Raw genomic sequence first — 139,947 nt, forward strand, 5'->3', positions numbered from 1 at the left:
GGGCCCGCTGCCCCCTCGCTCCTTGCCCACTCGCGGGGTGCCAGCAGCCCCACGGGAGATTGCGGGGGGGGGGCGGCGGAGGCCTCTCATCCCCTCACGGAGCCGGCGGCCCCCAACGGCCATCAACCGCCGCCGCGCGTGGCCCCGGCACGGCGTGCGCACGCCCGCGCGCCCCGCTACCGTGACTGGGCCGGGGGGGGGGGGGGGGGGGGGGGGGGGGGGGGGGGGGGGGCGCGGCGCGCCGGCGCGGTGAGTCTGCGCGGTGAGTGGGCGTGGCGCGGCGCGCGCCTTTGTTTGGGGCGGCGGTTTCCCAGGCTGCCCGGCGCGCCCCGCGGAGTGGGCGGGGCCGGGCGGGGCGAGGCGGGGCGTGGCGTGGCGCGGCGCGCGGGGTGGGCGGGGCGGGCGCGGGCCCGCGGGGTCAGTCGGAGCGCGGCGGCGAACGAGGGTGGCGGTGCCGAGCGGAGCGGAGCGGGCGGACCCAGCCGAGCCGGAGTCGTGAGCCGGACCGAGCCGAGGATGATAAATACCCAGGACAGGTGCGGGGAGGGTGGGAACCGCGCTGCCCCGCACCCACGGGTACCCCCCCGGGTTTCCCCCCCTCCCCGCCGCGGCCTTCCTCGCCCCTCAGAGCGGCGGCGGCCGGGCCTGAGGTGCGGGGGCGGAGGTGGTGGTGGTGCTCTCCGCCTCTCCTGAGGTAAATTCTCTCCTCGGGGCCTCTCTTCTCCGTGGGGGCAGGCCCCCGGTGGGTGTCCGGGCGCACCGGGGCTGGCTCCCGGGGTTTCGGGGGGGGTGGGGGGGCGGCACCTCGGCAGCGAGTGTCTGAGCACCCTTTTGCTAATGAATCTTTAAGGCCGAGGAGGGTTTGTGCCCTCCCTTCCTGCGGTCCCCACGCATCTCTAAGGAAAGGTGGCTTTGTGGTTTTGTTTTCAGTGTTTGGTTTGTTTGGGTTTTTTGGGGTGTTTTTTTTTTTTTTTTTTTTCCTGGCAGGTCTGTTATCAGCAGCCATGAACTTACACGATTTGTAGGTATTTTTCTCAGCTGACCAGATTATCTTGTGTGTCTATTCCTTGTTGAGAGTCCCCAAAGTGTCATTTCCTGAGTGTCTATCGTACCATGTAAATAGGCACCTGGAGGATGTGCATAAACCAGCCTCGTTTCTTGGCCGCTTATGCTGTGTTCCTCGGATGGTTATTTACAAGTTTTTCCTTAAATCATGTTCTTTAATATATGACTTGCAATGGCTGGCAGCATAATATCTTCTTATTATGGGCTGAGTGCAGCTGCATCTTCAGAGCCTGTTTTGAAAAGGGCCAAAAAAAAGAAAACAAAACAGAAAAAAACTTCATTTCTGTAACATCAAGGGAGTTGTGTAGATCCTTCCACCTGGCCCAAGTGTTCAAGGCAAATAAAACCACTGAAAAAAAACAAGAAAATGTGCAGCTCTCTAGGCCCCAAGGTGCTGGCCGCTGTCGTGGACTGGAAGCGGCACTGGCCTGGGGTTTCGGGTGCAAGGGTTGTTGAAGAGCAGCCGTGATGGGGTTCAAAAGTTGAGGAGTCGTCCTTTGCGCTTCCCAGGGACGGGGCACGGGGTTGAGATGGTTGGAAGCTTAGTGAGTTAAAATTATACCTGCTGGCTGAAAACGTATGCTCGCTTCCAGCTCCCGTTTCAGGCAGGACTCACTCGAGAAGCTTTCGCTTGGGAGTTTCTTCAGGGAAAGGCCCTTGGTGATCTAAATGCATCTTACTCTACGCCAAGCTGCTGAAAGGCAGCCTCTTAAAAGAGAAGAGAGACTAGAAGGGAGCACAATCCCAATTTTTAGGCTGTAAGCAGGCCTCGGGGAGTAGAGTTGCAGCAGACCGCTCGTGCGTGAATGCATGAAGGGCTGAGACTTTGTCGGGTGCTTGCACGAACTTCTTCCCAGGGTGCTAACGCACATCTGGAGGAAGCAAAACCTCTTTTAATCTGTCCCCCACACGCTCGCTCCCCAGCGTTGCTGGATGGTGCTGCTCTTGGGACCCTAGCTGGCTGCTGCCGCGAAGTTTTGGGGGAGGATAGTGGTGGTGTGTGGGTCCGGTGAAGCCCTAGTGCCGCAGGCAAGGCTCAGCTGCTGAAGGGGGCTTGTGTTTTGACTTCTGCATGTGCCAGAGGAAGCAAAACTGGGAAGTGTCTTGAACTGCTTTGCATGAAAACTACTGCCTCTCTCTTTTTTTCTTTTTTTTTTCTTTTTTTTTCCCCCACAACTACACTTCATTATCCAGCTTCTTGATGCCTTGGCCGCAAGTTGGAGAGAGCTATCAATAGTACATTGTTGACTGGAGGGTGAGGGAGGAGGGAAGGGAATAACAAAGCTGCCAACAGCTTTCTGGGGGTGGGGAACTGCACAGCAAAGTGCTTTGTCATGCCTCTTGACATCCACTACTACTGAATACACAGTGGTCCATTGATAGCCCCAGTCATGCTGTGAGGAGGGACCGTACGAATGCAAAACACCACTGAGCATGTGTGCGAAGGGGTTTGCCCTGAGACGTCTTCAGTGCAACTGCTTAATATCTTTTCCTGGTGTATTTAAACAGCCTTTTCTCCGAGCAGTGTCTGCTGTAGGCCATGGCGCATGGGAACGCTGATGAAGAGCGCTGTCTCGCAAACCAGGAGGAGGAAATATGTGGAGGAAGAATATTTGTTTTTCCGGTAGAAAGATTATTTTGGTATGAGATGGCAAGCCAAGATCTTAGCAAATTCTGCCTGTGTCCTAACTGCGTTTTGCGAGGTTTTTTTTTGGCATTCAGAAAAGCTGGATTTCAGCAGTTTGTTTGCAGTCTGGTATGTGTTCTAGCGCACTGTATAGGTGGTTCAGGTGATTCTGATAGCTCAACTCAGTGCTTGGTCTTTGGATGCTTAACTCTCTCCCACATGGAGAGGGATTAGAGTGGAAAAACACGGTCTTGGGACCAGCTCAAGTGAGAAGTTTTAGGGCAGACAGTAAGTTGTCAATACATCTTAGAGTCTGTCCCTTACAGCCTTGTTCCTCGCTCCGCATGCTTACTGAAAACCCTCATGCTCCCCTTTATTTTGGTGGTGTTTACATAGCTTTGCGCTGGCCTGTTTCATAATGGGAACGCTGGGGAGCAACTGGTTTCTCTGCGTTGCTTTTGCAGGCTTTGTTAGAGGAATAACGCTGCTGTGCCGTGCCTCAGCAAAGAGCTTTTGTGGTACTGATAAAGGAAGCAATGCCCCAGAAGTAAAATAATTTGCTTTCGTGAACTTCCTAAAAGCTAGAGCAGATATTAAAGCCTGCATTCAAAGTGATCTCAAAGGATCTATGCTTAGGATGTCCAAACAAACTTTTTGAAACTGCAAGGGGAACTTATTTTCTTGCTCTTAAAAGTAGATCTCTGGGGTGAACTTGTAATTTTTAGGGTTGGGGCGAAGGATGCTTGTGTGATGTCTCATTTGCATGTGAAAATGTCAACTCGGATGTTGTAGAGCATGTTGAAAATATTTGAAGAACCAGCCCTTTCACTCCTCCTCGTTTTGAAAATGTGAAACTTAAACCTCTTCCTTCTGGGTCCTGTTGATCTATTTGTAGATATTTGTCTATAGAAAATGTGTGCTCATCTGGTCATGCGTTTCCAGCCATCTGCTATTGGCAGCCTTCCAGGCGTCCCTTATTAGCATGAGGTTGCTCAGCACTCTCTCCGGGTTCTTGGCTGCAAAGCCCCTCCTCCATTCCTAACAAAACACCGCCGGTTTCTGACACGACTTGGGCAGCGAGTGCGTTTTAATGTCGATGTCCGGGCGCTAAAGCCCTGATAGCTGCCTCTGACGTGCTGTGGAGGAGCAGGGATACGAGTGGTTTGGGGTTGTGAGGAACTGTAGCATCTGAAATGGGATCCCTGCTAATGTAACCTGGTGTTCTCTCTCTCTCTTTTTTTTTTTTTTTTTTTACCTTGCAGTAGTATTTTACCTTTGAGTAACTGTCCCCAGCTGCAGTGCTGCAGGCACATTGTTCCAGGGCCTCTGTGGTGCTCCTGATGCCCCTCACCCACTGTCGAAGATCCCCGGTGGGCGAGGGGGTAGCAGGGATCCTTCTCTTTCAGCTCTGATATATAAGGTGAGAAAGATCTGACATCTAAATAATGACCTGTACCCGCATTGCAACTGCGTTCGGTTCCTTTCACAGTCCGATGGGAATAAATGCAAGTAACTCCAGGGTAATAAGCGGGAGAACAGTTAATTTTTCAGTGACCCTGTTGGCAGATCGCTGAGCTGCATGCAGCTCTCTCCTGCTTAAATATCACCTGTTCACTAAGAAATGAGAGACCTTTTCTCAAAGGTGTGCAGCAAATAATTCACTAGCCCTGTTCCCAGAGGCCCCTTTCGGCCATTGTGTGCGGAGCCAGCGTTATCAAAACATGAAATGGCTTCTTAAATGTCTCGCAAAAAGAGGAAGCGGGAAGCAGAGAGGTGAAATGCAGAGAGAGAATGATTGATAAGCTCCTTCCTGAGCCCTTGTCCGGAAGGTAAAGCTGTCGGAGCCTGGGAGCTGCCTGAACCGATGTACAGAGTAACTCCTGACTTCACAAAAGGGTGAGGTGGCCGTCCACCTTACAGACGGAAACGTTTCTAGAACACGTGCAATAGGATGAGGCAAGCGCAGGAAGGCTTTGTGTCTGCAGGCTTGTTTAGGAGCGCACGGATCTGTGTAGCCCTCGCTTTTTGGCTCTCTTCATTCTACGGGACCTTTCCTTTCAAATGAGGAGACCTGGTTGTTCCTTGCTGTAGAATAATCGGCGCTTGTGCGATTTTGTGTTGTGTTTTGGTGGCACACATCTGTCTCCCCTCTGGGACAGGGGCAGGCAGTAAAGTGCTATCAGATGAGGTAGCCTAAATTTTATGCGAAGCTTGCAAATTTTGGCTGTTCAGACAGGAGTGCTGTCATAGGTGTTAGACTTGATTTTTAATTACCCTGTGGGAGGCACACAGACTTTTACACGATGAAAAGATACAGGCCCTTTTCCATCACAGCCACTGGAGTCTCATCTTGAAATTTGTGAGAGAATCACAGACCTCATGGCTGCTTTCGGAGGAGTTTTCTTTAACGCAGCCTCAGTGAATTTTTAGTGTGTGCCTCACCCTCTTACCTTGTGAATAAATGTCAACCTCTGTAGGCTCTTAATAATGTAACATCAGCTTAACTCTATTGAGTTGAATTGTCACAGCTGTTAGAGGGATGAGAAACAGGGGACCCTGCAACTTAAACTCCTGCGGGCCAGCTTTGCCGAGTCTTGCGTACACACCAGCAGAGTCCAAAGGCAGAAAACGGGCTCGAGGTGGAAGAGATGCTGGTGGAAAGAATCACAGTTTGGAGACTTGGAAGCGTTTGATTTCAGTATGGCCTCGAATTCGCACAGAAGCTTTTGGCAGTGGTGTGTAGGCAGGGGTTGCTGCCTGTGGGGATGTCATCTGGATAGCTGCATCCCAGAAATATGGGTATCATTCTTTCTGGATTTATTGCTGACAAAACCTAGCAGAATCTGTCAGAAAAACAGCCCCTTCTGTCACATAGCTCATCCCAGAGCAGAGTGGGCTGTGTTGCCAGTGGATTAAAGCCCAACCGCCGATGGGGGTTACCGGGACTCTGTCTGCCCCTCTCGGTCACACGTTCAGGTTCGTGGTCCTGTAGTTACAGCAGGCTGAGCTTTTCAGCCAGCAAGCTTCAGCGTGACCTGGGAAGGCATCTGGCCCCAAAAGCTTAAGTACTTTTTCCAGCTGTATCAGCTGTTCTCGTTCAAGGGATGACCTTTCTGAACCAGCCTGCCTCCTTCGGTGTACGCAGCGCAGTGCTCGTATACAACCGCGCTGTAAATTAAGCAGCTGGGGCTCCCTGTAGTTGTTGGGATTTTTGTGTTAAGAGACTTAATACTCGGCCCTTCATCAGGGGAGCTTTACTTGAGCTGGGAATGCAATAGTGATCGGCGTGGGTGCTGTGCAGCCAGGATGGGCTTTGTGCAAAGGGACGTGCTCTGGCTAGCAAACTTGGCAGGAGGCTGCAGGTGTAGCACATGCCAACAGTAGGCTGCTTACACGGGTTTCTCCGGTCGCTTGGCTATGGTAGATCATAACATCCTTTCTTCTTACGCTGCCAACATGTAGGGGCCTTCCCTCACCGCCCCCCACCCTCCCCCTCGTCCTTCTCAGGACATCTGAGGAGCGTAGCTGGATTGGAAAATCTTGTGCTCAATGAATTATAACCAAGTGGAAGCTGGTTCTTGTGGCTTTACTTCACTGAAATGGAGCCCAGGGCTGGAGAGCTGGTGGTTTAGGCAGCTGTGTATAAAAGGTAGCCCGGTGGGTTGGGGTTTTTTTTCCTCCTTGCAATAGCATAGTGGGGGGATTTTGCAGGGGTGAACTAAAACCGAACATTTGTTGCGTAAACAGGATTTTGCTTTGAGCAGCTTCCAAAGAATTCTGGGCTGCTGCTTCACAGGAACAGCTTCTCTCCCCGGCATCTCGCTGTCTCTATTTTGATGCCTAGAAATAAAATATCAGCTGCCCAAGACAGGCTGTGTAAACGTAATTCCCACTGAACCGGGGGAACCGGTTCTACTAATTCCTGCGGTTGTGCTGCCTTTGGTTCATGGGCTGTCGTATTAGGGGGCTTTTAAGTGGAAAAACCGTGCTAGGTTTGGAGTGCAGGGCATGACTTCTGGTGACAGAAGGGCTCAGAAAGCTTTTCCCCTCCTATTGCAGGCTCCTGCCAGTCTTTCTGCACAAATGCACGCATGTGCCTCCCCCTCCAATGTGTCAATCCTGGCCTGCTTTTCTCAACTTCCTCACCCTGTTTTTGTTTTCGGGGAGTGTAAGAAAAGAAGCATCTGTGAGCTTTTCTTGAGAGAAGGATCTCTTCCGAAACAGAGATGCTTTCTGCACAGTAACAACAACTGTGAAAGGCTCCTGTAAAGTTGCTGGTGAAGGATGTGCACGTAATCCCCTTGGTTTTGGGTTTTTTATAATCCACCTCCGTAGTGCGGAGCGCTCTCTGGGCTCAGATCTGACTCTTGCCGCTGGCTCTGCGGTGGCTTTTTCGGCAGCAGTCTGATTTAACTTGAGCAGCTGTCGTTATGTTTCTTGGTGCACTTGGCTTAAAACTAGTAAAACCCAACAGCAGGCACAGCCGTGAAAACTTCTTTCGAACTCAATGAATAAACTTATTTCCTACAGGATATTTATTCTGATGAAGTGTAAACTTGTTTTTCAGCTAAGCTTTGTGGGCTTTAAACAAACAGCAGCTTCCTCTGCTCTGGTTAACGAAGCCAGGCAGTTCCTAATTTGCATGTGGCGTTACTTTGTCGCCAGCATTAACATACTGGATGGCTTCTTTATAGTCAAACGAAGTGGGATCTATTTTAATACATGTAATAGGAGTTAAAGCACTGGGACGCTGGCTTGAGGAGCCCGGAAAGGTTCTCGGAGATGTATTTGCTGAACTACTCACTGGTCTTCCAACAATGCTGATACCTTCATAGCTTAAAACCACCTACAAGAAAACGTCTGCTTGAAAAGCAGCGATACCAAGCAGTTTTCCACCCTCTTACTGGATCTTGCTGATTATCAGCAGATCAGAGCTTGTAACGAGCTGCTGAATTAATCACCCTGTTAAAATAAAATGCCTGGAGATAGGACAGTCACTCACCTAATGACCTGATGGAATAAACCACCTCCTGCTCCACCTGTTGATGCTGTTGAGAAGAGAGGGACACCTGGCTTTCCCAGGCCAGGTGACTCGGGAACGGAGCAGATGTGACTTGTATTGTCCGTTTTACTTCTGTCCTTCAAAGCTGTGCAGGTGACTCTGTAAATGCAAGGGAATCGGAGCGCATGAGCCTGTAACCAAGCAGATGGGAACAGTTTAGCTTCTGATGCGGTTGACAACGTTAACTTGGGAACCTAATGAATTTCTTCATCAATTCACTGGGGCTCTTCGCAGTGAAATGTGGAAATCATTACTGGGCAAACCAACTGCCAGCAAAAATTGTCAGGAGAAGGGATGGAGTTTAAACCACAGAATTGTTTTCTAGGAACTGCTGAGCTGAATCTGAGGCGGTCTGCATGCTTGGCGTTCTAGTTAGAGCAGCATGGGAGAGGGACGTGTACGTTTGTGGTCTCTGGAAAAGACCTCCTCGCAATCTTCAGATCTGCATAGCTTCTGTCTGTTTTGGGATTCTCTCTGCTCCCTTGTATCAGGAGGCAAAGCATTTGCTGTAACAGTTGGTTGTAAAATCCGGGGAAGTGATTTGTGGTCATCCCTTGACAAGATGACTCTGTTGGGGAGGATTGGGGAGACAACGAAATCGGTCAGACTGTGGCGGCAGATGCTCTTCCAGCTTGTTGGTTCCAGTTGTGATCTTTGAAGGGTAGTTTATGAACCATCCTTCAAAGATGTGGCCAGGACCTGCGGTGAATGAATTGACTCTTCACTACTCAGAAACTTAATATAATGTAAATATGCAAAACTGCGTTTCCTTGAACAGGAAAACATTACTAGAAAATCACTATGAGGTCTGAGTACTCATTGTGGTGTGTCCCTGAGCCAGTGAAAGGGGAAGGGAAAAGTATAATGTTCGTCTTAGTAAAACTATGGTACCATTTATTTTGCATTTGCTCTCTCTGGTTTTACTCCCCTGGCTGTTTAGTATGTAGGACTTTTTTTGGTTCTTTCTTTTTGTGGTTTTTTGTTCTTTCTTTTTGTGTTAGGTTAGAATAAAAGCAAGGTGTTACAGGTAGTCTAGAACAATAGCTCCTAACCACTTACACGCTTGTTTAGAGCACTGAGGCTCAGACGTGAGCTCGCAGCCAGCTGTGCGTACCTTCACGAGCTATGGTGAGTCTCACGGTGGTGAATTTTAGTGAAACTCTGGAGGCACACCCGTCTGTAAGGGCTGGTTTTTCGGGAGGGTGCTCTCACTGCAAACGCAGTCCCTCTGCATGCTCCTTGAAGCATGATCTCTTACATTTTTGGTCTACAATCTCATGGATAGTTTTCTTTAACCCTAAAGGCTATTTCATGAGCTCTCCTCCCTCCCCTGCGCAGGACGAGAAGATCACTGTTAACCAAGATGTCCCAGTGCACGAAGGGAAGCCTCATATTGTCCACTTCCAGTACAAGGTCACAGAGGTGAAGACCTCCTCCTGGGATGCAGTGCTCTCTAATCAGAGCCTCTTTGTGGAAATCCCTGACGGATTATTAGCTGATGGAAGCAAAGAAGGGTAAGTTTAGGATCCCAGAGCTGCCTCCGTGGCTCCCCGGGGAGCAGGACTTTGCTTACGTGGGTGATGCTGTGTGTGTGGGGAGAATGTGCTGGATGTGCGGCAGCTCTGTTCTGGTTTGTGTATCTGAAGTATGTCCCTACTTCCTTCAGAGAACTGTCTTCCTGTTAGTCCTCCATGTATATATATTCCCCCCCCCCCCTTAGTGATCACTTCAGATGGGTTTTTTGAGTCCCTGTGCTAATGAAAAATAAGCAATAAATGAGCGGAGAGTGATTCTTTGCATACTTTCGTATGGAAAATCTACACGCCTTTCTCTGATTTTTTGTTCTGCTGGCCACTTGGCCAGCTTATTTTGGCAGGCGTTTTCCTCTCTTTTGCGGGAGGGGGGGAACCCCTTCATTATATTGATGCTCCTTCTCATCAGTAGGTGGATCTGTGCTTGGAGCATGGCCACGCAGGCGCTGGGCTCTGCCAGAGCCTCTGATTTTTTTTCTCTGTTGGCAGAATACGGTAGTGTTTTGTCCAGACAGCTCTGCTCTAGGAAGTTTGTGTAAACGCAGCTTCCAGAGCAGCTACTTCCTGCCAAGTGCTGTGCCAGAGATCTCCGCTGGCGGGGAGCGCTGTAGCGTCCATGTGGCTTTACTGGATTCCTCTGCAGAGCTCTCTGAAGTCCTAAATCTCCAAGTAGGCTTCATCTGTAAATAACACAAGCTAATTAAGAGAAAAAAAAAACCAACCAAAAAACTAACCGTCATTGGGCACCTTCAGTAAGTGCCAGTATTCTTGCTGTCTCACGCTTGTCTCATTTGACTCCGAAATCCAGATAAAGGTTTGTGTAATTCCTTCAGTCAGCTCATAAATCCATTGGCTGCCCAAGTGCCCGCTCTCTTGGGAGCGGGTTCTTCTGGGAGGGTATTTACCCGCCTGTGTCATCGTGACTTAAAGTGCAATTTTGTCAGGTTATTTTTAGCTAGGTAAAACAGCCTAGTAGAGGCTATAATTAAAATAGTTCATTACCATATTAACAAAACCCTTGCAAATGTAATCTCCCTCGCTGCGCTCCAGTCTCGCCGACTGCTGTTTAATTAGATGTCGATTGAAGCCCTGTTTGTCGCCGCTCTAGCAGCCCGCATTGTAAATGGTTACAAGGCCAGTGGTGACGGTGATGATCCCCAGGGCTCAGAGAGGGGTTAATGCAGCGCCGCTTCCATCAAGAGGCAGCAGAAATAATTTAGCTGGAAAGGTGGGAAGCGTGGATTCCGGGTGCATCAGCTCTGCCATCCAGCTGATGTGTTCAGGAAACAGCTTTGCCTGTGCATGTGCTCCTTCAGTGATGGTTTTCTCTTCTCTTCTACCTGGCATGAGCTCTTTTCCCTGTTTTTAGGGGTTTTTTTTCCTTCCCCAAAAGCACAAAACGTGCAGATCCCCTTGTGTATGTTGCCAGCCTGGCTCAGGATTAGCTGCAATATTCAAAATCGCTGGTGGGGATGGGTGCTCCTGCGTGCTGGCGCACAGATGCCAAGGACAGGGACTTGGGTGACTTGGTGTGACGATAGCTCTTGGTTCTGCAGGGCTGGATAACTAAGCAGGAAGCCCATTGTTTCAGCACCCATTGTTCGCTGGAAGGGGTCTGTAAACAATTTTTCTGCCTGAAAACATCCAAACAGTTGATAATGCTCAGAGGCTTCCTCAGGACAGAACTTCCTATAGCTGATGTTCTTTTGTCTTCCTCCTCCTTGGCAGGTTATCAGCACTGTTGGAATTTGCTGAAGAAAAAATGAAAGTAAACTATGTCTTTATTTGCTTCAGAAAAAGCAGAGAAGACAGAGGTGAGAACTCACCCCCGCTGTCAGATTTGCTCCCTAGATCTAAAACGGTGCAGCTGAAGCTGTACAAAAATCTGGTAATCCCAAGGCAAGGCTCCACGGGATGCTTCCCGTTGCAGTAAATGTTACGTGCATAATTTTCATGTTGTTCTGAAAAAGTAGAAATAGCTTCTCGTGCAGAAAACAAGCCCTTTCTTGAGACTAAGGGAGAAGGGGGTATTTTGGTTTCTCCAGCAGGTATGTTTTACTGTCCTGCACTTAAATTATTACTACTACTACTCTCATGTGGAAAGCTGCTCCTGAGCAACTTGGGGGCTTTTTTTGTCCAGGAATTGGTCCATACTTCTTCTTTGGTAAGGAGTGACGGTCTCCATTTGGCACCAGGCTCCTGTGATTTGGAAGGAGAAACCGGGGAGAGGTTATTATGTGGGAAATGAACTCTTATAGCTTGTTGCCCTGACGTTCATCTGCTTTTTAAAGATCTGCTGGCACTTTTGCCCTTCCTAGACCTACAGGTAATCCTCACCCTGGCTATAGATGCTTATGGCTTAAGGGGGCAGCATTAGGATCTAAAGATAGACGTGTTGGATGAGTGATTACAGCACGGAAGTTTGAGGAGATTTGCGCTGAGGTACCAAGCTATGGATGTGTCACTTTAAATCTTACAAGACACAGGTTAGTAACCAAGCAATTGCTGTGGCAGGAGTAATTCAAACCTTAATTCTAATTTTACTCTGCCACTTCACAAGCCGCGCTGGCTTCTCTGAAACGAAGTGCGTTGTTAGAGCTAAGCTGCGCTGAGCCCAGGAAGATGTCATTCTGTGTTATGACGCCAAGAATAATTTTCAGATTAAGTTCTTGCTGTAATGCCACCACACCGCGGGCTGCGTAGGTGACCTCTGCAGTGGCTGGTTACAGGAGACATCTGATGCTGCGTTTTGTTTTTAAAACCAGGCTGTGTGATGCTCTTGGACCTGGCTTATTTGTATGAGTTCTGGAGCGCTCCAGATCCTGGGTCCTTGTCTATGCAGTTGAAATTCAGTGTTGTCTTGAAAATACACAGGACTCCTCCGCATGAGCCTTCAGCGCTTGAAGTTGATCATTGGAGGATGCTGTAGAGATGAGATGCTGCACCAGGGTAACTCTGGGGTCACAGAGAAGTGACATAAACACGGACAAACCTGCTCTGCCGCACAACTAAAATCCCCTTCACACTTAGGAGCAGCTTTGACGAATGCAGGGAGAGACAAAATCTCCTCGAGAGGGCTGTGATGTTAAAATCTTGGTGTTTTCTGTGCAGGAAGCTCTGGATGCGCTCGCAGAGGGTGTTCCATGCACTTTGATATTTGTGGCTTCTCATGTGAGGCAGGTAATGAGGATTATTTCTGGTGGTAACATGTTTCCTTTTCTTTGGTAGCTCCACTCCTGAAGACGTTCAGCTTCTTGGGTTTTGAAATCGTGAGGCCTGGCCACCCCTCTGTCCCGTCACGGCCAGACGTGATGTTCATGGTGTACCCCCTGGATCAGAACTCTTCCTCTGATGAAGAATAGCTGCGGCAGGGGACTCCGGTGTGACCTGAAAATGCTATCGAGGGGAGAGAGGGTTACATCTCCTTTCTTGAGGAAAGGGAAAACAAGCTTCTGTTGGACTGAAACTGCATTTCTCATTGTTAGATTGGCCTGTGTATCCTCAGAGTTGACTATCTCATTGAAATGTGTTGCCTAGAGAACTATATATACACACATGTAATCACCAAATAGTAAATGGAAGATGTTTATGAACTGGCATAGGAGCTCTTTACGTGCAGCTGTGTGGTGTGTTAGCCTAGGGGCGCGGGGGGCCCAGGCCCGGCGTGGGGAGCACAGCGGTAGATGCAGTATCAACTCCTTGGCTTCTCTAAACCCGTGTTGGTCCTTCCCCCGTCACCCGATGTGCGCTCATCTGACAGACGACCTTTTTATTTTTCACTCAGACTCTTAAGTAGAAGGCATGTTTTTGGGTGGTAGGCGCGTGGAGGAGAGATGCTCGAGTTAACCTTTAACACTACGTTAAAACCCCCGCGCATCTGTGCTTTGGGGCGACCGAGGCTGTTTTAACTGGTCTAACCTTTTTTTTTTTTTTTTCAAAATTCTTGCTCTTCCAGCTTTTGTTTTAAGCAGTCTTAACTCTGTTCAATGTTACCACTGCACTATCACAGCGTTCAATAAAAGGGGCATTCAGATGAACTTCACACAGCTGGGGCTGCTTATTTGAAAGGAACAGAGCCTCAGGTGGGCTTCCTGCGATGCTTTCGGAGGGTCAAATGAGTGTTCGGAGCAGTACCCCCGCTCTGGGGGAACGTTTCCTTACCTGCCTGCGGTGTGATGGTTGTGATGCTCCAAAGCGCCAAAAAAAAAAAAAAAAAAATGCTCTACAGCTTTTTCCTCCACCTGAGGATGGGTAAGGAGCAGGCCCGGGGCTGTCACCTCTGTTCTTCCTCCTCACCTTTCCAAAGAGATGATCTCAAGACTTGAGAGGCCGAGCTAAAGGCCGTATCCAAACCAAAGGGGGTTGCGTGTGGGGTAGGCGTGGACGCTGCGGTGGGATGCTCTCCCCATCCAGGATGGGGCTGTGTTGCCAGCAGTAGCTTGTGTTTCAACCCTGCCCCTTCTAACACTGGAGGATGAGGTTGTGCTCTTGTCTCGGTGTGGTGCGGATGTAACCTGGCTGGCTTTGAAAGGCCGCAGGAGGAGGGTGTGTTCATGGGCATGCTCCCAGCTCTTCCCGGCCTGCCTGCTCGTGGGTGGAATTGTCCTTGTGTGCTTTGCTGTGCTCTCGCCCTGCCGTGGAGGGTTTTGTTAAAAGCTGAAGCCGAGCCATTCCATAAACGTCATGGTCAGTGTTTTCTGTTTTGGGGGAGAGAAGTGGGGCTGGGATATGAGTTTGTGTGAATAAATCATCTTAAAATTTGTGTCTCTTTTTCCCTCCTTCCCCTCCAATGAAATGAAAGGGCTGATGGCTCTACTCCCTCTCAGCGGGGCATTAAATCCCAAGTCTGGTGTCTGATCAGAGGTTGTGCTGAGGGGAACATCTCTGCCCCAGCTTTTCCTGTGGGACCATCGGCCCCTCTCATGCTGGTAGCAGCTCTGCAACAGGCATTGCCCCTCCTGTGCAGAGACAGAGGAGACCTTGTGCTGAAACAATGCTGATTTCTAGTTCTGGCTCTTGAACTGCCACGTTTTATCCCTTCTCATAGCTGGAGCTGCCCCCACTCCTTCCTTGGGCTGGCAGGTGCCTCCCGGGGTGTTTCTGCCACCCCAGGGTGCTCCTCTGCTGGCCCCTCCCTGATGTGATGGGGTGGGAACCACTCTGCTCCTTCCTCACTGGTAAAGTGCAACGTTCTCATCATGGGAGCTTGGTACCAATCTGCAGTTATGAGGCTGTGCCAGTGCACGTGCTTCTCTGAGGGGTACCAAATGCTCTCATGCCCTGTGGCTCAAGCAAGTGTGGTCAAATATAGAGGTCTCACATCACTCAGTGTCTTCAGAAATACTTTTTTTTTTTAAAGTGAAAAATCTAAGGTGCTTCTGCTTTCTCTGGGTGCTGCCTCCATTGCAAAGCTGGAGGAGCCAAGCTCTGCCCTGTGCCGTGCCAGTTCCTCCGGCTGCCTCCTGCAACGGAGGCTCCCTGGCCTGATGGAGATGGGCTTGCCTGGTGCAGGGCAGGACCCTGTGGCGGTACCCAGGGGTTCAGGATGTTCTGACCCAAATTGTCACAGCTGACATCCCTTGGTGGCCATGGGCCGATGAGCTTGGCATCAGGAGCAGCGTGCCTGCTCCAGCCCTCCGAGATGCCCCAAGGATGGAGATTCCACCCACCCCACTTCCCCCTGAAAAAAAATCGCTGGCCACAGCTTTTGGGGACAAAGAACCTGAATTTGGGGGAGCAGGAAGAAAAAGCCACCCTCACATGTTTGTGATTGTCTCTTAAAAAGATTTATTCTCTCTCCTTGCCCAAATGTACAAAGGCAAGAAGAGTACAGTTTGTATATATATATATTTATATATATATATATAAAAAAACAAGGAACTTGGTAATAATGTACACTTTACAGAAGGGCAGAATTAGGAAGACTGAAATGAAACCCAACACAGCAACGCCAATGGAAACAAGAGCTATAAACACCAACAGTTTGATGCCCTGGCCGGCTGCCCGCGGGGCCCGGTGGGCAAGGGACGGGGCTGGGGAGGGGGGGACCCCGCGGGCAGGGGAGCGGCACCGCCGCGGAGGGCTGGGGTGCCAGCCCCGCGGGTAAGAACTGACTGGGAAAAAAAAAACAACCAACCCCGAAAAACGTCAAACCTCAAACCTATTCTGCTTAAACCGTTGTTTCTTTTAACACCTAAAGGGAGACTCAACTGGGACCCAACTGGGGAGATGAGGAGCAGCCCCCCCACACCCCACCAAAAACCCCTTCGACTGCTGGTAAAGCCTGCGGCACACACCCCCCCATCACCCCCTGCCCAGAGACCCTCCTCCGTGCCCCCGGAGCGGCCCCAGCTGTGCTGGGACCCAGGCTCTGCCAAACTGGCTGAGGACGCAGGTAGGCGCAGCCGATGGGATGCTCCTCCACAGGTGGGCTGCGGGGCTCCCTCCCCACACGCCGACCCCTCTGGACCCCGGCCTGGCAGCTGTGTGTGACTCCATAAGGGGCACGGGGGGGGGCGGGGGGTGTCAAGCTGCTGCTCGGCATCGCCTACCCTGTTCCTGTGCCGGACCACGTGGCCCCTGTCTCCTTGCAAAGACAACAAAGAGTGGAAGAAAAATGAGTCGAATGATGAGAGCAGGCTGGGGCCACTGCTGCCAGCGCCTGAAGCAGGACCGAAACCAGCAAGCGCCTTCTTTCCAACTGGGTAAAGTGGGATGGGGGCAGGGGGAACCGGGGAAAGAAAACAAAACCCAAAACAACAGCTTTCAAACAATTGCTTTTTACAGTATGTACAGAGCCCGGCAGGCAGAGCATCCCGGTACAGTGGCCCCTCGGGGCCTGGTGCGACACGGACACAGACACACAACCGAGACCGATGGCCCCCCCCATGCTCCCCCGGCCGGGCAGCGGGGAGCGGCAGGGAGAGAGCCGGGGCGGCCCGGCTGCTGCAGGGCCGAGGTAGAGCATCGGCCTGGGGAGAGCTGCTCCGGGGCTGGGGGAGCAGAGGACCAGAAAGCCCCTGTCCTCGGGCACTGGGGAGCAGCCGGGAGTGGGGACCGGCTTCCTCCAGGGCCTGGTGGCCCCAGCCCCGGCACGAGGCTGGAGGGGGGGAAATGACACACGCCGGTACGGCCCCAAGTGCCTCTGGCAGAGCCTAAGTGTGCTTGTTCCTCGCTGGGCTCTGCCCATGGCTTGGGGAAGCCGCCTTGAAAGCAGAAGGTGGATGTGAAGGGGAGCCGCAGCCCTTGCCCCCCCCCCCAACCCGGCCCGGCCCGAGTGGGATGCGCTGCCCTGGGGTTTAGGGAGCACTGGCTGGGGGCGGGGCGGGGGGGGGTTGTGTGTGAGCAAACGCCGGGGGTGGGGGGTTGATTTGCAGAGTCACAGCTCAGAAACCAACTCAAAAGCCACAGGCAGGAGCTTCAGGCAGGTCTGGACCGTGCAAGGCACTGGGGAGGACTCCTGGCAGCTGGCTGGGCGATGGGCGCAGCCCCCCCCCAGTTCTGCACCCGGCTGCCCCCAGCCCCGCCGAGCCCCAGCCACCTGAAGTGGGGGGTTGGGGGGGAGGGGTGTGGGGGTGTGGTGTGGTGGGGGCAGGGGCTGCTTCACTGGGGCCAAGAGCAGCCCCCGGCTCCCCCAAGCCACCGCTCCGGCCATCGCCCACGCAGGCACAGAGTAGTGGGTGCCACGGGTTGCTGGAGTAGCCATGGGGCTGGGGGAGGGTGCACCCCACATGCAGCATGTCCCCAAGCCCCACGGCCGCCTCCAGCCAGGCTGTCACCTGCCCCCCCCACCCGGGGGGTTTGCACCAGCCTCCCCCTGACCTGCGTGAGCCAGCCCTTCCTTTCCTGAGACTGTGACTCCACGGTGGGTTCGGCCCCCGCTCCTCGAGCCCCGGCAAGGAGCAGGCAGGAGGCAGCGTCCCTGCCTGCCCCCAGTCCTGTGGTGCTCAGCCCCATCGTGAAGCAGCAGCTCGCAGAGACACGGCGGGGTCCCAAATCCATCGAGAAACCTCAGTGCTTCCGTTTCCTCTTCATATGCACCAGGCAGGCGAGTCACCTCCATCCTGAGCGCCGGTGCCCAGTAGAATAAATATTTCTGCAGGTACCAGCTCGCCCACTCACCAAAGGGGAGGGTGTGGAGGGGGGGAGTCAGTGTGTGTCCGATGGTGGGGGAGAAGACAGAGTCTGCCTCGGATCACAGCAGGAACGTCAAGCAGAACAATTAACACCATTCAACTGATGTCTAAAGGAGTCTCCAGCGCTTCCCCATGTGAGCCAGTCACATGTCTCGTACAGCCCAGGCGTCCCGACGTGTCACGTCCTGCCATGACCCAAGGTCCAAGTCAGCTCCCGCGGCCGGCGGCCCTGCGAGCCCCGGGCAAACGCCAGACCCTCTGCCCTGCGGGGCACCCACCCTGCGTGCCCATCCCGGCCACCTCCACCCCAGTCCGGCTGCCCGCGGACTAAGCAGCGTGGCCGTGCCGGTGCCGCGGGAGGAGAGCCTTACCGTTCTCACCTCCGGGGAGGTGGGTATAGGGAGGGAGCGGAGCCTTGCTGGCTGGCGACGATGGCTGTGGAGGAGAGACCTGCGGAGGAGAAGCGGCGTCAGGAGCTGGCCGCCCGGGAGGGGCATGCAGCTATGCCGGGGGAGCTGGAAAGCGCCGGGCACGGCTCTCACCTGTTGCATAGGGCAGGTTGTACTGCGCTGGCAGCAGCGAGTACCCGAGGTGGTGGTGGTGGTGATGCGTTGAGAGCAGGCGCTGAGACGGCGAGGTACGGGGCCGGTCGGTGCTCCTCTCTGCCCCGCCGGCTCCCCCGACGCTGCTACAGCTCCCACTGCCTCCCACCACCCCACAGCCGCTGCGGTCCCGCTCCTGAGACGTCTTCTCACTTATCTGGAGAGGAGAAAGCAGATGCACACTGAGGGACGCTACCCACTACCCCAGGACGCAAGGCAGCATCAGACCCATGCTGGGCACTCAAGGCTGCCCTGTTGGGACGACATTCTCCCTGCCTTCGCCCAAAGGCCCCCCAGGACACTGCTGGGAGATGATGGGACAGCCGGTGACCAGCCCAAAAGTGGCAGGGTAGAGACAGGTCCCCTTTCAGACAGCTCCTTCCCACCCAAAACCAGGGTTTGCTGCCACTGTGTCATCCCAGCTCAGCCCAGGAGGAGCTCGTGACCCTACACTGCCGTGGGATGGAGACAGCTCCTGCATCCCACCCGCCAGCTCCAGGGCTGACGACAAGCATCACCCGATTGCTGCAGGGCCCGGAGGAGCTCCGGCGCTTCTCTGGGCCAGCCCTGCCCATAGGTTTGGCTCATCCATCTCAGAGGGGTTGTGTTGTGGGATGACTCCTCGGCCCCAGGTCTCCTGCAGCAGCAGGAACGGCGAAAACCCACGGCAGGCAGAGTTGCGCCGGGCTGGCGATGGGATCCAGGGACCATCCTGAAGCCCATGCATGGAGCTGGACAAAGCCAGCGCCTTCCCGACCCTCACCGTGGGCGACTTGCTCTTGTAGTGGCTGGCGTGCTGCTGCAGGATGTCCAGGGCCTTGGACTCCGAGCTGGATTTACAACTCACGCTGGGGCTGGCTCGGGACTTGTCGCTGTCGTCGCTGCCAGACGCCTTGCTCCCGTATGGGGAGAAGGAGTAGCTGGAGGGAAGGTATGATCCTGGGGGGGGTGAGAAAAAGCAGTCAGGAGTCTTCGGGCAGCACAGGAGGAGCACGCGGCTCTGCGCATGTGCCTCCAGGAGCGAGAGGATGTCCCCCAGCCATCCACTGCGCCGGGAGCAGGGACGGACTGGGAAGGGACATCCCCGAGAAGACCCTGGCTCCCTACCTGGGTAATTCTGCATCATGACGGTGGGCATGGCCCGGTAGCTGGGGTGGTTGGGGTCGTACGACTGGCTGTAGGAGTAGCCGTGCATGTAGGGGATGTAGGACTGATGCTGCGTGAGGGGTGAAGACACAGGGACGTGGACGCTGGGTCTGGGGTCCTTCCCCACCATGCGAGCCTCCTCGGTGGGGGTCAGTTTGCACTCGGAGCTGGTGCTCTCCTTCCCGTCCTCCTTGGATGTGGCTTCTTTGCTTCGATTCCTTTCTTCCTTCAACTTTCGGTCCCTCTCCTCTTTCCACCGCTCGTCCTCTGTCTTGATGTCCGAGTACTTCGCCGGGTACACGTAGGTCCACATCCGGGGCTCAGCTTCCTGCAAGAACCAGCCAACCATCAGACCAGCTGCCTCCCCCCAGCCCTGCCTGTCCCAAAACCAGGATGGATTTGGAGGAGACCAGCGACCCCCCACTCCACTTCCTCCTGGCCCGCCTGTGACCTCCCAGCCCCAAGGGAACAGCGAAGCCGTGGCGAGGGGCTTCCTCCAGGAGAAAGCCCACCGCCGGGCCAGCAGGCAGGACCGAGCGAGCAGCGGGCAGGCATTACCTGTCTGTACCAGAGCACGGGGTCCACCTCCGCTTGCCGGCCACATTCAGAGCCAGCCTTCGTCTCGGTGGTCTCCTTCCCAAGGTGGCTGGCCTCGCTCATTTTCACCTTGAGCCCCTCGGGGACCTGGCTGCCGGACAGCTTGGACGAGTCCTCCAGCTTGGGGATGATGACAGATTTGGCCATGTCGGGACCTCCCTGCTCCTTGGCCTTGCTCAGCCCCGACTTGACGAGGTCCGTGAGGCTCGGAGCCTTGGTGAGTGTTGGGGGCATGGGCGGCTTTTGCTTCCACTCCTCTTTGAGCGCTGCCTCCCTCTCCTTCAAGCCCAGCTCCGCTTTCTTCTCCAGCCCTCGCTGCTGCTGCTGCTCCAGGCTCTGCCGCTGCTTCTGCTGCTCCTCGTACTGCTGGCGGTAGGCAGGATTGGTGCTCAGCAGGTGAGCGTGGTAGCCCTGCTCGTTGTAGCCGTAGGGGGGCACGTAGGCGTACTGGTTGTAGTAGAGGGACTGCATGTACATGTTGGGACGCTGCTGGATGACCGAGGGCTGCTGGCTGGAGCCGCCAAGCTCTGTCTTCTTCTCTTCGCAGCTTTCGCTCTTCACCTTCACCTCTGGGTTCTCCTGCTCCTCGTCCTTCTTCAGCTTCAAGGCCTGTGTCTCGGCTGCGGCCTGGCTGCCAGGGTTCAAGGACCCCGGGCTTGCCTGGGGGTAGCCAGGGGAATAGTAGGTTTCAAAGCCTTGGTAGTAAGGAGACTCTTTGCTCTGGGGTTGCGGGGGGAAAAGAGCTTTTTTGGCGCCTTCCTTGACCAGCTGCTCCGGATCCTTCGCCTTCACGCTCTCCAGTTTGCCCTCCCCATCCTCCCCGGCGTCGGAGATGTCCGAGTAGGCCGGGCTGTTGGTCTTCACTGAGCTCGCCTCTGCCCCGTTCTGGGTGACGACGTGCAGCGGGGTCATGGGTTGGGCTGGGTTGGCGTTCTCCAGCCTGCTGGCACCACCGATGGAGGGGCTTGGGGCGTTGTCGGTGAAGCTGTAGATTTTATCCGCCTCGGCCTTGATGCTGGCGAGCCGGCTCTGGTGGGGGTCGGATGAGCCATTCAGCAGCCCCTCGCCTTTCGTCCCCAGGTCGCCGGATTCTCCCCGGAAAGGGCTCTTGCCTTCCTCCGCTCTGCAGGCTTTGCCGGGAGTCAGAGGGTTCTCCACCTCCTTGGGCTCCTTCTTCTTCTTATCCTTCTTCTTCTTCTCCTTGGAAGGGGTGAGGGCAGGGTTGACTGTGAAGGGCTCTCCCATCACCGTAGGCTTGGGCTGGATGGGTTTGAGCTGCGGGCTGTTGGGCATGGTCTGGACCACGGTGGTGGCGAGGCCTGTGGAGGAACCGGGGGTGGCTGTGGTGAGGGTGGCTGTCTGGAAGGTGTAAATCGGCTGCGGGGGGATGGCTGGCGCAATGGGTCTGGCAGACTTCAAGCTTTTGGAAGGGATCTTCTCTGGCTTAGCACCAGATGCCTTCTTTGACTTGTCCTTATCAACACACCGTTTCTCCAGCGAGTCAAAGCCGTCATTACTTGTCTCATCGGCCACGGAGGGACCATCCTCAGAGCCATCGTTGGACAGGGCACCCGGGTCGGTGTCTCCTTCCCCACCCAGCTTCTTCTTGCAGGGGACCTTGGCGCTGAACTTGCTGGACGGGGAGGGACTGTGGGGCTCCATCAAGCGCACCTTGGGGGTGGCCGAGCGAGCCGGCGAGAGCGAGCCCTTCTGAGAGACGGCGGCGCCGTTGCAGCTCGCAATGTCCGCGTGCAGGGAGGGCTCCTCGCCGTACTCGCTGTCCACGTCTGCCTCCAGCTTGCTGTCGTCATCCGTGTGCGCGTGGGCCTGGTGGTACTTCAGCCCATTGATGTGCTTGTACTTCTTGTTACAGTTCGGGTGGGGACAGTCGATGAGGATGGGAGAAGGGCAGTTGCGGTCGAGGACAGCCGGTTCCACCTTGACCGCGGCGGGTGGCACAGCTGCCGAGCCCATCGAGTTCGTGCGGATGCGTTTGCTGCCCTTGGAGTCCTCCGAGCTGGAGTTCAGTTCCATGTCAGAGAGGGGTTTGCTCTTCCGCTTGGTGACGGAGGAGGGACTGGCCTTCACGTCCTCCGCCGTGCCGCCGGGCGGCGTGCGGTGGTCCGAGGAGTTCTGGCTTCCCCGCCGCCCTTTGCTGTTGGCTCCCGCCCGGGTCTTGCTGCTGTTGCTGGTCCCTTTGCCGTCCGAGGCGGCGGCGGTCTCGTTGACCGGCGTGTTGCTGTTGGGGCGCATGCGTTTGCCCCTGCCCCGGCCGTTGCGCATCTCCAGGTCGCTGGTGGGAGAGTCGCAGAACCTGCCGGGAGGAGGACAAGGAGGTTTTAATGGAGAGATGGCCGTGCCCCGCTGCACGGTGGGGATCCCCTTCCTCCCCTCGCCATCGGTCCTGCAGGCTGGTCTCCCCGCACTGCTCCAGCGCAGAGCAGCCGGAGAGGTCCACTGGCAAATCCTCAACCATCTCCAGTCTCAGGGAGAAAAGAGCCTGCGACCGCAAAGAGCCACCTCAGTTGGGCAAGGAGGAGATGCCAAGCCCCAGGGGCAGCCCCACGGGCACAGGGCAGAGCGTACCGGGGGCTACGGGGGCCGTACGTGGCCGCGTTTGCCCTCCGCGCCTGGGCGAAAGGGGCTGCCGGACCCCACCAGCTGCTTACCGGGGAGGCGCCCAGTCGTGCTGCGTGCAGTCGAGCAGCGTCCCCACGTACGTCTTGTTCCTCCACGTGACGTTGACCACCAGCATACCTGTAAGGCGAGGGGAGAGGGTCAGACGGGGCCAGGCGTGACCCCACGGTGTCTCGCCCCTCTCTGGGCATCGCGGCAAAGGGGGATCTACCCCTCGAGATAGGCAGGGGGAAGAGCTCAGCTTTAGGGCCGGAGAGAGGCAGACAAGGGGTCTTGAGCTCTCGGGAGAGGTGAGACCCCAGGCTCTGGGCTGGAGGGGTACCAAGATGGGAGCCGGAGACCCCCCGGCTCATCCCCTCTCTTGACGTGGCTTTGGCCAGCGTCCACTCAACCTCTCCTCCTTGAGCCGCTCAGCGCTCTTCCCTGTTTTCATGGGGATGCTAAAACCAGCGACCCCAAAGGGCTGCAGATTTGGGAGGGGGGCTGGGGGGGGCGAGGGCTCACGCAGACAGGGGAGGTGCAGACAGCCCCCAGTAAGGCTGTAGACCCCAGCGCGGAGCTGTGGACACCCCCCGGCAGGGCTATGACCCGCCATGTGCTGCCGTGAACCCCGCGGCTCTCCGGAAGAGGCTGTTATTGCCACTAGATGGCAAGCTGAGCCCAGCATCCTGCACAGGCGACCACCCCGCCAGGAAAACCCAACCTTGGCGGGGGGAACAACCCTTGTGCCCCCTCTTCCCTTTGCTCCTGCACCCCCAGGACACCCATCAGCCCCGTATCTCTGCCTGGGGAACCATCCACGGGGCCGCATCTCCTCCCATCACGGAGCAAAAGCATCGGACATTCGGAAAACCCGGTGGTTTCAGCTTTTTCACGCCAATTCGAGAAGAGAAGCAGCCTGGCTCACACCCACGCCAAGGACACGGACCCTCAGCATCTCTTCTTGGGGTGGGGGGTGTCTTTCACAGCATCACTCAGCTTTGTGGCTATTTCCTCCCCGTCACAGACCGCTCTGATTACCGCAGAACTAATCTGACCGGGAGCGGAGTCCGTTGCGCCGAGCGCATTTATCTGAGCAAGGTAAAACTCGGGAGATAGGAAACTCGTTTGCAAGGGTTGATGAACGCGGCGAGATATACGGCCGCGTGGCCCCGGGAGACGGATGGAGCCGAGGGAGCCCAGAGCAGCTGTGCCTGAAGCACGTTTATAAATCTCAGCCCGTATCCCCCGTTGTGCCGTGCCAGCAGCCAGCTGCAGGCTTCGGTGGGGATAATATACGGAGCTGAGGTCTGACATGTGGGTCTCCTTCGGAAAGAGAAATGAAATGCAGGTCTTCTCCTCCTGGAAAACGCTGGGTGCTCCGGTGGGAGCAGGTTGTGGGAAGACACGGTGCCAACACGCACGCAAGACCCACAGCCGGCTCCTCCCGGTGGGCAGGAGAGGCCGGGTCCTGCCTTCGGAGGAAGGTGCCGGGGACCTGCCTTAACACGGATGCGGCCGGGACATGACGCCGGAGACAACGTGGGGTAGAAACGAGCGGTAAAACCAACTGCTGGGAGCCTGCAGCCCCACGCAGGGAGAAAGGGGGATGCTGATCCCAGGTCTTCACCCCGCGTGTCTCCTAAAACGTGGCTCTTTTTGGCAGGCAGGAGCTCATCCCCCCCTTTCCTTAAAATCCAGGGAAGCTGCCAGCTGCATCCCACGCCTCAGCCCAAACCCGCCATCCCCAGGGCACCTCTAGAGCCGTTGCGGGATGCCCCAGGAGCCGCGGGAGGTCCAAGCGACCACCGAGGGACTGGCAGCCCCATCCCAGGGACCAGCTCATCCCTCCCTCCCCGCCGCGCAGCCAGTGCCTGTTCAATCCCTCTTTGAAGCCAGCGAAGACCACGCGCCGCTGGAAGTTAATTGCACGACAAGCCACTGGAGGCTCTTGCGCATCCCGGGGCCGGCGTGCGGTATTAGAAAGGACGTGCCGGCATTTTTTTTTTCCCCCGCTGCAGCGATCACAGGAAAGAGATGAAAGACGAAGGGACGAAACGAGCCAGCACGCAGCCGTCCCTCCCTCCCTTCCCCGTTGGAGCGTCAACCCTCCAACACACACCAGCCTATATTTAACCCGCTGCAACCAATCATACCAAATCCCCTCCTAATCCTCCAACAATAACCCAGGACAATTTAAAACCCGGGGATAGATCCTAAGCAGCTTTTTTCACCCGTCGTGTCCCACTCCCGCGGCAGGATGACGAGCAGGGCAAGGGCGGGCAGCGAGCAGGCAATGCCCTCGCGTCCCTTCGCCTGGAGATGCTCGTGCACGGAGAGGCGGCAGCGATGCTCTTGCAGAGGAGGAATCCTACTCGGATAACTCCATTCCCACCTGGTTTCATGGGAAAGTGACACCTTTGAGGCTCTTAAGCAATCGACAGCACCCAAATCTGGGTGAAAACTGCTCAGCATCCCGGCCTGATGGATGTCCCGGCTCCGGCAGGAAAAATTAATGGTGGGTTGATGGTGCCAGGTTGCTGTCTGGGAAGGCAACGTACGAGATGATTATCCGTTTTTACAGGATTAAGAGATGAAGGGAGCAGGAGGATGCAAAAAAGCATTGTCTGGTCCTCGCACGGTCCCCGCCTGGGTGCTCTGAAGCAGCGGAGCTGGGGCTCAGTAGATGCACCCAGCTGGTGAGGACGTGGGATGAAGTCCTCTGTCCCAATGAAGACCTAAATTAGACCAGACTAAGCCTTTCTGATGGATCGTCCTTCCTGGAGTGCAGCTCTTCCATGTTACTATGTAGGTGGTGGTGTCTGCTCGTGGACCGGGGCTGTGGGCACCAGGAGCCATCACACTTTTGCAAAGATGAAACCCCCAAGCCCAACCAAGAACATCTCGAAAGCCTGCTGAGCAGCACCCGTGGCCAGCAGGGATGCTCTGAGCCCATCGTGTGCCTCAACACCACCCAGCCATGATGCTACTGAGCTGTCTCCAGCAAGGCCAGGTCCTCAAGCATTTTGAGGACTGCTAGGGTGGCTGGAGGAACATCCCCAGCTTTGTGGGGAGCAAGGAGATGTTGCCTCTCCAGCTGGAGAGGACAACCACTGAGAGCTATGCTAGCTTTCCCCTAATTTTGGGGTGCAGGAGACCTTTGCAAGGCAAAGGGATGACAGCCAGTGGTTATCTCCCACCCCAAGGAGAAGCAGTTTGCCTGCAGGTCTGTGAACCAGCTCAGACCCAGGGTTGGTGTAGCCTCACAACATCCCATCTGCATCGGTGAGCAGGAGCAGGGATCCATCCTGCACTGATTCTGCTCCAGGACACCACCAAGCCTCCAGCACCTGCAGGGGTTCAAGGTCCTTCTTCCATGAATTCCTCCTCCAGCTGCGTCACCTTTGAGATGCCCCCAGCTTTGGGATGACCCTTCTCCCATTAATTTCTCTTCCAGCCACATCATCTTCAGGACATCCCCAGCTTTGGGATGCCCCTTCTTCCATGATTTCTCCTCCAGCTGAATCATCTTTGGGATGTCCTGGCTTTAGGATAGCCCTTCAACTCATTCCCCCTCCAGCCACATCACTTTTGGGATGCTCCAGCTTTGCCGTAAGCCCTGCTTGGGTGCAGGGAGCCTGGCCTGGCCTGTAGCTCCCAGGCTTTGGGACACAACACCCAAAGGTGCTGCACGGCCGTCATGTCACGCAACAGTTCTGCTGCTGCTGCCAGAGGACACCACAGTCAGAGGATGGCCAGCACAAGGGCCACCTCGCCCAGTGAGGAGAGAGATCGCTCAGTAATTATGGTCACAGGCAAAACAGACTCGACTTGGGGAAATTAATTTCATTTATTGCCAATCAATTCAGAGCAGGATAATGAGAAATAAAACCAAATCTTGAAACACCTTCCCCCACCCCTCCCTTCCTCCTGGGCTCAGCTTCTCTCCTGGCTTCTCTCCCTCCTCCCCCTGGGGCAGCGCAGGGGAACAGGGAATGGAGGTTGTGGTCAGTTCATCACACGTTGTCTCTGACGCTCCTTCCTTCTCACACTCCACCCCTGCTCCAGCGTGGGGTCCCTCCCAGGGGAGACAGTCCTCCACCAACTTCTCCAGCGTGAGTCCTTCCCACAGGCTGCAGTTCTTCACCAACTGCTCCAGCATGGGTCTCTTCCACAGGGTGCAGACCTTCAGGAGCAAACTGCTCCAGTGTGGGTCCCCCACGGGGTCACAAGTCCTGCCAGCAAACCTGCTCTGGCGTGGGCTCCTCTCTCCACGGATCCACAGGTCCTGCCAGGAGCTTGCTCCAGCGCGGGCTTCCCACGGGGTCACAGCCTCCTTCAGGTGCCTCCACCTGCTCCGGCGTGGGGTCCTCCACGGGCTGCAGGTGGAATCTCTACACCCCCTCATCCTCCCTCCATGGGCTGCAGGGGGAATCTCTGCTCCAGCGCCTGGAGCATCTCCTCCTCCTCCTCCACCGACCTGGGTGTCTGCAGAGTTGTTCCTCTCACATCTTCTCACTCCCCTCTCTGGCTGCAATTGCTCCTGGTGGTTTTTTTCCCCTTCTGAACTCTGTTATCCCAGAGGCGCTACCAAAGTCACTGATGGGCTCAGCTTTGGCCAGTGACAGGTCCATCTTGGAGCCGGCTGGAGCTGTTCTGTCCAACATGGGGGCAGCTTCTGGTGTCTTCTCACAGAGGCCACCCCTGCAGCACCCCCCCCCCCCCACCAAAACCTTGGCATGCAAACCCAAAACAATCTCCCAGGCAGGGCCAGAGGGAGACAGGATCTTTCCATTAAACCATACAGGGATGGATGCTCGGATGGTGGGTTACTGTCGCTGGCCATCTAACGCCCTGCTTTCCAGGGGACAGGAGGGCTGCGAGAGGAGCCTCGGATGGTGGAACATGGAAAAAGCAGCAGGGAAACCTTCATCTTGGGTCATACCAAAGGGCAAGCAGCCAGCAAGGGTGTGTTTGTGGGGCCTGGTGACCAAAGTATGACCTGAAGCTCATCCAGAAGATGCCTCCAGGATTTTGGGGACCTTGGCGCCTCTCAAGGCTTGGCAGAGCACAGCCACAGCACCAAATCCCCGGGGCCACCTGCGAGCAGCCCAGACCTCCATCCCCAGAGAAGGGAAGCAGAGGTATCAAAACCAATTTAGCTCCCAGGAAAGCTTGGCAGAGCAGCTTGCAGCTCGAGAACCTTCTCGTAAACAAGCCCTTTAATCCAGCGCTCGGCAGCTAAAGCAGGAGGCCCAGCTGGTGTTACCTGGGGCAGCCACAGACGTGCCCTTAGGGAGATGGACACGAGCAATAGTCCTGTCTGGAGCGGAATATTGCTCACCTGTTGATAAAACAGCCTCCGTACAAAGCTGACAGATGCTTTGAGAGCGATAAGCGGTGCGTTAGCTCTCCTCCGGCTCCCTGCGCTGTCGAGCCGGCAGATATTAGACACGAAGCGGCGGCGCTCGGGGAGCACTGGGGAACGAGGCATAATAAAGCTCGGCTTCTCTACGCCGACCCGCAAGCAGCCATCACCCTGGGGGGGGGTTTGCAGCCTCCTCAGCCAGCGGGAAACGGGAGGAGTGTGCGAGGCAGCAGCCCGAAACACCAGCAACCCTCGCGGCGCTGGAGATGAGATGCCCCGTCACCGAGCGGCGCCGGATGATGCTCCCACCCGGAGCAAGCTGCTGGATCGCTGATCTGAAGATGAGAGCGGTCACAGCCGCGTTGTCACGGCTTTAGGAGGCTTCCGAGGAGCGTGCTGAGCCTGCGCGTTGGCTCAGCAACCTTGGAGGGGATTTACAACCGCTCGTTACTTTGGAAAATGCCATTAAAGCAAACGAGAAATCCATATTCCCGCTCCTCGCCTTTGCTGCATCAGCCTTAAAACCTCACCTCCTGTTCCCGGGTTCGAGCACACACGGTTACAAAGAGCGGAACGTGCACGCAGGGGATGGCGTAGCCCCCTCTGCAGCCCCAAAGCCCCCCCATAAGCAGCGCAATCTCGGCACGTGTCTCTTTCAAAACATCCCCAGGGGCAAAGAGCAACCGGAGTCACAACTGAAGGCAGCAGGTAATGGCAACACAGCACATTTAATGAGCAAAGCCATCAAATTTGGGGTCAGGCTTCCTCACAGTTGTGGTAAAATCTTCCGGTCTTTGCCCTCAGCCTCCAAACCTTCCCCATCCTCTCCCAACCTACTGCACCCCTCTCCTGCTGCGTCCATGGACGCGTCCACGTTGGCATCCGCAGACCCTGAGGACGCTCCCGTTCCATCGTACCCTCACGAGATGTTTCCAAAAGTGCAATCCAAATACCCAGAGCACGCGAAGCTCGGCTGTGGGCGACCTGCTGCTGCCGTTCCAGCACGGAGCCGGAGGAAGGGACGCGGACAGAGTTTGCTGCGGTGCTGCCACGGCACAATTCTCGTTGCTCAGAAGGTTTGTGTGTCAAGACTCCGGCGCGGTGCCAGGACACAGTCCACCCGCTGCGAGGAGGTGACGTGCTCTGAGCCAGGTGACACCAGCTCCGCGGAGGAAGGTGGAGGAGACCCGGCAGCTAACGAGGCAGCTAACGGAGCGATGCTTTCTGGTATAATTAGATCAGTTAATAGTTCCTGAAGATCGAAATCACACCTAACAGAATTAGGGAAACTGCCGAGACAGCTGCTCTCACCAAAGGCGCTTCAATAAAACACGCTCCCCTGTGCAAGACGGGCTCGGCAGAGGGACGGCGTCACCAGCGTGGCCACAGGAGAGCCCACACGACTGGCGCCTGCCGCCGGCAAGACCAGACCTCAGCCCAACACCAACCTGGAGCTGCGGTGGAGCAGAGCCACGAGCCTGGCACCAGATGTCTGGCGGTGGGAGCCCGCTGGGATGTCACGGTCTCGCAGAAGGTTTTCTAGAGGGGGGAGAGGACAAAGCCGGTGTTTGCGGCAGGAGGGACGTCGTGAGGCTCCTTCCGAGGTCGCTCCAGTGTTGCCGGACTTTGGCTTTAGGCCTCTTTCTCTCTTTTGCAGCCCCACGGCTGACACAAAAGCCATTTTCTACAAGAAGGGAGCTCTGGTCGAAGAACCACATTGCCTTCCTCTACCCCACCCTACGGGAAGGGAGGTTTTGCAACCGCCCAAGCCCAAATACGCTTTTGCCAGCGTGCACAGAGGAACGCAGATCCCCTCGTCTCGGGCGCACACGCCATTAACGCGGTTGGGAGAAGAGCAGTTTGCAAAAAGGTCCGCGTCAGAGCAATTACCGTGGGAGCCTAAGGGACACGTCCGACGCAAATCCAATTTTCAAGGAGGCATCGCGTCGCCGAGAAGAGATGCCCATCTCCCGAGAGACTCCCCCAGTGGCAGGGGGCTCCTGGAGACCCTGAAGTGCCGACAGCATCCTCGCTTGGGAAGCCGGGATGTAAGTGGGAGCAATTAATTCTGCGCCTCCCCGTGCCAAACGCTCCTGGGGAGGAAGCAGCTGCTGCAGTGGAGCCAGCAAGCTCCTCTCCACCACCGGAGAAGACACTTGATGCAAGCCAAGAGCTGCTCCTGCTGCGCTGGGGTCCTTCCAAGGGGTCCAGCGAGGCTGCAGCATCACGAGGAGCAGGGGGAGAGATGGATCCCTCTGGGTGAGGGTGCTGAGGTCCCTCTGGACACCATGGGGATAGTCTCCAGGCACACAGGTGTGTGCTGAAAGCACCTCGTTTGGCTTCGTAGACATGCCCTTGGTGCAGCTTTCTCCCCTGTATCCTTTGGGCAAAGGGAGATGCTCGCTGCGTCCCTACACCCTTCACAAGCTCCAGCTTTGGACAGGCAGGTCCAGCATCTCCTCCAGCATCGCCCTTGACCTCCTTCCCCCTCTCCCCCGCCCAGTAACAATGGGAATGATTCAGGTTTCACCCTGAATTTTCACCTGAGGATGAGAGATTCGGCTACGACAGGAGCCAACGCGCGCAGCAGACCAGAAGCAACCCAAGGCAAGGGCAGGATTTGACTTCTGCAGGGCTGGCCGTAGAAGTCATCACTGCCGGCAGCGGCAACCAAGCAGCAGCCGGTGGAGAAGGATCTTTGCATGAGTTTAGACCAAAAATAGCCAGGCTGTGGGAAATCGCAGGGTGCCTCCGAGGCACGCTGTGCAACGGTGGCTGCGGAAGCGAGGGGTAATGCGGATGGACAGGCAGACGGGCCGCGGAGCTTCACAGCGGGGTGAGGAGCAGGAGAAAAGGGAGGGGAAACCAGGAACTGCTCCCACGTCACTGCGTCTCAGCCAGGAACTGGTGGGAGGGGACATGTTTTTACACACTCTGCCTCGGGGATGATCTATTCATCCCTCCTAACATGGCCACGTGGGCTCCTCTGCCCACCACAAGCCTCTTCTCCTGATTTCCACCCAAAAAAACCCCCAAACCCTACAAGGTCCAAGCTCTCAGCAGCTTCGCTGCTGCCCGTGGGGGTCTCCAGCAGTCCTGGGATTTTCAGCGAACTCTGCAGCACCGGGGCTTTTGGAATGAGGGAAATCATGGCACAATGGCACGCTGGTGGGGATGGGGAGGTGGGGGGCAAAGACCTTCCACAGGTTTCCTCTGAGCAGATCCCCCCAGCCCTGGGGCGTGCAGAGCAGGGTCCTGAACGCTTCTGCTTTGCGTTTCCTTGTCCCCACCAGCAAGCCTAGCTCAAAGAGGAGGATCCTTGGGTCTGATTTTACGCCGCGTGGCATCTTTCTGCCTCGGAGCAGCAGAAAAAACACACTCACAGCTGCCGGTTGCCTCAGTCTGGATGGGTTTGTCCGTACTGAGCGGATGGTAGAGGAGTGTGGAGGTCCCCACCCCAAGCTAGCAGCCTCCCCCAGCATGGTCCATGCACTCCTCTCTTCCCAAATAGCTCAGGTCACGATGCCTTTCCCAACGGGAACGATTTCGGTGGTCACCAGCTCCACATTGGGGGCCATCGCAGCACTCGGTCCTGCATCGATCGCAGTTTCAAAACCAGTTTCCCAGTAAGGAGAGAGGAAAGGCAAACAGGGCCCATGCCAGTCTTCCCAAAGCACGGGGTAAGGAGGGAACCCCCCAGCAGCAGCTCATGGGAACGCAGCTTTCAGTTCAGCTTCCATCAGAGACAACGAAGACCGTCGCAGTGAAGAGTGGCCAGGGGATTAAGGCCAACAGCTTCGTTCCCCACGCGCAGCGGTGATGGAAGAGCTGGAGCAGACGTCCGAGAGGAGCTCCTGGTTACCGGGCAGGAGGTGAACCTTCAGCTGGCTTCCACCACCGCTGCTCTTTCTCAGTCTTGTGCTCCTGGGCCCTGTTTCTGCTTCCAGACCCCAGCTGAAGCCAGACACAAGTATGAGGAGCTCGCGCTGAGCTTCCCGAAGCAGAAACCTCCAGCATCCCAACGAGGCTGGAGGGAAGGCCAGGTTCCAGCACTCGCCATGGTCCACTGAGCCACCTATTCATCCCCGCGTTCCTTGGCAGAACCCCAACAGCAACGAAAACCCATCAAAGGACCTGGGAAAGCAAACCGAGCTACGCGCAGATGAGACGAGCTCCAGCGGGGCGGCGGGGGGGGGGGAAAAGCTTCGATTGGCTTGGCAAGAGAGACGAGAGCCTGATCTCCCACCGAGTCAATTTTGAAAGCTCCGCTGGGTTTTTTTAATCCAGCAGGAGATTTCTGCCGCTTCCCAGGGTTTGAGCGTTTTTGTGACAGACCTGTGGGTTGCCAAGCAGAAACGAAGTCAGCTCCGTCGAGTTCCCGTGCAGGCTGGCACGGCCTTTCCTCTGGTACCTCCAGAACAAGTTAGGTCTTGCAGAAAGGCAGAGAAACGGCAGCTTAGATTTTTGCCCGCTGTCTGGGCGAGGGGATAACGCAACGCATTGGGCTGACGCAAGTTTTGGCCCGTGACTCTCTTTGCTGGACAAATTAAGGGCTCCTCTGTGTCCTGACCACCCAGATGGCACGGAGAAAACGTGCCAACAACCATCACAGCAGGGACACGGGAAGAAAGGGACTGCCGTAACTCCAAAATGACACTGTAGGAGAGCAAAAAGCTCTCTGGTGACACTTACCATCCTCTGTCTCTTGCCAGACAATGCCCTCCAGGTTCACGCTGGTCCCGGGCTCGCAGGGGCCCAGGCACTCGGGCTCGGTGGCCAGGGCCACGTCGCAGGTGTTCACTCCCACCGAGCGGGTGCGTACCATGATCTGCTCGCAAGGCGACGAGATGTCATTGTTGACGACGGGGACAAGGAGGTGCAAGGGCAACACCGCAGGCGTAGAGACTGGAGACTCCATCTGTGGGGAAGGAGAAACATGCCGGTCAGCGTTGGGAATACGGGAAGGAGAGCAAGTATCAACAGGCATCTACATTCCTGGAGAACCTCAAGCCCAGGGCTGGCACCTTCTGGATGCCTGTGCCAGCAGGCACTTCAAGTCCCACACCCCGTCAGAGGACAAGGATCTCGCAGGTCTCTCCCACCCTGGCGTGCCCATACCCACGCAACCCTGAAGAGCCGGCACTCTGTAGTCATATAGATCACACCCAAAAATCCCTCCGTGGGAGATATCTGCCCTCCTGCTGAAAGAGTTTGTGCCAAGTTCCTTCCCCGACGGCTTTTGCCGGTGTAACCATCCCCGGTCAGGATGCCTTTTGGCTACTGCTCAGATGTTAACGCAGTCAATGACTTTGGACCTGATGGCTCAGAAGAAAAAAAAAAAAAATATTACAGGCTCAACTGGCAGGACAGGACAAACGAGTAGCGGTTTCCCTCCAGCGCCCATGAAAACCAACATCCTCCTCCTCCCAAATCTACCCTGTGACCACCTGAAGACACAGGCATTCAGATCGCGTCCCTCTTCTCTGCGCAAGTATCTGAGCCTGATCCGGTTGATCCAACCGCGCCAGCCCTCGTCCTCTCCTTGCGTGTGGAAACCGCATCTCACGGCCAGAGCTGGGCTTGGAAAGCCAACAAGCCAACAACGCCAAGTGAAACTACGGCCAAGTCACCCTGCTGCTGACGAGCCAAGGTCCTTGGCCGCTCTGCCACGCTAGCAGATTACAGCAGTGTTAGGAGAAGGATGGCTGACGGGCTGATTTTGCTGCTGGCCAAGGGAAGGGTAGGGTGGAGACCTTCCTGTCCTTCAGGGTTCATCAGCCAAGCCAACCACAGTCAGTCATCCCCTCGCTTTGGCTCACGAGGATTTGCAGCAGATTTGGGGCTAACTGCTCATCCTCAGCTCAGACCTCTGCTCTTTACGGTTTATGATCTTGATGAGATATTGAGCAACCTCAAAAGAGAAGCAAACTGAGGCAACTAATCAAACCATCAGCGAGCGCTGACCTGGGTTTCAGTTTCAAGCAGGGGAAGATCTCTCTAGAGCATCCAGCACTACACCGAGATGTCCTCCTAAGCCTCTGCTGAGGAGAGATGATAACCCCGGACAGGCCAAGCTTGCCAGTCACCAAGAGCGGACCCAGATACCAGCCCATGATCACTTCACTGCTGGGCCTCCTTGGCCAACGCTGCTGACAGCCACCAAATGGTCAGACTCCCTCCCTGAACTGGTGTCCTGGTCCTGATGAGCTACCAAAATTATCTGCTCCCTCTCTTGCTCACGCGCCTCTATCCTTTAAGCAAGACAAAGAACGCCAGCGAGAAACTTGCATGTCCAACCTGTGGCTGGAGCGTCCCATCTCCCCATCATCTATCCTGTGACCTCGCAAAGCCTCTCCGTGTCTTCAGCAACACGCACGCCATCCGCAAGTGGAGAAGGTGCAAGAGGCAAATCTCTAGGCAGAGGAGCAGAGAGGAGGACATCGCATCCGCCCTGCGACTTCTGCCCGCTCCCACGGGGGTGGCTACGGGCAGGGGACACGAATGGGACCCCCACAGAGAATTCGGAGATCTGGCTCTGCCAGGGCAAGTGGATTTGCTCTTCCAGCCAGAGAACATAAAGCACCTCCCGCATGCCCACAGCCCTCTCCCTGTCCTCCTGCGTCCGACCTCTCTCCAGACAGCTCGTCAGAGCGCATCCAGCCCTCGTTAAAGATGGCCTGGAGGTCTCGAGCAGCAGTGGCTGGACCACAGGATCCCCTCTGCCGGCAGCACAGCTCCTGCTCCGCAGCCCTTTTCCCCATGGACCGCCTCGGAGCCCAACCAGCAGGACCAGCTCTCCCCCAGGAGCCCAGCCCCAGCTCTCCATCGCCACCCGCCTCCGAGGCTGCCCAACGGCCGGTGCCCCAGCTGCATCCCGCGGGCTTTGAGAAGGGTGGTTTTGGCTTAAAAAAAAAAAAACAAAAAAAACAAAACCCAAACCATGAGCCTGCCGGAGAGGAGGGCTGTGCCCCCGCTGACAAATCACCCCCCTAAAATACAGCAGCCTCATCCTGCACATCTCGGTGGATCCAGGGCAAGAAACATGCTCAAAGGAAGCGTGAGGCTCCTTTGAAGGGCCTCAAGAAAACAAACCGCTCCTCAACGCCACGTTTTGCAGACCAGAAGCGAGTCTCCGGCAGTGAAATAGCCAGAGAGGAACCAGGCAGGGCTCCCTGACCGTGCTGGGCAGCAGCAGAACCCCGGGTGGTGACGGGGAGCGGCGGCCGCGTGCGCACGCCGAGGACCTGCGGGTTTTGAAACCGTTCAGCTTCCTTCCACTTTGCGACAGAAACCACAGAGCAGCACAGGAGCGTTTAATTACAGTTCCAGCTCTGCTAATTATCGCCCGGTCACATTCGTAATCTGCATTACGCCACGGTGCATAATAAGCAGCTCGCTGAGATCTCTCTAATAAGCGAGGCGGCTTGATGGGATTTCATATTTCACCCTGTACTGGAACAAACAGAGCTTCGTTTAGCAACTGTGGGGAGACGAGGCAGCTCTCCTGCTCCCTTGCCCAAAGCTCAAGAGCAAAATAAAAAGGCCCAGGGTGGCTCTCCAAGGGCGAGGGCAGGAACGGAGCCATCTCGCTGGGACACATCCAAAAAAAAGCCAAAAGCCATGCCAGAGGAAAAGGCTGATGGATCCATCCCTGAATTCATCCTCCCCCCCCTCTCCACCCCGGCGCATGTCTTATCTCCCAGCGCCATGGCTTTTCATCCTCCTGCTTTACCGAGCAAGGTCAGGAGATTCACCCATGGTGGCTGCGGGACGGCCGGGGGCAGCTTAGGCAGCCCTGGGTACCACGGGGCAGCTCTGCCGGCCACTCTCCCCACCGGCAGGGACCCAGCTCCCTCCGCCGGGCCAGAAGCCAAGGGAGATGCCAGCATCGGGGCCACTGGGCAGCACTCGTACCCTCGAGCGGCGGCTTTCGCATCCCCTCCAGCCAGCGAGGATGGAGCTGGAAGAGATCTCCAGCTCCCCAAAGCAAGCCCTGCATCCTCCTGGCTTCCAGCTCCGACGCACGCCACCCCCCGAGCAAATCACTTAACGCTTCCGGGCCCTAAATCCCCTTTGCAGAAGGAAAATTTATTTCTCTTTCCTTGCCGGGTAGGCTCTAAGATTAAATGCCGGCGAGCGCAAACACAGCCGCTACACGCTCGCTGCTGGAGGGAGCTTATATGTCTCCGGCAGCCTCTCCGCAAGAGTTACGTGGGGTGAAGCTTCCCTGTACCGGCGCTGGCCGTCCGCGTCCGCCCGCCGCTGCCTCCCCTAATGAAAGCCCTTTGTGTTTCTCGCGGAGGCTTTCCCATCACGAGGAACGTGCTTTCACCACTGCCGAGGACAGAAGTGGAACGGAGCCAAGCCCAGGCGGCGGCCAGCGCAAGCGTTACTCGATGAGGGGGGGGGGCAGGAAAAAAAAAAAAAAGAAGAAAAAAAAAAAAGGCAAATCTACCGAGAGTCCAGGGCGATGCCGACGGCACCACGCGATGCCGTTCCTGGGGAAAGGGCACCGGGTGGGCAATTAAGACCTACCCCTCGTCACAGCCCTCACTCGAAGGTGGGACAGGGTCCCACGTGCAGGGAAGGGAAGTGCAGCGGTGGGTGCTGGCACGGAAGACGCACACAAAGCAGCTCCTGCCATCTTAGAGCTGTGCCAGCGCGGCTTCGTTAACATCAGTCGCTGTTAAGGGGACACCACAGCAGCAATTAGCTAATGGGAAAAAGAGGGCACATCAACAATAAAAATATCGTGCTAATTTTGATGCGAACTCCTAAAATCACCCAGACCACCCACTCGTATTTATGCGTATTTTGGCTTGTTCCAAATAATCAAAGTCAACCGGGCAAGAAAAATGCTTTTTTGAGCAATAAAAGCCAACAGGGAGACCAAAAACCTGGAGAAGAGTGACCAGCAGAGATATTTGTGGTGCATCTACAAGGGCAGAGAGGGTGGGAACAACCACGTGGTGTAGGGCACCTGCAGAGCTGCACCCCGTTTGTCAGCGAGGACCTTGCAGTGGTCAGCATCAGACCACTGATGCCTCTGAGATGGTGCCATGCTTCCAGCATATCCCCAAATTAACGAGCTACACAGTGCAGTGGCCCATTTTTCTTATCTGGAAGAGTCCTCCAACTCCTGCAAACGCAGATAGACAACAAAAGCCAAGGGGGACCCTAATTATGGGTCACAATTATGTGCCAGGAGAAAAAACATGGACCAAAACTGCTCCATCATAGGAACGTTGCTTGAGGCTGCAGCCAACACTTCCCAGGTCATTGCATGGCTCAGCCAACATTTGGGAGCTTTGGTGTTGTCATTATTGTCCTGCTTGGTCACAGCATCCCCAACAACTTTGCCTTCTCGGAGCAGGACCTGGGAACGTGAGCTTCCATCTCCTTGAAGACAGATAACCAGGGAGCAGATCCACCCAGTTGAGGAGCATCTTTGGTGGGCATCTCCAAACCTCAAAACTGCAGCAGGCGAGGTGCCTCCTTCCCCACTGCCGGTGACCTCGGCAAGGACTTCAAAGAGGAACCGAAGTCTTCTCCAAAGTGACCCCCAAAGCTGGGTATGCAGAGTCTAAAGACAAATCCCTTTGTTGGCACCGGCGCCCACCACACCTACAATTCAACCTTGAATCTACTTGCAAGCATTGCTCAATAAGCTCCAGCAGACTTGCCCAGAACTCCCAGTCACGTCCCGCAGCGACGCTGGAGGCACACAACCCCAGGCAGCGTGGAGGAGGCTCCAGAAGACCCTGACTGTTTGCTGGCTGGATTGGTCTGGACCCCAGCAAGAAGTATCCAACAAGAGCTTCCAACAAAACCCCACGTGCAGGGAAATAATGGTGGCACAAGCGTCAGGTCCAAGGACGGAGCCGGGAACGTGGTCAGGAGCACCGAACCCGACAATGTTGCCCGCTGCTCTTCCCTCTTGCTGGCTGGAGATTGAGGTTGCTGACATCGAGATGTAAAAAAAAGAAATCTGTTTTAGAAGAAAATTTCCCTTTCCTGGAAAAATGCCAGCTTAAATAAAACAAAGCCAGTTATTTCTACGGACCGCGGGAAGGCGCTCAGGGAGGACACGGGGTTTCTTACTCGGCAAATCTGAGCCCACAGGACATCAGGGCAGCTGGTCCAAGAAAAAAGGAGGATTGTCATTCCCCACAGCTCCCTCTAGCACGAAGCAATACATGCCACAACGAGGAAGGATTAATACTTCCCTGTGCCGCAGAGCGGAGCAGGCTCAGTATCGCACTCCCCAAATTCATTCTGCAGAGAGGACAAGCAAGCGCGGGTCCTCGTGGCCAGTGCCATCACCAGAAGAGCCAGCCAATTTGGATGGGAACTAAAGATTTTTAAGGAGCAGCAGTCCCAATTTCCCTCCTTGGATGATGCAGCTTGTCCTCAGGAGCTGGCAGGTCAAGCCAGCCCCAGGCTGCAAGGAAAGCTGGGAGGGAGACGGCGAGCCACCCAGGACTCTCGCTGTCCCCCCAAAACCAAACCGGGAGAGGCCAATTCTCCCCCGCATTCCTTGGTGGCTTGTCCCCAGTGCTCCTCGCCGTCTGTTCTCACCTCCGCAGACATCTGCTTGAGATTCACGGCATCCCCCAGCCGGGAGGCCGTTGACGGCACGGTGTGCGACAGGAAGGCGCTGCCTGCAAAAGGCTGCCTGCGCGTCCTCTCCTGGCCACGTCAAACACCCACAGCCCAGCTCCGAGGTCCAGCCATCCCCTGCGCGGAAGAGCTTTGCCTCCATTCATGGAAACCCCTTCCCTGGCTGGCAGGTCCTTGCAGAACGGCAGGAAGAGACGGTGGCCGGATGGCCAGCACAACGCGGCATGCCGTCTGGGGTCTGCGGGCGCTTTTCAAACCCAGACTCATCTTTACCTGAGCATTTTGGGGAGGACCCGGCTGGGGAAGCCTGGCCCAGACACACAGGAGCGCACCACAAAAACCAAAGCCTGGATGAGGACTTACTTCTGAATGGAGCTCATGCCCCCGCTGCCAGCACCGCTGAAAACAGACACGGTTTTGGTAACAGGTAGATCGGGGCACGACAGCCCACCCGGTAACGCTGGAGGTACAACCTCCCACCAAACTGGCAATGAGGGACTGATCCAAACACTGCTCCCAGGTGATCCAGACGCTCGTATGCATATCAACCCCAGCCAGGCAGCTGGAGAAAATCAAATATTACCCAGCAGGGCCTCCAACGAGCCGCTTTCCCTCCCCAGGCTGCCGCTCTCCAGCAGAGAGGGGAATAAAATCCCTGCTTGAACACAACCAGTCTTATCTCAGCGCTTGCAGCGTTTCGAGATCAAGAGGAGGTAGACGCCGCAGAGGCACAGTCTTGCGTATTACCGTGTCTTCAATAAAGCCAGGAATAGTATCCAAGACAGACGTGCTGGCACCAAGTCACCTGCTCCAACCACTTACAAGACTATCAGATCTGCTCTAGGAACGGGGGGGGGAAAAAAAGTGTCTCCGGTAGGAGAGAGGTAGCAAAGAGCAGCAATGAAAGGGGACAGCTGACGTGAGCAAGAGACATGGGAAAGAAGAAATCCAAGCTGGGGCCTCTGTGCATTGGTCCCACCAGTTGACTGAGGACATGTTGGGGGTCTCGGTTCACCTACTGCCAACAACCAATATCCCACGGAGCGGCTGCGGCTGGTGCACCTCCTTTATTGAATTAAAACACAGGAAAGCACAGGAGATGCGTCTGGATCGAGGGAGGGCAGAGATGGTTGGAAACACAGAGCCTGACTGCAGATGGCTGCAACCACCCTCCATGTTGACAAACCAGCCTTTGGCCTCTTCTTCAGCACTGCTGCTGCCACACAGAGGCTGCTCCTCATCACGGGAGTCATCCTCACCTCCGGCAGTGCCGTCCGAGCAGCAAAGCTCTGACGACAGCAAGCTACTTCCCACTGGGAACCCAGGTCTCACATTAAGCCCCCCCATCCCACGCTCCCCTTCCTGTCAACATGGCCAACGTCACTGACGCGTGGTTGGCTTCTTATATTGCTGCTCTGCCTCCAGCCTCCCCTGCACTGCTGACACCGGCCATGTGTCCTTCAAGCCAAGATGCTAAGTGGAAGAACCACCATGGGGCAAAGTCTTGCTTTTATTTATTTTCTTTCCCTCAAACCCAACAAAATAACCAGGCATCTCTACCTGAGCAGAAAAAGGATCCCCCTGCTCCATGGGAGACACAGCAGGCCCCTTTCCTGGGGACCTTCTCAACCACCAATGCTGCCCAGCTCTTCAGTGGTTCCCTTCAGAGACATACATGTCATCTTCTGGGCTGGAGGCCATCATCTGGCTCCCCATCAAGGTCCCAGGCCTGCACTCAACTTTCTCGCACAAGACAGCTCTTCAAGTCCCTGAAACGCCCCCCAGCTCGTGATGCCCACCTACACCAGGCTCCTCCAGCCGCCGTTCCCCGGCCGCTCTACCCCCACGTTCGTTTTCTGGTCTGTTCCCACTAAAAGCTATTCATGTAGGAAGACCAGAAGCAAGAGGACCAAAGCCACGATGACAATGAAGCAGACACATTTTCTTCCTTGGACCAGGTAAAATTCACGCCCAAATCTGAGCAGTGCTCAAATGGCCACCATTAATACCAGCACTCTTTGACCAGCACATTAGAGCAGGCAAAGGAACAACATAAAAGGTTTCATGAGCGCCTCGGTCCATCAATCTCCTGGAAGGAGGATATAAATCCGGGAGGCCTTTCACAAACCACTTGCCGTGGTACGATGCAGCTCCAGCTGCCATTAAAAGCCCGCTGATAACCACTGGCTATATAAAACCCGGCCAAAGGATACGGAGGTTGCAAACAGCCAAGCTAGAGACAACCCTAAAACCCAAATCCGCAAAGCAGGAAGGGAAATCACATGAAAAAGCAGCATCTTTGTGGTGAGTTGCTTTAATCCTGCCACCTCCCCAGCGGGCAACGAGACCTACGGGGTCTGTCTTGTGCTACAGAGCACTCTGGCCGGGATCCTGAGCATCAGGGCCACAGGTTCATCCAGGAACGACCCAGCACTCAAGTAGCTCTAGGGACGAAGAACGTATGACAGAGCTTGGCATTTCCATCTAGGCAGATCAACAGGTCAGCCCTGCCAGTAAGCGTAGGTAATCTCGTAACTCCCAGGAGGCCATCCATAAAGCAGTTAACATCTGTTTTTAAGGAGAAGGATATTACGCTTGAAGTTCCTACTGCAAGCATCACCACACCCATGCCAGGTATACACCAGCATGAGCTCTAAATGGGAGGTTCCCACCGCAGTTAGAGGTCCTCATGCGAACACCCTGGGCTAGGTCCCTCTTGGAGGATACCTGACTCCTCCATCACCTTCAAAGAGGTCAGAAAAACGTGATACTCTCGATTTGCTGGGCACTATAAAGGAGACTGAAAACATGCCCTCTGGAGATGATGAGAACCCAAAAGTTACCAATAAACCTTGACCAGGATGAGCAACCGAGGACGACAAGCCAAGGCAGACACTTGGCAGGTCTAAACCTCCAGCACCCGGAAGCTGTGGCTGCTGGGCTCCAGCAATTCATGCCAGGGCACAGCCACACAAGCACACACACATACGTGCAAACTCAGAGCATTAATAATTAAATCATTTAATTAATTCATGATGCCCATCCAGGCATAGTATCTTGCACAAAGTTCTGATCTTTGGAAAGTTGCAGTACGTATAAGTCAACCAGAGGGGAGACAGCTCAGGATTTACTAACAATTTTGGTATAAAATTGGACTCTAGTAAATGGAGAAGGGAGGAAATGGATCAAAGACTTTCAGCAAAAATGAGCCGGGCTCCGACCTGTCTCATCTAGGAGGGGTTTCTCTGCTTGCTGGGCGCATGGTCCAGGAACCACCTTTCTCCCCATCCATCCCAGTATGCAGAGCAACTCCACTGCTAGCACCTGTTCCCAGGTGAGAAGGGACAAAGCCCAGCCCACAAGCCACCACAACCACTCTGCCGTTGCTGCCAAGCCAAAGGACCCATGAGGGACAACACAACCTCGTGCACAGATGAGATTTTATCACACCACTAAGAAGTCAGCTTTAACATCCGGTAAAGCGCAAAAGATGATGTGAAAACAGGCCCCTGAGTTTTCAAAGAGAAACAACAGGCGGGGTCTGGGGTGAAAAGATGGGCTTGACTTGCAGGTGTTTTCATCAACCAAGCTGTAAAGTCGGTGTGCACTGGCAACGCGGCACAGGGATGGCCATACTTCCTACAACAGCCAGAACTACAGCACTGGGTTACATCTCCCAACATCCACGGGCTGCAAATGGGTCCAAAAGCAAGTGTCAGTCACACTTGGGTTCACCATACAAGAGAAGTGCTGGGGATATGGAGTTAAGGACATTCATATGCCAGTTGAGGACTACCCCAAGGTGGTCCTTCTGATGATCTAGAATGGAATCATCTCCAAGATGCCATCTCAGCACCATTGAATGATTTGTGTTGGAAGGGACCTTCAAAGATCATCTAGTCCAAACCACCTGTCACAAGCAGGGACATCTTTCATTAGGTCAGGTTGCTCAAAGCCCCATCCAACCTAACCTTGAACACTTCCAATGATGTGGCATCCACAGCTTCTCTGGGTAACCTCTTCCAGTGTCTCACCACTCTCATTAAAAAAAATTATGTCCAATCTAAATCTACTCTCTTGGTCTGTGCAATATGGCCTAGAGGTTCCTCTAAGCACAGAGGTGGCACAGAACGGTGTCACCAAGATGGCCCAGCTACGCTTGTCCTATCTTCCAGAGCCACTGGGAAACCAGGTACTAATGCATTGAGACGAGCTTGCAAAAGAGATCCAGAGGCAGAGCCAGGAGCAGCAAACAGTACTTTGCACAGCCGTGTCTACACCAAACCCTTCTCACCTCTCAACCCCAACACAGTTTGGACACAGTATCAAAGGAGGAGGAATTTAATAGTTTTGCCCTGATGGCTCTTCTCAAGAGAAAAGCGTTTGCACTTAGCTCTGGACATCTCATGACCGAGAAGGACAAACTGGAAGAAGTTCAGAGAAGAGGAACAAAAATAACGAGGAGGCTGAAGGGATTGGTTTGGAAGAGGAGATTAAAAGAGCTAAATATGGATAACTTGGCTCAGCAACAGCTACATGGGGACACAGTCGTAATCGACAAACACACGGTGGATGAAAATACCAAAAGGAGAGAGGAATTACGCAGGGTGATGCAGAGGGTGACAGCAAGGAAGAATGGAATGAATCAAGGATAGGAACGTTTAAGAAAGATGTTGGCCCCCACGTCCTGGCAGTGAAATTGTTCCTAAGCACGCCAGTATTTTCCAAGCGGGAAAATGCTTCATCCTTCCCCCTGCTCTCCGCCTTTCCCCCTCCCCATGTCTCTCTGTCGGTATCACAAAGCACCCACATCTCTCCCCATGGCACCCCTCAGCCACCCAAGTGCTGCTGCCACCCCAGATCCCCAGCCCCGGGCTCTGAAATCGCCAATAGCCACATTCACGGCTTCTCTCATCGCATCGCTCTACCTACAAACGGCACTTGGTGAGCTGGAGTATTTTCTAAGCAGTTCTCCTGTGTAAGAAACCAAATAACCTACAGCTACAAACAACGTTTGGCCTTGAGGGTCTCGTGGACTCCTGTCTCCAAGGCACGAGAAGAAGCCAAGCTGTGCGCTCAGCACTCCTACCTATAAAATTCGCTTGGGGAAGGGGTGGGAGGGAAGGAGACAACACAAGGTCCCACGAAGCAGGGTGCATCTCCTGAGCCACCCACACTGCTCCTGGAGGAGATCTAGCACCAGGGGAGCATCGCTTTGAGGGCATCAGAGGACCACAAGCAGCTTCAAGCCTTGCCTTGGTGCCACACTGAGAAACGTCATGTCTCATTCCCCTCTCCCAACCACGGGTTGCACCCAGCTACAGATCTGGGGGAAAAGAAGCAAACCCATTTGCCGGAGACGTGCCGGCACGCTGCGCGCACACCACAAAAGCAGGAACATTTTCCGTGCGTGTCGTAGCTGGGTATTTGCAGAGAGAGGCTAAATTCCAGAGCGAGACACACGTATTTCAGATGTGATAAGCACCAAAGTCTAGGAGGAGTTTCAGATCTATTTATCCCTCAGGCAAGGGAAGACATCTTCCTTCCATCTATTTAATATTAAAGACCTATTTTGGTATGATTTTCACGTCCCAGCCCTCACAGGCTGCACGTTTAGGAAGCTGCCCGCTTGGCTCTCATCTCCTCCTCTTTGTAGGTTTCACTCAAGTTGCCAGGAGAGATCCTGGTGGTTTCCAAACACAAAGCCAGCTCTGTCCCATGGCCTGATGGGGAGATTACAGGAGGGGAGCGAGCAAGAAATAAGCCCGATCACATAATATTCGAGGACGTGGGCAAGTGAGAGGAAGATGTGTCCACGCGTGTCCCATACCAGGTGGCTGCAGAGCAGGGACAAGCGTGGTGCTGCCCTTTGGGGACTCGCATCCGGAGGAGCAGCTCCCAGCGTCGCTTTTTGAGAAAAAGCCTCCGTCTCCTGCCACGCAGGACGGAAACTTCACGCTAAGAGGAGGTGACATAGCGTATCTTCATTTTTTTGTGCTGGGTCCCACAAATCCTGCATCCCCCTCTGCTCCCCGAATCCCAGCTTTTTGCCTTTTCCAGCAAATTTTTTTTCCAAAGATGAGAAATGAGGCACAAGCCAATACTCCCATTCTGGCTGATACGCGCTGTGCTCTCCTCGATCCCTCAAACAACGGCTTGCGCCCGTGTCCGCCAGCTCCCGCCGGGAACACGCAGGCATTGGTGCCTGCAGGACGCAGCAATTTAGATCAGAAGTTTTTCAAGCCAATTCCCTCTTTTTTTGTTTTAATTATTGAAATCAAGCTGCTATCTCTCTAACCCCCAAGCAGAACGATGCCAGGTCACACCCACCGACCCCAAAGCAGCACGGCACGTGCCCGTATTGCCATGAAACCTCTATTGATGAGTCGCAAGAGGAGGAACGAGCTCCCACAGGCTCCCATCGCCTACCATCACTCCGGATTTTAATTCCAGCCTCGGACATGAAAAGCAGCTCTCCCTTTTTCGGCTCAAATGCCTCTGGTCAGATCAAAAGCACTTGCCAGGAGGAGGGTGAGCCAACCTAGGTTCTGCCCCAGCAGCGTGGGCTTCACCATGCTGAGGGAGAACATCCCACCCTGAGCCGGGCTTTGCCAACAAACTGTCCCACAGGACAAGTCTGGTTTGCGCCCAGCGGGATCAACAACCGCAGCTTTGCTCAGAGTTGCGGCATTCAACACTGCCCATTTTTAACACCCCGAGCATGACGGTGTTGAGCGAGACAACTCCGCTCCTACCAACCTCTCCGTGCAGCACGAGTCCAGCCGCGGTCACTCATCCTCAGTTCGGTTTCTCCCGCGCTGCCCTCGCCAAAAAAAAAAAAAACCCAAAAAACCCACCCTTGCGTCAACCGCAGTGCCTTGCAAATCCCACACCGCCGTCGCGGCCTCAGGTGCTGGACACAGCTGGGCTGCGATGCCTGAAGGTCTCACCCGGAGGGTTTTGTGCTGACAACCGACAGCCGCCGGCGGTCGAGCAGCACGACTGCAGAGGATCGATCGCTCGCGGGGAAGCTGAGCAGCCGGGGAGAAGAGGAGAAGAGCTAGAGCTGAGCCAGACCATAACTCATCACCTGCAGGCTACCTACCAGCCGGAGAGCGATGGAGCCAGGCCGAGGGCTTTCAGCACATCCGAGGGAGCACAGCTTCGTGATTTGCATCACAGGACTACCGCTGCCCGCAGCCGTGCTCCTCCGTGAGAGCACTCGATGTAAAAATAGAAAAATAGCTTCAAGTGGCTGCTTCATCGGCTCCTCCAGACCGTAGCGAGGGGAAGAGCTTGCATCTGAAATCCAAATAAGCCCCCACCAAAGGGGGATGCCGACACCACCCATGGCTGAAGCTTTCTTCCAGCCCAATTAAGCTCCAGGAAGGTTTTTAGCCTCTAACCTCGCGTTTCTCAGGCTGCGTGCAGGGATACCCACGGGTCACCGAATTCCAGCTAACAAGAAATCGCTCCTCTTCGCCGCAAAACAAAGCCCAACGCTTGTTTTGAAATGAGACGGAAAACAGTCGCCACCAAAAAAACCCAGTTGCCACCATCCGACGCCAGCAGCTGCTGTGCCTCTTTCCACCCAGCAGCACCTTTTGCACACGCACGTGCAAAAACGAGATGCCGGGGCTGGCGGGCGCAAAGGTCAGGGCAGCAGTGGGGCTGAAAGCCAGACAAGGTTATAACAACCAACATGCTGGATTTTTAGTTAGCATCCCTAAAATAAAGCAAAGATGCTGCTAGCGATAGACCCACCATAAGCAAGCCCAGATCTTCACCGATTTTATTCCCCGCCCTGTTGGAATTTAATTGATTCTTCAAATTAACAGCCAGCTAAGGCGCAGCAATCCTAACATCATGAGAAAAAGAGCATAATAATAATAAATACAGGCATTTTAGCACAAGGACGCCATGCTCGAGGCGCCCTGCTGCATATTGGGCTTTGCTGGCCACCACGGCCCCGAGCTTGGACACTCGTCATTAAAAATCAACCGTTTCCCTGGGCCGAGGGAATCACAGTTCTCTCGGCCAAAACAGGCAGCCCGCAGAGGAGAACACGAGTCCTGTTTGGAAAGACTCGTAAGCCAGAGCCTGGAGGTTCTTTGTGCCCATGAAGGGAGGCATGAACAGAGGGAGCCCTTGGCAGGAACGGGGAGCGCTGACGCTGCACCCCAAGCACCCCACTCAGCCTGGGAAAGCGGCCGTCGGCTCAGCGAGGGAAGTCCACCGTGGCCACCGAGCACCCCGACGCCTGCACACTGCCCTGAGAGCTCTTCCGAGGCAAAACATGCCAACAAGACGCAAGCGCTGGGGTTAATTACCTGCTGGCTGCGTGTTTCCCCCTCCTCCATCCTCCCCTCCTGCCTCGATGAGGGGTGGGGAGGGATCGGGGAGCCCTTATCTGCTCCCCAAGGCTTTCCACACCAAACGGTCAGCTTCAAGGGATGATGAAAAGGTTGTCTTGCCAAGAAATGCTGAGAGTTCAGAGCTGGCCCAGAGGCCATGGTTGGACATCACGTGCTGTTCACGCCATCCTTCTGGTTGCTTCTGTACAAAGGATGCCCTTACCATGCAGGGACCCTGCTACCCTACAGCACCACGTTCCCAGGCTCCTTGGGAACCCAGTCCCACAGCATTTCTTGGCCTTTCATCCCTAATCGGGGATTATTTCTCAAATCTAGTTTCTTGGGGAAGGAAAAAAAACCTCAAAAATACAAAACCACGGCAAGTAGGACAAGGCAGGATACCAGATTCCCTCCTGAGAACATCACTGTCACATGCCTGTCCTGGATTGGTGTCTTGACCCAACACCATTCCAGAAGAGAGGATTCCCCAGTACCAATGGGACGGTCTTTCAGAGCCTACGCTGGAAGCTACAGGACGACCGCAATGGTTGGCCAACAGCTTTAGATCCCTCTACTTCAGCCTGAAGAAGCAGCAATGCATTTCTGCCTGCAAGTCCCTGGAATAAACCCATCTGACCTTTAATCACACCACCTCTTGAAAACAGGGAGGTGGCATGTCTGTACACACTCATCTACTCTTGCCTTGTACCTGATGGAAAGGAACAATACATTTTTCATTGACAATAATCACGAGACATCATTTGGACTGAGGGAGAAGGTCCCCAACGTGCCAACTAGCAGCTCTAGGATACCAGGGCGTGCTAACGGGCTGCTTGTCTGCAGATACGAGGGCTGCCCCAGGTCAGGGCTATGGAGCAGGGCACTGGCCGAAGAGGAGCAAGGCTTTGCACAACTGTAGGACACCCTGGGAGCAGGCAGGAAGGTGCACATGAAGGCAAGAGGTGAATGGATGGATAGATGGATGGGTGGGTGGGTGGATGGGGCAACTCCCATGCTTAGAGTGGTGTGGGCAGCAAAAGCCTTCCTTGCCCTCACTATCCACCGCTGTGGGTCTCTGCCAACATCTGCACATGATGGTGGCTTTCATTAAGCAGAGGCTGAAAGTGACACCCCGGTACCTGTCTGACCATCACCAAGCTCTTCTCCTTCACGACCACATGCCCTAAACAACATCACATTACTCATGCTGGGACAACCAAGGAGCTCCCCAAGGGCATCCAACCGAACGCAGTCCAGTGGCACAACCCAACGACACAGTCCTTGGCCAACCCAACCCACTCCCACCAAAAAAACCAGAACCACAGGGGCAAAAAAAAGAGTTAGGAGGAAAAGCACAGAGGCTCAGAGAGGTTATGCTGCCCCAGACCTGAAGGCCCCTGGTCAAGGGAGCAAAGGTACATGGACGCAGAGGCTGCCAGGAAAGGAGAGGGGCACAGCCAGTACGTCAGATCCAAGAGATGTTTCTTGACCATGGAAACCAAAGACAAAACACTGAGAAGAAACCTGACGGCTGCAAGAATCATGGGTCAGCAGGAGAGCACCTGAAATGCAGCACAAAGGCATTCCAGCCACTCCAGCCAGTCAGCCAGCTTCGTCGAGGCCCAACTGGAATGCCTCTATGCAAACACACGTAGCATGGGGAACAAACGAGAGTCTGAGATGTGCGCACGTCTGCAGGGCTATGATCTCATCGGGATTATGGAGATGTGGTGGGATGGCTCCCATGACTGGAATGTTGGGATGGAAGGATACAGGCTCTTTAGGAAGGACAGGCAGGGCAGACGAGGAAGGGGGTGTCACCTCTATGTCAATGACCAGCTGGAGTGCATGGAGCTCCACCTGGGGATGGGGAAGGAGCCAACCGAGAGCTTATGGGTCAGGATTAAAGGGAGCACAAGGGCAGGGGTCTGCTACAGGCCACCCCACCAGGAAGACCAAGTGGATGAATTCCTCTATAGGCAAATAGGAGCAGCCTCATGTTCACAAGCCCTGGTCCTCATGGGGGACTTCAATCACCCCAGTATCTGTTGGAGGGACAACACAGGAGGGCACAAGCAATCCAGGAAGTTCCTGGAATACATTGATGATAACCTTCTCCAAGTGACAGAGGAGCCAGCAATGAGAGGTGCCATGCTGGACCTTGTTCTCACCAACAAGGAGGGGCTGGTAGGGGATGTCAAGCTCAAGGGCAGCCTTGGCTGCAGTGACCATGAAATGAAGGAGTTCAAGATCCTCAGGGCAGCGAGGAGGGTGCACAGCAAGCTCACTGCCCTGGACTTCAGGAGAGCAGATTTGGGCCTCTTCAGGGACCTGCTAGGTAGAGGACCATGAGACAAAGCCCTGGAGGGAAGAGGGACCCAAGACAGCTGGCTAGTATTCAAGGGTCACCTCCTCCAAGCTCAGGAGCAATGCATCCCAGCAAAGAGGAAGTCAAGCAAAAACACCGAGAGGCCTGCATGGATGAACAAGGAGCTCCTGGACAAAGTCAAACACAAGAAGGAAGCCTACAGAGGGTGGAAGCAAGGGCAGGTGGCCTGGGAGGAGTACAGAGAAACTGTTCGAGCAGCCAGGGGTCAGGTTAGGAAAGGGAAAGCCCCGATCAAATTAAATCTGGCCAGGCACGTCAAGGGCAACAAGAAAAGTTTCTATAGGTACATCAGTGATAAAATGTGTCCCTCTGTGGAAGAAAAATGTGGGCCTTTATGGAAGGAAACGAGAGACCTGGTTACCCAGGATATAGAGAAGGCTGAGGTACCCAATGACTTTTTTGCTTCAGTCTCCACTGACAAGTGCTCCAGCCACACCACCCTAGTTGCAGAAGGCAAGATCAGGGACTGGGAGAATGAAGAACCACCCACTGTCGGAGAAGATCAGGACTGAGAATATCTAAGGAATCTGAAAGTGCACAAGTCCATGGGACCTGCTGAGATGCATCCATGGGTCCTGAGAGAACTGGCAGATGAAGTGGCTAAGCCACTATCCATCATAATTGAGAAGTCATGGCAGTCCGGTGAAGTTCCCACTGATTGGAAAAGGGGAAACATAACCCCTATTTTTAAAAAAGGAAGACCCGCGGACAGGCTGGTCAGTCTCACCTCTGTGCCTGGCCATGTCATGGAGCAGATCCTCCTGGAAACCATGCTCAGGCACATGGAAAATAAGGTGATTGGTGACAACCAACATGGCTTCACTAAGGGTAAATCGTGCCTGACAAATCTGGTGCCATTCTACAACAGGGTTATAGTGTTAGTGGATAAGGGAAGAGCGACTGATGTCATCTACCTGGACTTGTGCAAAGCATTTGACACTGTCTTGCACGACATCCTTGTCTCTCAATTAGAGATGGATGGACCACTCAGTGGATAAGGAATTGGCTGGATGGTCGCACTCAAAGAGTTGTGGTCAACGGCTCCGTGTCCAAGTGGAGACCAGTGACGAGTGGCGTTCCTCAGGGGTCCGTACTAGGACTGACACTATTTAATGTCTTTGTCAGCGACATGGACAGTGGGATCGAGTGCACCCTCAGCCAGTTTGCCGACGACATCAAGCTGTGTTGTGGGTCACCACGCTGGAGGGAAGGGATGCCATCCAGAGGGACCTTGACAGGCTGGAGAGGTGGGCCCATGGAAACTGCATGAAGTTCCACAAGGGCAAGTGCAAGGTCCTGCACGTGGGTTGGGGCAATCCCAAGCACAACTACAGGCTGGGCAGAGAATGGATTAAGAGCAGCCCTGAGGAGAAGGACTTGGGGGTGTTGATTGACGAGAAGCTCAACATGAGCTGGCAGTGTGTGCTGGCAGCCCAGAAAGCCAACCGTGTCCTGGGCTGCATCCCCAGCAGCGTGACCAGCAGGTCGAGGGAGGGGATTCTGCCCCTCTACTCTGCCCTGGTGAGACCCCCCCTGCAGTACTGTGTCCAGCTCTGGGGTCCCCAGGAGAAGAAGGACATGGAGCTGTTGGAGCGAGTCCAGAGGAGGCCACGGAGATGATCCGAGGGCTGGAGCACCTCTGCTATGGAGACAGGCTGAGAGAGTTGGGCTTGTTCAGCCTGGAGAAGAGAAGGCTCCGGGGAGACCTTAGAGCCCCTTCCAGTCCCTAAAGGGGCTACAGGAAAGCTGGAGAGGGACTGGTGACAAGGACAGGCCAAGAAGTAATGGCTTTAACCTGAAAGAGGGAAGATTTAGGTGAGATATTAGGAAGAAATCCTTCCCTGTGAGGGTGCTGAGGCCCTGGCACAGGTTGCCCAGAGAAGCTGTGGCTGCCCCTGGCTCCCTGGCAGTGTTCAAGGCCAGGCTGGATGGGGCTTTGGGCAACCTTGTCTAGTGGAGGGTGTCCCTGCCGATGGCAGGGCAGTTGGAACTAGATGGGCTTTGAGGTCCCTTCCAACCCAAAACCATTCTGTGACTCCATAAAAGCCTTAGTAAAGATGCATGAGGACTAGGAGAGGACCAAAGGCTGGGAGAGATTCAACAGGATTAAAGAGTAAAAACTTGGTAAAAAACCAAGGAATGACTCCCTCCACACGGAGTAACACCACCATGCACATGATGGAGAAGCGAGTCTGAAGAATGTTCCTGAATACGTTAACAGCAACTGGAGGAACACAAATAAGGACGGAAAAAAGCCAAAGTGACACAGCAAAGTCAACGGCAGCGCTGGAGGAGCAGCACTGACTTCCAGAACGAGCAAGTGAAGAGACCAGAAGACAACACAAGGTTTCAAAGAGAGAGAAAGGAGGGTGCCCAGATGGAGTCATGTCAGGGGACGCGGCATTGGGCAGAGGTACACAAGCAGGAAGAGATGTGGGATCCAGACCAATAGAGGACAAAACCCTTTCTCCACAATATTAACAACCTCCCTTCCCACCCAGAGTGGGGCAAATGTCATCTGTGCCCCCTCTGGCCTCCATGCCAGCAACCTCTGCAGCTGCCGTCCTCAGAGATTACTGAGCTGGGGTCCCCTTCCTTTAGCCGAGCATCTCCTACGGTCCATGGCTGTCACTCTTCTTCCCTTGAAAGCCAAGAGACCGTGACTCATCAGTCACCCAGCCTTAGCTGCTGCAGAAACAATTCCGAGCCCCACAAGACGTCCCACCCATCAGTCATCACCTCAGCCTGGCAGCGCAGGACAGCCTGGAGCAGAGGCACAAGGAAGAACGTGGCCAGCCGCGGCTCTGCCAGCGAGGCACTGACCCACGCAAACCTCACGCAGGCTTTAACCGAAGGCCACAGAAAGCTGCTCCAGAGCTGGAAAGACGTAGAGGAGACCCTATTTCTGCCACCATGGGAGTGTTCCTACCTTCTCCTTGGTCCATCCAATGCTATGTGCTTTCCAGTCCAGATATGGCCACGCTGGGACAACCAGTGCCTTTAGTCCTCCTGGGGCCAAGCCCAGCTCAAGGCTTCAGCTCCAGCGTTTCACAACCTGGGCTGCGGGAACACGTGCGCCGTGGCCGGAGAGCAGGAGGATGCTCTGGAGTGTGGGGACCACTTCGAGAAACCACTGGGGTGGTGGTTCCCCCACATAGGTCTTCCCCAACCTTGGAGGCTCTGCCCAGCACTTCATCAGGCTGACACATACAACATCGCACCTGCAAACCAAACTCTGGTCCCCATGCAAAGGGAAATACGCATTTAGACATCAGCTGCAAGAAACCAGTCAGCCGCTGCTCCAGCTTCTTTGTGTCCTGAGGGGCGGAAAGAGTCAAAGAGCCACCTTCTCGGGCCAGGAGAGACATCCCTGCTCCAGCTCGGGTTCAGCCGCTTCTCCCTCTCCGGGGACTGTACAGCCACGGCCCAACGCTGCGGGCAGGAGCCAGCCAACGCGGGGACCCGAGCCGCTTTCCCGAGCCAGCAGCTCCCGCCTCCTCGCACGCAGGCAGAGGAAGACCCCAGAGGAGGGAGGCGAGCGCAGAGACTGCAGACACATCTTCTTTTAATTGCATCAGCAATCACTAAGCAATTAATGGCAGGGAGGAGGAGGAACAGGGCACTGGGAGAGAGAAAGGGATGCAGCAAGCAAGGGGAAACAATTTACCCTCTCCCTGAGGAGAGGGGCACTATTTACAGCCGCAGCTGCGGTGGCCTCACCCGCTGCATCCTGCTCCCAGAGCATCTCTTGAGCTGTACCCGGCCCACTAACGTGGCTTTCTTTGTGCTTTAAGCCCCAAAGTCCTTTTCCTGCAGTCACCTCTGAGCCCCAAACAGAGGTCTCCAACCCTTCCGTATGCACCAAACCCTCCTGCACGCTTCTTGAGAGCCCCAAGCCATCACGAAACCTGGGGTCAGGCAAGCACCGCTGCCAAGGGTGAGCAGGGACTGGAGACGGAGCCTTCCGCCACCGTGCTGGGGCTCTGGTCTGCAAAGGCACCGCAGGTCCCACCCAAAGCGCAGCCCAGTCCCCGTCGTCACCCCCTGCCCATCCCACTGACCGCAGCAAGCAGGAGAACGCAACTCGTCCCTGGGAGACGTCATGTTTCAAAGCCTCCGTGGCTTGATCCCAGAGATCGCAGCTCCCCAAACGCAGCCTGGAAAGCGGAGGCGCTGGGATGCCACAAAAGCATCATCGCCAAAAAGCAGCAAACCAAGCGCCAGGACCTGCGACCGGCTTTGCTGCATCTTTAGCCCCGAGGAGCAGATGTTTAAGGAGAAGCCTGAATACAGCAGCACCGACAGCTGGAGCAAAAACCTTCAAGGAAGGGGAAATCAAGCAGGAGCTGCTGGTCTGATCCCCAGCTGGAAAAGCTGGCCCTGAAAGGAAGGCAGACAAATAAGGAAAGGATCCATGGGAATTGTTCACCAACCAGTTTGCAGCCTTCTCACCTAACCCTCCTCTTCATCACGTCTGGCAGCCCAGCCCGGTGCCACTGCCTGCTCCAGGATGGCAAAGGCAGGCGGCAGCGGTCTCCCCGTGCTCAGCCGAGCGCGGGCAGGCTGGCAAGCTCCGCTCGCCTCTGCTCCTGCTGTTGGAATAAAGCGCTACGGCAATTTTTTGCTCTGTTTAGCGAGTGCCGGGGACTGCCAGCACTTGCAAAGCTCAGGGCCTGACCGTGCCCCCACCGAGCGATTCCTGCTGCAGTTCATCCAGCGACGGAAAATGGCTTTCGGCTCATTAACGAGCCTGTGCCAAGATCAGGCGATCCATTCCCCCCCAGCTCCCTACAATAGACACAGCAGCCTGAGACACCCCTAAACTCAGCTCTGGTAACCCATCCAGCATGGAGCAAGCAAAGCCTTTGGCCAGATCCCAAGATCATCCTGCTTATGGCTTCAAAATTGGGCTCTGAATTCAGGTACTCTCAGAGGAAAGGCACAAGGAGCTCTGCCGGAAAGCCGCCGGTGCGAGCAGGAGCTGGCAGGCAAGGCTCAGCTGGCAGCAGAGGCTTCTCTCCGAGGGTGCCCGCAGGGACAGCCCGCTTGGCACCCCCAAAGGAGACACCACGACGTTTCACTGCATTGATTCCACCGTTTTCTACAAATAGGATCTGAGGTGCAGACCCCAACTGGAGCACACTGTTGCTCCCGGGATGATTTGTGACCGATCGTGGCAGATCAGTGGAGAGCTGGAGCAGTTCAAACCCTACGAGAGCTGAAAACCTGATGCACCCCAATGCTGAGCACTGGGCAACCCCTCAAAATCAACACTTTGCTACAGCAAAACGAAAATAAAAGCATCATTCACCCATCAATCTTTGCCTTTTAAAGACTTAGACTGTCGGTTGGGGTTGGGTAGCAGTTCCCGGTGTCTGTAAGGAGACATCCTCCACACCGCAAGGAGCGCAAGCAGAGGGGCGAGCCGTGCCCGGAGTTTATCAGAGTTACTTTCTCCGCTTGTCCCTTGAGAAACCACGTTAAAAGAGGAGAGGGGACTGGAAGGGAAGCCTTTCCTGTCTCCTCGCCCCAAGCAGACTCTGATCGCAAGCAGCACGCTCACCCAGCAGCGAGGAGCAATCAGTAGCTTTGCAGCAGATATTTAATTTGCCAAGAAGCAGGAGAGGGGCGCAAAGCACCGGCAGCAGCAGGCAGTGATTTATAAAGCTGACGTGCCTTTCCAGGTCACATATCGATAGGAGCCTCGCCTCCTCCGCAGGCGGGGAGCCAGGCTGATTATCTGTCATATGCTGCAAGACACTGTGCCAACAGCCAAGCCGAGATCACTCAGCTTGTTTGGAGAGAAAAAAAAAGAAAAAAAAGAAAAGAAAATAATAAAACCACGCAGATGTAGGCAACCGGCTTTTGTTCAAGCCCATGCTTGCCGGTGGTAGGTGAGCAAGCACATCAGCCTGCGTGAAAGCATGTAACGCCTGGAGGCTGATCCTCCCTCGAGCTCCTGGAAAGAGTGATGGCAACCAGCAGGCAGGAGCATTGCTCATGGGAGCAGCTCTGCAGCTGCCCGACACCTGCCCGTGGGTGTTCTCCCACCTCGACTCACCCCAATTTCAGCCCCGGGGTTTTCGCAGCGTTACAGGCTTCGGAGGCAGAGCTGGCTGCTCCATGAATCGCACCGCTGGTGCGACGCTGCCTGAACACGGAGCTGAGCGGTTGCGTCTCCTGCACTGCCAGGCAAGGAGCAAGCAGCAAAACAGCCTGTGCAAGAGGAGGGTGTTCACAGGTCCACTCTCACAAGCCACGTGGCTTCTGCAATTAGTCTGTCCTAACAAGCACACCGATTTTTTTTATTTTTTTTTTTTAAGAAATCAGTTTTTCAGAAATTCAAATTTAATACGGTATTTCCTGCAAATCCTGTTTCCTCTGCCAGACCGGAGGGATAAGCTGAGAACCACCTGCACCCGAGTCAGCCGAGAGTCGCCGAGCTGAACCATCACAGCTTGAAGGACACAAGCTTCTGGAGCTGCCGGCTGCCAACGCTGTATTAACCTTTTTTTTTTTTTTTTTCCCTTCCTTCTGTTTTACCGAGTAATCCCCAGACGCAGCCACTCTGCAGCAAGATGCCATTCGATATTCCTCAGGGAGTCTCGGAGCCTTTCCTCCCCCTGGGATCAGGAGTGGGAAAAGGTTTGCGGCATTTGTTTGACAACCCTGGAGAGCAAACGCAATGCAAATCCCATCACTTCCGAAGTGTATTTTATCCGGTTTTGAGAGAGAGAAACCAAATTACACGGGAGAGAAACTCAAGATGTGCAGGTTGAGCCTTTGAGAAGCGCTTGCTGATTTTTTTGTTCCCTCGGATTCTGGCCGAATGCTTCAGACAATGCTGATTTTCCGAGGAGGGGATATTCAGAGACCCTCCAAAAGAAGTCGCGCATCAACTGAAGCACCTAACCTAATCGCTGATGAAAATATGACCCAAACCAACGATATGACCTCGTGTTTTCAAGGAATAAACAGATCTGGAAGAGCCAAACTGTCATGCGCCGTCATCATTGTTCAGCGTCAAACAGTTACGCAAAGATTTGAGGGTTCGGGTACAGAGAGGTGAGCGCGCCTATGGAAAAAGCTTCATTCTAGATTTCTAGCCCATTTTGGCCTCACCAGCTGCATTTCCAGCCCACGTAGACTAGAAGCAAGGCCAACACACGCTGCCCCGCGGGACAGGAGGCTCCTCGGAGAGGTGAGACCTCAGCCGCGTTGAATCTAAACAACAAATCTTCACCCGCGACTTCAAACAACGTGACACGCCAGGAACCTGTCATTAGGTAATTAAGAACCTGAATATTTTTACACCTAGGATACATCACTGCAGGCCACGCACAAGCAAGCCACCCATTGCTCCACAGCGATGGGGGGGGAAACCTCCAACACCGGCCAAAAATGGGACCAGGAGCTGATGATCTGGGAACAAAAATAAAACCTTGGGGTTGTGAGCCAGGCTCCGTCCCAGCCGAGCTTGCGTGCTAGAAGTTTAAGAAGGGGCTTGTTTGCTGACAGCTTAAAGGATTTAAAGGAAGGATTAACCGTGGCTTTGCTGCTGAGGGAACCCGGTGGCAAACTCGGAGCAATCCCACGAGGATGGGGAGAAGCTGGAAGACAACAGGGAAAGGGGGACGAGTCTATGATGGCAAAAATGACAGGGACGGTTTGGTTTGCATAGGGAACTCAACCAGGAGCTGCTCTTCCAGGTATTAATCACCTTCCTTTGCTGTCCACCAAACATGGTGGACAGCTCTGGAGTCCCACCTTTGCAGGAGAGCACTGGATCATTTGGGGAACTGAAGGTGCCCACGTGCTGTACAAGTGGAACATCGCAGCCCTCGATCATGAGTAAAGGTGCTTAAAAAAAAAAAAAAAAAGAGTCTGCAGAAGGCCTTGAGGAGAAGGACATGGTGGTGGGACTGCCGGTCTGGAGGTGGGTAGGAGGGAAATCCTGCCACAGAGCGGCAGGCAGCAAGGAACCGCAGATCGGCAGCCCTGGCTGATTTAGGAAAGCTTCACGTTTGTTGCCTAAGAGCTCCATGAAGTGTTTACAGCCAAATCAGGCTTATATCCAGGTGGACATTAACAGATAAAAAGCAGGAGGCAGATCTGCTCCGGATCAGCAGAGGACCATGCAACTGCAGGGGGTCATTCCAGGAAGCACAGGATGCTGGTCACTGGGAACATACGTCGACAGATCGATGGACTTGTCTGGCAAGCCGGAGCCCAGCAACAAGGGCAAGCTCCAGCTGGGAGCAGCTAATCCACCCGCTCAACCCAATCCAGCCGCTCAGCAAACGAGCACGGTCCCCTTAAGAGAAAGCACAATCAGCACAGATTTAGCTGGAAGAGGGTGGGGATATCGCTGAGCTCCAAGCCATGGTCTGAACCTTATCTGCTGCTTTTAATACCTATCAGTGTTGATACAGATTAAAGGATTAGTCAGGATTACTGAAGGCAACCCCCCTCGCCCCAGGCAGTGAGGATGGGCATGGGTGCGGTGCAGCTCCGGCATTCCCCTCCTGTGCCCACAGCCCTTCGCGCTGTACCCTTGGGAGAGAAGGCGCCAAACGAAAGCGTGGTGAGGAGGCTCACGGCAGCCTTGAAACGTCAACCCATCTGCAAGGGAGCGAGACTAGGCTCTCCAGGAAGAAAACGAAGCCTCACCAGCCAGAATCCCAGCAGGAGTCAGGTTTGTTGTCCATACCGTTGCCTACCAACTCAGGCCACGTTCAGCAAGTCTTCGTGGACCAGCACCACCACCAGAAGAAACCATCCCACCATGCTCCATCCATGGCTGCCCATTCCTACCCAAAGCCCTCTTTTACCATCACAAGCATTTGTGCAGCGTTGGAAAACCGCCTGGTTAAAACCTGCTTTTGATGTTGCTCGGCATAGCTTTTAATTGGATCATTTCCCTGACCCAGCTCCCCACACGTTGCACAAACCCTTGAGCATCAGCGTGGGAAGAGGTGACCAGGAGCAGGCAGGACACTTCCTGGTGCAGCAGCAAAGCTCCGATGATCACTCAAGCAGTCAGGAAAGTTCCTGTGCTCAAGCTGAACACGAACTTTGTGAGATTTCCCATCTTCCAAGAGATTGTAACCAAACACCTGCCACGTCCAGAGAGCTGTCTCCTGAAACGTGGCTGGGCTGAAAGTGGTACACGACAACAGGAAAGACTGGAGATCCCAAGCAGAGCAATACCCCAACGCTGCCTCCTGCCCCCACACACCCTGCTTCCCTCTCCAGGCAGGAGCCATCAGGTAGGAAGACCGTGGCTGTGGTCTTCCCCTGGGCAGCAGGGAGGACGGCATGACCTCACATCTCAGCCAGTCATCGTCCAGGACCACCTCACTCTTAAGTAGAAAGGCGCAAAGAGCAGTGGCAAGCCCCGGAGAAACAGGCGAGCTGTGTGTAGGCACTCAGAAGATGTTGGCAAGGAGAACAGGCTACAACATGGCAGAGGAGGTGGAACAGTCCACTTCTGATGTTCATACAGATTTACGGAGCAGCTAAGAAAATGCAAACTTTCATTTTGGGACAAATTTAGCTGGTCAGCACAGCTGCACTCTCTATTCTTCATGCTCAGCTTAGGAGAAAGCAACATCCCAAGAGGCAGGTGTGCTTCAACATGCGCCCACATGCTGACACTGCCGCTTTCATGTGCAAGTTGGCTTTGGGAGGACACCCTGGCAGTGACGAACCATTGGGGCATGTGAAAGGGAGTGGTTTAGGTGGCTGGCCTGCCTCCTTTACCAATGAATCCCAGTCAAGTGCCTCCAAGCAAAAGCTTCATGCTGAACATTATCTCAAGCATGGAAAGCTCTTGTAGAGCACCACCCATCCGAGGAGTTTGCAAGCCAGATACTGCCGAGACCAAAGGTGGAACCAAACCTGGCTCCTCCGGTTCCCCTACCAGGACAACGGGTGGGAATGGCAGAGGTGCTGAAGCAGTCAAGAGACAAGAAAACAGGCTTAGATGTTGGGGGAAAGACCTGCAGAGCAAGACACCACCGTTCTGAAACAATCACCCTCCGAAGCAGAGTTCAACTTCCCTGGGCAGCGCACTCACATCTGTGTGCCAGCACCCCACATCCCTGCTGTGATTCAAGCCGCATCCTTCAGACCAAGCTCCAAACCCAAGGCAGTCCCCCGCCCCCCCCCCCCCCCAAAAAAAAAGCAGCTCCTCTACAAGGTGAAGACCAGGCAGCTGTGCTCCAGCAGCTAGCTTCTTCCCAGCAAAATACCACCGGGCTGCAAACGGCCCAGGAAGGCACAAGAAGCCCACGCCACAGACTGCTAACGCGCTCATGAAAAATATACGCAGACAAAAGATTCCTTCCCCCCAGGCAGAGAAGGTCTGAGTAAGAGGAAGGACCAAAATCTTCACCAAACCGATCACACTTCACTCAAAAATACACGCTGTATGATCGCCCCTCCATAAGAAACAAGATGAAGCATCAGGACCTGCGGTACTGGACTTTGAAAAAAGCCTAATGAGCAACCCTACACTGAGATTTTAATTTCAATCCAGAAAAAACAAGCAGCATTTGCCCCACTGGGAACGCACGAGTTTCAGAAGCTGCACCGGGCGCTCAGGCGTCCGCCTGCCAACAGCAGTAAATCTGACACTGCAACGGCGTTACCGCCCGGCGCCAGGACAGGGCAATTAAACCCCAGTGAATTCTTGGCCCAGACGGAACAGCGGCTGCTTTCAGCCCCGTTGGGTTACAAGCCAGCTGGAGCCCTCCAGCGAGTCTCTGGAGCCGGGCTCCACATCCTGCCCCACTCTCCCGGTTGGCGTGGATGCGTTCGGCTGCCCCAGGGCTTTGAGGAGCTCTGTGGACAGAGCCACCAAGCCTGATGGTGCTTTCCAGAGTTCATGTTTCTAGAGCCAAGAGAAGCCACACGCTGTCCCACCAATACAACCCCCTCCAAGTTAGTATCAAAACTGTTTACGGAGTCACGGCTATCAGTCATGACTTTAATCCTCTGCTCACCAGCGGTGGTGTTATCCCCTGGTTGCATTCACCCTTCGTTCCTGCTCCCTCCAAAGCCACTGGTTGTTTTACACAAACCGGAGCGGAGGCACGCTCAAGGCCTGGCTTTGCATATTACTCAGCGGAACATGACAGCCACCGATGTTCTCACTGGGAAAGTCCCACCTACAAAACACAAACCCTAAGGCTTGAGAGGATATGCAAGCCACCAGCCAAGAGGTTCAGAAGAAAGTCCTCCTACCAGCACGCTTTCCTTAATAGCACCTTAAGAACTGTCTGTATTCAGTTAATTGTGAATTAACCGAGCACTCAGCTGACCTAACACAACCCATCCCTGGACCTTTGGGAGACGCACAGTACAGCACAAAGCCAAGGCTGGATCCCGTGCAAGCCAGGGGAGCACATTAAGCTTCCTCCAGCGGATCTAACTCTGCCCCCTACGAAGCAGCTGGCATCAAAAACATATTTTGCTTCACGGCCACGCAACTTTGGAGAACACATGCCGCGTATACCTACATGTCTCATCAAGGAAGAAGTGTAGCTCCTTTTCACTGTACAAGTTGTCAAACAAAGTCACAGCATACGGACGTGTGATTTTTTGTGAAAACACTGCCAGAAGGAGCATGACGAAGGGGGCAGAGTTAAGGCTGCTGCACTCAGCTTAGCTCTGCATTTCCCAGGTGCCGAGAGCCAAAAGCTCAACTCCGATGCTGCGCCAACCTACTTTTCAGATGGCTCTTCGTACAATAACCGAAAGATGATCTGTATCACGTTGTCACCGTTGCATCCTCAACACCTAAAGCTATGCCAGCTATCCGGCTCGTTACATCAGCTTGTCGCAGGATCAGATGTCATCCTGAAGGAGCAAAAGCAATTCATTGCGGGGAGCGAGGAAGATGGATGCGTGCATCAGCAGGTTCCGGACCGATCCCATCAACCTGACCACATGCAGATCCCTCCTCTCAAGGATTCGGTCACCTCAACCACTATTTCCTGCAACTTCCCTGACTGCTATTAGATCATCTCACACAGCACGTGACAAACTCAAACACTCTCACGGAGAATTTATAGTCCTATAACCCCCAGCAGGAACGACCAGCTGGAGCATCTGGGGGGGCTTCCTGGGGTCGTTCATTGTGCTCACCCACCAATTGTTTTACAAGAGAAAGTCCTGAGAGTGGTAGTCTCAAGCGAAGATTATTTTTGGCAGCTTTATCAGAACAGTTCTCACTCCCTTAACCTCTTCTTGGATGAAAGCATGTTTAGAAAAATGGTCCAGATGTTAGAACATCAATAAAACAAAAAGCAACGGTACAATGCAGTCTTGAAGAGCCCTTTAAAAATAAACACAACTTTAGGAGGTTTCTGCTCAGCAGCACCAGGTCCACACTCATAAACCATAACTACATGCTTACCTTGCCTGGAATCGGAAAATAAAAGCTGGTTTGGGTTACCCATCCGCAAGACACGCACGCAAGAACCGCTCCTGCAGCTCTCCTTCCCCTAACTGGTTGATCATACCGCTCAATGCATTTTTAATCAAATTTTCAAAATAACAGTTTACAGAAGGAGTTACGACTGAGCCAAACCCCAAAATGAGAAACTTGAGATGAGAAAATGTCATGGAAAATCCACCATCAGCTCTTAGCGAGGGTCTGGAAAGCTGAGATTAATCTCCCATCACAGCAACAGGTTTGTCCAAGCAAGGAGACACCCCTCATGCACGCCTTCAGTTTGAACCCAGACATCACCCATGAGGGCTTTGAACCTCACAGCAGCATTTCCCGCTACCAACAGCATTTACCCTTATCATCATCAACTTAGCGCCATAGAATCACAGAATGGTTTGGGTGGGAAGGGACCTCAAAGCCCATCTAGTTCCACCCCCCTGCCATGGGCAAGGACACCCTTCACTAGCCCAGGTTGCCCAAAGCCCCATCCAACCTGGCCTTGAACACTGCCAGGGAGCCAGGGGCAGCCACAGCTTCTCTGGGCAACCTGTGCCAGGGCCTCAGCACCCTCACAGGGAAGGATTTCTTCCTAATATCTCACCTAAATCTTCCCTCCTTCAGTTTAAAGCCATTACCCCTTGTCCTGTCACCACAGATCTTGGTAAAAAGTCTCTCTCCATCTTTCTTATAAGCCCCCTTAATATATAGAAGAGCCACAGTAAGGTCTCCTCAGAGCCTCTCCAACTGAACAAGCCCAGCTCTCTCAGCCTGTCTCCATCGTAGAGGAGCCAGGATCTCCAGCCCTTGGATCATCTCCATGGCCTCCTCTGGACTCGCTCCAACAGCTCCATGGCCTTCTTCTCCTGGGGACCCCAGAGCTGGACACAACACTGCAGGGGGGTCTTGCCAGAGCGGAGTAGAGGGGCAGAATCCCCTCCCTCGACCTGCTGGTCATGCTGCTGGGGATGCAGCCCAGGACATGGTTGGCTTTCTGGGCTGCAAGCATGCATTGCCAGCCCACGTTCAACTTGTTACCCACCAGTACCCCCAAGTCCCTCTCCTCAGGGCTGCTCTCAGTCCATTCACCCCCAGTCCACACTGACAGTGGGGGTTGCCCCAACCCAGGTGCAGGACCTCGCACTTGACCTTGTTGAACTCCATGAGGTTTGCCTGGGCCCACTCCTCAAGTCTGTTCAAGATCAACTTCTTGAAGAAATCCAACTGTATCGCACTACTGCCCCAGTCTGCGAGGCCACTATTACTATAAATTAAGCAATCTTCTCCTCCTGAGACATGCTGGCCATCTCCAGCAGGTCTCTGATGACTCTCATCAACTGCTCCCAGAGGACTCTGTCTCATTTCCAGCTGACAGCAAGTCTCCAGCACATTGAAGAAACGCTTATTTTCTCCCTCTTCTTACCCAACCCAGAAGGGGGGGCAGGAATGCTAATGTGATGCCATTAAATGGGTCAGAAGAAACCCAACCCACCTGAGCCACGGCCCCGTCTTTGCCCTTTCCATTCACCGGCAATCTCAGCACGAAGCGCGGTTGTCAGAAGATTTCTTGGGTTTCCTTAAGTTCTTCTGCCAAGTTCTGATTAAAATCCTCCTAAGTGGTTTTCTCTTTATTTGATTTCCTAGAACTGAGAAATAAAGCGGACCTGAGAGCGGCACTGAGTGCCAGAGCTAATAGCCACTGACACAGCTGGGCCATCCAAGTCTCCCACACTGGCTCGTTAGGACCAATGGGAATTTGAAAGTGATTCTCTTCCCATCACCCGTATCAGACCATCATCTCCCAGAAGAGACTGGGTTTTAATGGCCCTGGTCGCTGGTGGGAGGCTGGCATCGCTCGGTTGATGTGGGCTGCCAAGGCACCTCTTGCCAGGCGCTGCTTTAGTGCCACGTTTGAAACTGGTTGACTGGTGCAGATGGTTCCCAAAGGCTTGTGGGCAACGCACAACGGTAGAGCAGTGAGTAAGGAGCAAAGCAAGACACCATAACACAGGTGTCCATGCCCAGAAATGCCCAATTTAACAAAACCCCAGTCCTCTGCCTCAAACCCACACGCTCCACTTCATGACGATGGCTTCAAAAGAGGAGCCACCCTCTCATCGAAGAGGGCTCCTTGCACTACCAGCTTGGGATCTGTGCCAAATTGGATCCCCATCCTTGCCCAGAAAATCTGGCTGCTTCTGTGGTCTGAAAGATGGAGCCGATGGTTTCTTGCCCAGAAACAACAGGCACCTGCAAGTCTGGTTGCTCTCGTTCCTGCGGCCAAAGGCTGGAGACCATCGGGACGCCACGAAGATGTGGGCATCTCACTCGTCCTCTTCTCCCAGCCAAGAGTGACTGAGGAGAGCCCCTTTCCTGCGGGAAGGCGGATGCATTTGACCCCAGGGCTCGAGCACGCTGGGAGCATTGGGTGTGGAGGCGGTGCAACGGGAACCCCAAAACAGCCTCCGTTCACACAACAAGAAAAACCAGAACCGGATCTGCCGCTGCCCTCTCCGCCGCGTCTTCCACCTTTAAAGGGCCCCACAGAGTGAGGTGCTCCTGCCAGGAGCCAAGGCACTGCTGTTGAGTACACAGCCTGGAAATCCCAGAATTTCCATTTTTTAATGCCATGCGCCTCCTCACACCCTTGGGGAAATGGGGAAACACTGAACTCATTTACAGAGACCACGTGGACAGGACATGAGTGGGTCCAAGCTCCCATTAGCTACCGTTGAGTGATCCATCGTGGGGAACACCAACAGCTCCTGTATTCTTGGTCTGTGGGATGGAGCCGAGAGGAGCCCAGGCCGTGAGCCCCTCACAAGCACAGCCTTTTGCTGGCTCCTCCACATCCAGCAGAGCCACGGCACGTTGGGTCACTCTTACGCCAGAGGGTGGTTTCACACGCAGCCTTTGCTTTTTTTGATGCGAGATCCAGCGCCTGCAGAGGACGACCCGAGAGCTGAACCACCCGCTCTACCCGCTAGCAAGGGGCTTCACCTCTTTCCCCAGATCAAGGCAACCAAAAGGCTGGTTTCCTTCAAACGGACGTTCAAAGCTCAGCCCCTCCAGCTCCCTTCACCCGGTACACAAAGCAGAGTATTAATAGCTGGCCTGGAAGACCATAAAACACTAAATACCTAAAGAGTTCCTGTACCTTGAAATGTTAATGCTAAGCAAAAAAAGAAACCTTCCTGTTAGCAAACTGCTCGGCTCTGTGATATATATACACCGTTGCCTTCCTCCCCTCCAAGCCACAGAACAGCAAACAGCACCCGAAACCCTAAAACAGCGCTCTACTTACAAGGCATCCTATAGATCTGCTCGTCTCCCCAACGCCCGGATGGGAGAGGCTTCGCCAGCACACGCCAGCTCTTCTTGATGACTTAGTTACCACCTCAAAGAGCCGGCTGGCGCCCAGCCATCCTCCCCTTACAGGATCTTTTTCAGCCTTCCAAAGCGATCTCCCCGGGCCCCCGAGCACCCACGGCCCGGCCACGGCTCTTTCCTCTTCTTCCAAACCTCTCTTCCCCACCCAACTGCTGGAGCTCAGCTCCAGCACTGATGTCCCTCCTCTCCCCCATGGCTTTGCTCCCTCCTCCTCGCAAAGGGCTACGCCATCTCATCTATGCCGTGGAGGGTCAAGGAGACACTGGAGCAGTGGCAGAGGGACCAGAGGGGAGACCTGGTGGTGCGTGACCCGTCAGGGTGGGTGTCAGGATCCCAAGCTGGCAGGGCAGCACCACTGGAAATACTCGCTTGGAGCTGGCATAGTCACGTTAGCCGCAGCTCTCAGCGTGGGACCACGAGGACATCGCAGCCCCTTCGCCGCACCACGCCAGTCACGTGGCAACCCGGCACCGACACCAGCTTCAGCAGCACCGATTATTTTTGGGAACAAGCCCCTTTTGGACAACATATCCCATGCCTCCGCTCACCACCCTCCATGAACCTCTACCTCCTCCAGCCCGGCCGGCAACGGGCTTGAAGCCAGGACTGAGCCCCAGCTCCAGGGTCCTCTTTCGAGGGCTGAGCCCGAGGACGGCGGCCGCCAGCCATACGGCACGCGGTTCACTCCGGAACGAGCCACATCCATCTGTTAAACAGATGAGCAGGGCCGTTCCCAGCGCAGGAGGCAGCGTACCTGCATCCCAACGGCTGGAGGGAGGGGGGGGGGGGGGGTTGTGAACAAGGGGAGTCTGGGAACAGCGTTCGTTTGCATGGCACCTGGGGAAAAAAAAAAATCACAACATTGCATTTACATAGCTAATTGGGGGAGTGAGCTTCCCAGAATGAAATTAGTTTCTGGCTTGAGAAAAAAAAACCCAAAAAACCAAAACACCACCACAACCACAGGATTTGTGGCTGTAAAAGTGCGTTCTCTACCCAGAGCACTTCAGGTGCTCTCCCTGACAAAGTCCGCGCTTGTGCCTAACAGGGGAGCACCCAATCTCTGCAGAGGATGGGGGAAACTGAGGCACAGAGGCTCCAGCATTTGCATCAAGAAGGGCAGTCAAAAGCCCCGACGGCTATTCTTGCTCCCTCGGCACCAGACAAAAAGCACTTTTGAGTTGTATCACATCTCGTCCCCTTGACAGGACGTAAAACGTGGTGACCTTCGTGTCGCGACCAGAATTAAAGCTTAAGCCTGCAAAGCAGGCTTGCTCTCTGCATTATTCATCGCAGCACGCTTCAAGAGACCCCAAGTGAACGAGGGCCAGACAGTATTTTAAAATAAACCAAGACACTTACCGAGTTTTAAACCAATTTCAGTGTCAAGCACAGGGGAAACATCAGCAGATACGTGCACGTGCCATTACCACAGCATATAAAAGCTTTGTGGTTAACGTCTTCCAGCAAAGGGATTTATCCTGTCCGCGACACGCTGGGATGGAGCCGGCACCGTTCAGCCAGCTGGGGGCAAGGCTGGGGGCACGGGAGGAGGAGAGATGGGCACCACATGCCCACGGTGCTGGCCAAAGTCACCACGAGCACTGTGAGATGCCACTGGCTGGGCAGAGCCCCAGACCCCTTACACCACAGCATTGGCCCGGCAAAGCCCCCCCGTCTCCAGCCTGTGGTCCCATCCATCCCAGTGACACGGCGTCCCCACCCATGCCAGCCCATAACCTGAGCTCACCCTAGAAAACCCCCGAGCGCGTTTATTTACATCACATCAGTTCCCTGATCTGGTCTGTGGGCAGGAATGAGTAACAGGGACAGGAATATCTCGAGCAGATGTTGTCATCAACTACAATATATCATCAGGCTGCTAGTAGCTTTAAATCATGTTGGAGCCTGCCGATCTCTTTCCAGCCCTGGCTCAACATCTACGAGACCCGGGGTGGCTTTCCCCTTGCAGCCTGGCAAGGTCTCCAGCTCCAGGCATTGATCACCACGAGGTGAGAACATCACAAGAAGTCACCCCAGAAGCCCGCTGCAATCTCCAGCTGTCTTTTCTCCCACACCGGGGTGCTGCCCGTCATCAGCTCTGAATATTTGGGTGCCCTCTCCGAGGCCTCCTGCACACAAGGACTCACAGACGAGATGGATTTCACAGCTCCAGCCCGAAGCATCCTCAAGAGCAGCAGCAGAACACTGCAGCGCCGTGCTTGCACGGCAAACGCCAGCAAAGCAGCGGCACAGAAGACGTCTCGTGCTTGCAGGAAACCGGGAAAAGGCGGCGAATCCCCAACAAGTCAGCCTTTAAAAGCAGAGGAAGGGAACAAGCAGCCGGCGCTTTGCTCCGCAGCACTTTCCGGCAGCCTCCCAGGCTGCCGGGTGGAGGAGCAGCTTTGCTCATTAGCGGGTTATTCCTGGCACACTCCCCCTGCATCAGCTCCCCGGCAGGGCCGTGGGAGCAGCTCGCCGAGTTTTGAAGCCTTCGGGGTCGCACGGCGCTCGAGATGCGATTTCTTTAAAGAAATCTCACTCGGGTAGATAAATGGTGCTGGGTAACTGGGGTCATTAGGCTAATAAGCAGCCGCCATCGGCCTGGAAGCGAAGCAACAAACACGAGAGAGTCTACTCGAGCCGGTTAGCCTCAAAATCTGACCCATCTCAAGCAGTTACTGTCTCCATCGGAGGAGAAATTGGGTCCGTGAGTCAGCAGGATCAATCACCCGTTGGGCCTTTTCATCAAAATCTCTAATCAAAGCGTCGGGGGGGGGGGGGGGGGGGGGGGGAGGGGGGAGCAGATTTGCAGCTCGCTCGTGCCAAGGAAGCGGTGCACGGACCCCGTCGAGAAGGAGCCATCCCCCCTCCATCAGCCTCCTCGTTAGCGCGTTGTCATTCCGCTCTCGCGCTTCAGGAACGAGGAGGTATTTTCTCTGCTTTCCCAGCGCGGTTCCGTTTCCTACTGCCCCATCCTTGACGGGGAGCCACAGGTCCTGCTTCCCACTCCGACGGAGATGGGGCCGCATTTCAGCACGACGACCTATTAACCGGGACACAGCAATGCCGACAGGTTGGGCATCAAAACTAACTCACCCCTTCGCTAGTCCTTCCTAACGCTGCCAGCTGGGAAAGCAAATGGGGAGAAAGGCAATTTTTTCGTTATAAAACCTTCAGAGGTGGGATCGGCTAAAACTCCCAGCCTGCTACATCTAGCGGTTATAAAAAAAAAAAAAAAAAAAAGCCCACATATAAATAACCTCTCAGCAGGAGCCAAAACTCAAAGACTAACCCCATGGTTTTAAGTGAACGAGGCCAATTTCCTCCTTTGTAGCTCTTGACACATGTTGGCTGCATGCCCCCTTCTTGCCTTGTTCCCTCAGCAGAAGGCTCCGGGCGGCGGGTCCAGGGACGATAAGGAAACGAGCGGTGTAATTCCCAAGGACTCCCAACACAGCCCTGTCAGCAGCTCTGGAGGCGGCCGATTCCAGCACGACTGGAGCAAAAGAAACCACGGCAAGAGGAGCAGGCAAGAGCCAGCAGCTGCCTGCACCCCTCCTGCCATTTCCTTCAGCTGCCAGCGCCGCTCCGGCTGCCGTTCCCCGGAAAGAGCCAAACCCTGCAGAGCGAGGGGTGGGAAGCAGCGCTGGGATGGCAGGAAAATGGCTTCTGCCCAGGGTTTTTGGTATGAACGGGTCCCTACCCCAAGCGCTCGGCTTCTTGAATGCCCTAAAAAAGCCCCAGGGGAAAAGGAATTACAGGATTAATGCCAGCTCTGAAGGAATGGGTGGAGAGAGCTTTGGAGGGGCTGTACAGCTAAAATTGTTTTCAGTGAAACGCCTCCATTGGGAGCTTCTTCGCCCAAATCCTGGCCCCAAGACGAAGAAACCCATGCCGGGCGCCATCCATCACATCTGCGTCAAAATCACAAGCACGGCTTTGAAGCGCGAGGCTGGGATCAGCCCGCAAAGCCCCGTCCTGGCTTTGCCCCACATCAAGCGACTCGGCTTCCCAAAGCACCACGCTGAATGCAGAGGAGCCCTCTTCATCCTCACCTCGATGGGGATCTCGGGTCAGAGCAGCTCGAGTTTTGCCAAAGCCTCACATCAAACGTCTTGACGTTCCAGGTGGGAAAAGCTATTTTGGTGCGCTGGGTATTTTTGCAAGCGCAGAAGGCACTCAGCACGCAGAGGGCTCGAGCTCTTGGCACGACAGCTCCCCGCTCCCACACCGTCCCTCAGTGGTCAAACCTTGTTTGAACCTTTTTGTACATGAGCAAGACACGAAGAGCTGCCGGCGAAGGGTGAGATCAAGTCCTAAAAAGATGCACGGACAGCAGAGCTGGAAGCTCTGAGCAACATGAATCAGCTGCGCTGCTGTGCTGGTGCCACCATCAGCTAGTGAAGGAGAAGAGGACAAGCACTAAGGGACAGCAAGAAGCCGGCGATGGGTGGGATACCACGACAGAAGATGCCACAGCAGAGCTGGAGCCCTTTATGCCCACCAGCAGGACGATATGAAACCGCAGTACAGGATTAGGGGCCACATCTCCAGAGCCATGTGCAAGGAGCTGCTTCCATGATCAGGTTGGGGCCAAGCCCATGGTGGTCTCCAGGCTCTCCTCTCTCTCTCTGAGGTGCAAAGCTGGAAGCAAATGCAATATCCAATATACAGCAATGTCCCCAGGAGTCTACGGCCATCTCCTGTTGGGCTTAGACCTAACAGAGCTACTGCCTTCTAGGAAGATCTCACCTCTTCAAGCTGTAGACATCCAAGCACCCCTCCACCCCAACCCTCGCCGCTCCATCCACTACCAAACCTCATCCCTCCTGCCAAAAATGGCTAAAAAAAAAAAAAAAAAAAAAAAAAAGTGGCAACCGTGCTTTGATTCCAGGTAAAGAACTAATGGGTGGGGGACACTTAGCAACTGGGGGGGTCATCCCAGGCTGTGTTTGGGGGGGCGGTATTCAGAGAAAAAGAATGCACTGGTGGCTTCTATCCCCTCTCCTGTGGAGGGACACGACCAAATCCATCCTCCTTGCTGCCCGAAACTGCAGCGCACGTGACCCAGAGAGGCTTTTCAGAAGAGCCGAGTCTCCAGCGGCTTCTGTTTGCCTTTCCCTTGTTTGCAGCAGCGTCGCATCTGGACGCTCGTCAGGAGGGGAGGAAAAAAAAAAAAAAAGAAAGAAAAAAAAAAACCACCAAAAAAACCCGCCCTCCTCCTGCTGAACAACCTCTCAATCAAAACAAAGCCGGAGCAGCAGCCAAGAGCTGGGAGGCTCTTTTGTTTAATGCTTAACATCCCCTGGCCCGGCCAGCCCGCCCCAGCGCGCCGAGGAGCAGGGTGCCAGCGGCAATGGCACCGGCAGCGAGCCAGGGTGGAAAGCCGGCAAGCAAGCGCCCGCCGCCGCGGCGAACGGACCCCGCGGCCAGCTCGACCACATGAAAGCAGCCGGCGGGGCAGGCGGGCAAAAAACAGGCTTCCCAAGCCCGGCCGGCGCTGCTGCTCCTCCGTGCACGGCCATTTTGCTGAGCATGGCTGCTCGCCGAGCGGCCGTTCCTTCCCGAACACCGGTGCCCCCCCCACCAAACCAAACCCCAGCTCGGCTCCGGCCGTCCCCAATGGCCCATGGCTTGTCCACCGAGTCGGGGACAGACCCGGTTGCCGGTCCACATGCTCCGGACACGGGTGCATTAGCACAGGCTCATTTCACTCCCTGCTGCAAGAGCCCCCCCCGCCCCCAAATACATTTTGGGGCTCCAGCAGCCTGGGCTGGTGCAAGGAACAAGCACAGCCCGAGGGAAACCTGCGCTCGGTGCTGGGCTCACCCCGGAGACCCTGGAGAGTCTCAGGGGGGTTATTTCCACAGGTTTCATCACAATCACCCCATCCCCGGTGAAGTTATCGTTTGTGTCCCGACATACCGATGGCATCAGGTTCGAGGAGGGTACGTAACGAGCCAGGGCATGCCGCAACGGGAGGCTGGATACAGCCAAGATATGCACCTAGAAAAAGGGCGTTTGGGATATTTGGTTCCTGAGGCTTCACCCCGGGAAGCAGCAACCAGAGGAGCCACGGGGGTCACACCAGCAAAACATGTCCCATCGTGCCCACGCGCCACGTCCACAGGCTCCGTCACTGCGATGTCAGACGTGGGAGCAAGGGTGATGTTGCCCGTGGACACCACGCCAGCTCGAGCACCTGCTGACATGAAAGGTTGTCTGAAAAAACCCAAAGCAAAGCTCTTTCCTACGCCGAGCAAGGACTGGAGGGCTGCAAAACCCTACAGGGAGACATTTAAAGAGCACAACAACAGAAGGAGGGGCAAACGGCGAGCTGACTGTGGCACCGAAGTACCTCATCAAGGAAAAATACTCACTACTAAAGTGCTCTTTAATCCGGCCAAGGAGATACAACAAAACCTCCTGGCTGGAGGCTGACTGCTCAACGCGCGCGTACGTACGGGGAGGTCATCTATCCCGGGCTGAAGCCGGTGGAGGAAGAGACGGTCTCTCTTTCTTCATCCTCAGATGGAGACCAGCCTCCCTGCCCGAAACGGAAGCGGGAGCAGCACAGGGTTAAGCAGAGGACAAACTGCCGGAGACCAAAGGTTGGGCTGAGTCACATTGTGGCTGTTCCTGTTTCGGTCTGAGCAAGTTTCTCGCTTCCCAGGCAGGGTTTGTCCCTAGGCCTGCAGGAACCCGTCGCCTTCATGCCCCCGATACACTCCGCAGAGGAGCTGCCCTCCCACAGCCAGCACGTACCATCGCTCTTCATGTGTCCTCGGGACTCCACATGCTGGTTTTGGGGCATCTCTGCAGCTTTCAGGAGACAGGAAGAGCCCAACTCCACCGCTCACCTCCATCTCATCCCACCCTGCCCCAGCCATCAGCCCATCCTCAGGTTCTTCCTTGAGAAATAAAACTGCTTTCCCACCCTTTGCCACACAGACACCTTTCTTCTCCTCACCCACGGCTTTCCCAACCCAAAGGAAGCCATCTAGCTGCCTCCAGGAAGCTGATGAAACACAGCCGATGTTTCCTCCTGAGCCCAAACCCGACATGTTTTCCTGCGGATCCAGACCTTAATTGTCAAAACAGGGCTCAACCCTCCAGGCTGAGCCTTCATCGATGTGGTTGTACCTGAATCTGGACAAGCAAAATGCAGAACCGTCCTCATGGGGTATCACACGGAGATGATAGAATGGTTTGGGTTGGAAGGTACCTTCAAAGACCATCTAGTCCAAGCCCCTGCCATGGGCAGGGACATCTCCCACTAGACCAAGTTGCTCAAATCCCCCATCCAACCTGGCCTTGACTTAACATTTCCTATCATGGGGCATCCACAATGTCTCTGGGCAACCTGTGCCAGGGCCTCACCACCCTCATCATAAAACTTTTCTTGCTTATGGCCAACCTAAACCTACTCTCTTTCAGTTTAAAGCTACTGCCCTTTGTCCTGTCACTGCAGGCCCTGGTAAAAAGTCCCCCTTCATCTGTCTTATGAGTCCCCTTCAGGGACTGGAAGGGGCTCTAAGGTCTCCCCAGAGCCTTCTCTTCTCCAGGCTGAACAAGCCCAACTCTCTCAGCCTGTCTCCATAGCAGAGGTGCTCCAGCCCTCGGATCATCTCCGTGGCCTCCTCTGGACTCGCTCCAACAGCTCCATGGCCTTCTTCTCCTGGGGACCCCAGAGCTGGACACAGTACTGCAGGGGGGGTCTCACCAGAGCAGAGTAGAGGGGCAGAATCCCGTCCCTTGACCTGCTGGTCACGCTGCTGGGGATGCAGCCCAGGACACGGTTGGCTTTCTGGGCTGCCAGCGCACACTGCCGGCTCACGTTGAGCTTCTTGTCCCCCATCACCCCCAAGTTCTCCTCCTCAGGGCTGCTTTCAGTCCATTCTCTGCCCAGCCTGTAGTTGTGCTTGGGATTGCCCCGACTCACGTGCAGGACCTTGCACTTGGCCTTCTCGTATTTCATGAGATTCTCATGGGTCCACTCCTCATGCCTGTCAAGGTCCATAATGTTTGGTCCCTGTTTTCATAATTCCCACCTCGCTTTGGCATTTCTACCTACAGCTAAACCAGTTAAAGAAATAAATCTTTAATAGTAAAAACACAGGAAAAGCCATGCAGGGTATGACCAAAGGTCCAGCCAGCCCCTATGCTGGCTTTGACAGTGGCCAGCAGCAGATGACTATGAAGGAACATACCAGTCAAGCACGTTGAAATACTTCCGAAACGACTTCCCGAGCTCTTTGAGCTTTTCCCAAGTCAGAAGATGTTGCCCTGTACATCTCCTTGATGGGTTCCTCCTCCACAAACCCATCCAGGTGCCCCAGAGCGTCAGTGAACTTTCAGCATCCACAACTTGTACCATCATTCAAGTCCATCATGCAGCATGCAAAAGAGCATCTGCTCCTCTTCCCAGTTTCAGTCACTCTGGTTCTGCTGCTGGGAAGGATGAGGAAACAACACATCATCTCCACACCACTCCTTAATTTTACAGGCTTCAGCCGCCTACCCCAGGAGTCTTCCTCTCGAGCGGAGGAAGCACCAACCTACTTAGCAGCTCCTCTCCCCGTGCCATCCCATGACCAACCAGCCTTCTCTCCGTATATGCTCTATCTTTTGGTGGATGAAAAAAAAACAACTATCTCTCCAATTTCTCACTGGTCTCGGCAACTCTTCGAAATCCGCTGAGCACTCCCCCCTCATCCCTTCCCAACACCCAGCACCACAATCCCCACACCAAAGCAGAAATCCTGGGGAGCCGCCGGCCGCAAATGTGGCTGTGCACACCTGATACCCCCCCAGCCGCTCTCCCAACACCCCAGCACGTCTGGATGGCAATACCTCAAACGCACACGCTTGTGATGCTCACCCCGTGCACGGCAAACGCGTGGCTTCACAGGCACAGACCGGCGACATCACGAGTGCAACTAGCGCAGAGGAGCTTCTGCTCCAAGTGCAAAGAACTCCACGCACTCCAAGTTTTCCCCCATCTGCCCACAGAAATCACATCAGCTGCTGCGATTCCTAAGAAACAAGCTAACCGAGCTGCCGCTCCAGTGGCCACATCAGAAACAGCTGCGCAGGCACCCGAAGTCAAACGCCGCTCGGACGGACAGACGGCCGTTCACCCCGTTGGCCGCAGGCTGCTGGCAGGGCTTTTCGCACCCCCGGTGACCTGAAAGAGCAGCTTCGCTGGCTCAGCCTCGCTGCTGTGCATTAGCGGAGGAACGACACGTAACAAAAAAAAAAAAATAAATTCACCCACAGCAAACCGTTGGCCCGAGGCTGATCGTCACCACAAGTGGGACAAAGCCCACGTACCAACGGCAGACCAAGGAACGAGGCGGTACCTCCTGTCAACCCTGCACCTCGCGCTTGCCTGCACACCCACGCAGATCCCACGTTTACTAACACGTTGAGGTCTCCTTCTCTGCAAATGATGCAACCGGAGAGAAATAAATTCCTCTGGGAGCTGCAGAGGGCTTTGACACGCAAGGTGAAGCCGCTGGGAAGCAGAGCACGGCGGCCAACAGACACTGCCCTGACCTGCTGGGAGCTGGAGCAGGCACAGGACCCGGACATCACCTTCACCACCAGCCCAGGCTCCTCCTGCAGAGCGACAGGAGCCGGAGAGGCTTGGACCCGGCTCGGCACAGCCGCAGCGCTGAGGAAACCAGATCCCCAAGGGTATGGCAGGATCATACCCTGACGCACAGCGACTGCAGGCGATTCGCTGGTGCACGATTCCCAGCAGCCAGGTGTGGCTTGACTGGCGCCTTCCCAACGCCACGTCCAGATCCCAACACATCACACGGTCAAACTGTCTTCACACCAGAACCAGGAGGCACCAGCCTTCCACCAGCTCCGGCCCCCAACGGCACAAGACGCACGGTCCCGCTGTAAGCTCCCGCTCCCTCGTCACCCACAGCGGCACATCCTGGTGCAGGAGCGACCGTCAGAGTCGAGCGGCAATGCCATCTCTGCCCGCACCCCAACACCTTTCTTACCTTCTCCGACTTCACTTTCTTCAGCTGCCGACACTCGCTTTCCCCATCCTCCAGCTCCGACTTAACTCCCAAGGGATTGAGCGCAGCTCCCGTGTCAATAGCTATACTCCCAAGCTGCTCGGCAGCAGCAGGCTCTGTCCCCTGGCCCCCATCGTACTGTCCCACCCTCACTGCCAGGGCCAGGGGCTGTAGCACGCTGGGCTCCTTCTCCGCCGCAGCCCCCGCGCCCTCACTCCTTTCCTTCTTGCTTTTGGATGAGCCACCCTCCTTCTCCTTCTTGGAGCCGGCCACGCTGCGAGACGCCTTGGCCGATTTCTCCGAGCCCTTCGGGGCAACGGCGGGCACCAAGCCGCCCGAGTTCGCACCGTCCCCAGAGCGTCCTTGAGCCTCCTTCTTGCCACCAGCTCCCTCGCTGGGAGTGAACAAGGAGGTCCCTGGGGTTGGCTTGCCACTGTCCTTGCCACTCTTGCTCCTTTTCGACTTGGATTTGCCCTCCTTGCCCTGCGGGCCCGGCACCGGGCTCACAAACTTGATGTTATCCGGTAGGGTCGCCACCGCGTTGGGTGCCGGGAGCCCCACTTCTTTGGAGCCCGACATTTCCAATTTCTGCTGATCCTTCTCCAAATCAGCGTCCAGGTCAATGATGAGATTCCCTACACCAATGTCCCACTCATCCCCGCTGTCGTACGTCTCAACCGGGTTCGCATCAATTCCTTTCCCTCCGGAAGCTCCGCTGCTCAAGGACATCTTAGAGTTAACGGCCCCTCACGGTTCAAGGCTCTTCCCTGCCTCCACGCCCTGGGGGTCACCTACGTCCTCGGGGGGCTTCCAGCGGTCGGGGTCTGCCCAGGTGACGGCATCGCTGCTGGAAGGGAGAGCAAAGAGAACAGGGTTACACCCGAAGAGCCTTGGGCAGGCAGATCTGCCTTCATCGGCAGCCACACATGCAGGCAGGAGAGGTCCTGGGCAGGGTGAGAGCCCCCCACCTCCCAAATCCCACATCGCACAGCACAAGGCAGCATCCTCCTGCCAGCACACCCCCCGCCCCCAGGCCGGGGGCCGCTCCTCGGCCATCCCCACAGCAGCAGCCATCTGGCACCGGTCCCTCGATCAATACCGGCCCTGGCAGGTCACGGCTCTCGGCTCCAACAAGACATTACTCACACGTTTCCCTGCTCGCCATTTCCCTCTGAATTATCGAGCGCTGCCCCTGGGAGGGAGGATTGATTCCTCTCCTGCTGATGCCACCCGGGGGGAGGGCCCCTCTCCGCGCCAGCCTCGCTGCGAGGGACGAGAGCCGCTCGCCGGGGAAGTTGAGTGCCTCGGTGGGAAATAAATCCCGAGCTTCAGAGAGCCTGCGACACTTGGACGCGTCAGATCGGTCACCGAAGGCCAAATGGCAGCGGGAAGCGCCGGGTTTCCATCCCGCACCTCCAGGGAACACAACATGGCACTGGGCTTTGGGACGTTAAACCACCGTCACCTCCACCACGATGAGCTGCTCAGCAGGCTCTGAAGGATGGGAAATTGAGGCACGGTTGCGTGGGTACCTGGTCTTAACCAGGAAGAGAGGGACCGGCCGTACATGCCCATATCGTGGCCGACCCCAGTTAGCCCAAAATTTCTACTCCCGGCTTCCCAGCCCCTCGCCCTCCCTGCTCTCAGATGTGTCGTACGCTGCTCTGTCCCTGGATGCAGAGAGAGGGGGGAGGGGGGGGGGGGGGGAAAAAGACACCCACACACTACCCAAAAAAGCGTCCGAGTCACTCGCCGAGATTAGCTCGTGGCAATTACACTGACGAGACATAATTAACACATGAAACAGCTTCTTCCCAGCAGCCAACCGGTCAGCTACTCGGCCCCAGCCGCCCGCTCTCCAGATCTCTTAGGAAATCCTTGGCCACCCATTTGGATGAAGCTCCTCTCCATCAGCACTGTTCTCCCCTTCCCCGCCGAGCTCCAGGCCTGCCGGCTCCTGGTACTATTCACGAGGAACATTTCAAAAGCAGGTGACTTAAAGAGAAATGAGAAGTGTGTGTGTGGGGGAACCCAAATCAAAAAAAACACACGTGCACACACACACAAATTTCTTCAAACCCCAGCAGGCAGGAGCCTGGAAAGCAGCTTCATGGTGCGTTTCCAGAGATGCAAACACTGTAAAAATGCCAGGGATTCTTTCATCAGACAGGCTGCCGCAGCCAGACCATTTTCCATCTGCTCCCCACAGCATCCTCGGCTCTGTACAGTTAATAATCCGCTCTCTGACAGGTCATTACAGAGATTTTTAACCCCAGGAGCCGGGGGCTAGCGTGCAAGCTGGAAATGAAAAGCACTGACCTCTCATTTCAGCGGCAAAGAAAGTGCCGAATCAGGAGATCACTTTGTGCACCGGAGTCGCTAACAGCTTCCGAAAGCCGCACCGCGTGTTTCTCTTGCCGCCTCCTCCTCTTCCTCCTGCCCCAGCACCCGCTCCCCAGCCCCGCGCTGGGGCGTCCAGCCCGACCCCACCGACCTGCCTCTCCAAACCACCGATGGCGGCAGCGATCGGCAGCCACCATCGCATCCCCGCACGGCACAGACCTCCCCGGCCAGCGCGCGTTGCCGCAGCCAGCTCCCTTTGTGCCGCGGATCCGCGGCGATTCCTTTGTCCGGATGGGCAAAGCTGATAACAAGGCGGACGAACCAGATTTTTAGCTGGTAACAGCCCCTTCCCGACCCAAAGTTGAGGCACAACGCCCAGCCACAACCCTGCCGGACAGGGCTCGGGGACGCAGTGCCGCTGCGCGGGACCAACACACACGAGCTACCGGGAGAGGATGAGGCTCAGCCGCCAAGAACTGCCCACCCCAGGCTGGAGCACGCAAAGGACTCAGACCAGAGGGACGGATGGACCAGGATCCGGCCTCGCAGTCGCAGGAAGGCGACGGATAATCCGCAGGGCTGTATCGCGACAGGCGCGGCATCACCTGCTCCACACAACGCTTCCCCGACGCCGGCTTGGCCAGCTCTCGCCTCGCATCAGGGAGCTCGCCTTGCTGTTTTAAGATGCATATATACATATGCACACACATATACGTAAATATTATTTATATATATGAAATAAGGAGAGCAGATGAGCAGGACTTTGGTCTGAAATTATGCAAACAGCAGCAGTGTTTGCCAATTCCTACCACAACAAAAAGAAGAAGGAGCCCAGAAGTCCGCCGGGTCCCCGGCGATTCGAGAGCCAGGAACAATTAAAGGGTTAGAAAACAAGAGGAGAAAAAAACATTCACCCTATGGAGGAGGCGTCGAGGGAGCCCAAGCTCTGCTAATGCAGAGGGAAGGAAACCGCAAACAGGACAGACGAGAACAGGCTGGGTTTGCAAGAGCAGAGGAAAGGCACGTTGTGCCGAGAGCGGGGCAGGGAGCTCGAGACGTGCCATCGCGGGAAGAGGGACTGGGGCAGCGGTCGGCCCTTTTTACCTGGGGCTGAAAGCTAAGGACCCTGGTACGCGATCTGGGCGGGGGGGGATCCCCTGCAAGTCATCCATTGCACGTGACTCCAAAGCATTTCCCACATCTCAAACACCCTCTCCCCGAAATTCCCATCCCGCTTCCCCAAAGAGCCACGCTCGCAGGCTCAACCTCTGCAGCCGGAGGAGCGTTTCATCCCTCACCCAAGCAAGACCCCCAGGGACCCCCCCGACCTACCACGCCGTTGCTATTTCAGGCAGACGGGAAGCCCTGGCTCCCGCAGCCCGCAGTCCAGAGAAGGAGGTCCCTTTCCCACCACCTGGTTTGCCCGAGCTGGAGAAGCACAGGGTTCCTGTCCAGATCCTTCCCGCTCTCCCGCCGAAGGGGGAGTAAGGCCGCCGCAAATCACAGCGTCTCAGAAAACAGACCGAGGAGATTGATTCAGCTATAAACGTGTCCTTCTCCTTACCTCCTGCCATCGTGGGATTGATCCCCGCGCAACATGAAAAGCATGTGCTCACTTGTTGGCCTGGAGACCTGCCAACAAAGCGTTTTAAGAGCAGTCCTGGAGCGCAGATCCTACAAGGAGACAGCTTTCTGCTTGGGAATGCTGCACACACACAGCACCAGACATGAATAATTCAGCTCCATTAGGTGCCGAGACCTCTACAATCCTCATCTATGGGCTGGGAAGGAGCCAACCGTATTAAGAGACAAACCTGAAAGTTCACTTTCGGAGCTGCAAACACACCTAGAGAAAGCTATTCAAACAGAATAGCTCGTCTTCAAAAAGGGAGCGAGGAAACCGCACGACTCCCCGGCTCTTTGTGCTAAAACACGCACAGGATGCTCGGTAGCAAACACACCGAGCCCGCGCCGCTCCAGCTTTCTCTACCGGTTACCGGAGGCCAAGAAACCAAAGCGGGGAAGGATTGAACGCCTAGGGGCGGCAAGATGCAGGAGGAGAAAGCTCTTCTCCTGGCAACAACCAGCCCACACGTAGGGAGACTGTCTCATACCCATGTGCTCCAGCCTGCAGTGCTCCAGGATCAGCCTCTGGTGGCTTCCAGACATGACCGACTGCAATTTTCACCCTGATTAACTTTCAGGAATGCCTGCGAGAAGGAGCGGCAAAGACGACGGGAGGAGGGGAAAAAAAAAAAAAAAAAAAAATCTCCAGGACGCGGCGTTTCCTCCAGCAAGGCAGGGAGCCTCGGCGAGATGCTTGCCCTGGCCGGGAACGACCCTGGCGAGCAAAGAGACCCCTATGCTCGGGGAAGCAAAGGCAGCGCCGGGGAGAGCATCCGTGGAAGAGATGCTGCCCCCCACCCCCTTGCCAAGACCCTCAAGGGCTCCCCACCAGCCCCCGGCCCCGCTCCGCCGAGGCAGCGGCACGAGGGGCCGTGGTGCCGAGGCCCTTCCTCCCGCCGCTGGCAGCCAGCCGCCAGCTCTCCCCATACGCTGCCTCCGCACAAGATCCCTTTTTGTTTCCTTTTACGACTAAAGAAACTCGGGGCGGCGGGGGGGGGGGGGGGGGAAGCACGCCTGCCTTTCCCGAGCTGCCGCGCTCGCTCCCCGCTCGGCTCCTACCACCACGTTTGTAATCCCCCAGCTGGGCTTGTTTGGGTTGGATTTTTGTTAAGTAACTCCCATGTCTTTTCTGCAGATTTCTTTTTAAGATGTTCCCCTCTCTCCCCGCCCCCTCTCTCTAGAGATGGGGGAGAAGGAAAAAAAAAAAAAAAAAAAAGAGGAAAAAAAAGAGAAATGTTGAACGTGAGCCAGCTGGCACGCACAAGAGGAGACGGAGAAATCTGCACAAAGGAGCTTCCTCACTCACTTGCTGCTTTCAGCTCAAGAAATCGCGCAGAGGAGGAGGGTTTGCTCTCCCCCATACATCAGTCAAGCCGTAGTAGACAAAGGAGATTTACCATGACACCCTCCAGAACTGCCACCCAACGGGGGCAGGATCCCTCAATCGCCTTCGCCCGGCGGGAGTCCGAGCTGTTGCAAAACACGCCGAGGCGCAGGGCTTCAAAACAAGCTGTTCAATGTGGAATTAAGCAAGATTTTGAATGGAGGAGCCGCGCTCCCGCCTCCTCGCTCACACAAGGCGCCGGGAGAACTTCGGGGGCTCTCGGGGCCGAGCGGGACAGCGCCGGCGAGCTGCCAGGAGGGAGAAGGCTGAACCCAATTTGAATAAAATGGAGCCACCCTTCTTTTTTTAATATGGAGGTGCACCCCACCAAGACTACATCTTCCAGCATGCACTGCAACCAGAGCGCCTGGGGAGACGTCGAGAAACTTATGCCGGGACTCCCAAGTTTCCGTAGGCTGAGCCTTGACACTGGAGATGAACCTGACACAGGGCAGCACTCGAGTCATGAGTCATTTGTTGGCATTCTTGACAAAAGCCTGAAATATTTGAGCCCAGGCATTACAAAAGCAGGATGAACGAGGTCACTGGAAGAGGACGGAGATGGAGGAAGATGGGAAACGTGAACAAAGACCTCTTTGGCGTAGGGGTGGCCAAGCAATCACCCTACCTGGAGCAAAGCTCAGGAGATCTATCAGTTCACAACACCCACCCGCTACCAAATACGCACTCAAGCGTCAACTTCACGTTCGTCATCAGTCAAAAGATGCAGCTCGGATCAAAATTCAACCTCACGTCCACCCCCATCCGCTCATGACCTTAAAACACGACCTTTACAGCAACGTTCAGCAAGACTATGGCACACAAAGAAATCCGGCAAAACTGTAGATACAAGATAAGGGCACGCGGCGCCAGATCTCAACCCGGTTGTGTTTGAAGAAAACACTTCAGCAGATTAGCTAAAAGTCAGCGTTTGCTTCTTATTGACACTTCTTTAATCTCGACGCCAAAAAGGCATCGAGGAGAAACTCGATCTAGGGCTGAAAACCCCAAAGTTCTTGAACGCGCCTCGACAGCAAAGCCGCCCTCAGCAGATCCCCCACTTCCCTCAGCTCCCCACAAGCCAAACACAACCAGTGGCAACGTCACCAACGTGAGGTACACAAAAAGGGGGAAAACGAAAAGGAATAAACGTTTCGGGCCTTCCTTTATATCGTGAAATGGGGAAAACTGGAACAAGTACCTCTTTAATCCCCCTATCGCTCTTAGAAGCGTCATCACCAAAGTCCCAATTTTCCATTTGTTCGTGCCTCAAGAGCCCACAGTTCTTCAGATTTACAATCATTTGGTTTGGATGTCTCTCAACCCTGGCATTTTTTTCTAGCTACCTACCTCTGTACTAAAACACGACTCAGACTTCCTCCGCCAACACACAGGGAAGTCCACAGCTTCATATTTCAAGAAAACTAATGGTGGGAAAAACATCACTCAAGGTGCTCAGCTCAAGCAGAAGGCGCATCAATACCTACAGAACCACGTGAAGGCACTAAACGTCACTTCACTTTGTTCCCACAAAGGCCGGCAGGTAAACATCACCTTTTCTGTACTCCCGCTTGCTGTCCACTGACTCGCGCTGCTAGAGCCAGTTCTTCAGTGGGAAGCCGAACAAGCAACCATCGTTACACACAAGCACGAACGTACGTGTCAACACAACTCAAGTCACAGAACTTTAGAGCAGGCCAGGTTGGAAGGGACCTTGAAAGGTCACCTGGTCCAGTCTTTCATGGGAAAGGAAGCCCAGATGAGATTATCTACCACTCTGTCCGTTCGCATCTTGAAAACCTCCAGCGATGGGGACTCTACCATGTCCCTGAAGAGGCTGTTGCAGTGAATTACTGTTCTCACTGTAAAAAAATTTCTTTCTTATGTGGAGATGAAACCTCTCCTGGCTCAATGTGTATCCGCTGCCCCTTGACTTCTCCATGTGGCTCCTTGTGAAGAGAGCCTCCGTTTTCTTTGCAGCCACCCTTTAAGTCCAGCAACTTGCCTGCGGAGAGCTGACAGACCTCCTGCCAGGCAGGAGCCAGGTTTGCAGGAAGGGTCACAGTGGTGGGATAAAGCAGCAGCAGGGACGAGAGGAGCCCCAAGCACAGCTAGAGCGGATGAGAGCCATGCCAGCGCTTCGTTACAGCTCTCAGCACCACCCCGCGTGAGACACATCCCCCTCCTGAGCCTCTGCCTCTGGCCTGGAGATGAGAAGGTAGCCCCAAGGCTCATGCTTGGCTCTTCCTCTGGATGCTGGCTGGCCGTAGCCTGCTCATCCAAAAACGCCGGGCTAGACTTCTTCCAGCAAGCATAACCTCACAGACTTCAAAATCTCTGGCAGCTGAAAACGGCCAAGAGCTTTCTCAGCAACCCCAGCACTCGGATCCACATCCATAAACATAAACTGGTGCCCAGCGCTCTTGACACTCGGCTGTGCTAGGAAAGAGGAACTGAAAAACCCAGATGCATGGGAGAAAAAGTGTCCGGTGGGTTAAACAACAGAGCCAGCTTCCTTCCTGCAAGCTCAGCTCTATCCTGAAGTAGGGACACCCAACAGGGATTTACCCCTCACCGTTGCGTCTGCGTGCTGGAAGACACCACCGCATAATTGCCGCACCTAGACCTGCACGCGATGGTTTAGCAATATCAAGAATTACAGCCCCATCTTCACCCAAAACCAGCACCCCCCACTCGCCCCGCGGTCCCCACGTGCCACGCCGTGTGACTGCAGGTGTCACGGCGTCACCGGCACACGGCACCCAGTGCGTGCCTGGTGGGCACAGGCAGCACCGCGGCAGCGCAGAGGCATCACCGCGGGGTTTGGCTGTTGAAGGCTGACACACGGACCACCGTTGGCAGCTATACTGTGGCAAAAGCAAAAAACAACCCTGTGAGCAATAACCGGCCGGGATTAACTCGGAGGTGCTTCAGATGAGTCTAAGCAAGACAAGCCAGCGTGCTGCGGCTCATCGGAGGTGCTGCCGGCAGCACCAGACACGGCCCCGGTGCTCCCCTACCACCGTAAAGCCCGTTCTTGTTGAACTCAAGTCAGCCATGCTGCTGCTGGCTGGTGCCAAAAATAACATTAAACACTCAAAACTGGACATCTGAGCAAATCCGTTTGGCACCGAGCTCTGCATCGTGATGCTTCCCATGGGGACAGACCTGGGGGCTGATTGTCCCTCAAGCAGAGAGCTGGTTTCCACCAGGAAAGCGGAGCAGCTGTGTGGATTTAAAACCGGTCTGGTTACACTCTTCCTAACCCCAACGCAGAAGTGAACTGATTTACGAGAGGCTTAAAGATATCTGAATCGGTGGCCTGTTCCTCACGCGCAACCTAGAAGGGGGTAGAGAGCACATAAAAATAACCGAAAAGGCTTACAAATTTCAGATAAAGCTCCACGCAGGCTGGAAGATTGCCAGCAGCCTGAGAAAGTCGGCAGCGAGAGGAAGCAGCAAGATGGATGTGACCAGGAAAGATCCCCGAAGCATCAGTCACGGAGAAGGGAAGAAAGAAGAGCTGGCGAAGACCAAACACAACTAATGGGCATAAATAATCGCTGGAGCGAGTGCCGGAAAAGAGGAGCTCGCCCTTTTCCCCCCGCTTGCCCAACGCCATCAGCGGGGTTGCAGAAAGGCACCCACAGTTTTGGCAGCAGCCCAAGGTCCTGGGCGTTGGTGGGAGCAGAGCGGGTGCCTCCGAACCGGCCGTTTGTGCCCTTCCCTTATGGGGCTTTGGAGGCAGCGAGGCTCCTTGGCTCACTCCCGGTCACCCTGGTCTGCCTGCCGTTCCCCGACCCCATGGTGGTCCCAGTTCCAAGCTGGAGCTCTCATGGTTGCAGCCACATGGGTTTCCAACAAGGATCATCCTCCAGAGAGGTACAGTGGGAATGGAAAAACCACTGGCTGTGTTGGCGGACGCAGGGAGGGCTCCGTGCCGAAGTCAACGTCTCGTTTCCGTCTTCCCCATCCCAAGGAAGACCACCGGAGTGATCCCAGCTGAGCGGCAGCTCCAAGCCACAGCCCTTCCTCGACAGGAGGGGAGGTACGCAGCAGCGCAATTTGGAGAGGACACGGACTTGCTTGCTCGCTCCCAGGGAAGGGAGAGCTTCTGGGCTTTATTTTTTTCTTTCGGGAGAAGAGCACGCAAGCAGTTTGGCCATTTCCCAGGCTTCAAAAGACGACGAACATCTCTTCTGCTGCTCCAAAAATGAAAGAGCCGCCACTTCACCTATTAACGCCTTTAATTCCCTTCATTCAATAACCAATTAGGGCACCTTGGCTACACGAGCTAAGGCTTCATTTGCAGCAGAGGACCGTAAGTGCAGCTGTAATCTCTCTTGCTGTCAAGCCATCAACCTGGGAACACTTCGCGAAAAACCAACCAGGCTGTAAAGTAATGGAGGAGGGAAGACGTACGCAGACAGGGACAAACGCAAACACGGCGAGTACCATGCCAAGAAATCCGCCCCCCCTTTTTTTTTTCTTCCCCCCCCAGGAGGGATAATAAATAGGTGTATTTCACAGATTAATAAAGCACATTTGCAAAGCTATGATATACATCAGAAAGTTGCTAATTCACACTAATGACCCATTGCAAATTGCCAAATTTTGTGAATTAGCCAGCATGTAAAGGAATACAATAAAAACCAGCAAGAACCATGCATCAAAGCGTACTTGGCTTATTTTGGTAGTTGTAGTTCACTTTTAATTACTTGTGGCAATAGGGAAGGTATAGATTAGACGTGAAAGCCAAAAAAAATAAACAGATCTTCCAGACAAAAAACTTCACCATGGCACCAGCTACTAAATCTTTGGGGAAGGAGCAGTAATTCCGCTGGAGATTAGCAAGACTCTACCTCTTCAATTGAATTCATGGCATTCACGTTAGCTAAGTCATTACACACCTCATTTTCACTCCTTTAAAAGCTGCAAAGCAGACTCCTCCCGAGCCACCCTTTCTCCCCTCGGAGAAGCACCGGGATAACTCCCAGCCAAATCTTTGGATTCGCTTGAGCCAGGAACACTCCGTTTAATCAAAACCACAAACAGGCTCAGCAAATTTATTAAAATCATTCGCAAACTGTCCTGTTTTGTTATCACGAAATCGGCGTGGCCACGCGAAGAGACGAGATGTCGCACGTGATGCAGCGCTTGTACAAAGGTATCATCCTTCCAGCTGAGCGGGCCCAGGAACGGCTCGGAGGGAAAATCCGATGCCTCAAAACCTTTCTGCGTCCACCATGTGCTCGGGGAAGGAGCGGCATAAAGGGACGACATCATCTTTCCTTTTTCTTTTACTCCACAAACAAGGAAACGAATCGCGGAAGTTGAGCATTTAATGTTCCAATACAAAATATCAAGATTCTCCTGAAATTATCCTTATTCATCCACAAAAATGCACTCACGTCCTTTTATACCCTCTCTCTCTCTAGACACACACACCCCTCTCACAACATCTGAGCCGACGCTTAAGCAGCTACGTCAGTAATTTTTGTGCATGCAAAGGACACTCAGCTGCAGCAAAAGCAAAACAACCTCTCGGTTTCATCTCAAACCCTGATTTTTCACCAAAACCCAGAAGTGAAATAGGTGTTTCCTTTAAAGAAATTTACATAAATTCAAGGAAAAAAAAATAAAAAAAGAAAGAAATCACACAAGCAACCAGAGTCACAGAGCAAGTTTCCCAGGCAGGCAGCCATTCCCTGTTTTCTCTACTGTAGGACTGTCAGAGCAAAACCTTACTCCTTCCTCTGAAACCACGTCACACCATGAAGGCACTGATCCTCGTTAGCAGGAAAATGCATTTTCAGTGTAATTGTGTGGCAAAAGAAGCCACGTCCCAGTGCGATATTTTTTTTTTTTCTTCCCTTCCCCACGTGCGCCATCCCGGCACGGGGACGTGGAGCAGACCGGCTGCTGCCGCAGCGGCCAAAGCTCCGGTTCAGTAGCTACGCGCGGATACCGATGAGGTCCCAGGGCAGTCACGTGCTCTGAGCCAGCTCATCATTACAAAAGACCCTTCGACACCCCGATGAGCTCCTCAACATACCCCCTACATCCCTAAAACCCTGCTGGAGTCAGGCACCCCCACGCAACGGCATCATCCTCCCGCCGGCCACCACCACCACCGCAGCACAAGCATCCAAATCAGGACTCTCCTGAAGTGGGCGAGCTCCATGGGGAAGGGACCAGCTCTCCCCATACCCAGAGAGCCCACACGTGCTTGACCTGTGCCCATGAAGCATCAGAAGAGGCGTCACGGGAGAACGGCAAACAGCCCAGGACATCTCCAGGTGCTTCAGGGACTTTGGTGCTTCTCAAAAAAATTCCCTCCACAGACCACCATCAGCTGCGAAGAAATACAGGGCAGGTTTGGAACAGACCCGCGACTCTCACGACCCAGAGGTTGGGGAAACGTTGGTCCATATTCCGCAGCAAAGATAAACACGGACTTCACCTTGAACTCGGTGGGAAACCACCCCATCGCCTGCGGACTACCCAAAGCCGATCCGCTCGCCGCGTTCACTGCGTACAAGCAACCAAGCACGGTTAAACTGTCACCAGCCCCTGGCAAGGTCACCTGCGACCTCACCTCCTTTCGGTAGGGAGCCAGCACGTGACGTACTCCCCCCCCCCCCCGCCCCAAGCATCTGCCTGCTCGCTGCCTGTCCCCGGCAGGTCCCTGCCTCCAGCCGGGGAAGCCGGCCAGAAGCAGCAGTGTCAACACTCAAAGGGCATAGCTGCGCACGCACGCTGTCACACATCCCCGAAACAACATACCTGGGACCATAAATACCATCTTATTTACATAATACTCTGGATAAAGGGGACAAAGAGGCTTATTGCATTACATCTGGGACTAGTATTGCATCAGCGCCCAGAGGCCCTAATCCGAATGGGAGCCCTGCCGCGCGGGGCGCAGGGGGACGGCGACGAGGTGCATCCCCGCTCCCAGCCCGTCCAAGGTCGAGGGCAACACGATACAGCCCGGCTCTTCCCCTTCCCTCCAGGAGCAAGCAGAGAAAAATCCCTTTTTAGGCAGCGTACACCCAGGAAATTCCGAGTGAATCCCAGTGTCGGGCACGACATGCGACTCGGGTCCCCAACCACCTTTCTATCGTGACTGAGCCCCAGCGTGATCCCAGCCATGGGTCTCCATGGTAGAGTCTTGGACACGGCTTACTGACATCGACTTTGCTTTGGTAGGGACACCCGCATGGAAGTGCTAGAAAGATAAGGTAGCTTTAATTTATGCAATTAAAATTAAAAAGATACTGTAAATATAATCTGGAAGCAAATTTTGATTCAACGCGACCTGGTTCTCAAAGAGAATAAACCAGACGGAGCGAACTCCGGCCCTTCCTCCTCGTTCACACATAATAAAGATACACAAGCTGTTAGGTAGCTCCGACACAGCGTGAGAACCCCTCAACCGCCTTTAGACTTTGCGAGCCCTTTCTTCCCGAAAAAGGCACGTGAAAAGGCACGCCAGCCTAACGATTTAAAGGGGGGGGGGGGGAAGCTTTAAAGGCGGCAGAAGGAGATGCCGTGCCCGCCGACGTCCGACAAGTCGGGTGCAGCGAGGGGACTTTGCAACCTTGCAACTGCAGAGAGGGAGAGAGATTATCTGCGGTTGCCACCCAGCCCGCGGCACGGGGCTGCAGACGGACAAACGTCCCCTATTTGCAGCAGCTTCCCCCTTCCCCAAAAAAATAAGACCGTTTTCGGCACACGCGGAGGACGCCGCGATAGGATAACACGTGTATTAAGAGACACCTACGTGCGTATACCCGCACGCAGCAGCCCCTCCGGCTAACGAGCAGTCTAATGGCGACTCACAAAACACACAGACCCTCCACTGGAAACCAAGTCCAAGCGCCCGGATTGGAAAAAGGAAATAAAAAAACAAAATTAAAAAATCCCCGTGTCCTGGCCATACTCAATTACAGATCATTACAACTTGCTTGATAATTAATTTCCTCTGGTGGCTCTAACTGGCTCGGAGCCCTTGTCCTGAACGCGGGGCCAGTTTAGGTGAAACATTAAATCCTTGTCCTTTTGCACCACCGAGACGGCCGCGCTCCCGGTGCTGCGCACGTCTCCTTTCCTCGGCGAGCTCTACCCCGCAGGGAGAAGAGAAAACACCGCTGGATGAACAAGGGCAGGCATAAAAGGGCAAGGATTTTTGTTTCCAGACTGAAACGGCTTCAAAATAATAAATTATAAATTATTTCTGGTCAAGAGCTAATCAATAAAATAAGCTGACTGGATTTTTCGAGTGCCGTGCGTGTGCGGCCATGTACTGCCAACAAAGAGGTAGAAATGTGCAGCATAATCCGACGCCGGAGTCATCGCACAAAGCGTGGAAATAGGTTTTCCTGAGGATGTCCAGGCGAGGAAGGCTGCGAGCACCCGCGCCGCCCCTGCGCACGCCGGAGCCCGAAAGCCAGCCCCGATGCCGGCATCCTTGTTCTTCTAGAGGGGGCGGGAAAAAAAAAAAAAAAAAAGGGCCTGTGTGTGCCACAAAAAATGTGTGCGTCTAACACCTCCTCCTAGGGAAAGGGCCTTCCCAGAACAGGGTGGGGGAAAAGGGGGAAAGAAAAAAAAAAATAAAATAAAGAAGGCTGCTGGGAGATGGAGGGGAGCCAAGTCTCACAGACCAGACCTGAACCTGTGACCTTCCCCGTGTACACAGCGGGTGGGAGAGCTGCACGGCGGGAGCGGCCGTCCTCGTCCCTCCGTTCCACCCGCAGCCTTTATGGGACGCCTGGCCGCCGGCACAGCCACGTTGTCACTCGTGGTGTCGTGTCCATCCGTCCCCCCTCCGGCCCGGGGATCTACCCCACGCGTTGGCCCGTCCTGCGGCACCGGGTCACCGTCACGCGGGGACCCCACGGGCCCCCTGCAAAGTGCAGCTGCGGGGGGCTGGAGCCCGGCGCCTCGCCGGAGGAGCGTTTGCCACCCCCCAAACACACACGGACAACTCGTGCTCGCTAAATATCTTTGGGAAAATTTAATCTTCCGTGATTTGGGCTGAAAACACACCCAGGAGAGACTGTGTCCCCCCCCACACCCCACCCCAAATGGGCTGGGGTGCAGCGTCCCAGGGGAACCAGCCCTCCCAGGGCCGCTCGGGTCCCTGCGTCCCCCAAACCTTCCCCGCACAGAGCTGGGGGGGCATGAAGGGGAGACACCCCCACCAACCCCCCTCCTGCAGGGACACGGGTGTCCCCTCGGGAACCCCGTCCCCACGTCCCGCCATCCCCCCAAACCCACGGCCCGGATGCACCGTGTGTGTGTCCCCAACCCCGTGACCCTCACCCCAAAACCTGCCCCGGCGGTGACCCCACTCACGGAGCATCTCCCCACCCCCCCAGCCGTGGGGGCTCCGTGACGCCCCCCACGCACCTGTGGCGGTGGGACACGCGGGGAACCAGCCCCTAACCCCCCTCCCCCGTAGCTGGGGGGGGGGGATCCGCACCCCACGCACACGGTGAGTCTGGCGTGGGGGGGGGGGGGCAGAGACCCCCCCCAGACCCAACCGCCCCGTGGGTGCCCCCGGGCCCCCCCCGGCCCCCCAGCCGCGAAGAAGGTGACCCCCGCGGTCAGCGTGGGGGTGACCCCGCACCCCTGGGGGGGGGGGCACCCGACCCCCACAGGACCCCACATCCGGGGGGGGCCGTCCCCAACGGTCACGGGGGGGGGGGGGAAGGGGGGAGCACACCCCCCTCCCGTCCCAACGGCCACGGACGGACGTCCCCGGGAGGGGGCCTGAACGGGGCCGGGGGAGGGGGGGGCAAGGGCCGCCGGGGGGGTCCCGGCACCACCGGCGGCGGCGGAAGGCGGAGGAAGGCCCCAACGGTCACCGCGGGGAGGAACGACCCGGGCCCAACGGTCACTGAGGGGGGAGCGTGTGGAGGCGAGGCCAGGCCCAACGGCCGCGGGGGATCCCTAACCGCCGCCTCCTCACACACACCCTCACACACACACACACACCCCCCGCCGGGCCCGGCCCGCACTCACCCGGCTCCGCTCCCCGTCCCGGGCGGCCCTAAGTCTCCTCCATGGGGCCGCTTAAGCCCGTTCCTCCTCTCCGCCGGCAGCTAGGGGCCGGCCGCCGGGGCCGCCATGCCGCCCGCGCCTGTGGGCCGCGCCGCGCAGGCCGCGCCGGTGTCCGCCTGGCGGGGCGGGGCTGGCGTTCGGCTCCGCTCGGCTCCGCTCGGCTCGGCGGGGACGCGGCAGCCCGGAGCCGGAACCCGACCGGCAGCCGGAGCGGGGTAAGGCGGGCGCGACGTAAAACGCGGAAGGTGGAATCCGGATCGGGAGAAGGGTGGGGGGAGTGGGGAAGGGGGGAGAGCACCGCCCCCGGTGGGAGGGAAAACCCGGCGCGGCGCGGTCCGCACAAAGGGGGCTGCGGGGGACAGGCAGCCGCGGATGGAAAACCCGGAGACCGGATCGCAATCGGGAGCCGGGGCGCAGGAGCGGCGGGCAAAGCCCGGAGCGGAGTGTGTTTCTCATCCCCCCCCGCGGAGCCGGAGCCGCCGTAGTGTCACCTTGGGGGGGGGGGGTGTGTTAATTTTTGGGGGTGTTTTACACGCTGTGGGGTTCGTGTGAGACCCCCTGCCCGGCTGGGCTTTCGGCGGTGCTGGCGGCGGCACCGGCGGCCGGTTCGGCTCACTGAGCCGGCACAGAACCGCTCGGGCCGTTTTGGGGCAGGGTACGGGGGGGGGGGGGGTGTGTCACCACCCAGGATGTGCCCTGGGGTACCCGCACCCACCCCAAAACCCCACGACGTCACGCCCCACGCGGTCATTTCTTGTCCCCAGAGGGGTCTCGGGTGCTGGCCGGAGGGAGCACCCTCCTTCCCGAGAGTGCCGGGGTCCCCAGCCCGCCCCGTCCCCAGGAGGGGGCACGTCCCCCAAACCCTCTGCTCCCGCCCCCAAAGCCCCAGCACCGCCCCGTGAGGAAATCTGGGCTCATCTCAGTGGGGGGGGCCCCAGCCCTGCCTCCGGGACACCCCAAAATCAGCCCGGCGCAGGAGCAGCAGGCCCTGGGCAAAGGGAACCGGCGCGGCAAGCTGCGCTGACGGAAGATGGGGCGCACGATCCACGCCGGCACCCCGGCAGCGCCGAGCTTGGAGCCGGGACACCGTCCCGCAGCAAAGGTGACGGAGCGGAGACCATCCTCTCCATCCACCCACCCACGCTCCAGCCCGGGGACGTGCCACCGTCCGGTCTCCTCCTCTGCTCTCAGGAGAACGCCAAAGGAAAGGCCGGTTTCTTCCGCTGGTTGTTGCCCCCAAACGAGGGCAATGCGAGACCCAAACCCCTGGCGAAGGAGGCGGGACGGCGTGAAGGGCTGGGTTTTGGGTGCCATCCCCCCCGTTTCTCTGATTTTTGGGGAACGCAGTAGGAAAAGAGGGATGAGAAGAGCATTGATTTAGCCCAAAAGAAGAGAAGAAACTCTTCCTTACCATGATGAAAAGGAGAAACTGTCCTCACACAGCACAACCCCAACGGTGGTGGGCCCCAGGATGGCCTATATTAACAAATTTGGGTTGTTTTTTTACCAAAATTTTTTAACGGTCTGGGTAAAAGGCATTCTGGGCATTCGGTGCCGATTTTCAGCGCATCCCGGAGCAGGAACGATGCTCCCGAGGGTGGGAAAACCAGCGCTTGCCGGGAACGCAGAACAAACCAGGGATGGGTCAGAGCATGAGCCTGCTCGTTCCCTGGCAAAACCATAAATGATGTCATTAATACGCGAGGAAAATAAAAACACTGCCGGGCAACGCAGCTTCCTTGGAAATGATCTCAGCATCCCATGGGGGAGGTACGAGATCCCACCTTGTCACGGCCTTGTCCGAGGGTGCTGCACTCCTGGGATAAGGAGCAGGAGCTGGGAATTCCACCTCAGGGCTGCGGCACACGGAGCACCCCTGGGTGCTGAGCACATCCTCCCTGGGTGCTTCACCACCCCGGGGTGCTCGGTGTCCCGAGCATCCCGCTCGTCCCGGGCCACGCTGGTGAGGTGCAGGGCAGCAGAGACAGCAGCGATGTTTCGTGAAAGACGTCGTCCACCACGTAACCGTACGCTCCTTCTCCACACGCCTGTCTCCTGCCTGGAACAGCATCTCCCCCACCTTCACCTCATCCCACAAGCGCTGCCTTTGGGGCGGCTGCTCGAGGGTTGACCCCTTCCACCTCTAGGATTGATTTTCCAGGGCAAAGCAACCTCGATGTCCTGCCTGTCCCACCTGGCCACCGAGGCCAAGTCCTCTCCTGCCTCCTTCTCCCCATGGCACCAGGATCCCGGGATGCCACCCCAAGCTCCGCCATCCCTCTCCAGCTCCGCTCCTACAGGCGCTACAAACGTTTCCCCTCGCTCTCGAGGCACATCCACCCAAGACAGGAGAACCTCAACGATACAAGAAGAGAAACAGGCGCGAGGAAGTCACCAGGAGTCCCAGCACAGATGACTGGGACAATACTGGTGGGACACGAGGGACAGGGACAGGCTGGGGACGCAGCCAGAGGAGGAAGGAAGCCGGAGAAGCCCATCTCCCTCTGCCACACCTAACAGCAGCTCCCACACCATCACCTCCGTGCCAAACCCGGGCAACCCGGAGCTGAAACGCCCACGAGGGTTTTCCAAACGAGGAATGATGCGGGTGAGCACTGAATCCAGATCCAGCGTCTCCAGCATCCCGGAGATCCCATAAAAGGAGCCAGAAGGCAACTCCCAGGGCAAACAGCAGCACCGCAGCGTCCAGCTGCCGAGTCTCAGGGCGGGCAGGCAGCTGGCGCGAAGGCTTCGCACCCTCCTCCTCCTCTCTGATGGGGTAGCAACAGGAACCGAAGCTGAGGGCTGGGACAACCTGCAAGCAGTGACCGTGCCACGCGGCTGAGCCGGCAGCCCTACTCTTCTCCCCGCCGCATCCCCGGGGAGGAGGAGGGATGCCGGCAGTGCTCGGGGGTTGCTCTGTCCCCCTGGAGCAGGGCGGGCTCCGGGGAACGAGGAGCACTTAGACCACGGCGAGGCAGAGCCTGGAGCAACGTGGCACGAAAGGCTCACGGCCCAGTGAACACGAACGTTTAATGAACAGAGACACGGCAATGTGGGGAGATGCTGAATATGAAGGATTAAAGAAAAAGGAGAAATTAATCTTATTCATAAGGCAGAGCGGGTTTTTAACTCACACACGCAGCTGCTGGAGCGGGGCAGGGGGGTCAGCCTTTGCGGGGCGGCTGCTGCTTTGGTACAAACCAGGAGAGAGGGATGCAAGGCTGGACGCTTCCTGGCGATGCCAAGAGCTGTGAGCGGAAAGCCTCCGAGCAGGAACGGAGCCCACCTCTCCCCCCCTGTCCCCCGCTTCCCCCAGCACACGCTCGGAAGGGCTCAGGCTCTCCGGCTGTTGGGAGCCATCGCCCTCGTCCCCCGTTTCTCGCCCTTGTCCTGTGAGGTCAGCGCTCTGATGTCTCTGACCCCATCCGGCCAAAGACCTCGAGGCACATTTTGGGGAGGGAAGATGCTTCCAAAGCCAGGCTGGAGCTACCTCCTGCCTGCCGAGACGGATGGAGCTGGGCTGGCCGCCGTCCTGGGATCCAGCGCTCACAGGACACGCGAAGATGCCAGCACTTGGTTGCATCCCATCCCGTCATGCTCCGTCTCCCACCCACCCTTGTCCGCAGCGTGTAACTTTCCGGGAAGCACAGGGCTGTTGGGCGAGAGCTCAGTGAAAACATGTCTTTTTTTTTAATGCTTTTGGAATACAACGGATAAAGCAATACCTAAAAGCGCTCTGGGATCTGTCTTGCACCTGCTTTCCAGAGTCGAGGACCATCCTGGCACCCTTCGGTGGCAGTCGGGTGCTGCGTGGGAACGCGGTGCTGCTCCCCTGCGGCTCACCCCATCGCTTTCTGCTTCATTAACCCCTTCTTTGCTCCCTGATGGATCTTTGCATCCAGCTTCCCTGTAAAGAGTGGATAAAAAAAAAAAAAAACAACAAAACAAAACCACAACAAACCCTCATCACTCTTTATTTTTAAATGCTATTTGCAATGCAAATCAGCTGGAGGCAGCGAGGTCTCCTAGTTAGTGTGTTCCTGTCACATTCAATTATCATGCTTGAGGAGCCAGGCGTTTCCAGTCGCCGTGGCTTTCCTCCGCAGGCGCGACACCGGGGAGCCGGGGGCAAGCGTGTCCGACGTGGCAAAGAGACGCCGGAGAGGGGGAAACTCAGCAAGGAGAAGAGTAAATTAACATCCAGCGCTCACCCGCCGCTACCGGGGAGGAAAACTGATCCCTTCGCTCGCCCGCAGGATGTGTCGACACGTTCGAAGGAGTTGGGGGACCATCAAGCACTGTGTCAGGGACATGTTTCTCCATGGCGTGGTGGAAAGCTGGGCTTGGGGACAATAAACCCCCAACTTGGGGACGATAATGCAACGGGGCACAGAAGGTGGTGGGGACCCACCACTCTCCGCTGGCAAGCGCCAGGTTGGTGGTCTCCAATGCCACTACCTGTGAGGGACGTGCTGCCTTTGCCACCGGGCGGCACTTTGGGGAGCCCAGGTGCTTGTGGCCGGCTGCTTCGGTGGGACCCGGAGCAAAAGCTGCCTCCCCTCATCCCACAGAGCTTCACAGCCATGGTGGCTTCACTGCCAGCTCCGCTTTCCCACTTGGGAGAAGAGCAGGACAAGGGAGAGGAAGAAAGGGAAGGTGACCTTAAGCGAGGCAGCACAGCAAAGAGCCAGCCTCCCGGAGAGGATTTGCCATCAGCCAGCGCCGGTCACCTCCGCTAATGCCACGTCTCCTCAGGAACTCGCCTCCCTGCTCCTGCTCCCCTGTGTCTTCCCATCCTCCAAACGCCAGCCTCATCCCACCTCTCCGGGCAGCTGGGAGCAGGGACGGGGCTCCATCGCGTTGCAGAAGCCAGTATGAAAAATCTACAGAGCTTGAGGTGTGCTGGGAAGGGTGGACCTGTCCCTGGGGTGGGACATGGGCGGCCACCATGGTCACACCGTCAGGAAGGGGAAGCGAAGGGATCAGAGCTTGATCCCAAGGAGATGGACAGAGCCCGTCCCCGTGAAATCCCAGGGAGATGGATGGAGCCGGAGCTCGCAGGCACCTCATCCGGGTCCCCTGGGATCGTCCCTCTGGGGAATCAAGCCTGGTGTCACCCCGTGGGTGAAGCAGAGCCCACATGGTCCCTGGGAGAGCTGTGTTGCTCCAGCCCAGCTACAGCACACAGCAGATCTCTTCCCCGGTGGGGACCAGATCCACCAGGCTCCAAACTGGTCCCGCTTTGGCCACTGCTCCACAAACTGCCGGTAAATGCCCGTATGCAGTGAGAAGCCAGCGCTTGTCCAGAGATAACAGCTCCAAACCAGCCAGAGCCATCACCTTCTCTTCAAACCAAGAAAACTTCTCAATTTCAGCTCAACAAAGAGTCCAGCAACACTTTTCCCAGGAGACGCAGGTCACAAAACTGCTTCGCTCAGGGTGTCCCACCAGGACAACCCAGCTTCCCTGAAACCGGTCCTCCTCCTTCAGCTTGAGTTTTGGGCCAACCTTGCTCCTGTCTGAGCTTGAGAGGGAAGTTCAATGCACCAAACCCATAATACGTATGAAAAAAACAAACGTGAAGAAGGGTTTGCAAGTCACTATGCCACAGATCCATCAACCGAAACATGGCTAGTCAGGTCAAAATTGGAAGCAGGGACCAGACGTCGCCAATATCTCGGTGCAGCAGTTGCCAACCTGCAGCCCACAGGACACAAAAGGGCGTCTGCAAAACTCTTCCACAATCACAAATGAGAAAATTAAAACTGAGGCCAAGCAAAAGGGCAAAATAGGGCATTACTTGAACAGTCTGTTTTCAGACAGTATTCTCATCCTGAGCCACAGGGTTCAGCAGATGTTCTCCTACAAAGCCTGGGAGATCCACCATCCTCTCTGCCACCCTATGTGGGAGAAGACTTTCTCCACCTGCCTAAGGATGGGGAAGAAGCGATGGACACCCAACAAGGCTGAGCCAGCACAGGCAGACTGTCCAGAAGCGGTGTGTTGGACCACCATGTCTCCAAGCCATGAGGTTTTTAGCAGGAGAAAGACAGCGAGTTCACACTCGCTCCACACTCTGGTCACCCACCACCAACTCTGTGTCACTTGTGAAGCTGTAAGCTTCATATTTCACGTGCCTGCCTGCTTCTCCTGGACCCCAAAAGCGATCGGGAGACTCCTCGGCTCTATCAGCTGGCAAAGATAAAACATCACGTGGGTAACCTTTAGGAAAAGGCTAAAAATAAGGCAATGCCCCCAAGGTTCCCTTCTCTTTCCGCTCAGTGATTTAAGGACTCTCGTCTCACCCTGCAACGTGTCCCTTCTCCTGCTCCTCTGCGCTCTTCCAGCTGTCGGCTGTTGAAGGGAGTTTCTGAGCGATGCTCGAGGGAGGCTTCAGGGAAGCTTTGCCTGGATTCAAGGAAGTCTCCCACGAGAACCGCCACCGAGCTTTGTCCTCATGCGCTGGGACATGTCTGGGGACAGCCGCGCTCCCAAACGCGATGCAAACACAGTGCCCATCCCTTCCACACAAATAATAACCCTGGCAGCAAAAATCGAGCTATGTTAGGGTTGAGGTTTTTTTTCCTCATCCCCGGGCTGCTAGAAACGACTAATTTGCAACGGAGAAGCATTCGGATGTCATTGCGGTGAGGTCCATGCTGTTATCTGGCAAGGAAAACCGCTCTGGCTTGGCTTCCCAACAAGACAAACTGGCATTTTGTCATGGCTTGAGCCAGGCTTCAAGGAGACCGGGGCAGCCGGTGAGCTCAGGTGGGGATGTGAGCTGGTGCCTTTTCCCTCGCTCTGCTTCCAGCCTGGAGAATTAAGCTTTTGACTGCCTCGGATGTGATGCCAGCTCCTATTAAAACAGCGCCTTACCCCGATGAAAGGTCAAAGCCTTCCCTCCTCCTTCCCTAGGCTGTCACAAATATCACCCAGACGGACAACGTCCCCTCCGGGAGGGGAACGTGCAACTCCACAGTCTCCCCCGCCGCTGCTCTCGTGACAGCTCCTGTCGGGAGCGAGGGCAGGAAAGGCAGGGCCAGCAGCAGGAGCGGGCAGCGCAGGCAGCCGCCAGCACAGCCGGCTTCCTTCCAGGCTGTTAGACTGATCCTTCTCCAAGCAGGAAAGTGTCACAACACAAAGGAGACGATGTGACAGATGGGGAGGGGACCGGCAGCGCCTGCAACCGGCGAGGCAGACGTACCGAAGCCGGCCGCCCTGCACTCACACCGCACGGCAGCTTCCCCTTCAGCTGCCGCTGGCAGCTCTCCTCCTAACCGCGGCCGGATGGAAGCAGATGTGGCATGAGAGAGCCTGTACGAGAGCACGGAGAGGTTAAAACAAGGAAAAAAAAAAAAAAAAGCACACAGCAGCTGCTCCAGCACACAACAGCGACGAGGCTGTTCTACCGCAGCAAAGATGTTTGCATCCTAAATAACTCGGCGCAGCCCTGCCTGCTCACCGGCGTGCTGGGAAAGACCCGTCCCTGGGGGAGGACGGTGCCGCTAGCAAGATCCGAGCGCTGCAGCTCACCGAGCGTCGTTTGTCGCCATCAGCTGAACGCACCTCCCAGATGTTGCTACAAAAGGCAGGGAAGAAACCAAATCGTTTCGCCCTGCTCAATACCCTGGCAGTGCAGGTACGCCCCAACACCCAGGGAGAGATCGAAGCTGTGGGAGAACAGTGCATCTCTGAGCGGAGAGAGGAAAAAAAGCCTCAAAACCAACAAAAATAACCCTACACTGTGCTTCAAAAGCCCTTATTAACCAGTCCTGAGAAATCCTGCCGTTCCTGCGCTGCTAGATAACTACTCCCAGAGAACTGCGCTGCAAATGAGAAAGACAACCCAGTCATCAGCTCTGCTAAACAAACAGCCAAGACTATTTCTGCTTATGCTGCTTTTAGCCCGTCAAATTAATTTTTCACATCCCCTGAAAGCACGTACGGTGCCTTCCCCAGGCTGTGTGGTGGGGAGGCTGCTAATAAGGACGGAGCTGACTGCAGGCTCCCCAGCTGCTGCATCCCTCCTCCATCCTTTTTACGGCAGCGGGCAGGAATAACTGGCAGCCTGCGGAGGGGCTGGTGGCTCATAAAAGGGACTAACGACACTGGCAAGCGGAGCGCGGACAGATGCTGCGGCGCTTCCCTGCAAGCTCTGCCAGGACATCCCATCCTGCCGGCCCACGGATGGAGAACATCCATCTGGCCCTGCAGATCTTGCTGCTTCAAGCCCTCACCGTCCTCATGGGCAAGAGGGTGATTTCGAACCGCCCGAGCGCAGTTCTGCCCGAGCATCGCCACACCAGCTCGTATCCTGACCCAGGCTGATGCCAGAAGCGGATCAGCTGCCGACACGAGCGTTCTTTGACTCTCGAGCGTTTGCAGAGGCAGGAAGAGGCATGTATTTGGAAGGAAGCAACATCTGGGGAAAGGGGAACCAAAGACAAAAAAAAAATCTTACAGATGTATTCGAGTCATTAAACAAACACCTACAGATCAAAGAGCACAGGGCAAAGGTTGCAAACTCATATGGCAAAGGCAAGCAGAGGTGGCGACGAGAGCAGGCACGAAAGGCCAAGGGGGGCATCTGTGGAAACTTTACTACTTACAGATTTTGTGTTTTCCTTTGATGGGAAACTTCACAACCATCTCCTGGGGATTAGTGCAGATAAAGACAAATGGAGACTCGGACTCCTGGCTCAGATCCGGATACTGCGAAACACAGAGACACACACAAAACAGAGTCAGAGCGACGGCCACGGGTGTGAAAAGAGCTCGGCGGTCAGAGGTAGAGAAATAGTTACTTAAGAGATGGGTTATATCTGGGCTGAAGCAGCTCAGACTAAACCAGTTGGAGAGCTTTTAATGGAAAAAAAAACCAAACCCAACACACAAAACAAACCCCAAAACAATTGCAGGTTTGGGTCTTAATCAGTGAGCCCCTCGCTAAGCCTCTTCTCATCGTGCCTCTGTCAGAGCACGCTCCCTTTTCGGATCTGCTCACCAAGCTGCTTCCCTGCGTGCTCCCTAACCCTTTTCAGCCCCCTTTAGCACCGACCTGTGTTTGGCCACCTAAAAGGTATTTCACACTTGGCTTAAGCCCATCTTCAGCTCTAAACCTCAACTGAAACAGCCTGGCCAACCCAACAAGAGGATGACCACCAGAAGGGTGGCCACCTCTTCTGAAGCAGATGTCCCAGATACGTCCCCACCTCCTCCCCACAAAGCTCAGCCCAAACACAAGGGCTCTGGGATTTGGAGAGTGCGCACCATCCCGCTGTGGGACGCGCAGCCCTTGAGATTCGTCTGCATCTAAAGGGTGAGTTGTAGAAAAAAACGCTTGCAACATGCCAGGTCGATGGCTCGGAGAAGCTGGCCTGCTCTGTGCAGGGCTGGCTCCGCGCACGGAGCGATTTCATTGCAATGAAGACATGGGGGAATTTTATAGGCAGACTATAAACAGATTGTTTCTCTCATTGACCATGGGGGAAAAACACTCAGCGAGGGAAGCGCACTGAAGTCCTGTCTGGATGCAGCTCAGCCTCACTGCTGTTCAGAAATGAAACGCAAAACAGTAATAAAAAAAATGTATACACCAACCATCACTTCAGATTTTCCATTAGCTGCAGACCTTGCGTTGACAGGCACAGAGGCGAGGGCATGCCACGAAGGTGCTCCAGCCCAGGAAACCTGGTCAAACAGCCTGCGGAAGCGGTTTTCCTTCCATGGGAAAACTGCCTTCTCTTTTTTTTCTTTTGCTCCCCTGCCTTCCTCGAGCAGATCCATCAAGGCTGCTGTAGGGGACAGGATGCCAGAGCAGATGGAGCAGCGTGTCCTGGCAAATCCCCCATTTGTTACTAACAAATGACTCCTAGGCTGAGTGTTTGAAAAGCTCTCGCTGACCTGCCAAGATGAGTTTGGATTTGCCCTGGAACAGCTGGGCACGGAGAGGGGAGCAGGGAGCAACCCGCACTCCCTGCGCTGTAGCGGGGTTTGGCAGCGTTGCCAGCGGTTAGGGGAGATTTACGGAAGCCTGACACTGGGATTGGATCAACCGGGGAAAACATTTCCAGCCCTTCTCATTTTACAACAGCGTGTAAGAGCTCTTCACTGAGCAAGAGAGAGAGATGTACATGCACTTAGCTGCTCTGTACAACACCCGCACTGGGTGAGAAAGAGCTGCACTGATCTGCATCGCACGCGGATGTCCTGCTGTACCGATCTGGGGTTGGACAGGTTTCTCTCTCTTTCTTTTTTTTCTTTTTTTTTTTCATTTTTGGCTGAGCCACGTTACTTGACTTGCTTCCACCGCTCCATGCCGATGCCAAGGATTTTCATTTCCCATCTGCAGGGAAGGAGGATCTTGGAAGGTTAGAAAGAGCCAATGCGAATATCCCCGGCCAATGCCTGGTGAGTGCAAAATGCTGGCACCGCTTTATTGCTCTCGGCATCGCGCGGGTGACTGGTGGCCCCTCCACAGCCAGAGGACCCGACTTAACCAGCAGCTCCCACGCTGGCACGGCCTCCGAAGGCCACACCATAAAGCCGTGGGGCGTAAGTCACCCTCCAGATCTGGTCACAGAGGTGGTCCACCCCGCTCCGCTACATGTGGTTCAGCCAGTGGCTTCTTCAGCCAGGTTGTGTGTCTGGGACCAGAGTGCCATACAGATCCTGCTGCCCTGAGTGCAGCTGCTTCCCAAATCTCCTCAGCCACCATCTCCTAGGTGGACCTGGACATCGTCGTGTGTCTCTTCACGCACCTTACAGGCCCTCACCCAGGTATCGGCAGCGAAAGCACTAGCCAGGCTGGTTTCACGTGAAACCAGGATCAAACCTTCAGCTCCAAAAGCTTCCAGCTCAATCCAATCCCAAGGCCAAGGCGGATGCCACAGCTGCGACCTGGGTTTACGCTTCCACGCCGCAGCCTTTCATCTTCGCTCCCAGGGTACGTTTCTGTACGTGTGCCAAATCTGTCCGCGTCCTGCAGTTTAAAAGCCTCGGTCCTTCCTCTGGCATCTCACTCCCAAGAGGCAGGGAAGGAGCCCCTCCTCGAGCAGAGCTGCTACATTTAAGGCTTCCCATTGTACCTATCCCGGAAACCTCTTATCCCATCCTGGGGAACAACAAAAGCAGAATATTCCTGCCTACCAGAGCTGAGGAAAACGCCGTAACCCTTTCCTCTGCCCTAGAGACTCCCAGGTGGAAAAGATGGGGCTGAGCCAACTCAGCCAGGCCAGGCTCCACTCTTCCCCCAGTCCCTTCTGCAAGTTGATTCAACTCGTTTCACCCTGCAGAAATTTAGGGAAGTTTTGGGCAAAGTCAGTTTTCTATCATCGGGTTAATGGGCTGAACTGCTCAAAGAAGGGTCCGGTGGAGCATGTGAGCGGCTGGAGCACATGGCTGAGGACTGGTAGGAACTGAGACTCCTCTTGGAGAGCAGCAAGAGGTTAGATGTGCCCGCTGCGTCTCTTGAAACCACTGCCTGCAAACTGAACAGAGACACAGCCAGATACGCTTTTGCCACACGATCCCTAGGACCAGGAGCACAGCCTCTCTCCAGTGCTGCCAATATTTAACCTGCTTAGAAACCACCTCCGTGGACCTCATTCCTCGAGGTCGCTGGAACTGTTACTATTCCTACCCAAAATCTCTCCCTGTTGCTATTCAGTCCCCTAAAGAGCGCTCGTTCTTGACATCACGCATGATCGCCACGAGCAGCGTCGCCTGAAGACACCTACCGACTGTATCTACGCTCTCGTCATCAAGGATCGAGACAGACAGCGTGGCCGAACGGCAGCGTTCCTCCACCTCTATGGCTTAGGACATCGTACCGACCTGCCCTGCACGGAAGACGCCTCTCCTACTGGCAACGACTCAGCTGACTTACACCCTCAGAGGAGACGCTGCCACCAAGACATCAAACACATTTGTCTCCGCTACGTTTTCCAAAGCTGCCCAAGTGTCTTAACAAGTAAAAAACCCTCACTTCTCAACGTTTCTGCTGTAAGAGGTCAGTCAAGTCACTCTACAATCTGCGATGCACTAAGTTTTGGAGACGGAGAACAAATTTACTCCCAAGTACTACACTCCACAGACAGCAGCCACTGCTCAGCAGCACATCAGCAAATCTGAGACTTGTAGGAAAAGGAAAACTCCAGAAGCCATGTCTAGCGTGCCAGAGAGAGAAGACAGAGCATAACCCCAGTAAAGAGGATTTGCAACAGCAATTTTTTAAACAAAAGGTCCATTTGGAGGGAAATCACACTCCCTCTCTACAAAAGACCAAGAATCAAACCCAGCCAGGAGTCTGATGGGGGATGTTCCTCCCTAATTTTAACGGCACTCATCATTATAATCTTGAGGGTATAAATAAGACGGGTGCCAGCACTCCAGGCTTTGACATCGCCTCCAGCGGGAAGCAGCTCAGCATTTAGAAGGTGGCTAAAAAGGCCCCCTACAACAAATGAGGTCCAGAGGCCAGGTTGTCTGTCAAGAAGGAAAAAACTCACCACCCTCCTCCAATCCTGCAGATGAGCAGAAAAACTCAAAAGAGGGGGGTTATGCAATGTAACTACAGTGTAAAAAAAATAAAAATGATTCAGCCTCCTTTCAGACCTTCTGCCATCTCGTAGCAGGCTTGCAACGAGGCAGTCGGGAGGACGGTGGGCTCCGTGGGCTGCGAACAGCCGGCACGGCTTACCAACTGCTGCTCCAGCCCACTGCTTCGCGCAGTCGAAAACCCCACGTACGTTCTCCATATACTGGCGTCCGCGCAACCACCACCCTCCTTGCTCATCTCATCTCTGCAGTTGTACCGGTCGGGCTTCAATTACTGCTAACAGGTTTGCAAGATCCTAGCTGTGAAGAGATTAGCAGGGGGGAAGGAAAAAAAGCAGATCTCAAGGCAGCTTAACACACGCAGAAAGAGCTCAAGGTTAAACGTACAAGCTGGAAAAGAGCTCAGCGCTGGGCTCCTCCAAAAACCAGCCACCAGATTTGCCTTCTCGCTGGAGCCGGCGCTTTGAAGATACATTAAGTGGCTATCAGATGTCCCCAACAGCCACCCCAATCAAGCTGCAAGCAGGGATAATTGCTAATGAATGTTCCCTACACTTTGTTTTCACCATCCCTCATCTCCCATCACCAGCTTGTCACCACCAGAAATAGCAGCAGGGCTGCCCAACCTCCCCGCTCCGCAGCCCACAGTAAAAGAGCAAAGGAGGAGGACAAGCCAGCTCGGAGCCAGCAGAGGCACAAACCCACCTTCTCTGACATTTGAGGGAGGGGAAAAAAAAAATCCTACTAATTTCCCCCTCCCCTGCCCCCAATCTGTTAAAGTAAATATTTTTTTGCCTGATTTAGGTAAAGCCTGCAGCGGGATGCAGGGGCAGTGCAGGCATTGCTGGCAACAACACGGGGTTCGGCACCCTTAGCCCAGATCCAGTTTTGGCAGGGGAAAACAAAAGCCATGGAGAAGGGCTGTCCCAAGCCCCTCGATTTCTTCACCCTTCCCCGATAGGCTGCATTCGCTTGAACGCGAGCACCGTGAACTGAAGGCAGGGGAATCGAAAGAGCCGAAGGAAAATGTGCCGGGGGGAAGTGCCAAACCATCGCTAACGAGATGAGCTCTGCTCCGGTGCATCCGAGGAAGGAACAAAGGCACCGCGTGCAACAGAGCGGCAGCTCCGTGCAGCACAAAGCCAAAATGCTCCCCGGCAGCTTCATTAGCGACCATTCAAGAGCATCTTTCGCTCTCATTAAGGTCTCTGGACACAAAAGGAGACAAGCAAACACGGTGCACGAGACCGAACGCTAACACTGGGTGGGAATAGCATTTTTACACGAGCTGGCCTACAGAGCCCCGCAATGCAGCCTGAGTTCTCCTCCGCTCTTCTTGCCCATGGAGCGTGCGAGCGCGCGGCCCCAGCACATATCTCTGTTAGCCAGAGCGCGGCGGAGAATTGCACGCTGGAACCTGTAGTCCTTCAGCGGGCCGCTGCCATCCTCTCCATCTTACAGCTGCCGGTGGGTGGCCTCGGGGCACTGGCACCGAACGGTGAGGAGGTGGTTGAGATGTTCTGCAAGGTTAATAATGGAAAGGGTTGAATCATTTTCCTGGCGTGCCTCCTCGGTGAACAACAGGGGAAATACAGCTCACTCTGCCAGGCAGCGCCAGGCCAGGACACCAGCTCCAGCCTTCATTTCCCCTCTGCTCTCTAAGAGCTTCAAAATAAAAGAAGCTGAGCTGGAAAGCAAAGCTGTCTGGAAAGAATAAAAGCAAGCAGAGCCCATGTGTTGGCAAGAGAGCTCACCGTAAAATGCATTCAAAGGGGGGGGAAAAAAAAAAAAAAGAAAAGAAAAAAAGTCATCTTGGCAGAGACGGCGTCCCCTCCGAAAGAGCAGAGCTGCTGTAATCAGCAGCAGCAATAAATCAGCTTTCCTCGGCAGGCAAAAACACGCACTGGGCTCTTCCCCGGGCGTTACAAGAAGCCCCTTGGCCACGTGCAGGGGAGAGGAGCGGGATGCGAGGCATCCCCCCGGGAGCCGGGCGCAGCTTCCTTCACCCCGTTTTCTCAGTGATTTGTGGGAAAGGCGGATCCGCTCTTCTTTCACACCTCATAAGCTTCATAGCTGTCAGACTAACGTAACAGGTAATTAACCACTAAACAGCCATTTTTTTCCTCTTCTCCGGAGGGAAATTGCTCGCCATCCAGCTAGAAAATGTTTCTTTAGTGGTTTACAAAGGGGAAAAGAAAGTCGGGAGTTTCTGGCGAGCGACGGGGGTGCCGCAGCCAAAGAGGTGCATTTGCAATGCCTGCAACACAGACATATGGATGCAGGAGAAATGGAGCTCTCAAAAATGAGAGGGATGATGCTTATCCAGTTATGGGTGCTGCAAACTCCCCTGATACCAGTTCGGGCACCACCAGCAACAACCCCAGTTCCTGCCCACGGACATCCCGCGGAGCTGCCCGGGTACAGCTGCAGCCAAAACTGATCCAGCGCTTGAAGCTCAGTTATTGGCTCTGTGGTCCATCTGCAGGTAGGAGTTATTTAATATCAAGAGGAAAACAAAAAAAAATTCCAACCCGTCTCACAGTCTGCACGACCAGCCTTCAAAAACTGCTGTGCTCAAGCAGCATCCGTCCTTGTCATTTTTCCAAGGAGAGTGGTGTTGAAGCATCGTTTCCCCATCTGTTGTTCTGACAGTGGTAGTCTCCATCATCTCTTTACAAGGATATTCATTTTTGGGGATCATCTAGCCAATGTCCCAACCCAGCCTTCACCCCGAAGTGCTCCAGGGCACAAAGGTGACACTCGACTGGCAACAGAAGCCTGAGCCAGGAGATTCAGGTTTGCCACTGCTTTGTGTCACCTTCTCCTGACTCAGACCTCCAGTTCTGGAAAGAGGTTGCAGAGCATCAAACGCTTCGCTTTGAGGTTCGATCTCCCTCATGATATGGTCTTAAATCAAATTTTCAACTTTGAGCATCATCTTTTAAGGATCCCGTTCCCTCTGCCTTAGCACAGGCCAAGCAGGCTGTTGGCCCTTGAAAAACATAACATTTTCCTAAACAGAAACCCCAAAGCAGATCCAACTTTCTAGAAATGCCAAATTTTCTAGCCCGAGGCAGAAACATCCAGTACTGCAGCCTTGTGAACGTGCACCCCAGGAATTCTACACGCTGCCCTTGGCTACAGAGGACCACATGGATGCAAAGGAGCCACTCTGCGGAGGCTAGGTTAGAAAAGGGATAAACACCGATGTTCAAATCAACAGAACGGGCAAAAAGGAAAAAAAAAAAAAGCAGGATCGCAAAGAAACACAAACAAAAGCCGGCAGCCAAAGTTTTGTTTGAAAGCCTGTCAGGTCTAGACTGCAACGTGTGAGGAAGGAACAGCTCGAAACCACAGCTGCTAATGGTTATGGATTTGGCAATCAAAATGTCTTTGTTAAAAAAAAAAAAAAAAAAAAAAAAGTTAACTGCCTTACTATTGAGGTTACAAACCGCAGCCTTGATGCATTGTTGCAGTCAACATCCTCCCTGCTGTTTTTGAGAGCTTACATCTGCTGCTGGCAGATCATGTGCTGGCATAGGCTCCCTTCGCAAGGATGCGCAAGGAATTTTGCTAGCCTGCCTTCCTTTCCCCTTCTTCCCACAAGGATGCCTGTCAGTCCCTGTTCTGCCCCTCGCACGCTTAGCTGGTACGCAACCGGATCCAGGCACGGCAGGCTGGGATCGCCGTGGGATCCTTCCCCCGGCCAGTCGGATCCATCCGGTGGGTGTTCTCCGCCTCCCAGCCTCGAGCCCGGCTCTCGTCGTGTTCTTACACCACAAGCTGTACTTTGATTCAAAGGGCAGGGGAAGCAATTGAAACGTAATAAGTAATAACAGGACTTTGAAATGTAGATTTAATATTCAAACTTGTGCTGGTACGCTCAGATTTTAAAACGCTGAGCAGTCTGCCAGGGCTCCAGTCCGCAGGGAGACCTGGAGGACTCAGCGGTGCTGGCAAACACCGGACACGCTGCACGCCCCCCTGCTCTCCCTGAACCGGCGTCACAGGACCTACATCCACCAACACCCTTGTGCAGCTCAAATCCCAGCCTGAGAAAACACCCGCCCATGGTAAACCCTACAAGCAGCACGAGAAGGGCTTGAGATGTTTATAGAGTGCCTGACGACCATCAGGGGAAACTGGGTGGACTTGGAAAAATACTCGTTACCGTACTAGGCTCTGCTGAAAGAGCCATTTTCATCCTCCTGTGCCAAGGGATGGCAGAGGCAGGGCTAACCTCAGCTGCAATGCAGCCCTGCCGCCCGCGCTGTTGGATGAAAGCTGGCGAGGAGGAGGAAAGAGGCAACGGGGAGGAGGAGACGAGGGGAAACCAGGGCACCTGTTTCTGGCTCAAGCGGCTCACAGCGCCTGCACCCTGCTAGATACAGTCAGACAGCTTCAATCAGCTTCATAAAGTCCTTTTGTAAGTCAGAGCTGCAAAGCAAAGGGGTAAAAATGGCGCAGCAGGTGATGGAGATCAGCTGAACTTTGGAAAAAAAAACCAAACAACTAACTCTGGTGAACACAGCCCTGCGCAGATAAAGCATCCACGTCCCTGCCCTGGTTTACTTCGGCAGCCACCACTCCCCACGCTGACCCTTGCTGCTACTCCCCGAGGAGGCGTGACGCCGGCGGCTGCTTCCAGCTATTGATTCAATCCCACCAACGTGATGGGATTTCTCACGGCCCAACGCACGGCAGAACCAGGATATGCCATCTGAGCGACCCGTCTGTTCGGGGTTATGAAACTGATGACACACCAAAGAAAACTTAAGCAAGCATAGTCCTCGGGCACTCGTACATCTGCCACGGTGGTTCTATTCTGTAGCTGCCAGCTCCCCCCGTCATTTGGGGTCACCACCTAAATGGTGGTCATGTCTCAACCTGGTGGAGTTACAACCGGACGATGGGGACGTGGGGCACCTGAGCAGCAGCCAGGCTCGAGGTCAATTTTATCTAACCCTTGGGTTTCAGGATTAAATAAAAGCCAAACACCAAGAAGGCAGCAAGTATCAGTGACCACATCTGAAAGAAGGAAAAAAAAAAAAAATCCCAGATTGCTGACTAGTTTGCTGAAATGGTAGCAGAGGCTAAGTCCATAGTCATCATTAATTAAGTCATATGCTTCAGCCTTGGCTTCGTTTTTTCCCTAGGGTCTAGGAAACCAGAGGAGAGGGCAAGCTAGCCTCTATCATTCGATTTCTTTGGCATGTTAATGCATTCCTAAATTAATCATCATCAAGTGACAATCTCTCCTTCATCTTAACAGACTGAGCAGTGGCCTCAGTAAACCTGCTGGCTTATGCAAGGCAGCTGGAGCCTTAGAAGAGTCTCTGATGAAAACCAAAGCCCTTCACATAAGGAAAAACTCCCCCATCTCTTACCGTCTCTAATCCAAACCAGCTGCAGGCCTGCTCTGCTCCCAGAACCACGAACCTGGGGCAGGGGGGGGCTTTATGCGGTGAGAAACCAAAGAGATGCATCACCCGCAGGTCCCTGCAAGCCAGACTAATGCCTAATACCACCTGATCTGGCATCAGGCTACGACGCGAAAGACAAATTCAGCTTAGGAGAACTCAGGGACCTGTAAAGTTCAAAGGCCTTTCGTCGGCTGCAATCATTAACAGCCACCTAGATTGCTGCAGAAGGAAGTATATCTGATCTAGCCTTCAAAACGCTGCTAAAAAAATCATTCGTTGATAGAGGTGCAATAACTAAGCCTCAGGAACGAGAAGGCAAATATCCCATTGGTGGGGGGTGAGCGAGGGCGCCAGGACAGCCACAGCGCCGCACGAACAAGCATTTGTCTTGCTTGGAGCCTACACTAGGAAACCTTTACTTTAGGGAGAAGGTCCTCGTAAAAAGTCTCTACGTATTTATGCTGTTCTGCGAAGTACACGTCAATGTATATGTTTGTGGTTTTCCCTCTCATTAACTTTTTTCTTAGGAAAATATTACCAGCAGGCTATTGTTCCTTTATTTGGAGATAATCTAAACAGACACCTTCTGGAGTCTAAACATAGAAAATTTCTACCCTTCTTCTTCACTCCTGTTTGAGAATTTAAAGCCAGTCCTGTACGCTTGGCGCTCAACTCTCTTCTTTTTTTTTTTTGCTGTTATTTTCACCGGGGAGGGAAGAAGAGGGCAAGAGATTAAACACAAGTTTCCTGAGAGGGAAAGATGGAGCTTGTTTAAATGACAGTTGCAATCTCATGGCACAAAAATAGCTTAGACGTGTTCCCCTGTGCAGATTTAGGACACTAAGTGATCACCTAGAAATGAAAAATAAACACTTTACTCCCATCAAACATAATTACCCAATATTTCAACCCGAGATAATAGCTACATCTAGATATCGGCATGTGTGTGCACTTGCATCCAAAGTAAGTCCAAACACACCTATCAACTACTAAAATAACAGCAGCGGAAATGTTCTTTTTCCAGTTAAAGTAATAGCCTCTTGGATCAAAGTCATTAGCAAAATGAACATGGACTTCAGAGCACATTAAAACGGCATAAATGTAAATAGTTCCCTCCTTGCTTTAGACTCTTGCCAAGCCCTGCCTGCACCATCCCATGTTTCCCCAGCGAGCGCTGCTGAAGTCACCGACACCTCACACAGGAAAAGAAAGGCAGCTCCATGCTCTGCTCAAGGTGTCGGTGACGTCAGCCCCAGAGCAAGGAAAAGCCGCCGTCAACATTCAGATCTCAATGGGAGGAAAAAAAGTTTCCAGGTCACCTCTAGTGCCGAAAAGCCTAACAAAGGGATCATTCTGGTCTCGACCAAGGCTTTTTGGGTGGCTGCCACGAAGAGAAGGAAATGAGCCCAGAACACGCTCCGAGGAGGTGTAAGATGTGCAAAGCTCAACTGGAAATACTGAGATGTAAGAGCCACGCGGAGGGATCTCCTGGCACCAGCCAACCACCCGCCCTCAGCAGGGCCGAATTCAGAAAGCAGTTTTTGCTTCAGTCCTCTGCGAACAAAGAGGGTGACGCTTGGTACCTGGAGTGGGCTTTCCTACCTGATAGTAAACTTCTGCTCCTAGAGCAGCTTTGATCCAAAGATCACAGCTTTGAGCAGTAAAATTAGGTGTATGTAACCTCTGACGGGGAAGGATTGCTTTATTGTCCACGTGGGAGAGAGACCCAGAGGAATGGATTTAACTAGTTCATGCGATAAGTAGCACAACCGGGATTAGGACAACATCATCTGACGTGACGCTGATTTTAATCACAAGGACATCTCTGCTCTGCTCTTCCTCTGCTCCCTGTCAGCTACTGCACACAAGATCCCTGTTCTGTCATCACTTCTCACGCGGCCCTGAAGATCTGCAAACCACTTCAACGACGTCAATCGCTCTTCAAATACTGTACGTAGGGCAGAGCCGCAAGACTGACCCCTCTGAAGGGGTTACGCAAGGCCAGGCTTACACATCCCGTAATAATGCAGACAACCAACCAGTTCCTAATAATAAAGCAAGCTCTCAGGGCAGAGACTTGGTCTGAGTCTGCTGATATAGCATCCAGCAAAACGGGGCATCATTGCTCGGTTTTGGTTTTTTCTGAGTACAAGCGTAAAAAAAAAATAATAAAAAATTAAATGAGGATAATGATAGAAAAATACCAGCGGGGTGCCACTAACGTCTTCATTAGCAACCTGAGAGAGGATGCAAACAGCAAGGAAATTAAATCTGCAGACGGTACTAAATAGGGAGTGAGTGACAGCATCAAAAGGCCTGAGAAATAATAAAAAAGTCACAGGAGGGACAGAGCACAGGAAGAGTCTCCCTTGCCTATGGAAAAGAATGGTCACAAGAGTCAAAACAAACTTCCGTGGCTGCTGAAAAAGGCAGGGCCACCATCAAAAGACAATGAGCAAGACAAGGAACTGTTTAATCTTTGGGTGGTGGGTATAATCTGCAAACGTGGCTTGCCCTGCGCTTGTGAAATGATTTCTACCAGAAAACGCGGAAGCTTCGAATAAGAGTTGGTGAGGAGGAGAGGTGTGAGTCAAAGCACAGTGCCTGAAAAGAGCTCCGCGGTGGCTTCGTCTCCGAGAGGTCTCTGCTGCTGCATCATGTTAACTTACTTGCAGATCTTTAGAAAATCCTCAATGTTTTTTTGCATGCCGTAAGTGGCGAACACACATTGCCTCCCCCTGAAGTGAGGAGGAGTCTTTGTACGCCAAGAAACGGCTGGATTACACTGCTGACAAGTGGCTTTGGTGCTGGTTGCTGATGAACCTGGGCTGAATCATCAGCGTGAGCAACAGGGATTTCCTACTCCCAGTGAGATCCAACTCTGATTTCTGAGCTGGCGCTGCACGCTTTTTTATCTTGTTAGCATTCACGATTAATTTAATCTCAGCTTCCTTCAGATGCGCTTGCTGCTCATGATAGTCCACAAACACACACATTTCCTCATAAACCAACTTCAGGAGGACACCCAGATCTCTGAATTCAATCTTATAAGCGAGGGAAATGAACGCTGCATAAAGCGACCCTGGGGAAAAAATGGACCGCTGTAAAAAGGCAACAAATTAGGAATTATAAATAGCTAGCAATTTGGGAGCAGCAAAAAGCACGTGAGATATATACCTGCACGTGCCATGGCATCGTGGCATTGAGAAGGGAGGTAAATCTCTCACCTACAGGTCTGGAAAATGCTACTCTTCCTCCAGCGTCTCTGTGGCCAAGCAGGGCCAGCAAAATGGGAAGAATTTGTAGAGAGCATAGCTAATTGTGAAACTCCTCTATGGGAAGATTAAAAGCTCGTTACCTACAGCGCAATTTCCAGATTGTAAGCAGCTGTCACAGCCATTTTACCAATGCCTGAAGAACATATCCACAAAGAGGAATTGTTAGGGAGAGAAAAGTACTCGTGAGAGACCAAGACATGTTTTTTTCACCAAGAAGGACCAGATTCTCCATTTAACCAAAATATAAACCAGTGGATGCTACAGGGAAAAAAAACCCAAACAAACCCAACCCTACACTGGCCCCAGTGTCCTTTCCTCTTCCCTCTCCTGAGGCTCGCTCCCATACAAGGCCAAATACTCCTGCAGATTTCATTGCATTCCAATCCCAAAGCTCCCTCTGCTGCTCGTATTCCAACCTCTCCCCATTCCACCCATGACTGAGAAGAGACACAATCTCATCAGAAATAGTCTCCCCACCTCTATAGAGTTTCCAGGCATTTCTCTCTGCTAAAAAACTTGACAGGGTTTGGGAAATCCAGAAGAGCACTTCATGAGCTGCTGATGCCTCTCCAACTCTTTATGGCAAGAAGATGCCCAGTCTGGTGTGTCCTCCTCCTTCGCCCCAAGGAATCCATTTATTCCATCTCACAAGACGGTCTTGGTTCACTGTCAAGCCCTACATAGTCTGGTGATTCCCATCAGACCAAACCTGACCTGTACAAGGGACAGTGGAGTGACTAGACATGAAACGGTATCGGGAACAGCCGTGCTGTGCTTGGCACTAAGCGCAGGCTTTCTAAGTTAATAAAACGCACCGCCGCTCCAGATTTGGGGCATGGAGTCAGTCACGGCATCACAGACTCAGACCTTGGGAGGTCTCTAGTCCAACTTCCCGATCAAAGCAAGGTCAACTCTGAATTCAGGCGAGTTTGCTCATGGCTTTGTCCTGCCAGGTCTTGAAAATCTTCACAGGTGGAGACTGCACACCCCCTGGGCAGCACCTGCTCCAGTGCCCAACTGTCCTCACGGGGAATTTGTTTTCTTAAGTCACATCAAACTTCCCCTTTCAATTTATGACCCTTTGTCATGGTTTCAACTGAGATAGAGTTAATTTACTTTCCTGTAGCTGGTATAGTGCTTTGTTTTGGATTTAGGAGAACAATATTGATAACACACTGATGTTTTTAGTTGTTGCTGGGTAGTTGTAGCATCTACACTAAGTCAAGGACTTTTCAGCTTCTCACGCTCTGCCTGGTGCAGAAGCTGGGAGAGCACAGCCAGGACAGCTGAACCAGGCTGGCCAAAGGGATATTCCCTGCCATGGAACGTCGTGCTCCGGATATAACTGGGGAAGCCAGCTGGGTGATGGGATCGCTGCTTGGAAACAGACTGGGCATCGGGTTGGCTTTGTTTTCCTTTTGCATGTGGTCAAGCAATTGCATTTGTGCATCACATGTTACTGTTATTATTATCATCACCATCACCACCTTCCTCTGTTATCCTATTAAACTGCCTTTATCTCAACCCACGAGGGTTTTTTTCCTTCTCCCTTGGGAGAGGAGGGGTGAGCGAGTGGCCGCCTGGTGCTCAGCTGCCAGCTGGGGTTAAACCATGACACCCTTGTCTCTCATCCTCCTGCCATGTACATCAGCAAAGAGCCTGGCTCTGTCTCTCTAGACTTTCACCTTTCTCCAGTTATCAAGGTCCTCTCCTGGTCTCCATTACCTTTCCAAGGTAGGGGTGGCCTCAGAAAGACATCTGCCAACTCTCTCAGCACATCTGGATGCACACCATCAGCACCCATGGACTCGTACGGGTTGAGATTTCTCCAGAGATTCCTGCTGCAATCCTCCTTCACTATAGGTGGTCCCCCTCCACCTTGAACCCTGCCTCTAGGCACGAGATCTCTGGGAGATCTTGTTGGTGAAGCCTGAGGTGAAGATGATCTCAATACTTCAACCTTACCTGTGTCCCTGGTCTCCAAATCACCTGCCTCATTCAGAAAAAGGCCACTTAAATGTCCTTTGACTCCCTTGGGAGTCTTAATCCAGTGTAATCTCCAGCTGTCCCTCCTTCCCTGCATGTAGGGGCTCTGGATGTCTTCTCTACAGGGTCTCCATGAAGACTCTGTGGCTCTCCTGTCCACCCTCCCTGGTGGAACTCCTTCTCCTGGTGAGCCGGTGCCCCAAGCAGAGCACAGCTCTCACCAGTGAGGCCACTGTGACCTCCAGCTCCAGGAAGAACCACCAGACAGTCCCAGCAGCTACAGACCAAGATGCCTCTGCTTGGGCCAAGCTACCCTCTCTTATACCAGAGCAGTTGATCCCGCTGGTACCACAGGGCCAGGGACAAGGTCCCACGGCACGTCACCACCACTGCTGCAGAGTTTTCCACATTTCCACGCTGTCTTGAGTTTCCAGGTCCCTTCAGGTCTTCTGCCACACAAATCGCCGCAATAACTGCAAAGTCTCCGCTGGCTGCGCTCAGGGAGTCGTTTGCTGCACTCCAAAAGCGGCCAAACAGGTACTTGACCCTTCCTCATCCAGAGTCCTCCATGAGGAAGGAGGGAAGCTCCTCCCCGGGAAGATCAGCACAGTTATACCCAGAGGTAGCAACAAAATCGCTGCTTGGCTGGGCAAAACTTGGAGCAACTATTTCTATTACAACCCCATGTTTCTTTAAGAGAAACAATCAGCGCTACAGAAGCCACATCCAGGTAAGATGTAAGCTCCTGAGTTTGCCAAATGAGGATGAAAACCAGAAATGCGTTGTAGGTTCCTGTCTTCCACAGTCCAGCACAGCCACAGCATCCCGGCGCACATCCACTCGTGCAGCAAGGGAAGCAACAGCTGCCACGAGCCCCTGCAGCACGGTCTCTCAAGCTAGCGTTGGTTTAATTAAACAGGCGTGAGTCCTTATTGAAAAGAGTTTCAGAGCACGTGAGAAACTAGTTTCAACCAAACTACCTCGCTGCCAGAGAGGCTGACGATGGATTTAGTCTATGTTATCCACCGCCGCTGAAGTGCATTTGCTCGGTACATTCGCTTTCTAGCCATACAAGACCGCGTAGTAGTTGTGTCTTCTCTCAACACAGTCTAAAAACTCCATTCAATGTCTCCTCTAGAGCATCTCACAGAGGCGAGTTACGCTACTTTAAAAGTTTACTGGCTAATACAAGCTCGGAAAGGTTTATTTGCTGTACTCACCTGCTCATTAAATTGCTCTTGCGATAAACAATCGGTCACGTCCACACAGCCTAGGAGGCAGCCGGAGGGATAATCATTTGGAAATTCCACATCTGCATTGAAAGAAATATCTCTTAAGGGGTCCCACATCCCCACACACATAACTGGGGTCTTTTAACCCCCAGGTACCTTTCCCTCCCACCACACACTTCTGCTTTTTGAGACACAAGAACACACACAGCAATTTTAACACCCTGTCGTTCTTTTTCCAGCTCAAGATCTTCACCATGACAGGACTAAGGCTGGCAGATTCAATTATATATACACCTTTCCCTGCCTAGCTTCAGACAGAGGAACATATAGTGCAGGAAGAGCTCCTGGCCCTGATGAGGGAGCAGACAATCCTGCTGTATGACATTTAAGCTGGGTGACGGGCAGAAACACCGCACAAAGAGGCGTGCTGCGCAGCCACCAGCATCCTCCTAACCACGTGAGAGAATAACATCTTCCCGAGAACCCGCAGCTTTTCAATCCTGATTTCCACGAGGTCAGAACACATGAAAAGCCTTTAACATCCCTGTAAACAGACTGAAGCACAAGCCACTTAAACACGCACGCAAGCACACACTCGATAGCTTGTTACTTGAGCCAAGAATAAACCGAAGTCCTTTGCTGTCAAAAGCTAGCACAGAAGTCAGGATGCAATTCACCAGTGTTTGCGCTTGGAGTATGTGACTAAAGGACAGAGTTAAAGTCTGCCACCATACTCATTCAGCTGATGAAATGCAGAAAGGATGAAGAGAATTTCAAGAACAGAAGGTTAAAAAGCAAAGCGGTAATAACTGCTCAGAAGAGAGGGCTTTCTGACACTGCTCATTACATGGCTCAATGTACCAAATAATACAAAGTTCCAAGGAGAGAAGTTCACCTTTCCGGAGCAGCATTCTGTAGGTGGTCTCCAGTTCAGAGATTTCCTGAGGGGAAGGTCTTTTAGCAGTAGCTGCAATCCATAACCGCCCTCTATGAGATGTGTACCAGGTCCTGCCCTCCACCCTAGAGAACAAAGGAGAATTTAGGACTTAAATTTCAGCAGAAATCACCCACACGGACAGATTTTTCAATCAAACGTTTCGCTATGCAATTCCTGCTGCTAAGCTTTGCCCTGACTATTTAAACTCAAGCGACGTGTCAGCACTACAGAGAAAAGCTGAGATGGGTAAGAAATAATGCCACAAGCAGCTCATGTCCTCGCTGCTTTAGAACAGCAGCAAAAAAGGCCATCAATCCCCTGCAAGTATGTTGGACAATCTGCTCGTACAATTCCCTTACAAGCTCAAAAAGTTACGCACAGTAAGCACGCAATCTAGGGAGCAATAACGGACCACGCATCTGTACGAAGCGGTCGTTAGCTGCAGCTCTCGGGGATCCGAGCGTGAGCGCTAGGCATCAATGCTGCAGCTGCCTCGGAGCGGCTGACAGCATCCCCAGACCACCTGGATGCAGAAGCCGGGCACATTAAGATTTACAGCATCTTTGGCTCGGGAAGTGAAAAAGCTTTGCTCTCTAAAATGAAAAATTCTGTGAAGGAAAGGGGGAAAAAAGGCTAAAGAAAACCCTTTGCCAGGGGTGCTGGGCTGAAGGAGCTTCTCTTTGTAACCTGTTTCCTAGCCCACAGGGGGAAGGTGGTGGCAAGGGGGGTGTGCCTGTGGTTGCCTTGGTTTTTTTAAACAAAGCCTGGTACCACTGTTGGCTTCTTTATGATGGACAAAAAGACCAGAAGAACATATTTCACATTTTAAGCTTATTTACCTTTCGAATTCCAGAAAGGTATGCCCTGACTAGCACGCAGAAATCTCAGCCTCTCTCTAAATGTACCCACTGTCAAGAAACCTGCACCTTCCAGGTTAGCTACTCTCACGAAAGACCGATTCATCAGGCTTCTCAAACCATCAGCACAGCGGATGAGACAGCACGGCTTCCAAACCCGGAGCTATCAGTAGCTATCAGTCACCGTACAAAGCGAGTCCACAGAGGTCCTCTGAGGAACACAACTTCCCATCTCACCTACGAAGCAAGAGCTGGCCAGGATACGTCCCGGTTCAGCCCATCCCTTTACCTTTTGATTCCTCTCACGAGCAAGGAAGCCCAAGGCTGGTGCATGCTGAGGCACCACCCATCATCTGAGATCTCCTGCAACTCTCGATCCTGAATCCGTAACCTGTTCCGCTCCGAGCCAGACTCGTTTCCAGCGTCCATGGAATGGATGGCTTTCCTGTGCGGGAGCAAACCAGTTTGGTCCACCCACTGCGGTGCGTTCAAAAGAAACAAGAAAAAGGTTAGCACCTTTCTAGGAAAAACGTATTTCAAGCGCAAATCTTATTTGAAGTCTTCCTTCATTTAAGGACAGAGGCGTTACTCTTATTGGGATCACCCTTCCTTCCTTGCAAGCTCGCTGTGCTTACACGCCATGCTTTGGCAGGAGAAAAAGCAAGGTTGTGCTCCACTCTGTGCGGCTCTTCCTTTCCATACATCACAGCTAAACTATGGATTTAAAGAACAAATCTACCTGCCGGTGTTTTGGAGCATTCACAGGAAGATACAATTTTCAAAGTATATTCACAACCATCAACACTCAAAACTGGGAATCATCCAACCTCCAAATACCTAGCACACACCAAGAACACCATGATTAAAGTGGAATTAGAAGGTAGAGGTGATGCCCTGTGGAAACTGGAAATTTGGCAGAAAAGGCTTCATAAGCGAACTGAAAAAGTGACACAACCTGAGGCTGGCTGTCAGAAATTCTTCCAAGTTCCTGAAAAGGAGGCAGGAGAGTAAAGCTCAGAGAAACCAAACGTACCAAGAGCAGGGAAGGGAGCAGGGCATTGGCAAGCCTTCTCTGTCCCCAACTCAGATAGCTAATGAGGACCTCTCAGACACAGGGGAGGAAAACGGTACTACGCACACGCTCAAACTCACAATTCTTAAGCTCAGCTCTCCCAAAGTTAGTCATTACTCTGGTATAAATCGTTCAACTCATACTGACCAAAGGAGCAGGCTGAAGAAGACGGGGATTCACTAAAACACCAGAACTTGGAGTTGTCTTTGCTTCTGGGCTCCCAGCTGGTATGCCCAGCGTGCCACAATTAATGGCTTCGATGGTTTCATCCAGTCTGCAAGCACAAAAAAGAGGCATGAAAATTCCCTGCTTCCCCCGGCAACGTCTCCCTTCTCCCCACACAAACATTTCTGACCTAAAGCATTTTTTACCACCTCCAATTTCTAATTTGAACAGTCACTCTCATCTACCGCAGAAACTCAGCCTGGTTTGAATTTGAGACAAATTGGTTCTGCTGAGACAAGCCTTCCGCAACATCTCTTTCCTGGGCAGCTTTATCTTTAACGGACGTGCTACCGAAACCCTGCGCAAGCCTCACATGGCTGGGCTTCGGAGGGGGCCTCAGCAGAGTTGTGCTGAAAGAGATGATAGGCTGCAAGCCAAAAAAGACCCTCAAGGAAGAAAAAAAACCTGCAGAACTGCATCCTAGTGTCAGAAGTGCCCTTCAAGGGAAGGGCTTGCTCAGCTTTCCTTACACTTGCTCTCCTAGATTCAGCCAGACCACCATCCGTAACGATTTTCACCTCCCTGCTCTCGGGCATGCCTTCCCACTGCCAGTTCTCACTCACTTGCTGTGGTACTCAGCCATGCTGTTGTCTTCCTCCAGGATCTGCCTGCCAGCAAAGTCGATGGTGATTTTTTTGGCAAGCCGAGAGGCGTGACGCAGCTCCCGCAATTCCTGCTCTCTCTTCTGGAGAGCCTCCCTTTCCTGCTTGGAGAGCCACTGGTTGGAGTCCGTGGCAAAGTAATCCGATTCATCATCAATGACCTGGGTTCGACGCACACTGGTGAGAAACAACGGTGATGGCAGAAGATGAGCACAGCAGGACAGTGACACGGCGCTGCCTGCCCCAAACCTGCCTTCCTACCAGCTCCGTTCTGCTCCCTCTAGAGAGCTGGACTGCCAGGGACACAAAGCAAGGACATCCAAACAGGACCCAGTCGAGGGGTTCTCTCTTGTCCCACCAAACGCCAGCGTTAAGGTGCCTGTAGCTACAGCCCAGGTTTTAGGAGGAACTCTCTAACTTTTCTGCTAAAGGCAGCTCAGCCTGCCAGATACTTTATGTTATTCCACGACAGTCTCACAGCTAGTATCTTACCTTGTCCTGTCAAATTCCAGCAACTTGTCTTTGTGTTTCACAGCCATCTCCAGGCCTGCTTTGAGTCTAGCTTCTTGTCGAGGCAGTAAATCTTTGCTCACAGCATCCAAATTCCCTGAACCTTCAGCACCTGAGATAGAAAATAAAGCCTGGGTCAATAGTCAGGGACAGGCCAGTTGTTTAAAGCCCAGTCTTGGTGGGGCTGGCTGCAGAAATGTCCCCTAAACCAAATGCCATCCAAGGAGCTAAAAGAAGAACTTTGCACCAAGATCAGCAACTTTGCAAACCAGCTTCAAGCCCCGATCTTCCCTCTAACCCCTTTCACGGACTCCTTCCTCCAAATAGGAGGAAGCATTTAAATACCACAGCAACAAGGTCTAGGTAGCACTTAGAGAGAAGGTCTAAGTTTTTGATTCTCCTTCACCCTTCCCCGACAATTTGAGCAGTCCAAATTCCGCCCATGGCCAACCGCAGGCCTTGAGTCCCCTCCTGAAAGCCAAATTCTCTCCGAAGCATCGTTACCTCCACAAAGAGACTCCTGGTCATGACAGATCACTGACAATTGCCAGTTACGCACAGAGCAAGCCTTGTGCCTGCTGCTGTATGAGCCTCTCGCAAATGAAATCCTCCCCCGACACACCTCAGCAGGTTTTTCAGACCAGCTATTGTTACAGATGGAGAAATCTATTCCCAGCAACGATCTCCTCTTTCCTACCATTTCTGGCAGGGGGCCAAAACCCAACCAAACAAAAGGGGAAGGAAAAAAAAATAAAATGTTTGCATGGAAGCCACAATGGAACAAACCGATGTATTTCACAGAAGACATCACATGGGGTAACACCTTTATTTCAGGAAAATAAAAAAACCTGTAGTCCCTCAGCATCACCAATCCACACATTTTCACTCCCAAGACAAATAGCTATCCACCTTTCAGCTTCTGCCTATACAGATAATGCACAAAAAACCCAAAAAGACCTGGCAGGGGCAGAAGGGAATGCCAATAAAATGGGTAAGAAAAGGGATCCTGAAGAACATCAGGATGTCTATGGGAAGATTGTAAACAGACCAACTCTGTGATCAGCTGTTACTCTCAAGGACTTAAAGGACCTCTTGCCATCTCAGCAGCTCTAAAGAGAAGCTGACACTGAGACCCAGAGTAAATATTTCCTCAGTTCTTCAGCAAAGTGTATTTTTCAACCAAGAACACTGTGACCTTGGCTATATTTCAGCTAAACTCAGACAAACACCCCCATAATGCACAGGTCTTCACTGGAAGACTGGGTATTATTTCCTCTGGCTTTCCTTGGCTCTGTTCCTATTTTTAGCTCCCAAGATAAGTGTTAGACAAGAAGAGTCATTAGAAAATATTAACCACCACCTCTCTAGACCCAGCAAATCAGATAGCAGCACTTCATCTTCCACAGCACGCATTCCACATGAGACTTATCCTAATTTTCAAGGACTGCTACAATGATCCAGTTCATGTGATTGATTCAGGAATGCCTAACGAGCAGCCTTGGGGCCTCTGGGTAAGGAAATTATACGCTGCCATTTGACACTCGCAGTTATCACCTCTGCTGAAGTCCACAAATGCTGCCGAGTGGTTGCTGAGAGGATACACAGAGCCGGCTTCCCAGCCATCCTTTTAATGCACAAACACCGTGCAGCAACGGGGGCGAGTGGCTCCGAAAAATCCGAAGCAAACAGAGCTTCACAAACTGTCCTGGCAATTTATATCCCAGAGAAACATTCAGGTGCCGGCTCCCAAGAAAGAATTACCATTAGAGTTTGCCAGTAACTCCTTATAATTCAGATGAAGGGATCTAGACAACTTACACACCAGGACACACACACTCATTCCTACACAACACCAAGGCAAGCGTTGCACAGTGAGGCAGAGGAGGGCTCCTGCTGTTGCATAACTGAATGGATTCTTTGTATTACAGGTACGTAATTACTACTGACCTGCCATGAGCTTCTTCAGCAGCTTCTGGCTCTTGTTTGAGTCCCGTTGAAGAATGTCTTGCTCTTCTTTAGTGCACACCTAAGGAAAAAAATGAAGGCTTAGGAAGCCTGACCAGCTTTGGACAACAGCTCAGGGTAAACTGTTTGAAATGGCCAAGGTAGTCCACATCTCCTCCCCTTCGGTGTTATTGACACGGGGAAAATCCTGGAAGCTTGTTCTTTACTAAAAGCAATCCCTGAGAAATGTAGAGCCTGGTCTTTTTCGGTTCTGTGGGTGGACACACTACTAGGTGATCTCACAGGATGAGAAATGCACTCAGAACCTCCTCGAGCAGACAAAGAACGGTTAACACAGAGGTCCCCTCTCTTGGTTGGCCACTTGGAGTTAAATAGATCTTTAAAAATAGCAACCAATTTGATTTAAAACATTTTCTTCATCCAACCCATATTTTCCTCTCTCCTGAAGTTAACTTTACTGAATCTGTAATCATTAACTTGCCCCCTTCCTCCAAAAGGTGCCATTTCAACCAAAAGCAGGGTGTAACAGGTATCCCAAATGATGCATACAGCACAAGCGCTGAAGAAAAGTCAGCGCACTGGCCGTGGCCATGTCTCCTGCCCCTTACAAGGTGACCAGGGCTGTGCCCGGGATGGGGACCGAAGCCTTGAACATATTTTGGACACTACTGCAGTGCACAGGAACAGCCATAGGAGACTGTCATCAATCAGGTAAGCTCCAAAATGATGTAAATTACGAGGGAAACCTCTCCACACATCATAAACGAAACACGAAGTGAATTAAAGTGACAACAATTGTCCTTCCTTTAGAAGGAGATAGTACAGGTTCTTTCCTGCACAACTTTAGAGCCTGGAGCACTTTGCTAGAGGAATTTTAATCTAAGAGGCTAATTCAGCCCCGTCCCCTTCCAAAGCCCTGAGCAAACTACGTCACGTTGAAGCGCAGCCAATAAAAACCACCTCATTACTAACCAGAGCACCGCAGAACAAGCAGGGTCCAGAGCCCTCCTGCTCGCAGACGATGCGCCCGCAAACCAAGCAATTGTTGATAAGCTTGTGCTTCTGGCCCAGACACTCGCAGGCGTGACGCCCGGGGATCAGGACAGCCAGCTTGTCTTGACCCTCCTTGGTATACAGGCTGACATATTTGGGCTTCTTCTTAGAGGAACTGCTACTGTTGCTGACTCCACTGCTGTTCTCCTGTGCCTGAGAAGCAAAAAAACCCAAAAAACCAAACAAACTGTATTCGCAGTACAATACTGGCAGCAAAGAGAAAGCGGTGACCCTTGAACAGGCTGGGGAGACTCAGACAAGTGTTATTCTGCCTATCTGGAATGAAACTTGGACCAGACCCCAGATTCAACGGAAAGACAAGCTTAAGCCTGCCAGAAAAGGTCCAAGGAATCTAAACAAAGTGAGGACATAAGGATGTTGCAGATCCACTTGGTGTCTGCTGCCTCTGTAAACTAAAACTGCTTGGGTCTAGCTGGGCCGTCAGTCCTCCGGACCTGCAATATCAACTCACGGGTATTTAACAGCTTCAAATAGCAGCTCAGCTACGCCCAGATTTATTTTCAAGGGCTATTTCGGTTATAGCAACCCCCTGCTTGTAACTATGAAGTCCTGCGTGCACCCACTCCCAGAAAAAGAGCTGCTGGAGGCAGCAGGAACCTCTTCATTCACAGCCAGTTCACCACCCAGCATTTTTTGTGTTTTCCACCTGAGCAGAGGTTTTCCATGCACTGCATGTTCAAGTATTTAGCTGTAACGTAAATCCTTCTCCTTGTGTCATGACTTGGCGTCAGTGATTCTGTGATTCACCTCTCTGAGTTTCAATCAGGGACTGCACTAGGTCTGGCTGGGACCAGGGTCAGGGACTAAGCTTTGGGTCAGGCCGAAGTAAACCCTGATCAGAAACAAAGGAAGAGATTTTAGATGATGGCCGGATAATAATCTAATAGTTCAATTCTTTCTTTTCTCCCTCAGAGAAAACACCTTGTTCAGAGAAACAAAGGGTTCCTCCTCCCACGCGACATCTCCAGCAGGTACCGGCTGAGAAGTGAATTGTTGAGAAGTTAATTGCAGGAATTAATTACAGCACAGAAATCATTCCAGAGGAACAGAACAAAGCCAACTGCTGCCACTTCTCTGGCAATACTCAAAACCAGATAATTTGAGAAGTAAGCACGACACACTCCAGGCACAAACCTGTCTCCTAACACCAGATGAGACTGGTTTCAACCATGAACTGTGTGCTAACCATCACCAAGACAGACCAGGACTTATTACCCTTATCTATTTCAGCAAGTGGCACTCCGATATAAATGCACTCTCTGCCCTTTAGTTGTCACATCTGTGACACACTCGAAAATCCTCTTGCAGCTGAAGCGCAGCTTTTCTTTCCCTCTCCTCTCCACAGTCCCTCTCGACAATAGAAAAGAGGATTTCTCAGAAGCCCTTTCCCAGAAAAGCCCGTCTTCATTCACCGCAGAACAACAACTCACTTTCTCTGGCTGCTGTGTGCTAGAGAATCGCTCCTGCTCCCTGACCCACACCTCAGCCAGCGCTGGTTCTACATCCCACGTCCTCCCACGCTGCTGTTCTCAGTGACGGCGCTGTGCTGTGGCACTAGGACACCTCTTGCCTTGACTTTTTTTTACCCGCTCTGCTCCAAATAGCGACAGGCTACTGGTTTAGTGACAAGTGGACGCGACATTTCCAGTCCTCCCCAGTTCTGTTCAACTGGCTTTACTGCCACTGCCAGATCCAAACACTACTGCTATGAAGAAAAAAAAAAAATCAGATAAAGCAAACTTTGGCAGAGCTTTCTCAGTTTTCTTTTTAATTAGGTTAGACGATAACTACAAGGAAATGGAATGCCACTGTCCATTTTTAACCCCCAGTTAAAAAAATGTGGGGTTTTTTATCTTTCAAACAAATACTTCTACAAACTTTTTAAGCATTTGCAGCTTCCCTGCTACAAAAACCTCAACTGAAAAATTTAAGTTTAAGTTCCACCATTTATTCAGGTGTGACCCTTACTTTCAGGATTTGGATGTTGCTCAGGCAGGGCTGCAGATCAATAAAACACAGAATTTAATTTTGAGAGGTACAACGTGCTCGACATTTACAGCATGAAGGACTCTGCTGCAAGCCTGAGTCACAGAGAAAGTCACAGAGTCACTCGCTGCATGGCCTTGCGCTGCTTGAAAACAGCAAGATTTCTTGGGGGTTAGTGTTTCTATGGTCTTATTTTGCAGTTTCTTTCATTGCAGCTCTAACTGTTTATGAATACCGCAAAGTTTCTCCACAAAACTGAACATTTCAATCTCTACACTAAAGTGGAGCTGAACAGGAGAGGGAAACAGCCAAACCAGAGCTGCTGCTCAGTGCAAAGGCACTTGCTACGGCTCTCAGATTCCTCTACCTAGCGCCCAAGGCCTCCGCGCTGAAGCAACTCAAAATATTCCAGTTGCCACTTACAGCTGTATTCAGCGTGACTGGGAAGTTTTAAATATAGCAAGAAGCAATGTTCTACCCACCTGGTGGCTTCCCTAATTCCTCAACCTTCACACCTCTGCTTTAAAGAAATATCTTTTATTACTAATTATAGCATCTACTCCCACTATTCGCTCTCTCATCCAGGCTTCGAGAGGGGTAAAATCCATTTTGACGTAAAGGCTACCCGATGATTATTTTACACCCCATTACAGACACAAAAATACACAATCTTTCTCCCCATCCCCAGATTATTTGCCCCACAGCAGTGAGACTCCTGTGCACACACATACAGGGTACGAGCACGGCCCGTCCAAACCCCCGGTCAGCTTTCAACAGTCGATGCACAGGAACAGCCGCCCCTCTCGTCGCAACCGGGCGGACTGTACAACTCGCTGACAGCGCGCTTGTGGCGCACGACCCCAGCTTATCCCAACGGCTGCCAAAGCATTTGTTTAGGCTATAGGTTGTGGCTGCCACACTGCAGGCTGTCTGTGAGTGAACTAAGACACACAAACATATATGTCACAGAAGCTGTGCTGTATATAAGACAAGACAGGGTTTGCAGGGCGGGGAGAAGCAGTTATTAGACCCAGTGACGTAGCTGAGAAACGCAAACTTTCAGGTACATAATCCCCTTCGTCAGGACTCTGCTAATGAAGGATTTGTGTTCCTGAAAGCTTATTTCCACTTTCCAATCACATCTTTCGTTAGTGTTCAATATTACCTTTCCCCACGACCCAGGTCCAAAGCGTGCCCTCAGCACCCAGCGACACACGGCCTCCCTCGCATATCACACGCTCACCTTGGCCAGGTCGAGGGGGGTTTTTACTTCCTCTACGAGTGCGCTTGGCTCAGTGTACGCAGGCGTCTCCTGCTTGTTCCTTCCTTTGCGTTTCCCCTTTTTCGCTTGGTCTCCAGCCCGAGGCGCTTCTGAAGCCTCTGGAAGCGCACGTAAGCACAAAGAAAGGCCGGGTTACTACCGGCAAGAGAAAGATTTCCCCAAACTCTTACCTGGTGATTGAAAATGGGCTGTGCACTGTCACAAAGAACAGAAATAGGACCGCGGGCATTCGCAGCTTGTAATTGTTTATAAACAGAATAACTGAGGCAAGCTTATTTGAAACTTCAATTCCTTCCTCCTCACGCCACTCACCATCCTTTTTCCGATATGCTGGCAAAGACTCGGACGGTAGCTGGGAGGATTTCCGCCACCTGGCCAGCAGTTCTTCTACAAACCGACTCTTCTTCCCGTCGGTCCCCTGAATGAGGTCAATGACATACTCCCGGATCTCGTCCTCGTTTGTTATTGACAAGATGTACCTGCAAAGGGGACAGGATGGAAAAAAATGGGTAAGGGGGCTTTTGTTCTGAGGAAACCCTAATTGCACACATATGCAACTTAAGTCTCCTCTTCGGATCAGGTTTCTGTAGAGACCGTGGTAAGAAATGGGTTTATAAGTCAAATTTTGAGACAGGCACTTTGGAAACGCCCTGTGAAATTCTGACACAGGTGCTTTAGGAAACCCCTTGTGACTGTTTCACTGAAAAAAAAGTAAGGTAACATCTTTCTCCCTATGTTTCAGCACAGAGTGACATGCCTCCTGGCCTTTCTGCCAAACACTAGAAAACTCACCAGAAGGCTCCAGTCACGTAAAAAATCTAACCACAAACCAACACCCTCGAGAAGCTCCTGCTTAAACACGGGGAGACAACAGTATGCCCCTCCTCATATACCCACAACAACCCCACCACCCTCCCCGCCACTCCCCGGCCCCCTCACGGGGCACCCGCCCGAGGGACAACCCAGGGTGCAGACCCCCGAGAGCGGCTCTGAAAACACCATTTTCCCTCTGCGTTGGCCCATGGGGCCGAGGGAGACTCGGAGGCGACACGCGGGGCCAACCGCGGCCTGTCACGGCGGGCAGAGGAGAAGGGACCCGCTAGGGCCCGGCGGAGGGTACGGTCCCAAGCAGGGCTCGCCCCCGGCCCCGCTCACCTCACGACCTCCTCGCCCACGTCCAGCCCGAAGTCTCCGCGCAGGTGCTGGACGCACCAGGCCAGGAGCGGGCTGGGCGCCGCCATCTTCCGCACGGGGGAAGGGAAACGCCGCCGCACCGCCCATACACCCCCTCCCGCCCCTCCCCGGGAACGCAGGCGCGGCACCACCGTTCCGGGCCCCGGTTCTCCTCCCGGGGCTGAAAGCGAGGGAAAGCGGCCCCTGTCGGGGGGACGGAGAAGGAGCCCCGAGCTGCCTGCCGCCTCCCCTCAGTATCTGGGCTGCCTGCTCCTGCCCAGCCTAAAGGGGCGAGGGTTCAGATAGGACAGGACTAACTCTCCCCACAGCCCAAGCGCAGGTGATCTCGGTGTGTGGGAGACCTGAAGCGCTGTGTGCATCCTCGTCTCCGAACGCTTCATGAACGCTCTTCAACAACCAAAAAACTCCGCTCCTTAAAGACCAAACACCACCACATCCCCAACAGGGTAATAACGTGTTACTCTTAGCCAGCACCATGTAATAGAAGAGAATGGAGAATTATGGCATCATTAAAAAAAAAAAAAAAAAGCCCACACTAGTTAAGCAAACATATGTTAGGATGAACACTGAAAGATAAAGGGAGCAATAACTGTTGGAAAGGGAGGGAATGTATTTGGGACCAACATCGCTGAGGCGTTGGACACACCGGAGAAGGATGGTGCCATTTCTTAGAAAAATTGGGTATGGGGGAGCGAGGTTCATCGCCCCTGCAGCGGCAAAAGCCTCCAGCCCCAGCAGCCGCCAGACCCTCAGCCGCCCGAGCAGCTTCTACCGCGTTCGCAGGGTGCAGCTGCCACGAAGAACCCTCACATCGGGAGGACCGTGATTTAATTTGTCACGGCACGATCTCTCCCTGAAACTGGGGGTGCCTGGCCTTCCTCTCCGCTGCTTAGCTCAATCTTCGCAAGGCAAGACTTGACTTGCATGTCAGAGGGAGCTCCAGGCATAGCCTGGAGGCAGGAGATAACAAACGGTCCCGTCCCTGCACCAACCAGTGTCTGGGCTCCGTGCCTACCGAGCTGCCTCGGTGTCCCTGCTGGCATGCTGCCTTGCTCCCCGGGGACCTGGACCTTGCTCCCCAGGGACCTGGGTTACCTTCTGGCACTGCTCGTCTGTTGGCGTGCCACCACGGCGCTTGCACAGATCCTCTTTGATCCAGGAACAGATCTTGCTGGAAAAGACCACCAAGAAACATCATTTTTTGGCCAGGGCAATTCTCCCATCCTCTTCCCTGTGAACTCCAAACCCACCTGAACTCACACTGGTGCAGGGAAAACAAGCATCTTGGGCCAAAATGTGAGACATTGTGGGGCTTTCCATGCTCCCAGCCGTTGTGACTCGCTGACATGGTTTTTAAAGTGCTGTAGGCTTCATCTCTGCAAGCACCTGGGAAGGGAAAGGCTGGGTGGTGTCGGCGGCCCTGCCCGCCGCTGAGCACAGCCATCACAATTTGTCACAGAAAGGAGCAATATTACTTTTCCTCCTCTCCCCTCGGACTGCTGCAATGAGGGCTGTGGGATGGGGGTGCCAGCCCCTGCGGCGGGCAGCGAGAGCCCCGCTGCCACGGAGAGGCGGACCGGGACCTCCGGGAGCCAGCTCCTTCCCGGGGGGCAGCTGGGGCTGAAGGGCTGACCGGGGGGGGACGACGAGCTGGGTCGGGGGCCGCAGCCGCGCAGCCTTCGGCGGATCTATGCGTCCGGGACAGATATCCCTGCCCCGGGCCGGAGCTGCGGCCCTTGGGACTCGGTGGCGGCTGAGGGGAGAAACCCTGAGGGGAAACGCGCTCAGGGGAGCGGGCTGAGGGGAACGGTATGAGGGGAGAGACCCTGAGGGGAGAGACCCTGAGGGGAGCGGGCTGAGGGGAGCGACCCCAAGGGGACCCGCGCTGAGCGGACCGGGCTCAAGGGACCCACGCTGAGGGGAGAGACCCTGAGGGGAGCGGTCCGAGCGGAGCAGCGCTGAGGGGAGCCTTCGGCGGGAGCGGTCCGAGGGGAGGGCGCTGAGGGGACCCGCCGGCCAATAGCGTTTCCCCGCGGGCGGTGGCATCTCCCGCGCGGGCCGGGCGGCGGCGGTTGGGGCAGGATGGTGCGGACGAAGGCGGACTGCGGCGGGGCCTACCGCAAAGGTGCGGGACGGGGCGGGGCGGGACGGGACACACGCTGGGAACGGGGCGCGCCGCCGTGCCGCAGCTCACCGCTCCGTTCTCCCCGCAGTGCTGGCCGCCCGGGCTCCCCGGAAGGTGCTGGGCTCCGGCAGCCTCAACGCGGGACCGTCGCCGTCCGCCAAGAGAGGTGAGAGCGGGGCGCGGCCGGGGCTCCCCTCCCTCCCCACCCCCCCCCCCACTTTCCTCCCCGGCCTGTGGCGGGGGTGACGGCCGCTCTCCCCGCAGGCGAGGGCCGCCGTGTCGGGGGGAACCCGGTGTGCGTGAGGCCCGTCCCCGCCTGGCAAAGGGGCATCGGCGAGTTCCTGCAGCTGCCGCAGAAGGAGAACCGGGAGCCCGGCGGAGAGGCGGCGGGGAGCAGCGGCCTGGGGCCGGCCGTCAAAAAGTAGGTGTGGGTCCCCCCGTCTGTCTGCCCTCAGGCCACCCCGTGAACCCCTGGGGCTTTCTCAGGAGAGGGCTTAAGCGCGGGTTTGCTCTCGGCCTCGGACGCAGCGGTGCAAATCCCTTCAAACCGAAATTGCAACCAGGTGCAGAAGTGTTGTAGCTTGGGGCTAAGGGAAGCTAAGGGAAGGGGCGCTCGGTGTATCAGAGAGGCGAAACGCAATGGGTTTTGTACGGTTGAGGAGTTTCGGTGGTCGGCTGTAGCCCGGCTCTTGGGCCGTGCTGCTTGAACTTAATGTTCACTTCCTTTAAAAAAAAAAAAAAAAAAGAAATCTAAAAGAGCAGTCTGAAGAACGACAGAGAGCTAAAACCGCCCGCGGAGCAGCAGCGATGCACACAGCCGTCACCGCTGCATCTGGTGCTCCGTGGCGTTGCTTTAAAGCGTGCACTTTGTCAGAGTGTGGTCTGTGGGGTGACATTAAACAGCCAAATCCCCGGGGCTTTCATCGCCTGGCTGCCTGCGAGGGGTGTACTGAGGCTTGTCGGCGCGTCCTTGGAGGAAACAAGTTGTGAAAAGTTGACCGTGTTTCTGTTAACCTTCACATCCTCACTGAAATAATGTTTCTCAGCAAAGTCAGGTAAAATGCAGCATCCATCTCCACTGACCCGGTGGGTTTTTTTCTAAAAATGGGTGCAGTAATTGGTAGTTCAGGCAAATTCTCTGTGCTCAGACATACTTCGTTTGCATACAGACAAGAGCGGTGTGGCCCTCCGTGGCTGTCAGCTCTGTTCAGAAAAGCTTAGGAGACTGCTGGCGACTTTTATACGTCAGAAATGGAACCGCTCTACCAAACTGATGCTTCAAAGATTAACTTGCAGGCAGCACTACTGACTAAAAAGGCAGGTGTGTGAAACACCGTCTTGCAGACACTCTGTTCTCAATTGACAAGGTTTGTTTTTTTTTTCATCAAACATAGACAATCCTAAACTGGCTGGGGGACCCCCGTAACAATTAGTCCTGAATTGTCTAGAAGGATAAGCAAACAGTAAGGGCCAGGTGGCGATAACCCTGCAGAGAACGCACGGTCGCCATCTAAACCGATTTACAGCTTCCCAGTACGTTCTGGAAGAAGCAAGAGCTGTACTCGCTTAACTGCGCAACTTTTATTTTTTTCAGTCACGCGGGTAAGTTAGGTTAAAAACTCAGGCGTGAAAAGGGAGTTAAATTTTCAGCTTCCTAGAAAGGATGTAGAACCTGCGTGTGGCCCTCTGGGCCGAGGACACGCAGAGGACGTCCGAGGATGTATCATTGCACGATGTTTTCTGCACTGAATTAAGCTTTCCCGTTTGAAAGGTAGGCGTGTGCTGCTTAAGCCGGGCTTCTAGCACTTAGGATAAAGTACCCTGTATCAGTTCAAAGACTCCCAAGGTGCAGTCTGGGGCTAATTAAAGTGGTTTAGGTCAACCAGCCCCTAGGAAAAGGGCTTTGTTAACCGTAGCCTCCTAAACAAGAGTTTGAATTGGTAACGCTTCTTTCAGAGCTCGCCCCCTGCCACCAGACCCTGCAGAAGATGGTGAATCCTCTGAAGAGGAGTAGATGCGATCTGACCCCGACTTTAATGATAAACCACGCGTCTCCTATACTTGAATTGTTTTTTGTATATTTGTATAATTTTTTACAGCGTGTTATGGCTTACATCTGTTACAGCTGTTGTACAGAACTAAAACGATAAGTTTGAGAGTACTTTGTTGCAAGAACATTGTGGCAAAATGATGGTGAAATGAATACATGGTTTTTGAAGCTTAGCATTCAGTATACATCGCTGTTTTCATTTTTATCTTGATTTCCTCGCGTTCCTCAAGTGACTCCTGCATACTGCGCAGCTTTTATCTTCTGATTGCCTGAGACTTGCATGATTGAGCTTGTTCTGTTTTTAAAAAGCAGATCCTATTTTCTAATAGACTGAAGCATTCTGAAAATACACCCGTGTCGTGTCTTTATTGAAGTAAAAACTGTTAATGACGACTGTTAAAGCTGGATTTGAAAAGACACGGGTGAGGTGGAAGGGCTACGATTTAGAGATGAAGTTTAATTAAAACAAACTGAGTTGTTCCAATGAATCAAAACCCTGAAAGCCCGAGGAAGCAATAAACCGCTAAAAATAAATAAAACTTGTTTACCGTGAAGAGCCTGAGGCTGCCACACAACTTTTGGGGTAATTTATAGGAAAGACTGAGTGGGGTCTTGTGGAAAAGAAGCGATGGGTCTTACTCGAGGGGTTCTTAGAAGCACCACAAATGGTCAGAGTATAGTTGAGCTGATGAAAAGGTGTGTGCACGTGAGGACAATTTTGTGGCAGCTCTTCTGGGGTATTTATCGTGGGGAAAGTGGTTAACACTGTCTACAAGCCTCTTCCTAAAAAAATCTATGAATAAAAAGGAGAGTTGTTACAAAAAAAGCGGTTGAAAAAGTTGTTTGAATGAGAAGTAGCAAGTGAAGATTTCTCTTTAATAGATATAATAAAAAAAAAGAGGATGTGAATTAAGGGGGAAAAGCTTATGATAATGTGCGGTACAAACTACAAAAGTCACAGAAAATAACAAAAAACCTTGCTTTCTAATTATTTTTTAGCAAACTGAAGCACAGCGCTAGTCAGATACCAGCCGAACAGCCTGTTCTCTAAGTAGCTGCGTGAGATCTTATGTGTTTCCTGTCGCAAACTGTTGGGTACCTGTGTCATACAGGAAACGGGACTGCTAGCGCTCTCCTAGCAGGTATTTTCTTTCTTTTTGGGGCAGAGAGGTCAAGAAGATCTCTGTGATCTTAGTGATTTCATTAGCTCAGCCTTTCTGGCAAAGGACGGATTCTCAGCATGCGGAAATACTCTCCTCCCCCTTCACCGACGCTGGTGAAGACCTTAACGAAGAGGCTCTGGATCGCTGGGACATAAACGTCGTTAAAAAGTTACGATCCGATGGAGCAGGAACGTAAGAGGCCGTGGAAGGATGCGACGTGCGCATCGTGCACAAAAGGAGCTCGGGATCAAATAGTTGCCTACGTGGTATGCGTCTACCCTGCTGTAAAATCTCATAAAAGAGCAAAATTCGGTGTTAAGGAGCTGCTAAAACTGCTTTTGCTTCTAAAATAAATACGCTCAGTCCGCACAGGTAAAAGGAAACCCTAATGTTTACGTCAGGAACTGCAATCTTAAAGCTAAGGCCCAAATTTTTATTTTTTTTTTTCATAGAACAGCAGTTTCTGGGCAAAATGCAGGAAAAGGTGTTTGCTCGTGCACGTTTCTGTCCTGGTGGGAATACACGGGAGTAACTTTCGGCGTGTGAGCAGGGATGCTGTGCTGGGGCGGGAACAGCTGATTTGGCTCCAGCCGTACCCCTGCTGCTAACTTTGAGTTTGGCTTTGTCAGGAAAACTGAAACAACGCCCAACTATTCTGAAAATGAGGAAAAAAAATCTAAGAGGGAGAGATTGCTAAAACAAAAGAGCTCCAGATGACTAGAAATAAAGTTTATAAATAAGACCTCGAAAAAGGTTTCCGCATCCAAAAGCTCATCTGTAGGGGTTTTTCCCAGATACTGCTGCTCTAACAAAAAAAAAAAATTCTCCTTAAAACAGTGCCGCGTAGATCTTTGCTTGGGGAACTATACCCACGCCGTGCGGCCCCAAATATATCACTGAACAATTGATATCTATGGCTACAAATGCTTTAATCCAGCAATATAATTAATAGCAAAGCTTAACGTGGTAAAGCAGGGTCACGTATGGCGTCGAAAATAAATTTAAGGATAAATTAGCTGCATCCCCGTGCTCTGTGTAATGTTACAGCACATAACAGAGTTTTTCCCCATACAGTGGGATTTCCTCTTGTCCTAAGACTTTGGAGATCCCACTGCATGGGGAAACCTCTGTTTGAGGTGAACACCCTCCATAATTAGGATTTTCAATTTAATTTATAAAATAGAGAACGAGAGCAAGCTGAGACCTACCAGCAAAAGTAAGACCCACCGCTGTGACCCAGCATTGACCAGTTTATTAATCTCAATTTACCAACACGCTTATAAACCTCTGCTTTTAAAAAAAAAAAAAAAAAATACCCAGAGCTGACAATAGATGTCAGCAGCATCTCCTGCTACCAAACGCTTGGACTGTGCCAGGGACCAGGGCAACACTCATTTTGCCTTCTTCCAATGTATTTATTTAGGTAATGTGCGGGGAATACATAAGCGGATGGATGCGAGACTGAAATCGCTCATTATTTCCTGAGAGTCAGCGTTACCTCACCAGGTAATGGTCTCCCCAGGAAAATTACATCAGCAAAATCACCCGCCAGTTCCTATTTCACCGGTGAAATCAGTGAGGGGAACCTGCTCCCCTCAACAGATTTTTTTTTTTCCCATCTCCAACATATGGAGTTTTCTGCAGATAGTCCGAATTATTTTTCTGACCTCTGATCTCGAGAACATCGCAGCCCCGAGAGCACTAATAACCATTAAACTATCCTCAACGGCTTCCTTTCCGCATGTGAAAGGTCCAGGAGATCCTTTTGACCCAGGCTGGGGGCACCCGGACTTTTCCTGGGGGATGTTGGATGGACCATTGCTGGTCCCGGCTCCTTGATGGCTCCATCAAGCCAACCCAAAGGCAGCAGAAAACAAGGCTTCTCCTCTGGGAAAAGGGCCGATTCCCTACAGGATGCCCAAAAAGCCCCTTTTTCCATCCACATTGGGGCTTGGACTGAGCCGTTGCCGGATGGGCAGTGATGTGGGGATGGGAAGGGGGGGAGAACAGGCAAGGGGGCCGTGGAGCACGCACGGGGGGTTCACTGCTGGCGCGGCCAGCCGTGTGTTTCACTCGGTGTTCTTGGGTGCTCCAAAACCAACTGCAAAACGAGCATGAACAGGGGGTTTAGGAGAGGAGATAGTGGTGTTTAGAAGATAAGAAACCCTAGGGGTCTAATATGTTGAATTTTAAATCTTAGGGGGCAAAATTATCTTTGGGCAAGAGAGCGTGGCGGGATGGATCCCATCCTTTTCCATCCCCACGGCCTAAGGCTTTTCCCTCTTCAACTAACGTGGGATAATAACAAAGTCCTGCTGCTCCAGAGCATTTTCAAGCTTTTCCCGGCTGAGTCCTTCTCCTCTCGTGTCCGAAACAGGACAGACCAAACATTTCTGTTGGATCTAGCTAGGCTGGTCTGGAAGGATCTCCTCCGGCTCTCCTGCAGCCGGGGCTGCGCAGGGTGGGCAGCTGTTCGGCGTGGAGAGCAGATGTCCCCGCCGCGGGGACGCAGACAGAGGGGAGGGGAGAAAAAAGGGCCGTCAGCTGTCAGGCTGCCCGTTCTCACTCCGTCGTGGGAAATCGAACGCGAAACCTTGGGGATGAGGGGTTTTCATCTCTTTTTTTCCTGACTTTCAAGGCTTTTCCTTAAAAAAAAAAAAAAAAAAAAGCTGTTACCAAATTATGCTGCGCTGTGGCACGTATGATGTCTGCTTCATACCGCTGGCTTTTTTACTTCCCACTCTTTGGAATAAATCCTCCCTGCTGCAGACACCAGAGTTTTGAGTTCAGATTATTAGCTTATGCTAAGGGAATTGCAGAGGACACCCTCTCGCGCAGGAATGCTGTTAATTTTGGTGAATGCCAAGCCTGTTCACATACATTCCTGCTCTGGAGTGAACGATTACAGGGCTGTTTTTATCAGGAGAGAGAAGGATGAGACCCTGGTACCTTCTCACTCTACATGGTTGCTCCTCTGCTCTCACCTTCCTGCCAAAAAATGTTCTTTTAGTCTTTTTAGTCTTTTGGGGTTTGACCTTTTTTTTTTTTTTCGCCCTCTTCGCACGCTCATGGCCAGCGTTACCCAAAAATATACGAGATCGTTTTGCGCTTGTATCCCTTGGGGTCCCCCCTGCCCACGCTGCTCCAGCGCTTGCGTCGGGGTGGTGCCTCCCTGTGCCTGATCCTGAACAGGAGCTTCATTGTCCTTCCTGCTGCCCCGGACAAAGGGATATTGTCCTGCCCACCAGCTCCAGCCAGCCACCCCGTGGTTCATCCCAACCGGAGATGCAGTTTCAAGAATAAAAGCAGGACGTTTCCTTTCTGTTCATAATAAAGCGCTCGTGAATCGGTCTGGAGTCTCACCTGTCTTGGTTGAGGATGAGGAGCAGAGTGTCAGCCAGTAAAACCGCCGGTGGGGTGGTCCTAATCCAGCCAAAATGTTTTCGGGTCAGCTGCGAGCTCCCTTCACCCCCATACGCCTTTCAGCTCACTTCTGATAATCACAGGGCTAACGAGAATCCGCACGTTTAATCTAACTTAATGTTTGATGATAAACAGGTTTTCGGAATTCAGATACTCCTTGGGAGCTCCCGGATGGTTCAGAGCATAAATGGAGAAAATGCAGATGATGGTACAATTTCTATCTGAACGATGAAGCGTTATTTCAAAACACAAACAGGGATGCGGGCGTCCCCGAGCCCTCCTGCTCCAAAATAACAAAAGCTGCTGCGGTGAATTAGAACCATTTTCTCCTCATGGCACTTAAAAAACGGGGAGCGCTGAATCTTAACGTTGCCAAAGTGCTTCATCCCCAGAGCCTGTTTCTTTTATCAATGATGGGGTGATGCTGATATTATTATTTTTTTTCATTAGTAAGATCGCAAAGAAACAAAAAGTGCAAAATAAGCTCGTCCCGGAGCAGGTGCTCAGGATAGTGCTAGACATGACGATGCCAGGATGGGCTGGATGAAGACATTTTAATTTTTATATTAATATCGCCAACTTAAATAGAATAATACCGTAACTAAGTTGTCAGACTGCGCATATATATTAAAAGAAACAGGAAGCAAAACAGCAAAAGTGAAATATTGGCAACTTTAACTAAAACTGGGCCTTATTTTCAGCTTAATTACGGCACCAGGGGAGAATTTACAAGCCCGGCCTCGGCAATACGAGGTAGTGGAGAAAATAATGCAATTTTAACGCCTAAATTCTGGATCTAACCAAATTTTTCCAGGCCATTTTTCAAAATGAACCTGTGGCTCATTCTTGACGAGCTGCGATGCGCCTGGCCGGTTAACGAGATTGCCCACGGGCTCGGGGGCCGGCGAGCCGCGTGCCGGGGACGGTGGGTTTTCCTCACGGGGGTTTTTTAAACCATTTTCAAGGCTTATTGCAATTTTGAACGTTCATCTGGAAAACAGCGGGTTCTGCTTCGCCGGGAGCGTTCGGGTGACGACCCCCAGCGGGTTTCTGCTCCTGTCCCGTCACGTTTCCTTGGCGGCTACTAAAAATCACTGGGATGATTCGAGGTTTTAGCGGGACGTGAGGTGTTTCAGGAGCCGCCTTTTCCCTCCGAAAGCGCTTTGGAGCCTTTGGTACAAATAACTCCTGGAGGTGCTGCAGGCGGAGGAGATTCGAAGCGACGATTAATTCATCGCTAAGTTTGAAGTTTAACTTCATCACCGAGCTTTCCGTGGATATTTTGCCCTTTTTAGAGCCACCTTTTCTCCTCTCACGGACGCGGTGGCCTTTTGCCAGCGCGGGAAGCAACGGGAGGAACCGGGGCTGCGCTGAGGCGGGGTGCTGAGCCCCAGGCACAGCCCCGATGGCTTACCTGCCTCCTCAGCCCCGGCGGGGGCCCGCTCCTGCGGCGGGGCCGGTGACCGGAGCCTCCCCCCCCCCGCCCAAAGCCGCCGGCCCCGCCGAGGCCTGTCCGCCTCCGGGCGCTACTTCCGCCTAGCAACGGAACGCGGTTGCTAAGGCGAACCCGCCGCCGCGGCGTCCCGGAAGCGATTACGTGCGGCGCGGGCGCGCTGCTACCATAGGGCGGTGCTCGGCTAGGGGCGGGGCGAGGGGATGAGTGCTTCCGGGTTAGGGCCCTCCCCGTCGTAGAGCGGCGGAGGGAGGAGCCGCGGCGGGGCGCGGGGAGAGCAGTGGCGGGGCCCGGCCCGGCCCAGCCCAGCCCGGCTCAGCCCGGCCCAGCCCGCCCGCCCGGGGAGCCCAGCGCCGCCGGAGCAAGGTAACGGGTGCGGGGGGAGCGGCGGGGTCGCCGTCGACTGCGGGGCCTGGGCGGTGGCGGCGGTGGAGGCGGTCGCTTCGGTTCGCTCCTCGGCGCGGCCCGGCCGCCTTCCCGGGGCCGCGCCTCCCGCGTTAGCGGAGGAGACTCGGCGGGGCTCGTCGCTTCGAGCCTTTCCCGGTGCGGGGAGGGGGAGAGGTCGCGGTTCTGCCGGTGTGAACGGGGGTTCCAGCCGGGCGGAGGGGCCGGACCGGCCGTTCCCGGCGGCGGGGGAGGGCAGGGGCCGGGGGCCGCGGGGGTTTCTTTAAAATGCCCCGAGGGACCCCTGAGGGAGCCCGGCTGCCGGCCGAGCGGAGCTCCGGGAGGCGCCTGGGGATGGGGGGGGTGTGAGGAGAACCGGCCCGGTGAGGGCTGCAGTGACCCCGCACCGCCTCCGTCACCGGCGGCTTTCTGGCGTGCGGGGCGTCCGTCCTTCCCTAACCGATCGCAAAGGGGGGATCGGGAAGGGGGGGGACACATCGACAAGCGTCTCTCGTGGGCTGTGGTCCCGGCCTGAGTGGGGAGCAGCGGGGCAGGGCTCCTGCCGAGGGGCTTCGCAGGGGGCTTGGGGGCTCCTCCTAAACCCCGTCGCGCTCCGGGGGAACAAAGCCGCGTGTAACCCTGAGCGGACGTGCAACTTCTGCGCGTGAAGAAGTTGTACGTTATCCCCCTCTCCATGTCTGGGAAACTTGTATATCTGCGTTGCCTGACGCGGTACGGAACTTGGAGGGTTGGGGGTTGTCGTCTTGTCCGAATTGGTCGTGGGATTGTCGTCTCGCCAGTGCGTTTCGCTGCTGGCCACCGTCCTCTTCGGCCTTCCTCGGGGGTGACTGCAGCGTCCTGTCCCGAGTCCGAGCTCGCGGTCAGTGGTTAATACCTGCTGTGTCCTGACTTCGCGTGAGGTTTTTCCACCTTCCCCCTTTCTCGTTATCGGGCTGACGGTGGCCTGGTTGGAGTCACACTGTCATGGGTGTGATCTCAGACTTGATTTTTTTTTTTTATCAGTGACCTAATGCATATGTGTAACCAGCTTACGCTGCCACTCCCCAAGTTCTTCAGGACTTGCCTTTTCCTTCTCTCCGCTCCCCAGCTCCTGGCTGTGATTTACCTAAATAAATCATCTTTTCTACGTCCCTGGTTTAACGCCAGGTTGGTAACTCGGTCTCTGCCAACCTGCTGGGAGAGGACGACGACTGAACTGAGAAGCGTGAGCTTTGTTCCCGTTGAGAAGCTCTTATCAAATATTACTAGCGCTTTCCCGCTGATGCATTCCAAAAAATACAAAGAGCGCCTTTGAGTTACGAGTTTGGAGAGATTGCTTTCTTCGGGCTGCAAAAGCCGCGAAGGATTCCTCGCTGCCTGCCAGCTGTTGAAGTTTTGGAAGGGTTGCCTATGTGGTGAAACGTCACCGATAGGAAAATTTGGGATTTATTACGTTGCTGTTGTAGAGAGATGCGCAGAGTGGTGTTTTCCACGTGAAGCTGGGCTGACACAAGAGCTCTTTGAGTCAGGGATGAGCTGGAGATGCTGCCAATGATAAATAGCAGCAGGAGTTCTTGTACGGGGAAGGTGACCGCTGGCAAGGTGTGACCAGATAAGAAAGGAATTGAAATATCATGGTGTGTAGGGGGGGAAAAAAAAATGCTTAGTGATAAAACCTGATGTAGTTAGAAAGCGTGGAGGATCGTGGTGAGAAATGATCAGGAAAATCTTTGTTTTCCATATTGAAGTTCCGGCTGCCAGCGTAGTGGTACCCCAGTACAGATGATATTGCGACCTTTTGGCAAAAATATTGCTGACTCCAATGAAACTTTAGACTATCCGCTTGATAAAATCGGTGCTTTACACTTACTCCTTGCATAAGTACCTCAACTTTGTTTAGATACAAGTATTTCTTCAAGCATTGCCTGGCCCGAAGTTGCTTTTTCTGGACTCAGCAAAGTGTCCAGTTGGTGCCGTTTTTAGTTTTCTAAGAGCTGTTGGGCTGCGAGGAAGACGAGGCGCAGCTCTCCGCTTTACTCTGCAAGTCTATTTTCAACTACCGGCCTAAAGTCCTTTCCAGTTTAGGCCAATTTGGGCTTCTTGCTGTGTTTTTCATGTGGAAAGCTCTTCTATTATCCTCTGGCCACGATGGTTGGAAACTTGCACCAGATTCTCACGTTAAATTTCTTTGCGGCTGGTACGTACCTATCTGTGTTTGCGCCAGTGTCGCCTTTTGTGAAAACAGCTCTTGTCTCCTTCGGTGCTTTCAGAAAGCACTCAACTCTTGGCTTCTTATTTTCAAACCACGCGCACCAACCTTGCGGTTGCTCTTTTCCAGGTTCTCTGTCGATCTCTTCTCTGCACGTGTTTGCTTAAAGCTAATCCCTGAACGTCCCTGACCGGAGCAGGGCACGGACTGGCAGGGGAGGTCTTTCTGGGATGCAGTGCGGTGCCACAGGTAACTTCTTTGTGCCGCTGTCCTTCACGTCTGAATCGGTTTGGTGGCTCGTGGGTCGCAGTGACAAGCTAATACCTTGTGTGTGTCTCTTTTTGCTTGGATTAAAGAGCTTTCCAGTTCACACTACCATTTCTTGCAATGTCGGAAGTGGTTCAGTCCATCTATAGTACTCTTCTGGGGAAGTTTTTATGCTGTTCCAATTCTCTGTTCGACAACAAGTTGACTTTCGATGTCGAAGTCACCGATGGAAAATATTCTGGTGGGGTAGATCAAGTGGGCAGGTTCA

General features: G+C 54.0%; 5 protein-coding genes across 8 annotated transcripts in view; 3 read left to right on the forward strand and 2 right to left on the reverse strand.

The window, feature by feature from the left end:
• Positions 1 to 411: 411 nt before the first annotated feature.
• Positions 412 to 12,885, forward strand: OAZ2 (ornithine decarboxylase antizyme 2). Its single transcript, XM_075765107.1, is given in 6 exon segments — positions 412 to 536; positions 3,955 to 4,030; positions 4,032 to 4,112; positions 9,093 to 9,268; positions 11,015 to 11,100; positions 12,515 to 12,885. Coding segments are annotated over 6 exon segments (573 nt in total). The 5' UTR covers positions 412 to 516; the 3' UTR covers positions 12,649 to 12,885.
• Positions 12,886 to 16,880: 3,995 nt separating this feature from the next.
• On the reverse strand, positions 16,881 to 90,539 carry ZNF609 (zinc finger protein 609). Of its 3 annotated transcripts, none has more exons than XM_075763966.1 (10): positions 90,380 to 90,539; positions 74,980 to 75,844; positions 32,443 to 32,668; positions 22,436 to 22,523; positions 19,728 to 22,080; positions 19,131 to 19,497; positions 18,787 to 18,962; positions 17,964 to 18,180; positions 17,793 to 17,871; positions 16,881 to 17,606 (listed from the first exon to the last, which is right to left on the reverse strand). In XM_075763966.1, the coding sequence occupies exons 2-9, from the start codon at positions 75,724 to 75,726 to the stop codon at positions 17,798 to 17,800; spliced, it is 4,248 nt and encodes a 1,415-aa protein (XP_075620081.1). In that variant the 5' UTR covers positions 75,727 to 75,844; positions 90,380 to 90,539; the 3' UTR covers positions 16,881 to 17,606; positions 17,793 to 17,797. The 3 variants fall into 3 exon arrangements, with proteins under 3 accessions (XP_075620081.1, XP_075620079.1, XP_075620080.1); XM_075763964.1 differs by having other exon boundaries at positions 17,463 to 17,606; positions 17,802 to 17,871; XM_075763965.1 differs by having other exon boundaries at positions 17,463 to 17,606; positions 17,802 to 17,871; positions 74,980 to 75,841; positions 90,380 to 90,514.
• Positions 90,540 to 94,088: 3,549 nt separating this feature from the next.
• On the reverse strand, positions 94,089 to 126,708 carry TRIP4 (thyroid hormone receptor interactor 4). Its single transcript, XM_075765106.1, has 13 exons — positions 126,567 to 126,708; positions 125,724 to 125,890; positions 125,373 to 125,509; positions 122,042 to 122,275; positions 121,052 to 121,130; positions 119,087 to 119,216; positions 118,556 to 118,771; positions 117,915 to 118,041; positions 116,985 to 117,172; positions 115,797 to 115,921; positions 114,890 to 114,981; positions 99,034 to 99,136; positions 94,089 to 94,328 (listed from the first exon to the last, which is right to left on the reverse strand). Exons 1-13 carry the CDS (start codon positions 126,650 to 126,652, stop codon positions 94,261 to 94,263), a joined length of 1,752 nt encoding a protein of 583 aa, XP_075621221.1. The 5' UTR covers positions 126,653 to 126,708; the 3' UTR covers positions 94,089 to 94,260.
• Positions 126,709 to 128,654: 1,946 nt separating this feature from the next.
• PCLAF (PCNA clamp associated factor) lies at positions 128,655 to 131,295 on the forward strand. The gene is made up of 4 exons (XM_075764282.1): positions 128,655 to 128,730; positions 128,819 to 128,896; positions 128,995 to 129,151; positions 130,687 to 131,295. Exons 1-4 carry the CDS (start codon positions 128,688 to 128,690, stop codon positions 130,742 to 130,744), a joined length of 336 nt encoding a protein of 111 aa, XP_075620397.1. The 5' UTR covers positions 128,655 to 128,687; the 3' UTR covers positions 130,745 to 131,295.
• A 5,751-nt stretch (positions 131,296 to 137,046) lies between these two features.
• CSNK1G1 (casein kinase 1 gamma 1) overlaps positions 137,047 to 139,947 on the forward strand; it is a 106,637-nt gene continuing 103,736 nt past the window's right edge. Inside the window, exon 1 of one of the 2 annotated variants that reach the window (XM_075765022.1) lies at positions 137,047 to 137,185. The gene's annotated coding sequence lies outside the window, so the exon portion shown is untranslated. Of the gene's footprint in view, positions 137,186 to 139,642; positions 139,662 to 139,947 lie in introns of those variants that run through there. The other variant, XM_075765023.1, reaches the window with a different exon arrangement.

This window comes from Balearica regulorum, chromosome 12 (genome assembly GCF_011004875.1).
Source record: "Balearica regulorum gibbericeps isolate bBalReg1 chromosome 12, bBalReg1.pri, whole genome shotgun sequence".
Lineage (NCBI taxonomy): Eukaryota > Metazoa > Chordata > Aves > Gruiformes > Gruidae > Balearica > Balearica regulorum.

What these genes read in the sequence shown, in the direction of transcription:
- ZNF609 (XM_075763964.1), bottom strand. Translation starts at nt 75,726, where the DNA reads ATGTCCTTGAGCAGCGGAGCTTCCGGAGGGAAAGGAATTGATGCGAAC. An exon ending in ACAAGAGCAAGTCGCCCACG is followed by an intron (nt 18,181 to 18,786) that starts GTGAGGGTCGGG and finishes TCTCCTCTCCAG; the next exon opens with ATAAGTGAGAAGACGTCTCA. An exon ending in CAACCTGCCCTATGCAACAG is followed by an intron (nt 17,872 to 17,963) that starts GTGAGAGCCGTG and finishes TCTCCTCCGCAG; the next exon opens with GTCTCTCCTCCACAGCCATC.
- TRIP4 (XM_075765106.1), bottom strand. Translation starts at nt 126,652, where the DNA reads ATGGCGGCGCCCAGCCCGCTCCTGGCCTGGTGCGTCCAGCACCTGCGC. An exon ending in GCTGAAGAAGCTCATGGCAG is followed by an intron (nt 119,217 to 121,051) that starts GTCAGTAGTAAT and finishes TTTCTATCTCAG; the next exon opens with GTGCTGAAGGTTCAGGGAAT. An exon ending in CAAAGGAAAACACAAAATCT is followed by an intron (nt 94,329 to 99,033) that starts GTAAGTAGTAAA and finishes CACTCTTTACAG; the next exon opens with GGAAGCTGGATGCAAAGATC.
- PCLAF (XM_075764282.1), top strand. Translation starts at nt 128,688, where the DNA reads ATGGTGCGGACGAAGGCGGACTGCGGCGGGGCCTACCGCAAAG. An exon ending in CGGCGGGGCCTACCGCAAAG is followed by an intron (nt 128,731 to 128,818) that starts GTGCGGGACGGG and finishes TTCTCCCCGCAG; the next exon opens with TGCTGGCCGCCCGGGCTCCC. An exon ending in CTGGGGCCGGCCGTCAAAAA is followed by an intron (nt 129,152 to 130,686) that starts GTAGGTGTGGGT and finishes CGCTTCTTTCAG; the next exon opens with AGCTCGCCCCCTGCCACCAG.